Below are 121,896 nucleotides of genomic sequence, written 5' to 3'. Positions count from 1 at the left end.
ATTTAATTTTGTAATATGTGGTATTAGTGTTTGTATGCCCTCATAAATTGAGTTGGGATGTATTATCTTCTCTTCTATTTTTAAAAAGTTCATGAAGACTTGTGATATTTTTTCCCTTAAATGTTTGATAGAATTTACTGATGAAGCCATCTGGGCCTGGAGGTTTCTTTGTTGGAAAGTTTTTATTATGAATGAGGTTTTTTGGACTTTTTTATATCTCTTTCTATCAAGGTTATTAAGTTTTTTTTATAAAAAATATGTCCATTTCACTTAAATATATTGGCATGTGGGTCTTCTGGAGACAAATTCTTTCAGGTTTTGCCTATTGAAGATGTCTTTATTTCCCCTTTACTTTGAAGGATATCTTTACTAGGGACAGAATTCTAAATTAACAAAATATTTTTTCCTTTTACTACTTCAAAGATATCATTCCATTATCTTCTCTCATTCATTGTGTTTAATGAAAAGTCAGCCATAATTGTGCCCCTTATGTAATATTTTAAAAAATATAAAAAAATTTTTTTTTAATTGAGCGCTTTCAGTATTTTCTTTTTATTCTTGGTGTTTCCAGATTTTATCTACAATATGCCCAGACACAATTTCCTTCTTGGGATTTTTTGAACTTAAGTGTCTAGGTTGTTGCGTTTCATCACTTTTGGTAAATTATTTTCTATTATCTTTTAAAATTTGTCTTTTGTCCTAATCTCTTTCTTTTATCCTTTATTTTTCTGCTTTATTTACTCCAACTATATGTATGTTAAACCATATAAAAGTGTCTCACAAATCTCAGGCACTGTTCCTTCTGTCTACACATTCATCCTTTTTGTGTTTCAGTTTGGATAATTTCTTTTTGACCTGTCTTCAAATTAACTTATAGTTTTCTTTGATATTTCCAGTGTTTTATTAAGCTTATCAAATAAATTATTTCTGTTATATTTTTTGTTTCTAGCATTTCCATTTAATTCTTTTTAATAATTTTCATCTCTGCCGAAATTCCCTTTGTGTTCAGACATGCTACCCACATTCTCTACCATATTCTATCACAGTTATTTTAAATTGTCTGTCTGCTACTTCTAATAATGGGGCCTTTTCTGGATCTTTTTCTATTGATGTTTTCTTTCATGACCATGGGTCGCATTGTTTTATTTCCTTTTGTCTCATAATTATGTGTGAAAGAATTGTAGTAAATAATATTTACCTCAGAGAAGGGCATACCCTTCTCTTGCCAGGCCTCTAGTATGCGGGCTGAGTCACACCAATTTGTAGTTGAACTAAGTCTAATCTAAACTACAGTTGTTGCAGCTTTAACTAGTTTTAACTCACCACAGTGAGTTTAAATACTTTGAGATCATCATCAGGATTTTCGTTTCAACTAAACTTGAGATCTGACCACCGGCAAAGCTCCAGAGTTCATTATCCTTTACAATGCGGAAAAACAGGTCTCTGATCTTTGCGGGTATGAGGCCTAAAATTAAGATGCAACGTTATGTGCTGCCTTGACATGTGAAACCCAGAGAGCCTGAGATGGCCTAACCACAAGTTCTCTTCCTCACTCTGCTCCAGTGGATAAGGTCTCCTAGCCAAACAATCTTCCTTATCAAGGGGACCAGGCACAGTTCCTGCTTATCCATGAGTAGTGGGTTTCAGTTCCCTGCCAGCCTGTAGAACCATTCAAACAAGCCAATCACATTCTCCTGTGGGAGCTGGGGTCAACCCACACTCTTGATATTACAAAGCCTGCCTCCTCCAGTCCCTGGTTGTTCGTTCTGATCCTGAGTACAGCCCCTGTGTGTCCCTGTGTGCTGTGTGGTGTTCTCGTCTTCAGGGCTGTGAGTATATATATATACAACTGCTGCCAATCTCATCCATCCAGTGTCAGGTGTCATGTTCAGCCATCCCTATAAGCCTAGGGTAGGAATTCCTCCCTTACCAGTGGGGTGAAGAGGAGGTGATTTAAACATTGTGGGACATCTCCTACTTTCCAGTAAGAAATAATTTTTTTAAAAATCTCTGGTGAGTTCTCTTGTTTTCCCAGAGCCACCCTTGGATTTGTACACTGTGGAAGATATCTCGCCAACCTTTTGCCTTATCTCCAACCTTTAGAGGACCGTTGAAGTGTACTCAGTGAAGGCTTGGCATGCCTCAAAGCTATTTTTTTTCAGGTCTCTTGCCCTTTACCCAGCCTTTGAAGGGCTGTGGCAGTGATTCAGTGAGCTTTCTTGAAGATGTAATTTCTAGCTCCTCTCTTGGCCTTCTCTGACACTTCCCCAGGGAGTGATGGGGGCTGAGACATCTTGTTACAACCTGTGAGGGGGCAAGTCTAAGCTCTCTATTCAGTCTTTGGTGGCAGGGGTCGGGGTGGGACCACAGTTTGTTCTGTGGTGTTTGGTGGGAGTAGAGCAGTTATTGTCTAAAAAGTTTTCTGTCTTTCTACACTCACCATTTTCTGGTCCTTTGGCTTTTCTTGGGGCTTTTATCACTTGTGCCATTGATGTTTCTAGTTTGCCAAATTCTCCAGTACCCCGTGAGGGAGATATGAGGCCAAAAAAATCCAGAGAACTCAATGCTGTGTTGTTCCTTGGGTCCCTTAGTCTGTCTGCCTTGTCGTCTCCTCCTTTCAGAGTCTTCATATGTTTGTTTCACATATAGTGTCTAGGACTTTTAGATGTAATTAACAAGATGAATAGGGAAAAATATGTCTATTTCCTATATCCAGAAGCAGAAATCACTAATGATAATCACTTGATGGCCAGAGGTATATTTCCATTAAGGATATTAAAACTTCTAAAATGTTCGAAAGAAGTTAGTCTTAAAGACTTTTTGAATTAACTCTTTCATTTCAAGTGTACTCTTCTATCTAAATGGGAAATGCAGAATAAGCAATAGGATAGTTTCGCAAGCTGTCGATACAGACATTTCCTTATGAAAGATATTTGATCATCTTTTATCAATGTGTTCATTATGTTCTTAATTATAAAGTTGAAAATTTAATGTTAGGGCAAAATATGGGGGTTTTTTTCCTGACAAACTAATATGCTTCTCTCACTTAGTATTAGGAATTATGTAACTCATCATAGTCTATATTCTCTTTCATACGGGCCAACTCAGACCTGAATTTCGTTTTTAATTTCAATTAATTTGCATATCTTAAATTTTTCTGGAGTTTCTACTCCTTAATTATTCCTTATTATATAGCTCTTAGTCTTTGCTTTGTGATTCTCATATGCCTTTGGTGGTTTCAAAATAAACTATCTCAAATTTGTCTTAAAAACAGAGGAGGAAGAACAATAGGCTCTCAATTTTATTTAGAAAGGACTCACGAGGGGCAATGTGATTGAAAGCGTATTCTCGGAGCCTTTTGAAGCTGTATTCATAGAGTGAGCGCATTGTATTTACTTAGATTGCTTCTTTTTCTTTTGTGTGGCAATGAGTTGGGGAAATAGATTCCCCCTCCTTAACCTGCTGACAGGTGTTATTATTGTATATAGAAATACATTCATAGTCTCATCCATTCACTCATTTATTCAACAAATATTTATGGAATGCCTACCAAACGCTGGTCTAGATCCTGAGGATGGAACAGTCTTCCGTTCTCCTGGAGTTCTCATTTTAGAAAGTGAGAGGAGTGTGTTATCTGTGCTGTCAACAATAAGGCGAAGTCATCCCTTACAATATTGCACAGGAATTGAAAAAGGCACCCCAAAAAAGACAAAAACAGTAAAAAGCAAACTTATAAAAGCAAGAAATTCATTGAGAAAATGAATTTAAGACAATTTGAAAATTATTTTCTCTGAATTTCTGTAAACTTAGATGTTTACTGTTTCTTTGGGGGGGTATTATTATATGGTAGACAGATTCAGAATTGGACATAAATATCTGTTCTGTTAATTGCCAGTGTGTTACTCTAGGAAGTCATTTAACTTCTTTAGTCTTACTTTTCTATCTGTAAGATAAGAGTAGAATACTTACCTACCATGACTGAGAGAATTAAATAATATGCCAAATTTAACTTATCTACCACACTGTTTGGCTCATCCGAATGACAATAAATTGTTTCTCTCCTTCCCCAAGTCATTTTCTGTATGTTCATAACTCCCTTTATCCATGTATAAATTTAACAGGTTTTTAATACTTTTCAAGCAATATAAAATTGCAAAAGGCTTAGAACTTTGTTTTCTGCAATTATTTTTTTGACAGTGCCAATTTATAGAGGGCTATAATGAAATCTTACTTTAAATATTTAAACTATTTTAAGAAAACAAGAATTTTTCATGTGAAAAAGAAAGAAAGAAGCTGCTAAAAAATCCTTTTAATCTAGTGGAAGTTAGTGCATACCTCTAACATTATACAAAGAATAATAACTCTTGCAGTCATAAAATGGCTTTAAAAAATACATTAGCACAATCTTCAAACAACGAACTCTTCAATCTAAGGTTCTCTTTTAACACACGTTTATATTTTGTTTCAACTTAATAAACGTTTTTGTTTTTTTCCTATGACTAGAAAGTTAATTCATATGTATTATAAAGGAAAAAGGAAAAATAAAATAAACCTATTATTTCATCAGCTAAAGAGAACCCATTTTGCAAGAGATATTCAATCCCAAGTTTATGATACAATAAAAAATGACATAAAAACCTCCTGATAGCCCATAATATAATGGATTTCATAGTTTCTTTATTATAAAATTACTCAAGGTGAATGAATGGCAATAGGATAAAATGTAACTTAATACAAACAATGAGCATTGGGGATACAGCAGAATGTTGTGGTGTAGGTATACAAAACTCTGATGGTACAGTTTAATCCAGGGAAAGTATTTATAGTAGCTAGAAGAATGGATTGAGTATTCTTCAGGCAGTAATTCCAGGAATATTATTTTTCTTAATTGTCATTTGATGAGTATTAATGAGTCTCAGAAAGCAATATTTGAGCTTAGGCCTCTGACAGTTTCTGGAGTACAGATATTTTATGCCTCCAATTAAGGGATGATCCATACACCTAAAACCATCAAATGAGCTGGGATTCTCTGGGGAGCTACAGCCCAAGATGGCTTAGTGGATTGATAATGAGATATAGAACCTTTAACCTTTTGATCACAAGGTCACTTGTAAGCTAGGATGGGGGTAACCAAAAGTCATTATTGGTCAATACCTTATAGGAAGCAAAATGAATTGCTTAGCTCCGGTCAGTTTTCATTACCATTTGAGAGCTATTTTTTATCAGTTGTAGACCCAATGAGTGACCCTTTATCACTAAAGTTCAGGATCAATATGATTTTTTGAACCATAGAAGCAAAAAAATCTATGTGTGCCATTATTCTGATTGTTCCTTAAACTTTCAGGACATTCCATTCGTTTACTTTTGCTAAATATAAGGAAATGGATTTAAAATTGTACACTAAATAGAAAAATTTTACTTGAGTTTTTCTGAATTACTGTTCTACTCTAAGCCAAAGCTGGTTGCTTATATCTTTTCCAGATCAAGAAGCTGTAATGTCTTTTTCTTAGTACTGAAAACCATGTTTGTGTTGTGAAAATTATGCAGTTTCATTGCTCTTTTTAGTAACTAATTGCTGTCTGAATTGTGTGTGCTGACCTTTTTGCTCCTTTACTAATGCAAGGTTTATGGGATTGTTCTGTGGTATATCTGAGAGACAGCTGCTTTGTTCTCCATATCAAAGTCAGTCGGGGTTGCTGCTGATTAATATGTGTCCTAGTTTAAATAACTTATATGTTCTCTAATACGTCATCAATACAGAAATGAGTAGCAAACATTAAGGGGAGAAAACCTATTAAGACCAAGTAGTTAGTAGTTCAGAGAAAAATTAGGCCTTTTCTCAAACCCTGGTGTCTTGCATCCAGGGTGGGGCACAAGAGTGCATATCTACAATAATGTGTAACCAAACAGGCATGAAGTTTCCAATTTTCTGATTCTGAGAGAAAACATTCCATGACTGAATATTTAACAAGAGCCTAATGCCTGGCACAGAGGTTGACAGAAAGATTAATTATACATGGATCTAGCCTTCAAATAGCATATAAGAGACCATAAGCAAATTGAGATCCAAGAATATTCTTGCTTTCCTTTATAATCTCAGGACCTAAAAGAGTACCTTGCTGAAGCCAACTGAGGCTTTGGGTAGTTAGTGAGTGAATGAATGAATGAATGAACTGTTATCACTGTTATTTATATGTCCAAAGTGTCTGCTATGGAATATTTTACAGATGAGAGAGCTTAATTGAAGTCTGAGAATCAGAGGTTTGCCAGAGTAGTGAAGTCATAAATCCCTTGAAGCATCTCTACTGGGAAAACAACCATAGAAAAGGAGTCAATTTAGTTCTCTGTTATCTACAGCTAGTGTACTTTTCTACCACAATAAAAGTACAAAAGCATTATATATAATCCCATTTCAATTTATTTTCATGTGATTCTACTTTTTCTTCATACATTCCTTAGTGGTAAAATACTGATTACACCCAACCACTAGAAGATCAGGATTAGAAAACAGAGGAAGTAAAATTCTGATATTCATTCCATTAATTAGTTCTGGTAAAAGTTCTAAGGGCAAAATTTAAAGTGAGTTCCTTGTATACCTGTATAACTCAATTATTTATGCTTTTCTTTTTTTATTACTTATGATCACTGAGATTAACTTCAATTAATGCTGCAGCTGAAGTGTATTTATAAAAATAGAGTTGTATATATATATATATACACATTTATAGAGACACTATAAATGTTTTTGTCTATGTGTGTGCATGTGTACAAGCACTTTAACAGAATGTGGCTCCTTGGATGGGGCACAGCGGAAAAGAAGGTCACAAAACTTTTTCTCAACTTCCTTGTGTGGTAGAACAAAATGTTAAGCTCCTTAGTTCAGCCCATCCAAACAAAATGTCATACTCCCCATCACCAACGTAACATTTCTCTTCAATTAGCAACACATGAAACATGAGTGTACTAGAAAAGGAAAGTTACTTCATGTTTTTCTCATGGCTTTTCCTGATAATAATTGCCTGTGTTTTCCCATTTACCCTTAGCTCCGTCAGAGACCCTTCACCGCTTCCACAGATCCATCCTACCAGAGGTCACAGATCACACAAAATCTACAGAAACAGGAAATCAAGCTTCCTGAGTCCACTACAAAGCACAGAAAACTGTTTCCTCTACCCATCTCAAATTGGCAAAGCTCTCTCTTAGCAGAATCAGTGTGGAAGCAGCTGTTGAAAAGGCTGGAAGGACTTTATGCCCCAATTTCACAAGAGCTTTCTCACTTCAAACTACTGAGATGAAGGGAGCAAGGCTATTCGTCCTGCTCTCTAGTTTATGGAGCGGGGGTTTGGGGCTTACCAACACTACGCATACTTGGACTATACCTGAAGATGGAAACCCCCAGAAGAATATGACTACTGCTTCAGTTCCTCTAAATGAAATACAAAGTCTCCAGATGCTGCCAACTGCTCAGACCGGGTCAGCTGAGAGAGCCGCAACTCCTGAGGCAAGAAGCTCTGAAGAGAGTCTTCTGAAATCAGCACTGCTTCCGATGGAGACAAGTGCATCTCCTGAGGGTGTGAGAAACCAAACTCTCACACCCACAGAGGAGACGGCAGAAGGGGCGCTGAAGTCGCAAACTCCTGCCCTCCTGCCCAAATCCAGCATCCAGTTCAGTCCTAGAGCAGCGTCAGCGGTCCTTCCCGACTCCACGCTGAAATTTCTTCAGAGCTTTGCCAAAAACTTGAATCAACAAGCGAGTCCTCTAAATTCAGCTGGAGGCGTGGGAAATCGATCCCCGCGGGAAACATACCTCAGCAGAGGGGACAACAGTGGAGGCCAAAGAACCAACTCTCAAAAGTCAAGTTTTGAAACAACTAGAGGAAAGTAAGAAACATTCTTCTCTTTTGTTCTCTCTCTGATTATAGGGTCTATAAGATTGCAAGCTAATGGTTAAACTGTCTCACTCCCAGAAAATGACATCATGTTCAGGATGAGCTTGGATCCTATTCTAGTTAGAGAAGGTATTTAAGTGTTACCTTATCTACTGGGGAAAAGATGGGCACACAAAATGCAGCAATTTTGTTTTAACTGAAGTGGGTAAAGTCACTTACAGAGATGTTTTTGCTCAGGATGGTCACCAGCAATGTAACAACACAGCTATTGGGACTTTAGTTAATTCAACTCAAGGGGATGTGGGTTGTGCTCAGAACTACACCCACAACATGAAAGAAAAAGATGTCAATACAGTTGAGATGTGAGCAGATTTAAAAATTGAAACAGGTTGGTGCTGTGGAAAGTATACAGTGATCAAGATTAAACCAAGCAGAGCTGGCTGGGAATCCTGGCTCCAGTGTTGTCTGCATCCGTGCCTTTGAGCAAGTCCATTGACCTTCCTAGATACAGGACAGGGAGTACAGGTAAAAACACCACCTTTGCAAGGTTTTCATGCAAGATTCAAATTAATAATGCAAGCTTCTCACACAATAGGTGCTTGACAAATCATTTTTACCAGTACTGTTACATTGCGTTGTATTCATCATCGTGAATATGATCAACAGAAAAGCCAATTTTTCAAATTGATTTTGATTTAAAGTTAGAGCAAATTCATTCTGAATTGTTGAAGTAAAATAATAAAACAAAGCTTAAATGAACATCATTAAAAAGGACTTTCAAAAGGACCAAAAAAAACCCAAAATGCAAACCAAACCAACCAACAAACAAAACACCTGTGAAAAATGCAGGTCACTGTTTTATGCATTCAATGTTCAGAGTTATCTGTATGTTTGAAATACTGCAAGTTTAGTGTTAAGAAACTAAACTTTCAAATACCTTTTAACTATAATAAAATGATTTCAAGACACCAAATAATGCCTTGGGAGCCTAATTGAGTTAAACATCTTCCTAACTATATAACATAACTCAGGTTAATGGCGGTAGTGTACACCTGCCGTGTGAAAGACCTTGAGTTAAAGCTGTTGTTGATATAAAGATGAGGAGACACTGGGAAGAATACAAGCCAATACATTTGTATTTATGTATTCTTTATTATTCAAATCCATTTTTTCACTGTATTTCAAGGGTTATGGAATTTTTTAAATATATAAGTAAATGTGATTTTAATTAAAAATTTATTAGCTTGGTGGAAGTTGGAACAATCGCAATTTCCTATAAAACAAATGCTACAGATTACAAAATATTCAACTTGAGATGGGTCGATTTTGTCTATAACAGCTATTTCAACAGATATAAATTAACCTTTCTCATGTTTAGGGACAACAGAATGTAGTCTATGAAATAATAATAACAAATGCCATTTATTGAGAGCCTTTTATAAGTCACTTACATGATCGTTTCTATTCTATTTTGTTAGACTCTATTATTTAATTTTCAAATCAATTATGTAGAACTCTTAGGCACTCAGAAATGACTGTGAATGTTTTTAGAGATGCTGTCATCAAGAGATTTTTCAAGAGAATAGGAAATATAATCAAAAGAAGAAGGGGTTAATTCAAATTAAAATATGACAAATTTTATATGGCATATAGAAAGTGGTATATAATTGTTTCAAAACTAAAACTAGTAATTGTTAATTTTATGAATACTAGTTTTTAAATAAATGCTGCTTGTTTTATCCAAGGACCTCACTTTCAAAGTTTGTGAACCCTTACTTATTTGAGGATTGTTTCTAGATTGCTTATTAAGCACCTAAGACAGTGCTAGTCTCTAGGGACACATAGAATTTTAAAAATAAGAATAATTCCTGCCTCCAAGGACAGGCACATAAAAAGTAAGCACCAACATATCTATCAGATTTTCTAAAATTCAATATATTGTTAGGAGGAAACAAGATACTAAAGGTGTAGCCTGCTGAACAGAACTTCATCTCATAAATTTTCCAATGAAAATACTCTTAAATTATTTCTAGAGAAAAGTACCACCTGTACTTAGAAATTCTACAGCCTGAGGTCCTGGAGAGCCTGAGGTTCTCTTCTGTTAAGTCCAAGACTCCTTACTCATTAGGCCATGCAACTGATAACGGTATTAGAGAGAACTTAGGTCTGTCTATTATGGACATGGTGCTGATGCAAAGAAGCCTTGATAAGGTCAAAAGAGGTCTTTCATATTTTCATTTGATTAGCAAATAATAATATTAATAGCCAACACTTTGGCATTTGTGCCTAGCATTGTACTGTTCTGAGTGAAGATAATATTACATATATTTTTTTCAATCATTTAATTATTACCATAACCCCACGAAGAAGATTTTATTATTTCTTTACAGAGAGGTTAAATAACTTAACCAAGTTCACTTAGCTAGTAAAGTTCAGGGCAAAGATTCGAACCCAGGGTGGCTGGCTGCAGAGACCTAGCTCCCAGCCCCTACATTCCACTCCTTCAGCAGGTGCAGTCCGTTGTCCCAGGAGGGAAAATAAGAGTGACCAGTTTAGGTGCCTGCCCCGTGGCTGAGTGGTTGAATCCACGCACTCCGCTGTAGCGGCCCAGGGTTTTGCTGGTTCGGATCCTGGGTGCCGACATGGCACTGCTCGTCTGGGCATGTTGAGGTGGCATCCCACATGTTACAACTAGAAGGACGTGCAACTAAGATATACAACTATGTACCGGGGGTGGGATTTGGGGAGATAAAGCAGAAAAAAAAAAAAAAAGATTGGCAACAGTTGTTAGCTCAGGTGCCGATCTTTAAAAACAGAGTGACCAGTTTACCTCCCTGCTTATGAAGCTTCAGAGGCTATTCTTTGCGTCCAAAGTAAAGTCCAGATTCCTTACCCAGTTGGTCATACGAGGCCGTATTTGATCTGGCTCCTGCCTACCTCCCCAGCCTCATCTTCTGTGAATTCTTGGCCATTAAAATTTGTAGTTCTCTGGTCCAGAATATGCTATTTGTTGAAGCTGTGTGTTTCCTGTTTGTTGCTCTTGATGGCATGGTCTTCTTTTCCCATCATCTGCTTCCTTTATACCCAAGAACGACACCTCCAGGAGGGAAACTGTTCATTCAGCTCTCTTTGAATTCTTCCATCACTGCACTTATAATCGTGAATTATAATTATAGTGAACTTGTGATCACCTAGTGTATAGGGACATATTTTCGGTTCTAGCAAAGCCTCTGGCTTGTAGTAGGTACACAAAATATTTAACAAACTGAATGTAAAATTTATGGATCAATATGTCAATATAAAGAATAACCATTCTCAAAGAAATTATTCTTTTTCTTTATGATAAAACCTGGTTGAAGTTTTCTCTATCTCTCTCTTTTTTTTTTTTTGGTGAGGAAGATTGGCAACAGATGTTAGCTCAGGGCCAGTCTTCCTCACCAAACATCTGTTGCCAATCTTCCTCTTTTTGCTTGAGGAAGATTCACCCTGAGCTAACACCTGTGTCAATCTTCCTCTATTTTGTATGTGGGACGTCACCACAGCACGGTTTGATGAGCGGTGTGTAGGTCCTTGCCTGGGATACAAATCTGTGAACCCCGGGCCACCAAAGCGGAGCACAAACTTAGCTGCCTTGCCACTGGGCTAGCTCCAAGGTTTTATTTTAATTTAGGGTTGTTTATTTCCTACTGCTCTTGGAATCTTGTAGTGATTCTAAGTAAAAGGAATACTTACATCTATAGAATTTTTCTGGCATATTTTTGTGTCATCTTGTACTTTCTCTCATCTTAGTACCACAGGAACTCCTGGCTACCCCATAGCTATGGTTTCCTGTCTGGCAGAGTGGGTGTTGGTCGGTGACCAAGCACCTTGACATTGGCAGGATAAAAAGAAGAAATTAGGATTAACCTATTTATGGGTTGAACAAGTATCTGCTGAGGATCTAATTTGTCCCCAGCTCTGTGCTGGTGCTGAGGGTAAAACAGTGAAAAAAACTCTCACCTGTCCTGCTCTCATGGAGTCTACAGTCCAGTGGGAAGGACATGAGGAAAAACAGTGAAACACAAATGCTGATGTTAAATAAAAATTGTTCTAAGCATTCTGAATGAAGCTTATGAGAGTGTACAACAGCGTGAGCGGCCTACCCTGGAGGTTAGTCAGCCTTCCCCAAGAGGATAATAGGTGAAATGAGGTGTTGATGGACATCAACTGCCTACTTAACTTCTCCCCCAATCCCGACCCCTGCACACATGTCCTTGAATCTTCGCTGTCCCAGTGAGTGGCTAGTTCCATAACCAGTAATCTTGGATATATCTTTGACATTTTTCTTTCCCTCCTAGCCTTTCCCTAATCTATCGGGAAGTCCCCTTGGTGCCCTTCCAGTATCTCCCAAATCCCTCAGCCTCTCTCCACCTTCACTAAACCATCCTGGTCCTAGTCATCATTATCTACCACTAGTCTCCTCACTTGTCCATATGTTTCCACTCTTGCCTCCTGTAACCCATACTCCACACAAATGAGAGATCTTTTAACTTTTTTTGATTGAATAAATTTGACATAGAACATTGTGTAAATGTGAGGTGTTTAAACTTTTAATTCAGATTCATGTGTTTCATTGGATGTAAGACTTCATCTATTGTTAAGTGAGACATTATTTTACATAGTAATAAGTATGACATCACTATTTCTCGGAACTTTTAAATCTCTTTATCTCTTAGACTTAGATGGAAATTTTTTAAATTATATATCACTCTTTTGAATACTCTTGAATACTGAAAATACAAATGAAACTAGTTAAGGTATTTCCAAGGCAATGGCAACAACTACTGTCTGACCAATAGTGACTGAAAGATACCATTGATTTCAAAATATATTCTTGATTTCAGAGACGTGTTTCTTAAAATCTGTGGAATTTGATATTTTGTTCACATGCTCAAAATTACTCAGTAGCTTTCCATTATGTTTAGAATAAAATCCTAAATCCTCACCGTGGCCCACGAGGTCTTCCTTGGTATGACTCCTGCCTATCTTTATGATCTCATCTTCCATCGCACTCCCAGCTCATTTCCTCCCACTTCATTTCCTCCAGCCATGCTGGCCTTCTTTCTGGTTACTGAGCACGTCAAGTTAATATGCATCTGAAGGAACTTCTGTTTGCTCTTGCTACAATGCTCTTCCTTCAGTGTTTAGAATGAGGGACTCCTTCTCCTCATGCGACTTCAGTTTTAATGTCCCTCCTCAGAGACCTCCTCTGACGACCCAGTGTGAAGTTGCCATCCTTATCTTATCACCCTTATTTTTTTTCTTCATAGCACTGATTTGAAATCGTTAGATCTATTTTTGTAGATAGTTGTGTATTTTATGTCTTTCCACACTAGAACCTACATCCCATGAAAAGAGGAACCTTTCTTTTCTTATTTACTGTTCTATCCACTGCCTGCAACAGTGCCAGGCACATAGAACTCAATAAAACTCTTGTGGAATAATGACTGGTTATTGGATGGGTTTGGAGTTCAGAGTAGAGATCAAGACTAGAGACACAAATTTGGGAAATAGGGAAACTATTAGAAAATGGACACCTGACTGAGGAGAGATTTTTAATGAAAGGGAGGAGAGAGGGCAGAAACCAGAGCTAGTCCAGAGAGTTTTCCACAATTTCATTTGTTGTTTTATTTTATTTTGAATACAGAATGGTCATAAATATGGTAAAATATTAATGAAAAGGGCCAGAAGGGAAATAAAAGTTGAATATGAAACAAGACAAATATTTTGATTTCTTTTCGAATTTCATGTGTTTATTCTTCTTCTATAAGCCACATAACTTGCTTTATATATTTTTATATACAACTCGGCTTGAGTTAAATGAATTAAGACTTCTAATATAATGTCTAAAATGATAAGTTCTACAAGTATTTTATTAAACCACTTAGAAAATTTAAATACCACATTTTAAAAATTATTGTGTTAAAATTACAAAAATGAATGATTAATTAGTTCTTCTGTGTATCATAATATGGATTTGCTGCTTATTTCTGTGAATTTTATGAGTAGGTTTTAGATGTGAAAAATCCCATCAGTTAAATTCACGTGCTGTCTTAGTCCCTTCAGGCTGCTCTAACAAAATACCACAGACTGGGTGGCTTATAAACAAAAGAAATTTATTTCTCATGGTTCTGGATTCTAGAAGTTCGAGATTCAGTGCCAGCATGGTCAGGTGAGGGCCCTTTTCCAGCTTACAGACTTCTCCTTGTATCCTCACGTGGCAGAAGGGGTGAGGGATCTCTGCAAGGCCCCTTTTAAAGGGCAGTAACCCCATCACGAGAGACTGCCCTCATGACCTAATCACCTCTCAAAGGCCCCGCCACTCAATACCATTCATATTGGGCATTTGGATTTCAGCGTGTGAATTTGGGGGGCAACACAAGCATTCAATCTGTATCATATGTAGTTTGCAAAGTTATTATTAGACCTAATAGCATCCAAAGGGGATTATTCTCACATCCTGTAAAATTCTAAAGAGAAACACACCATTATATTAAAGATTATTTTTATTTTCTTGGGAAATAAATGTATCTACTACATTACTGCCAGTGAAAACTAATACTAAATAAAGTATGTTCTGTATCTCAATTTTTTCTCATTAATTATTTCCTTTTATTTCATTCCTTGGATATTTCTACTCACTAAATTACTGCTGAATACACAAATACATATTTTATCACACATGCTAGAATTTAACAAGTGCTTATATAGTCCAAGTGATTAAATGAGAAATTTTTGTATCTCAACACCCTCTGTTTTTTTAATATGAAAATATTATATTAAAAATTTATTATTTGGGGGGGGAGTGCTAAAAGAGTCAGTTCACAGGAAAAACTGGATTAAGTGTAGAATTCAGCATCATAGCATCTGCCGCCTGCCTTTCCCGGCTCTGTGGTCCGCGCCCTGGGAAAGCCTGACACCTACTGGAACAAAAACAATTTACAACATTCCTGCATATGCTGAAGTCACAACGTGGGGGAAAAGAAATAAAAGAATAAAATTAGGTTAAATAAAGCAAACTTATGAAAAAGTTTATATTAAAGTAAGTTTAAGAATCGTTACTGATAAATATATATATATATATATCTAATTCAACGTATCTCAAAATTGCACTATCATTGTCTTTAAACATTAGAAAATAGGTTGGATCCAAAAAGCGAACTCCATGCATACCCTGGGATGGGGACACATTCAGCTCATTCTCCTAAAATTCTACACTGAGAATATTGTTTACACACAAGAATTTGTGACTCTGAGGCACTGTACTGTCATCTATCATGAAAACTCAATTACAGTCACCGTACTGTGCCCACTATGGAAGGCAAATTAATGACGCCTGACAAAAGACATTTTAATTGTAAAAGTTGATATGTAAAAAAGAGTTTCTTTTTAAAAACTAACTTAACCAGACAATTAAAGTATTAGAAATTCCCCATGATCTGATCTTTGCATGATTGCCTTTCAAAATTTGTTCTAAAATTTATTTACATGATTCTTTTATAAAACTAATACTTATATCCCTTTTTGAATATTACGTGGAATTTTGAAAAAGGAGGGACTATATAAAAGTACTTAACACTGAAGTGAAATGAACTACAAACATAAATTTTCTTTTTAAATAGTCATTTTCTTAAAGAGATTAGCATCAAGACGAACTTCTCGTTTGGACTATTAGCCAAACTAATAGTTATATTAGCCAAATTAATTTAATATTAATCATATAACTAATAATTATATTAGTTAGTTATATTAATAAACTAACTAGTCATATTAGCCAAAACTAAATATAAAAAGTCTAATGCTTTATTTATGTGTGATTTACATATCAAGAATCTTTTTACTAAATTTAAATTCTTCTGATTTCTATTATTTATTCTTTCATATTTTGTATCTTTCCTTTGGACCCCTTTCTCATTTAAGACTGGTGAACTACATATAAATTCTAGTCTCTCAAACCAATAATTTGGAAAAGGTCTTCACTTTTTAGTTTGAAAAAATAAAGGTTTCATAAAATTTAGGAAGTATTTATAACTTTTTAAGACTATAGAGTCATTTTGAATATGTTTCTTCTGAGGGCTAAGTTTCATCATATGAATTGAGCATAAATCATGATAGTCTAATGGTTTTCTGGAAATTATTATTGACTGGATATAAGCAAGCAATTATGGTTAAGATGAATTTATCAGGTTATTAAAGATGTGAAAAAGGAGCCATGTCTCTCCTTGCATGTGAGGCAAAAAAATTGGGAGATATATAAATATATAGATATAGTAGATATTTAGATACCTATTCGCTGCATAAAAAATCCCACTGACCTCTCTGAATCGTTTAATCATTTTCAGCACAGCAGGTGTTTTACACATATTATATTAACTCATTTAATCTCACAACAATCCTGTGAGGTAGGTAATATTATTATGCTTACTTTATAGAGGAGGAAGCCACATTTAATAGACAAGTTAATAGCTAATAAGCTATAGTCAAGATCCAACAGCAGGCAGTCTGGCTCCAGCATCCACAAGTGAACACCTGTGTTACATGCTTCTCTCTTCAGGGAAAATTGTCTTTATTATTTTACTTCACTTATGCAGGTATCCCTGCGCCTGCTCCTCCCCTCCCACTTAATTCAACAATAGAAAAAAAAATCTCCCGACAGAAATGCACTCTCTTCTTCATTTGTCCCCATGTGTGGAGAAAGAAAGGGAATGGAAATCTTGTTCAGCAGGCAGTCCTTCAGCACCAGAAATGACCTTCTAAATCTGACCTAAAGCAGTGGAAAGGGCACGTGTTTATGACAGCTATGAAGATGAGAGAAACCCCTCATTTCCCTTCTCTTCCCTTTCCTTCTCTTTCTCTTTTCTGCTCCCTTTTGTCCCTTCCATCTTTTCATTCTTTCCTGTATTTATTTCTTCCTCTTTTTCTTCAACTCCCTCTCATTTTGGCAAGAGGGGTGCAAAATTATTTACAGCTTTCCACGGCAATGTTTTTAGTATGTTTGTATTTATTTGTATTGTGGTAGAATTTTCATACCATAAAATTTACCATTTTAACCATTTTTAAGTGTGCAGTTCTGTGGCATTAAGTACATTTACACTGTTCTGCAGCCATCACAACCATTCATCTTCAGAAGTTTTTCATCTACCCAAACTGAAACTCTGTACCCATTAAATAGTAACTCCCATACCTCCCTCCTTTCCCCAGCCCCTGGCAGCCACCATTCTACTGGCTGTCTCTATGAATTTGACAGCTCTAGGTACCTCATATAATGTCTTCTAAGTTCCCCCATTCATACTGTAGCATGTAACAGAATTTCCTTCCTTTTTAAAGCTGAATAATATTTCACTCTAGATAGATAGATGATTGATGATAGGTTAGATGTAGATAGATGGATGGATAGATAGATAGATAGATTAGATAAATAGATAGCTAATCACATTTTGTTTATCCATTCATCTGTCGATGGACAGTTGGGTTGCTTCTGCCTTTTGGCCACTGTTATCCATGATAGTTTAGTGATGCTCTCACATTAGGCTAGTGTGCCAGAGAGAACGTTTACCCTGACTGGTGGTGCTATCTGAAATCCATTCTCTTTTTACAACCTTAGAGCACATATTTATCCTCAGGGACTTAGTAATTGAACTATTGAACCAAATGAGGCTTTATTTGAATGTTTTTCCCCCTAATTATTGACATCAACAAAACTAGTTTTGTTAGGATATGATCTTGCCTTTAAGAATCTATTGTCCTCTTAAAACAAATTACTTTTTACTAATTTACACACACGCAAAAGAGAAGGAATTGACCACGTATGTCAGACTTACGGAGCTGAGAAAGAAATGAGCAGGTTGCTTTACAAATGTAGTAAACACTTGTCATTAAAAACACATGACTACTTTTGATATATTTAGGAAATATTTGTCTCACTTATCATCACTGAATTTGGAGGGAATTTAATTACTATACACTTGAGGGGTTTAGCGTACAATGATGTACAACGCTGTAATTTCATAATTTTGCTGTTAGTAGTGGTCAAACTTAGCTCAGGTGAGTTTCTGTTGGGATGTGTTTTCGTGCAATAGTGGTCTTATAATTAAGACAATAGGGTTCCTTATGAGATAAATTAGTGACAAAATGAATGAAGTCTTTGCTTATGAAGGATTAATTAATGTTTCTCTCTCTAAATTAAATCCCATGGGAGACTTAGTTCTTTTCCTGCGGCATTTGTGAATTCATTAGCACATGCATATATTGTTATCGTTTGTAATTTGTAGTCATCTTGGGGTACAAGGTAAGGAAATGGTCATTTGAGATCTTACACTTTCCCAAAGCAGGGAGGCGTGGGTGGGAGTTAGGTGAGGTGTGGGAGGCTGGGAGGAGAGTCACCAGATAATCCTCTTTCTTCAGGAGTGAGTTAATTTTCAGAAGTAGTCATGTCTGCCTGTTTGGTTTCAGATTTCCTTTTGTTCCTTTTTGAACCCCGAAATTCATCTCAGTGAGGCGACTACAGGAAACAAATTCATAAAGGCCCTCAATCCATCAAGTCTCCCTCAAACATAAAATATTCTCCAACTTCCAAGAGCAAATCGGTGGGGATTTTACTGGTCTACCTTGATTTCTAGTGGGTGTCCTCAGGACCCAGTATTTTCATGCTATTGTGTCAGTCCAAGCCACAGGTTATCAATATGAAAGTTTAAACATTCACTCTTTTATGAAGTGATGACGGGCAATTTATTAATCTGAGTTCTAAGGACGAGTATAACTGAAGAATGTTATTTCTTAGATTGTTGTCTTTTATTTCTCAAGGAAAATATTCATCATGGTCTTTATTTACATTCATCCTCTTTTGCTTTAGTCCACTTTCAGTTCAGGACAAGAATGGATATGATTGGACCATGGTTTGGTCAGAATACATTTCAAATGGCAAATGAATGGAATTTTTTTTTACTTTAGTCTTTTCACTAGCTCTCTGGAACACTGGGTTTCTAAAGCCTTTCAGTCAAATCGCAGTAGGTAGTTTATCTGTAATGCTTTTCTTAGTTCATTAGCCACAAGACTTCAAGTCGTGTAACTCAAATCTTCTATTTTTATGTGTTCCGCAAGCTAGGCTGTTGTTCATAAGTAACCAAAGGTGTCTGCTTTTCCCTATAACAACCCTTTTACTATTAATGTGGAAAATCCAAAGAATCAATGCAAGCTTTTTTCAGTACATGTTGCTGCACAAAAGCAACAGAGTTATTACCCTTAAAGAGAATCCCAAATGCGGTCTGCTGTTTGGAGGGTTACGACCCATGGAAAGCTAAACGCTTCAAAGTAAAATCCTCTGCAGGTGACACTGTCATTTAGTCTCACAAACAATATCTGTCTAGTGATCAATAGATCAATAGATCGATCTGTTTTTTCAAAACGCAGAGTATGTAGGGATGGTGGCACTTTTCTTTTTCCTGCTTCATACTCCACCCTCCACAGTCACTTAGCCAAGGTTTCTGTGACAATTCAACTGTGCTTCTGTTGAAGTTAGGCATTCTCTGTAATTAGGATAACCAGTGAATTTGCATGAGGAATCTAATTAATTTTTTTAAATATCACTTTAGTGTGGTCCTCTTAATTTTAAATCTTTATTTCCTGCTTTTGCTGGTTCTTTATTTCACTTTATTTTTGCCTCAAGTATCACCATTCTTTAACAAAATGTGCCAGAGTGTCTTTTTATGTCTTTACGTAACTGAATTTTTAAACATCTCATTCAAAAGAACTTTGTACAATAAGCTGCATGGGGTTCAATTTATCTGTCTTAGATGGATGAATGACTGAGTCAGCTTTATTTGTAAAAGGACATTTGGTCCTGAGAAGCCTAATATTCCAAAGCAGATGTTTACTGACTTCAGTGGCTCTACTCTGAGAAAAAATGTGTTCCCTCTTTGGTCCTTTAACATTTAAGTTGATTTTTGCGTTATTACTTTTTTTATTTTTAAGCCTAATAGATTTCTTACATTCTACTGATTTAGAGGCATACATCTCATACTGATTTGAACTTGTAGTGATTTGATTTTACAGTCATACAACATTTCCTTCAATACTATATTTTCCAAATCATTCCCACCCTCCACTACCCCCCAAAAAACCTCAATCACAAATAAGAGGGAAGATTATATATTAAACTTAACGAGACACATATTCACAATCAGAAAAAAATGATAGAAATAGAAAAGCAAGGAAAACAACAACAACAAAATCATAATATAATCTAATCAGTCAATTAACCTATAGTTATTAAGGGCTTTCTATAGTTTGGTATAGGATCTTTTATGATAGAATAACTGGTATTGCAACCAGAAATGAGGCTGATCCTTCTTTTCCTTGACAGTGTTTATGTATTCTACTGTCTGCATTTAAAAATCAGAGAAGTAAGTCAGGTCACATATTACAAACCCAATAAAAACATTTGTTAGACTTCTACCTATAGCAACTAGGTTTCACTCATCTGTGTTAGATAATTTACCTTCTCATGCGATTTGTGTTTAATTATTTATTTTTTATGCAATTTCAAATAGTTACCCTTTCCTGTGTTCACACTTATCTAATAGTTAATATTTAAATCTCTATTCCCAACAATTCCATTCGTAGCATTAATGTGTATTTTCAACTTAAAATTCCTTGAGGTAAAGAATATCTTTAAGTATCTTGATCATTTTGAATGGCTTCTACCAGAACGTCATCTAAAAATAGACACTTAAATAAAGGCTGTTTTTGTCTGATCACGATATTTCCGTGGCAAATGATTTTGATGCTGTTAAAGTTTCTCAGCTTCATGAAAGCATGGTAATTCATATTCCTATACTATCTTATGTCGAAGAAAATAAGCATACATGGATAGATCTAAACGAAGATTTTTAAAAACTGGGTTGAGAAAAGTTATGGATACAATATGGTCTAACTGATAAGACATGGAGATCAGAACAGCAAGTCAGCTGAATTCATAAGACAGGATTTATTTACTTTTTCTTAATCATAATATATTAAATTATACTATATTTAAAATATACTGTATTAAATTATACAAAAAAGATGCATTGTTAAGTATATTTTTACCATGTATACATGTGTCCCTAAACAATATATCATTGACTTTTAGTTTTTAGCTTTATATAGGAAAAAAGCATCATATTAAATTTCTTCTGTAACTTGCTTTCATCATATAAGTTTGTTACAGGTTAAATTTGGGTTATTGGAAGATATTACAGTTCATTCTTTTTTATTGATGAATAATGTCCACTATGTAAATATTTCAGAATGTATTTCTCCATTCTATAATAAATGGACGTTTGAGTTACTTTTAGATTTTGGTAATTATGAATAACGCTTGCTGCTATAAATATTCAAGTACATGATTCCTGGTACACATGTACAATAATTTCTCTAAAGTATGTATCTACAAGTGTAACCACTGGGTCAGAGAGCATATGCATGTTCAATTGCACATGCTACTAACAAATTGTTTTACAAAGTGTTTGTACCAATTTAGAGTTTCCCTAACAGTATATAAGAGATTCCAATTCTCCCTATCCTCTAAACATTTGAGATTGTCAAATTCTCGATGCTTACTTATTTGGGGTATAAAATATTATTCCATTGTAATCTTTGTTTGGATTTTCTTGATACTAACAAAATTGACCTTCTTTTTATATGTTCAATGGCCATAGTAGTTCCTCTTGTATAAAATGCTTGTTCAAGTTGTTTGTCCATTTTTCTGTTGTTTTCTTGTCTTTATCTCACTTATTGGTAAGAATTTGTTATAAATCCTGGATACTAAACCTTTCATACGTGCCGAATATTTTCTCTTAATTTGTAGCTTCTCTTTTCAAATTCCTTGTGGTGTCTTTACATGAACCAAAATCCTTAAACTGTATATATTCAAGTATTTTAGTTAGTACATAAAAGTACAATTTATCTTGCTAAGTTCACTTACTACCTCCTATAGGGGGGTTTTCTTTTTCGTAGATTCATTATTATCTTTCACATAAAACTCATGCTTTCTGACAATAAATATAATTTTACTTATTAATGTCCAGTCTCTGTGACTATTTTTCTTTCTTGCATTATTACACTGGCATGATAATCCAAGGTCACGCAGATATATGCCTTTAGTTTCTTCTACGAACTTCATAGTTTTAGCTCTTATTTTTAAGTCTTTGATCCATTTTTCAGTTAATTTTGTATCTAGTATGAGATAGGAGTCCAACTTCATTCGTTTGCATGTCACTATCCAGTTCCATCATTTGTAGAGAAAAGTATTTTTTCCCCATTGAATTGCTTGGTACCCTTGTCAAAAAGCAATTGATCATAAATATAAAGGCTTATTTCTGGACTGTAAATTCTATTTCAATGATCTATATCTCTATCATTATGCCAGTTAAGTAGCGTTGTAGTAAGCTTTAAAATTGGCAGTTTAAGTGCCGAGTCCTCCATTTTTTTCCCCCAATGTTTCTTTGGCTATTCTGAGTTCCATGCATTTCCATATGAATTTCAAGAATAGCTTTAAATTTCTGCAAAAAAGGCAACTGAGATTTTGATTGGGATATCAATTGAAGCTGTAGATGAATTTGGGGAGTATTGCCATTTTAATAATATTAAATTCTCCAATCTATGAACATTTTCCACTTATTTACACAGCTTTTAATTTCTTTCAATGATGTTTTGTAATTTTTGCCCTTTTTTTGTTAAATTTGTTTCTGAGCATATGATTATTTTTGATGCTATTGTACAACGAATTATTTTCTTAATTTCATTTTTCAATAGTTCATTGCTAGTGTGTAGAAATACAATTGCTTCTTGTATATTGCAACATTGCTGTACTTGCTTATTTGCTTTTGTGGTGTTTTGTGGATTTCTAAGAATTTTCTACATACAAGAAATCTGTATCTGTGAATACGTATATATGAATATAGTTTTACGTCTTCCTTTCCATTATGAATGCCTTTTATTTCTTTCTCTTCCTCAATGGCCCTGACTAGAATCTCCAGTAAAATGTTAAATAGCAGTTACAAGAGTAGGCATTCTTGTTTTGCTCTTGATCTCAAGGGAAAGTTTTCATTCTTTCACTATTTAGTACAATGTTAGCTGTGGGTTTTCATAGATGTCCTTTATCAAGTTGACGTAGTTCCCTTCACTTCCTAATTTGCTTAATGTCTGTCTGCTTTTCTTTTTTTCTGTTTTCTGGAATATGTCTATGATGTGCTTAAGTGAGGTTTTACTTTGTGTTTATCCTCTTGGAATTCGTTGAGCTTCTTTCATCAAATTTTTAAAAATTTCAGCCCTTATTTCTTTGAATATTTATTCTATCTTGAGCTCTCTCTCCTGTCCTCTAGAACTCTAACTAGATATATTTTAGACCACTTGAGTTTCTATTCATTTATGTTTTAATACTTTTCCCTCTGTATTTCAGTTTGGATGGTTTCTTTTGCCCTACCTTTGAGTTCATTGATCTTCATTTCTACAGTGTCCAAACTTCTGTTAAGCCTATCCAATTTTTAAATCATATATCATATATTTTTGTTCTTTTTAATGATTGTTTTTTTTAGATTTCCCATCAGTTTATTCACTATGCTCATTTTTTCCTTTATAATCTTGGACAGATTTACAATAACTATTTTAAAGTCACTGGTCGCTAATTCAAGATCTATGTCATTTCTGTTTTGTTTTGTTTTTCTATTTACTTGATTTACCTATGTATTTGTACTATTTTCCTACTACTTCACATATCTAGTTTTTTTGTTTGTCTTTTATGCTGGGCATTGCGGATGCTGTTATTAGAGAGCCTGGATTATGTTGTCTTTCATTAAAAGACATTGACTTCTGTTCTGGTGTGGAGTTAATTATGTGAAGGATCTTTTTTTAAGGTTTTGTTAGAATGTGTCTATGTTAGCCTTCCCCTATTGGATGAAACCTCATTCTCGGGTTTAGATAAATGCCAAGTGTTTAATAAGAACTCTCCTCTCTTGCTGGTCAGAATCCTCCACTGCTGGGTGATTTCTGGGATCTCTATTCAGCTCATGCATCTTCCCAATATTGTCCTCTTCCAGCCATGCAAAGACTCATTCTTTGTAAGCACAGCATATTATTCAGCCCAAGATTCAAGGGGACTCCTATGTTGACTTTTAAAATGATATCTCTGTCCAGCCCCCTCACCTCATTAACCTCTCCCACATATTCTAACCACCTCAGCAGCCCCAAACTCCGGTCTCTGTTTCCTTCACCCAGTGTTCTCTCTCTCCGGGGTCCACTCCTCTGTGACGTAGTTTGACAATTATTTCCAGGAAGAAAACTATATTGAATGTGTAGTTCACATGACGTGTTTCCTTTCTTTCAAGAATCACATTGGCTCTTCCCATAAATTAATGTGATTTATTGGATTTTCTCTCAAGCCTTTCAATAAAGCTCTAAAATTTTGTATATTAAATCTTACTCTTCTTTTGTTGGATTTAACAAGACTATCATATTATTTTTGCTACTGTAAATAGTATTTTTTAAAAATTGGTTTTCGGTACATCAAACTGTAACTGATCTTATCCATGTTGCTAAACTTTTTTTTATTAATTAAAAAAATTATATTGATCTTAATGATATTGCTGAACTCTCTAATTAATTATAATCATTTACATGTTTTCTTTATTCACAATCATAACATCTGCTGCTAAAAACAGTTATTTCTCTCCTCTTTTCTGATCCTTACACCATTTATTTCTTTATTTATTTGCTTTGTCATACTGCACCTTGTTCCATAGAAGCAGTGGGCCTGCATCTGAGTCCTCCTGTCTCAGTGCTAATATTGATATTTGCCCTAAGGGCAATCTTGGATTTTGACTTAGCTTACAGCAAAACAATATAGGTTCTGTGTTTTAGCTCTGATCTATTCTTAATTTACTTTGATCTTGTAGTGTTTCTTTATTTTCCATGAGTACAGAAATGCAGTAACAAGTGTACTTTTCCTCATCTCTAGACATTTTAAAGCTGGATATCAATTTTGCAAGATGTCTGATCTACAATACTGGCCAGAGTAGATACAGGTCTACGAAAATAACTTTCATGAAAAGAATTCTTCTTGATAACAATTTTTTTCTAACAAAAATTATCCTTTCCTTAGGAATTGGTGTGCTTATGTGCATACCAGATTATCTCCCACAGTGATACTGGACAACCAAGTCACTTACGTTCCAAGTGGGAGAGGGCCCTGTGGCTGGAACAGTGGATCTTGTCCTCAGAGGTATGTAATGTTTCTTAAAAATAGGCACTGCTTGCATCATAATCATGTCATGTATGGCCTGGAAGATATAGAGAAAGTTAATCATCCCAGGTACATGTGTATAACAGGGTCAGAAAGAGTCATCACATAAAACAAGATGTATGCTCTTGAGTAAGTTAAAATGCAGAGACCAATAATGCTTAGCTCATCTGGTTGTTTTTAGAATATGTGAGATAACGTGGTAACATACTTAGCCTAGTGCCTGGTACTTTGCGAGTCTTCAGTAAATGTTAACTGTCATGGTTGTTTCTACTTTAACTATTATTATTACTTTTATTCTATGACCTGATCAATAATCCTGTCCTTTAATTCCTTATGAAATTCATACACAGTTTTAAAGGTTTATTGATAATTTCCCTTTCATACTAGGTCAGAGAGAAGTCCATAATTTGGGAAGCCACTAATTTCAATTATCATAGTAAAGCAGCTTCCCATGTCTATTTTAATGATTCATGTAGTTGGTTTTGTTTTTTTAAAAATCTATATAATTGTCCTAAAATGTGGGGCTGTGTAATTGACAAATTCTTTGAATTCATACAGTCACAGTAACTCAACTGGGAGTGTTTCCGAAGAGCCTGTAATAAAAACGAAAATTGTTATTTAGGCCATGATGGCTAATGTTATGCAAATTGTCATAGAAATAACTCAGTCAGTGAATCTGACACATTGGCAATCTGGAACAATGCACAGTAAGGGCACATAAAATCAAGGTGTTTCTTAGTCCCTTGAGGAATAGCTAAGGTTCATGGTCCAGAGAGCTAAGCACATCTTAGGGATTTGGGAGAGCTGAACTCCAGTTCTGCTTTCAGCATTTACTCCCTTTGTGACAATTTCCTTGTCGACATGTGATACAAAGAATGCATTGTTAATTCTTTAGTAATGAAAATATTACCACAGTAACCCCTATCATACTGCCCTTTTGAGTTCAAGGTGAGCATTTTTTTTTCTCTTTACACAAACCAGAAGTGTGTACCTTTAGTCTCATCTCTTATCTTTCTCTACATTTGAATGGGTCTCTCCATTCATTCAGTATTTCAGTTATGTATGCAATGTTTGTCACTTTTTCTTTTGTTATCTCTGAGCCACATACACCAGAGATCCAGTTTGCCAAAGCAAGAACTTTGACCCCAACAAAATACAACTAACTGCTTGAGTTTACCCTAATAAACTTTAAAGAGTCCTTTTCCAAACTGCCTCACTCCCTATTTAGCTTTAGCTACTGGACTGAAGATGATATTTCCTTGGTCAGAGTTACTTGCTGAATATAATTGACAGAAATAAAGACAGATAAATGATTAGCCTACTTTTAGAAATGGAAGTAATCTTATAGCTCATTTTAAAATTGAGGATTAACCTCACACATGTTGAATTATCTGTCAAGTTATAGCAGAATCTAAAACCCTAGTCTCCTAAAGCCCAGTCTGTTATAATGCATTTCCTCCACATAATGAGGGTTCACCCATGAAAGTGACTACTCTTGTCACCATATAGTTGTGTATGACAAACTCTAGGTACTAACAGGGGAGGTTAACCCACACAGCATGGGTTAAAATCCCAGCTCCATGCTTTTGAAATACGGGACTTCACGCAAGTTATTCCATCTCTCTGTTCCTCGGGCTCCTTATCAGCAAATCAGGATAAGAATGCTTTCTTTATAGAAGTAACTTGAGGATTAAGCAAGATAAAATAGACCCATTTCATAGGCCCATTTGATAAACATTAGCTAAATACTGAAGTCATAGGGATAAGAATAATACAATCATATTTTATTTATGATTATTTATTTATTTATGACATACATAGAGCATGCAATTTAGTATCATCCACTATTCATATTGATTGTTATGTTGAAATGTTGTAGCTTTTTCATTTCCCTTCCATGGTTTCTTCTCAGAAATAATATTTTCTCATGTTAGATCCCTTTCTCTCCTCTCTCTCTCTTTTTCTCTCTCTCAGAGAGAAATACTATATGAGAGAAATAATAGATAGTGTGATTTAAAAACTTGGGAGATGAGAAAGTCCTGGTTGAAAATGATAGTGGATACAATAATTTCACTTAGATCACTAATATCCAATTTGTTTTAAGTTGTTTGATATTGATCTGAAGGAAAGCAGGTCCTTTTGACTATAGCAATATATGAAATAATAAGAATTGAAATAAATTATCCCCATAAACTATTTTAAAAATGGAATTAAAATGTTTCAACACTGATTTAGTGAAGAGCAGTACCAAAGGAAAAGCTATAGTATCTTTAGAAAATGGAATGATGCATGCAAATTTAAAATACCAAGTAGCATAACCCCTAGTGCTTTTTTAATGTATTTAAAGAAATCTAAGTTTGACAATAATTTGATGATGAAGATTAAAATAATAATGACAGAATGCTCATTATATTTCAGGTTTTGTCCCAAACACTTTACATTTATTATTCCAGCTGATAATTTAATGTGAAATAAATAATCTATTTTCCCCCAATTTCTCTCCTCTCTAGATCACAGCAGATATCAAATCCAGTCTACAGGATGCAACATAAAATTGTTACATCATTGGAATGGAAGTGCTGTCCTGGATTCAGTGGAGAAAAATGTCAGCCAAAAGGTATATTCTAATGTTAATTTCATAATAACAATTAGAATCATAAAACTTCTGAAGAATAAGCAACTGATTCCAGTGAAGAGAAAAACTACAGTTTCCATTTTGAACCAAGATTAATTAACATGTATTCAAACTATTAGGACTGTTACCTTTTTAGAGCTTCCTAACTTGGTAGCTATTATAGCAGCCTAAAATCTCATAAACTGTCCTTTAGTTTCTCCCCAAGCTTTTATGTTAGTTTTATATGATGAGTAAGCAGAGAGCTGCCTAAATATCTTACTGGTTCTTAACTATATGCTATAGAGACATGCCTTATTAAAATAACAGAAATCCTAATTTCATATTTTAAATAAATTATCCTGAGAAGTGACCCTATGTAAAAATAAGACTACTCTCTAGTTTTGTTCCAGTTCAATTATCTGAAATAATATTGTGCTTATGAATTAAATTCAGTTTTAAAGACTATAAAAATATGGCATGAATAATTCTGCTTTTTTAATGCTAATGGAGCCATTTTTTTCAAGTAAGATTTTAAGGATTTTCTGGTGGCAAGGCTGATCAAACACATGGTAACCTGCTGTGGCCTAACATTCATGTGACTATTATTTTGCTTTTGGCTTTAAACAGGTTTCCTTTGAAAAATAAGACATGGCATCAGCATACATATTTTAAATGAATGAATATTACAAGAAAGGCCATTAGCAGTGATGGGGAATTCAATCAGCAGTGTTAAGAGATTGTGATTAAAAATTAATGTAAGTGTGGAGAAACTATTATGTTCACATTAAAAAAAAAGAAAATTGTAATACAAAAGCTCTAGGAACCTTGCAGCTGGTTAGGGATATTATATATGGTCCTTCTAGACCAGTCAGTGAGAATCTGTAGGCAAATTTCGCTGTAATGCTATTTGTTCTGGATCCGGCCTGAATTTCAGAGATGTTATAAAAATTCACTTCATTTTCAGAATATAGCAGGAAATATGTACTATGTTTATAATCAGATGAAATAAACTTTTAAATAAAACATCATCTATACCAAAAATATTTGGAAACAAGTTAACTTAGTACATTTTTTAGAAATTCAAATATGATCCTGCTTTCAAAGGACTTCTGAGTTCCATAAGGGGCACAGATATACTCACAGTGGTAAAACATATTTGTTTCTAGTCTGTATATGGCAGATGGTTAAAAATTCTGGACAGTATTTAGAATTATATTCTAAAGTCTAAGATTAGGTTTTATACATCCCCTCTCATAAAGAAGGATACCCTAGAAATATTACTTCTATGATTATTTCTTAAAGATTCAAGTGTTTGTTCACAGCATAACTTGCTAGAAATTTAGAATGTCATTACACCCCTATTGCAAATAAGGGGCTGAATGTAGACATGTGGTAGGAAGCAAAGTCTATATATCAAAGAATGTCATGGGCTCCAGCTGAAGATGACTGCTGTTGCTTCATCTTTCCTCCTTTTACGCCTACTACTCAATTATTAATCACTATGGTGGACTATATACACCTAGGAGGGAAGAAACAGAATTCCATCATTATAAATATACACACAAGAAACAAAAACTAGTTGACAGTTTTGAATATCTGCTATGTACTGTTATTCCCTTTTTTCAAAGTATATGAAATATTTAAACTGAATTCAAATAGTTTAACTTTGACTGTTTAATGAAACCTTGTGTTCTAATTGGAAGAAATTTGTGGATATCTTTAATACCAGATTTACAAATCATTATTTTGGATCCCCATTAACAAAAATGTCCCAGAACGGTTCTCACTATGACCTTCTGTCACAATACTATAATTAGAATTACTCATAATGCAAATATCTGCTGATTAAACTGCCGCCAAAAGGTCTTCTTTCTATTGAAATCTATGGTAGGAATAATTTTCTGATGGCAGATATACCCATTGTCTCATGTTGTCATACAATAAATTCTCCTATAAGTGTGATTCCAAAAGAACCTTCTGTTGCTCCCTATGATATTCTGACTATCCTACTCATCACTTTTATTCCAGTACACAAAAGCTGTTGAATTTTTTATTAATGCAATTGATGCACTGTAGTATCAAGAACTACTGTGTCTCTTGTCCCTTGAACCCATTCTTCACTATCTTATCTATCCCCAGGGGGGAGAGGGTTGCATATTTTTCTCTTCTGATTCCTACCCAATTACATGCCAAGTTCCCCCTCCTTTTTATCACACTTTATATATGTGCCAACAGTCTTTTACTCTTAAGTAGGAGAGAACATTGTCAGGTTTCCTTTGACATCACTCTCCACGCTGCCTCATATGACAAGCAGCCCCAAATATGGCAAGAAAATCAGTGTGGCTGATGCATTCTTTAAACCTCTTCAGAGCCCTCAAAGGTGTGGAATAACCTGGGTATGTAGCTACCATGATAATTACTTCAGTGCTAGTCCTTCACAATATCATGAGGTTATTTTATTCTTAGAAAATTCATAAAATACTACATAAATTTCACAAATCTCTGCTTCCCAATAAGCTTCCTCTGCACAAACAAAATAAATTCCATAATACAAAAGTAATGATTTTATTTTAATTTAGACTGTGGCAGGAAGAGCTTTTTAAATATACAAGAAAGATCAATAGATCAGGAATAAAATGGAGCTGCAGGCAACTATCCTCTCTTTTACTCAACTTTTTTACCCCTCTCTTTTTCCTTCTCCTCCTCTATCTATATAAATCCATCCCCAAACTGTTAGAAAGGGATGTTGTGGTTCAAAATCAATGGAGCAATTCTTCCTGTTCTCTTATTATATGGTCTGGTGTTTGTAATATTTCTGAACCTCCACACAGGCTCTTTTGCAGCAACTCACATAATTAAAATTCTGATGTGTTCTAGATTAGCTTATTAAAAATATTGGTCATCACGAGTGATATCACCATCATGGTGGAGTGAGCTCTTCCCCTAGACTCTCCCTCCTAAGACGCAATGAAAGGGACATTCATAAACCAACAGAAGACATTCACACAATACAAAAGATGTCTGAGAGACCCATGCAGCCATACATCTGAAGGTGGAGGTGTTGGACACCCCAGAAGGAAGTGGAAGGAGGTAAGTCGATCTCCTCTCCCTCCCCAGCAGTGATCTAGGGTGCAGGAACATGCACAGCTCTGAGAAAAGAGGGGGGAGGGGTGGCTCTCTGTGGGAATGCCTTCTCTCTCCAAGTTCCCTCATAGCCCATGGGAAAGCTCCACACAGAGGAGGCTAAGCTATTGCTGGGGTGTCTTCACCAAGCCAGTGACCTAGGAGGGCAGATAGCAAGAGCAGAGTTAGAATGCCCCAGGGATTGCACAGGCAAAAGAAAGCACCCTACCTCTGCCTGGCACCCCATCTCAGCTGATCAGCCAGAGTGCCCATGCATACATTAGAAAAGCAGTAGCTGTGAGTGGGAAATAACAGATGGGCCCTGTCAGCATAGATGCCAAAGGACGGGTACAGACACCAGGGTTCATGGCAGGCTCAGAATACACAGCTCCGGACCCCTCCTCCATGCCCCCTCCACCAGTGGAAGCAAGTGGAATCTGTGACCAAATACTACCAATGTGAAAGCACAAATCTACCCCATCAAATAGTATGAAGAAATATATTAATACTCCAGACCAGAAGGAAAATGACAAGCATGCAGAATTCAGTCCTGAAGGCACAGAAATTTACAATCTAGATGACAAAGTATTCATGACAGCTATCATAAAAAACTCAAAGAGTTTCAAGAAAATTCAGATAGACAGTTCAATGAAATCAGCAGCAAAATTAATGAACAGAGGGAATTCTTCACAAAAGCACTTGAAACTATAAAGTAACACGAATCAGAAATGTTAGAGATAAAAAAACACAATGAATGAGATACAAAAAAATCTATAGTCCTTGAATAACAGAGTTGATATGGAGGACAGAATTAGCTGTCTAGAAGACAGAAATATAGAAACACTTCAGATGGAGGATGAGAGAGAACAAATTCTGAAAAGAAATGAGGAAATTCTCTGAGAACTATCTGACTCAATTAGGAAATGCAACATAAGGATTATAGGTATTCCAGAGGGAGAAGAAAGGGAGAATGGAGCAGCAAACTTGTTCAAAGAAATAATAGCTGAGAACTTCCCAAACCTGGGGAAGGAGCTGGAAATGCAAGTAAAAGAAGCTAATAGGACTCCTAACTATATCAGTGAGAAAAAAAAAAAAAACTTCTCTAAGACATATAGTAGTAAAACTGGCAAAAGTCAATGACAAAGATAAAATATTAAGGGCAGCAAGACAGAAGAAAATAATTTACAAAGGAACCCCTATCAAGCTTTCAGCCTGATTTCTCAGCAGAAACCTTAGAGGCTAGGAGAGAGTGGAATGATATATTCAAAATTCTGAAAGACAAAATCTTTCAGCCAAGAATACTCTATCCAGTGAAAATATCCTTCAGATATGATGGAGAAATAAAAACTTTCCCAGATAAACAAAAGCTGAGAGAGTTCATTGCCACAAGACCTCCCTAAAAGAAATCCTCAAGAAGGCCCTCATACCTGAAAACAAAAGAGCCGGTTTACAAAGCCCTGAACAAAGACATACATAGGCAGATAAAATCAGAAAATTGCAGCTCTCTATCAGAACAGGTCAGCAAACACTTAATTATAACATTAAAGATAAAGAGAAGGAAAACATCAAAAATAACTATAATCTCATCATTTTAATACAAATTCACAAGACAAGATGGAATAACTTGTGACAACAATAACTTAGAAGGGGAAGTGAAAGGGGATGGAATTGGCTTAGACTGAGGAAATAAGAAGCTATCAGAAAATGGATTATTTCATATACAAGATTTTTTACATGATTTTTTACACAAACCTCATGGTAACCACTAAACAAATAATCAGAATAGAGGCACAAAAGATAAATCATGAGAAAACCATCACAGAGAACCATCACACTGAATTGGCAGTCTGAAACACACAGGATGAGAAACAAGGGAAAAACAGAAGAACCAGAAAATGAGTGATAAAATGGTAGCATTAAGCCCTTGTATATCAATAATCATTCTACATGTAAATGAATCCATTTATTCTCTAATCAAATCATAATTCTCTAATCAAAAACCACAGAGTGGTGGGATGGATTAAAAAACAAGGCCCAACAATACGCCTCCAGGAAACACATCTCCACTCTAAAGACAAACACAGGCTCAGAGTGAAGCGATGGAAGATGATACTCTAAGCTAATGGCAAACAAATGAAAGCAGGTATTGCCATACTTATATCAGACAGAGTAGACTGCAAGATAAAACATGTAATCAGAGACAAAGAAGGCCAATATATAATGATCAAAGGGACACTTCATCAAGAAGAAATAATGCTTATAAATATCTATGCACCCAACACAGGAGCACCAAAGTGCATAAACCAATATTAACAAACCTAAAAGGAGATATTAACAACAGCACAGTAATAGTAGGGGACCTTAAAACCACATTTACATCAATGGATAGATCATTCAGACAGAAAGTCAACAAGGAAATAGTGGAATTAAATGAAAAACTAGACCAGATGGATTTAATAGAGATATATAGAACTCTCCATCCAAAAACAGCAGAACACACATTCTTCTTAAGTACACATAGAACATTCTCAAGGATAGACCATATGCTGTGAAACAAGGCATGCCTCAATAAGTTTAGGAAGACTGAAATCATATCAAGCATCTTTTCTGACCATAATGCTATAAAACTAGAAATTAACTATAAGAAAAAAGTTGGAAAAGTGACAAATACATGGAGACTAAACAACATGCTACTGAACAACTAATGGACCATTGAAGAAATTAAAGGAGAAATCAAAAAATATCTGGAGACAAATGAAAATGAAAATACACCATACCAACTCACATGGGACGCAGCAAAAGTGATCCTAAGAGCACAATTCATAGCAATGCAGGTTCACCTTAATAAACAAGAAAAATCTCCAATAAGTAAGCTTAAAGTACACCTAACAGAATTAGAAAAAGAAGAACAAACAAAGCCCAAAGTCACCAGAAGGAGGGAAATAATAAAAATTAGAGCAGAAATAAATGAAATTGAAACCAAAAAAAAACAGTAGAAAGGATGAATGAAAGTAAGAGCTGGTTCTTTGAGAAGATACACAAAATTGACAAACCCTTAGCCAGACTCACTAAGAAAAAAGAGAGGAGGTTCAAATAAATAAAATTAGAAATGAAGGAGGAGAAATTACCCTGGATACCACAGAAATACAAAGGACTATAAGAGAATACTACGAAAAACTGTATGCCAACAAATTGGACAATCTAGAAGAAATGGATAAATTCTTAGACTCATACAACTTCCCAAGACTGAATCAAGAAGAAATAGAGAATCTGAATGGACCCGTTACAAGTAAAGAGATTGAAACTGTAATCAAAAATCTCCCAAAAAATAAAAATCCAGGACCAGATGACTTCTCTGGAGAATCACCAAATATTCAAAGAAGATTTTTTTTTTAGCTGAGGAAGATTGGCCCTGAGCTAACATCTGTGCCCATCTTCCTCTACTTTATATGTGGGATGCCTACCATGGCATGGCTTAACAAGTGGTGCATAGCTCCACACCCAGGATATGAACAAGTGAACCCTGGGCCACCAAAGCAGAATGTGCAAACTTAACCACTGCACCACCAGGCAGGTCCTCAAAGAAGATTTAATATCTATCTTTTTCAAACTATTGCAAAAAGTTGAAGAAGACGGAATATTTCCTAACACGTTTTTCAAGGCCAACAATACCCTGATCTCAAAGCCAGACAAGAACAACACAAAGAAGGAAAATTACACAGGCCAATATCACTGATGAATATAGATGCAAAAATCCTTCCACAAAATATTGGCAAGTTTAATACAGCAATATATTAAAAGGATCATACACCATGATCAAGCGGGATTTATACCAGGGATGCAGGGATGGTTCAACATCTGCAAATCAATCAATGTGATACACACATTAACAAAATGAGGAATAAAAACTTCATGATCTTCTTCGTAGATGCAGAGAAAGCAATTGACAAGATCCAACATCCATTTATGATAAAAATTCTCAATAAAAATGGGTACAGAAGGATAGTACCTTAACATAATACAGGCCATACATGACAAACCCACAGCCAATGTGATACTCAACAGGGGAAAACTGAAAGCCATCCTCTGAGAACAGGAACAAGAGAAGGTTGCCCACTCTCACTATTCTTATTCAACATAGTACTGGAGGTTTTGGCCAAAGCAATTAGGAAAGAAAAAGAAATAAAAGGAATCCAAATAGTTACTGAAGAAGTGAAACTCTCTCTGTTTTGCAGATGATATGATTTTACATATAGAAAACCGTAAGGAATCCATCAGAAAACTATTAGAAATAATCAACAACTGTAGCAAAGTTGCATGGTACAAAATCAACTTAAAAATTTAGTTGCATTTCTATCCTCTAATAATGAACTAACAGAAAGAGAATTCAAGAATACAATCCCACTTACCATTGCAACAAAAAGAATTAAAGTATCTAGGAATAAATTTAACCAAGGAAGTGAAAGACCTATACAATGAAAACTATAAGACATTGTTGAAAGAAATCAATAACGACAAAAAGAAATGGAAAGATATTCCATGCACATGGATTGGAAGAATTAGCACAGTTAAAATGTCCATCCTACTTAAAGCAATCTACAGATTCAATGCAATCCCAATCAGAAACTCAATGACATTCTTCACAGAAACAGAACAAAGAATCCTAAAATTCATATGGGGCAACAAAAGACCACAAATAGCTAAAGCAAAAGAACAAAGGTGGAGGCATCAGAATCCCTGACTTCAAAATGTACTACAAAGCCATCGTGATCAAAACAGCGTGGTACTGGTACAAAAACAGGCGCACAGATCAATGGAATCAAATTGAAAGCCCAGAAATAAAACCACACATCTACAGACAGCTAATCTTCGACAAAGGAACTAAGAACATACAATGGAGAAAGGAAAGTCTCTTCAATAAACGGTGCTGGGAAAAATGGACAGCCACATGCAAAAGAATGAAAGTAGACCATTATCTTACACATGCACAAAAATTAACTCAAAATGGATCAAAGACTTGAAGGTGAGATGCAAAACCATAAAACTCCTAGAAGAAAATATAGGCAGTACACTCTTTTTTATATCAGTCTTAGAAGGATCTTTTTGAATACCATGTCTTCCTGGGCAAGGAAAACAAAATCAAAAATAAACAAGAGGGATTTCATCAGACTAAAGAGCTTCTGCAAGGCAAAGGAAAACATGAACAAAAGGAAAAGACAACCCACCAACCGGGAGAAAATATTTGCAAATCATGTAACCCACAAGAGGTTAATCTCCAAAATATATAAAGAACTCACACAACTCAACAAGCAAAAAAAAACAAACAATAAGGTCAAAAAATGGGCAGAAGACATGAACAGACATTCCCGAAGAAGATATACAGATGACCAAGAGATGAAAAGATCTTCGACATCACTAATCATCAGGGAAATGCAAATCAAAAGTAAATTAAGATACCACCTTAAACCCCCTAGAATGGCTATAATCACCAAGACAAAAAATAACAAATGTTGGAGAGGTTGTGGAGAAAAAGTAACCCTCATACACTGCTGGTGGGGATGCAAACTTGTGCAGTCACTATGGAAAACAGTATGGAGATTTCTCAAAAAATTAAAAATAGAAATATCATACGACCCAGCTATCCCACTCCTGGGTATTTATCCAAAGAGCTTGAAATCAACAATTCAAAGAGACTTATACACCCCTATGTTCACTGCAGCATTATTCACAACAGCCAAGACATGTAAGCAACCTGAGTGCTCATCAACTGGTGAATGGATAAAGAAGATGCAGTGTATATATACACAATGGAATACTACTCAGCCATAAAAAAGACAAAATTTTCCCATTTGCAACAACATGGCTGGACCTTGAGGGTGTTATGTTGAGCAAAATAAGCCAGAGAGAAAGACAAACATCGTATGATTTTATTCATGTGTGGAAGACAAACTAACACAAAGACAAAGAGAACAGATTAGTGGTTACATAGCGGGAGGGGGTTAGGGGGTGGGTATAAGGAGTAAAGGGGCACATTTGTACGGTTACTGACAAATAATAATGTACAACTGAAATTTCACAATGTTATAAACTATTATGACCTCAATAAAGTTTAAAAAAACAAAGTTGTGCAAATTCCAAAGATCTTTCAAAAAAATACGCTGACTGCTTTAGATCAACCAACTGGAACAGAACTTTATGCCTTATATCCAGTCTGTCATTCCTTGCATCTCTGTCATAGCGATGCTAAGAATTAAATGATATATGGGAAAGAAAAAAAATATTCATCATACTATCAAGAGGGAACCAAATTTTTAAAACTCTGAGTAGAACTTTGAATAGAAGCTTTTAAAAGAAAGGAGCATTAAGTCCAACAGCAAAGTAATAGCTTTGATATTTTTTATATTTGTTATAGCTTCTTGAGGGCCGCAGTCTTTGTCTTCAGAAAGGAATCTAATTTTGTGATCTGGTATCTAAGACATATTTTTGAAATGTCAGTAACAACATACTTTTTAAACCAATTTTATAAAATTTGCAATAATATGCTTTTCCAGTAGATGTCTCTGAAATGTTCTGAAGGAGAACAAGGAAATTGCAGCTTGCTCTCATGACACAAAGGACAGAAATTTAAGTTCAAATAATGTTAGATAAGAGAGGAGGAAAGAAAACTTCTTTGCAAATCTGTTAAAAATAAATCCAGTCAGCTTTAGTCAGACCCTCTATACAGGAAAAAAGTCTTTTATAAAATTATGCTTTATAAAATCTATCACAGATATTATGAAGGCTGAAAAACTGCAATTATGCAGTTATTGGAATGAACTGACCCCTACCGTATGTTATGAATGTATGAAAATATTTTACTTCATAAACGCTGTGAAATAGTTCAATAAATTATTTAAGAGCTATTGTAACTAACATTTTAAATATGGGGTTTCTTCAGGAAGATTATTTTAAAATATTACTTCAATTAATATGAAATAAAAGTTACAATATTTAAAACAGAAAAAACTATGTTTCTTATGTTTTTGCGTATCTAATTCTTCCCAGTGGTGATTAATGCTTTCCTCTTTGAGAAAGAACATTACCTCCTGCAAGCATCTTGCTCGATGAAATTATGATACATTTAGTCAAAAGATACCATGTACCTTAAATCTTTGTTGTACCCAATTGCCTTCTTCGATTTACCTACTAAATCGCAGTAAATCTTTATGCATGTACCTAATGTCACCATGCAAGTATTCGCACTCACATTCCAGGATCAGCTGGAAACCAGTCTTGTCAAGTGACACAGGAAAGTTTCTGGTTCTAAGGGGGAAAGAGCAAGCTTCCTCATTACTGAGCTGCCATCAATGACTTCCTCCATATGCCTCCAAGACCTGGAAGAAAAAAAATACTCACAAATAACGCTTGTCTAATTAAAAAAAAAGAGAAGGAAAGAAAAAAACCCTAAAAGGAAGCTGTTGCTCTTGACCCTTGCCGACCTTGCTTCTCTAATTCCCTGATCCACCAAGGTCAGAGTTTCTAGTGCAGGAAAAAAAAGCATAATTGTATTGGGAGAAAAGAAAAAAGGAATACAGTTTTTAAAATATATTGCATTTTTTAAAAATCTCAAGTGCATAAAGATCTTTAAAAGATGATTGACTTAAATAAATGCCCTTCTGTCCTGGCACCTCTTAGAAAGAACCAAGAAAAAGAGACTCAGAAATCTGCACCCCATGGAATAAAGCAAAGATCTGTGCTTAAGTGCAAGATCAGATAGATTGCCTGGAAAACCTAGAATGCCTGGCAGCCCTCGCAGTAGGGAGTATATTTGGGAAGACAGAAAGGTCACTAAATGAAAAAATAAGAGCGTCGACTAACCAGGAACTTTCTCACAGGAGAGTAACTGACTCCACTGTTATCAGAGATCCTATCAGCGCTTCTCTGCGGGCTAGATCCGTGCAGTAAACTGGGATGAATGCAAGTTTTCAACTCCGGTCAACAAACAGAGCTGGAAAAGATAACGTGAACTATTGAATTTGTTAAACAGGCATGGCAAGTTTTTAACAGCCTTGGCAGGGACCCCATCCAATGAATTCCTGAGAAAAGAGGTTCATATGACAATCGGATCTCTTGTGTGATGCTTAACAGTTGTTCCTTTTACTTAGGAGTCTAATTTCCCCACCTATTTTCTCCTGAAAACAATTAATTTTAAAATAACCATAGCTGAGAGAAAACGGGAAGTTTTAAGGACACACACACACGTGCAATCACATTAGTTTTTGTCATTTAGTATTGAAAGTATTTTTCCAACTACATTTTCTTTCAAATTAGTTTTTTTAAAATTTAACAAAAATATGGAGAAAATTTAATTTTTCTTATTTCATTTATATTATGTTTCCACATAATGAGTGATTCACCAAAGATTAGTATGCAAGAAAACTAAAGACTTTCACTCGATACTTCTATGTATCATTCTTTATCCCTTTCAATTTCTTTCTTTTTTTCCTTTTGATGACTTTCTTTATGTACTTTCTCTTCCCCCTTTTGTCACTGATTTCAAAGTTTTCTTCTTTTTAGTTTTTATTTCTAACCTGCTGATTTTCTCTAGTATGTCACTTTCTATTTCCTTGTTTACAGTGCAGTAGCGTTTTTCCAAATCACATGAATGATATTTATCTGAAATTCTTTTGACCCTAAGATCAACAGAAAGTTCGACTTGAATGCTCTTCATCTGCTGGTTGTTTTCACCTCTTGCACGTTCGGGATCTTTCCTGGACTGGTGAGACAGACAGAAGTACGACTTGATGAAGCACTCCATTCAGATATGATCCCAGAAGACCTAAAATACCCCCCACCTCCTCTGTCTTGATTAAAAAATTATAAAAAACAATTCCTAGATTGCAATTTTAATATGAAAATATCTGATATTTTCTGCCTTATAGCAATTAATTTATTTATTAGAATTAGGAAATTTTACAATTTGTACCAAATTAGTGCCTCTTGACCAGGGTCATACAATGAAATCACCTGTCGAGTTTTAAAAATATATATACACATGCTCAATTCCCCAGGACAGATTGGCTAAATCAGAATGTTCAGGTGGGGAATGGAAAGAACATGGACACTTTTAGTGTTTCAAAATTTATAGGTGTTTCTGATTTCCATCCATGATGAAAAACCACTATTCTAAAGAAATATTTAAAACCCATATGTGTAAAATGTTAATAACAGATGAGAAAATGTGAATAATAACCTTGTTTGTATGCCACAAAACAATGTAGTCTCTGTTTTTACTATAATCACGCATTGCTTCCTAACAAAGCGTCCTCTGCCTACTAAGGATGGTATGCCTTTAGATGCACCAGCTCTTTTCGTTTTCCTATGATCTAGCTCAAAAAGGTAAGCAGTAAGAAAATGAAAAGACTATTTGTTATCCTGTTAAACCCACCTATTCCTTTTGCTGTAAATACTGACAGGTCTGTATTCCGAACACTCTTTCACTGCTAAGGAAAACAGGGAAGGTGGTGTGGTGGGAAGTTGCTAAGGAAGATTTATCTCGACACTTCACTCCAGGGGTTCTCAAACTTTAGTGTGCATTGGAATCACCTGGAGAGCTTGTTAAAACACAGATTCCCACCCTGCTCCAGTATTTCTTAAATTAGCACATCTAGGGTGGAATTTAGAAGTTGCATTTTTAAAAAGTTCCCAGGCGATGCTGATTCTGCTGACCCAGGGACCCTGGTTTGGGAACCATGGCTTCAGTCTCTAGTTACCCTCTTGGGCAGACTCAGATTTTAGCAAGCTGCCAGAAAAATGCTTTATTGTATCACCTAAGGAGGAACCTTGATCAAAAAAACTGATGCAATTATTTAATAGATATATTTATGTGAATTAATTTATTGCTATTACTTAGCAGAAAATTAACACTTTTCACCACTTACTGCAGCCTCCAAATAAGTACACTTTTCCCCAAGCTGCAGATTGTTTTCTTCCACCAAATAAATCAACAGTTACATAGGACTTTATATAACATAGTGGAGAAAAATAAGAAACCAAATCAAAACAAAAACCTTGGACATGAATGGAAATTCATTAATTTAGCTCAATGCCCAGAAGAAAAGCAATGCAAAATCTAGTCTAACAATAGAGACTAACTCAAATTAGTGCCAAATATATTATACTATCTGTGGAGGAGAGCTGTGTTAATATTATTGTCACAGCCACATATGCCTTTGGGAGCATAATTAACATGTGCCAGAGGTGCGGTTTCATCAGTACATAATTTCACATGGGAGGAAGCCCAGTCAGACACCAAACACTTGTTTTCTCATGTCTCACATGCAGATTTCCATGAATAAATGTGTTCATTAGAAGTGTGCAAATTACAGACATACATTACTTGATTCGTTCAATATTTTTAATAAATCTTTCGTCTAAATTGTTTTCCCCAATGAAAAATTATACTGCCATTTAAAATATTAACTTGATTCATGGGAAATGTGAAGTGATTCTTTAAGAGTAGATTTACTGTATAAGAATTTCTATTTTTTCTGAAATTTCACTGATTTTACAGGTTGATTCCTTTGAGATGTGCCCCGTGATCCTTTTCTTCTTGTAATCCTTATGCTTTGAGCCTAAAAATCTGGGAACAACGCATTTAAGTGGCACTATTACATACACAGATATTCTTTCAGTAAGGAACCTGTAGCTCTCCCTGATTTCCAAGCAGACGCCAGTGGGATATTGCATTGTTAAACAAACTGCTTTTGTGGCCGTCTACTTATAAAGCTGCTATAGCTTTAACACAGCTGATTTTAAAGTGCCCTCAATTATGCAGGCAGGTTGTGTCCGCCAGTTTACACAGCTTCCCCAAACTACCATCCATTTTCGCCTAAAAGGAGACCTGAATAATTTTATTTTTTCAGACAGAATTAGAGTCCTGCACTTCCAACACCAACGCGGTTGCACGTTGCCCCATGGATGGAGGCGGAGCAGCTTACTCTGCAATCATCGCAGACCATCACACTTCAGCACACAGGAAAATGAATGTCATCCACATTATTACTCAGGACTGGAAAAAATGAGGCAGTCCCAGTGCTTAACCTCTCTCTCTTCTCTTTTCGCTTCCCCCCAGCCCAAGAACAGCAGGACTTGATACACAGCAACCAGGCTGAGAGTCACACAGCTGTTGGCAGAAGGACAGCTGAGCAGCAGCAGCAACAGCAGCAGCAAGACTGTGGTGACCCAGGTCACGGATTGTAATTACTATCATCCCTAACCCAATTATTGTCAACACTATTGATGACAACTTCCAAAGAACAAATCACTTGGCTATCAAAGCTTTGGTGGTGACACATGAACATACCTCTCAATCCTTTTCTATTGACGCTGCATGTTGGCGGAAACTGACCGAGCTGCAGGTTCCCAGCCTGCGTGATTATTGAAGCTCTGTGTGCAAACACAGAAGGAAAATGAAAATGCTGTCATACTAGGTTGTAAGGAAATCACAAATTTCTGAAATAAATTCAAACTCTTGTCCACCAAAGAGTGCAATCATGGAAGAATCTTGACATGGAAGGAACGACTTGAACATTTTAAGGAGCTAAGAAGGCTCCCTTCCAGTGGTTGATAAGCGATCACTAGGGGTGTTGATCACTGACTAAGGAAAAAAATTATCACTAAGAACCAACGAGAACCTCGTGTTGATCCAAAGTTGTCGTGTCACATATTTTCTCATCTTTCTAATCGTTAATACTTTACCATTTTCTTTAGGCTTAACTTTTTCTCTCAGAAACATAAAATTGGTTACTGCTAAAAACACCTCTCCACTCTGTTTGGCATAGATCTAGTCATATAAAATACGGCACTCAAATTGAGAAATGTGACTTAGGGGGATCTCTTTAAGAACACTGATGAATATATCTTAGAAATTGTACTCTAATTTTTTAAGGGATTGGAATTCAGTATTTTCATAAAATACCATAAAATCCTCCTTGCCTGACATCACATAATACACATGATTGAAGTGCATGTGTAAAGGCATGGAAAGGATCATTGCTGTATAAAGCAATTCAAACTAAATTCTGAATCTCTTTATCTCTCATTAAAGAATACCTCAATAAAGAATAAAATTCTCAGAATATAGATCAACTACTTACATGTAGATGGCTACACATATTCAATGCTGGAGCACTGGATTTGAAAGCAGAAGGTGAGGCGTTAGCTCTGGTACCTCAAGCAAGTTATTTTGGTTTTCTGCCCCTTAGTTTCTTCAACTGCTGAGTGTGTATCAAGAACTCTTTAAGGTTAAAAAAAAAAGACAAAATTCTGGGAGGAGTTAAAACAGTTTAGAAATCTAAGCTATTACAATACTTTTTACTAATTTCTACCCCCAAGTAGTCTAAAATTCAGGTTGCCATTTACTAAGTGCATATAGTCTATATTTTCATATATATAGTGAAATATGGTTTATTTGAATTACCTTTAAACCTATCTTGAACTTTCAGTGGTTTTAAATATATATATATATATACACATTTAAATGTTTCCAATTTTCTCTTCTTCTACATGCAGCAGTGACACAAAAAATGGCAGACCAGCTGAACCACCAGGCAATGAAATTGACCGTTCTGCAGACGAAGATTGACAATGTTTCTTTGGCTGTGAGTGATGTAAAGAACGCGTGCTCTTCCCTAGAAGGGAAAATCAATGAAGATAAAGGCAGGGAATTTCAATCTTTCCTAAAAGGTAAAAGTAAAGTAAAATAAACTATTCCTTCAGTTAGGACAAAAGGCAAATGACTCATTTATCTTTTCTCACATCACTTTGGGATCTCTGCTTTAGGCTGGGTGATATGGAAGGCTAAGACAGGTTTTTTTAGTAAGATATTTGTAAATCACTCTATTTCTGAAATAATTTGAAACATCTAAATATTTTTTATTCTATAGTCAAATATTTGACTATTCATCTGATTTATTGAAATTACATACCTAGCTACAGCCTAACTTAGATTTCTGTATAGTTAAAATGAGCCATACTGAATTTACTTCCATTGTGGTTTTCGGTTCAAAGTAAAGATGAGGTTAAGGGATGATTGCTAAGGCAGCTATATGCTCGTCTCAATAATATTGATGGAGACAGTGAGGATAAATTTAAGTGCATTATTATCCCAGAAATTTTGTAGATCATGAAGTATAATCAATAAGATATGTCCTAAAACATCTCAGGTCAGAGAAATAGTTTCTTTATAAATGTGAATCAATTTCCCTGAATTTCATGCTCTCCGAACGGTGGGCTGTGTTCTTTCTGGAGGCTCTACAGGATGACCCATTTCCCACTAATTCAAGTTGCTCTCAGAGCTCATTTTCTTGCAGTTGTAGGACTGAGGTTCTATTTTCTCGATGGTTATAAACTGAAGCTTGTTCCCAGCTTCTAGAAGCCACTGAATTTCTTGGTTCTGGCCTTCATCCGCATCTTCAAAAGCCAGCAATCGCTGTCGAGCCCCCATGGCATCTCTCAGACTTGTCTGCCTTCCTCTTCCTCTTTCAAGGACTCTTGTGATTACATTGGCCGCACCTGGATAATCCAGGATAATCTCCTCATCTCAAGGTCCTTAACCTTAATGACGTCTGTCAAGGCCCTTTTGCCACATAAGGTGACATATTCACATTCACAGGTTCAGGGAATTAGCGTGTGGACAGCCTGGGAGGGACAGCAATATTCTGCCTACCACAGAGATTTATGCATAGTGAGTAATTGCTATGTAGTGTTATGCACAGGGTTCAATGGGACTGTTTGATAGTTTCAACAAATCTAGTCTAAAGCCGAGGAAGGCTTCCTCACATCTCAACTGTTAAGTGACGGACCAGGAGGAGTTAACCAGGCAAAGGGATTTCAGGTAGGGACTGGAGATTCCAGGCAAATAGTTTGGTTAATAGGAGTGTCTCAATTCATTGGGTTTACTGTATGTTTCTGAGTTTCAGGATTACTGGGCCCTCTCACTTTGTTTTATACATTAAAAAAAAAAAAATACTCACTCTACAACTCCATTTCTGTCATCACAAGTTATTTTTCCTCTATAGTGGTTCACAGGTAAAAGAGATAACAAGGTGGAAGTTTCCAAATCATCTACCAGTACCGTAGAAACCATGATTTTTTAAAACCATGGAAATAACTGGTGCTATTAAGCCAGTGAAAGAAAGACCTTGTCCGACCTATCTGGCATGCCCCCTATGGCCAAAACTTAGTGACGGCGAGCATGAGAGAGAAATGTATTTTCCCTGGAGCAGTAGCATGAGAAAGGAGCCAAATAGAAACAGTGTGTAACTGACCATAACCACTATAATGAAATTTGTTTGGCAAAATTTGGTTATCATGACTTGAGAGAATTAGGCCTGTCAGCTGTTTTTCGTGAACCTCCTAGCAAAAATTCTGGCACTGACACAGGAAAAAACATACACTCATAACAACAACAACAAATTCCCTCCTCAAATGGAGGCATTAATTGGGTACTGAGCACAAGCAGTTATGGGAACCAGAGGGCTTGCAGTTAATGAATGTTCATGCACGCAACAAAAACTAAACTCACCCATGAGGTGCTGCACTTACCTAGCAACACCACATCCTCTGCTCTGGCTTCCTCTGCATCCATGGGCGGAAACACTGCTTCATCTGCAAACAGCCATAGACACTGTTCAAAGTCAAATGCCCCAACTCCTTAAGAGTTACTTGAACGTTATAAATTGGCCCTACATTCACGGTCACAAGGGACATGCCTGGGTATCTGATATCAAATACATGTGTTAAGTCACCAAATATGTCCAATATCCTCTTCTTTAGGAAGTGGAAGCACGTGAGTCACATGAAACAGAATCAAATAGAGTTAAAACGATGTGCCCACTCAGATATTGGCATAAAGCTCTTTTATGTATTTTTGCAAAATCAAATTCTTGCACAGATGTTTTAGTAACAAATAATACAAATGCTATTTGAAAAGCTCCTTATCCTGAAATGAGTATTTAACCTAATAATCTGACTTCTTTTCAGACACTGCTGTGATTTTACCCTTTCCCCAGTATGTTTTTCCATCCAAGTTCTAAAGCATAACAACTAACATATCTCCTGGTTTTCATTTTCCTTGTTTACTTTTTTCCTGACTCCTTTGGTCAAGATTCTATACTGCTCTTTACCTGTTTACATTGTTGTTACCTACTATCATTCTTGTTCTGACTTTCAGATCACGTAGTTTTTCACTGCCTGAAGTTAAACACCTATTGTTATTGTCCACAACTAATTAATTAATTCAATCACGCTTAGGTTTTATTCTACCTTTTCAATCTTGAAAATGTTTTAAATCCAAAATGATAAGGGTGTAAATTCCAAGGTCTGATTCTTAACATTAAATATTTTATTGTATTTCATCCAGTTGTTGTTGTCATGAGAGTTAAAGACAATTTTAACCAACAGGAGCTGGCTAAGTGATCCTGTAGAAAGTACAATAAAAATAACGTTGCTATTGAGCAGCACCTTTACTCAGTAAAGCTAACATATTCTATTTTTAAGTTCAGAAATCTTAAGATTTCCAAATTTCATTTTCAGGGCAGCATATAAAATGTGCTCAATGAAGATTTGCTGTATAAACGGGTGACTAGTTAAATGCTAAGTAAAATTTAGAAAATAAAAATACTTTTAAAATTTTCTGGTGTGCTCAGTGCTTTGGCGCTGTGTCATTGATTACTAGCCCAGACTTTACATTTTTTTTTCTATTACGAACAAATTGATTTTCACTTACTTATATTTTTTTGACTTTTAAATGTATTTGTTTCTGCCAGATTTAGAAATATAAAATAATTTTTTTTCCTCTTTCTTCATTTAACAACATTGATCTTTAGGATCTAGGATTTCCAAAGAGATATTTATCTATGTAAACAACATTTACAGCTTTGTCTTTGTACCAGCTTAGTTAATATCAAGATGCTCAAGCAATGCCTCATTCTATCTGGTGTAATTGTTATTTCAAAATGCTTTTTGTGTAAGTCTCTCATGCATCTTAAATACTTCTAAAAGCTTGCTTATAAAATAAAGACCTGTAGAGAGTATATATTTCTATTGTAGATATTTCTATCCTACAGTCATCTTTCTTGAATAGGCTTCATGGTAGCCAAAACTCATTTCACAATAGCCCATTGTGCAAACCTTGCTGTTTGAATGCTTTGTATTATGTTGTCTGTATTTTACATGATAGTCACGGGCTACGCTTTGGATTTGAATAGACAGACCTTTCATTTGCATGTGCTTCATAGCTATGTACTCTAAATATGCCTCAAGCATATGTTTTATTTTTTTCCCATTTTCTGTTTTTATATGTAACAGGTTTTTTTGTTTGTTTTGCTTTTTTTTAATTCTAAAATATTTAGTTCCTTTTCTAAAGAGCTCTGAATAGTTCAGAACCTTTTTACTTTTCCTTTTCTTTTCTTTTTTTTTTTAATGCTACTTTTAGAACTGACAATCATTCTAGCTTATGATCAGTCCGCGCTCCCAATCCTGGAGGTACTAGCATGTTCTTCAACAGTGGCACGTTTCTCTGTCTCTTTTTGTTAAGAACTAATGTCACATTATGATAATTAATGTATATCTTGAATTCCTGTTTTCATTTGACTTAGGTTTATGATCCCCAAATCTCTCATTATTATTATTATTGTTATTATAAAGTATTGTTGAATCTTGTTCAACAAGACTATTACTTCATATTGCTCTTCATTTGGGAATATCATTAAATTTCTTCTCTGTAGTAAATTTATTAGTTTTTGTAACCTCAAAACACAAGGTCTGAAACCTCATTACTAATAATAAATAGAAACCTAATAACACAACCAGAAGCTAACACCAAGTATTATTTACTATGGCGGCAACCCCAAAGCCGTGTATCATCATACCAGACAGAGACTCGACCTAGACTCAGTGCATTCAAGGGCCTGTTAACTGAAGTCAGTAGTATTTCCTTCATGTCTTTTGTCCAGAGAGACTTTGCTTTGTGGTTCTAGTGTGTTCTATGCCACAATTGATTTCTCCCCTCAGACGTACCAATTAAGAAGGTAATCACCTTCTATAAACTATAGTAATTTTAAAAATTTTATGAGTAAATGTAGTCAAAATGTTTTTTATTATTGCATGTTTTTAGTGTTTAGCCTCAAACTGTTTTTATCTTTTTAGAGATATCTAAATTTTACGTAATTAAAATAATGTGTCATTTGTTGTTGTTTATTATTTCTTTCTTTAGGTCTAAAATCCAAAAGCATTAATGATCTGATAAAGGATATAGTAAGAGAACAATTTAAAGCTTTTAAAAAGGACATGCATGAGACCGTAGCGCAGGTCTTCAAGACTGTATCAAGTCTGTCAGAGGACCTTGAAAACACCAGACAAATAATTCGCCAAGTTAATGAATCTGTGGTTTCAATAGCGGTCCAGCAAAAGTCTGTTTTAATGCAAGAAAATAGGCCTACTTCGACTGATATACTCGATCTAAAAAATCGCATTACGAATATCAGGCAAGAAATGATTTTTACATGTGAGAAGCCTATTAAAGAACTAGAAGCAAAGCAGACTCATTTAGAAGGTGCTCTAGAACAGGAACACTCAAGGAGCATTCTGCATTATGAATCGTTCAACAAGACACTGTCTAAAATGAAGGAAGTCCAGGAGCAGCTTTTATCAACGGAGCAAATATCAGACCAGAAGAGTGTTTCAGCTGCTGACTCAGTTAGCGATAATGTCACCGAGTACATGTCTACCCTACATGAAAATATAAAGAAGCAGGGTGTGATGATGCTGCAAATGTTTGATGATTTGCACATCCAAGAAAGCAAGATTACCAATCTCACCATTGCTTTGGAGATGGAGAAAAGATCTGTCAGAGGTGAATGCGAAGACATGTTATCCAAGTGCAGAAAAGATTTTAAATTTCAAATTAAGGACACAGAAGAGAGTTTACAAGTTTTAAACCAAACATTGGCTGAAGTTCTCTTTCCAATGGACAATAAGATGAATAAAATGAATGAGCAACTAAGTGATTTGACTTACGATATGGAGATCCTTCAACCTTTGCTTGAGCGGGGAGGGTCATTTAGAGAGACAATGACCTATGAACAACAAAAGGAAGCAGCAGCTACAAGCAAAAAGGTAGAAAATATGATTAGTGTTGTCAATGGGCTAAATATTCTTATCAAAGAACTTTCAAAAAGACACAACTTACTTAGAAATGAAGTACAGAGTCGTGGTGATGCCTTACACAGACGGATCAATGAATATGCCTTAGAAATGGAAGATGGCCTAAATAAGACCATGACTATCATAAATAATGCCATTGATTTCATTCAGGATAACTACATGTTAAAAGAGACTTTAAGTACAATAAAGTATAATCCTGATGTCCATCATAAATGTACCCAAAATATGGAAACTATTTTGACGTTTATTCCTCAATTCCAACGTTTGAATGATTCTATTCAGATTTTGGTCAATGACGATCAGAGATATAACTTTGTTTTGCAAGTTGCCAAGGTCCTTGCAGATATTTCCAAAGATGAAAAATTGAATCAGTCCAACTTTCAAAAGATCTCTCAAATGTTCAATGAAAGCACATCTCAAGTGATAAAATACCAGCAAAATATGAGTCATTTGGAGGAAAAAATACTCTCAGCCACAAAGATTTCCAAAAATTTTGAAATTCGGTTGCAAGACATTGAGACTAAAGTGACCAAGATGCTCACACCATATTATATTTCACTTAAAAAAGGCAGTGTAGCTACAAATGAGAGAGACCAGGCTCTTCAACTGCAGGTATTAAATTCTAGATTTAAGGCACTGGAAGCAAAATCTATCCATCTTTCCATTAATTTCTCTTTACTTAACAAAACTCTCTACGAAGCTCTAACGATGTCTCATAACGCTTCTGCAAGTATATCAGAACTGAAGGCCACCATACCTAAGTGGATCAAAGGTTCCGTACCAGACATTGAGCTTCTTCAGAAAGACCTGACAGAATTCGTGGAATCAGTAATTGAAATAAAAACTCAAATTGCCCTCTCTAATTTAACTAGATATATAAACCGATCGTTGTCTGGTAGTCTTGCAAATGTTGTTAAGTCTCAGAAGCAAGTAAAACCATTGCTGAAGAAAGCCAATACACTTAAAAAACCAACAGTGAATCTTACCACTGTCCTGACAGGCCGGGCCCAGAGAAACACAGACAACGTTGTTGTATTTCCTGGTAAGCTACTGCAAAAAAATAACTTTGAATCTCTCCGTTAATTTAAATGATATTTAGTAGGTCTGTATGGTTTAGCAAGACCATAAGATATAAAAGGTACATACTTGAACTTGGGTAGATAGTCAAGTAATTTGAAGATTACTGACGTATTATTTGAATCTGATTCTATCCTACGTAAATTAAGAATCAATATGAAGCAACTATTTAAAGTATAAATATTTGTCTACAGGTTTTTAACCTTTTTTCTGACAAGACCCCTATAGAACCATCTAATTTGCCCCTGTAAAACATTCTTCCTTGCATACATAATTAAAGGAAACTATAAGATAAAGAGCTCCTTGATGAATAAGACAAGACTGTATCTTACTGGTTTTGGCATTACCTGGCAAAATGTTCAGTCTATGCAATAAGAAACTCAATAAGCATCTGTTGAATGACTATCTGACTGAATGAATGCATAAGACAGCAGGATTTAGATTTGGGTAGATCACAGAAGGCCATGAATGCCAACCTAAGTGTTTTAGTCTGTTCAGGCTGCTGTAACAAAATACCACAGACTGAGTGGCTTATCAACAACAAAATTTACTTCTCACACTGCTGGAGACTAGAAGTCCAAGAGGAAGGCACCAGCATGGTCGGGTTCTGGTGAGAGCCCTCTTCCTGACTCAGAGCCAGAGCCTCCTTGCTGTGTTCTCGTAGGGTGGAAGGGGAGCGGGCTCCCTCTAGGGTCTCTTTTATAAGGACACTAATCCCGTTCAGGAGGGCTGTACCCTCATGATCTAAGCACTTCCAAAGCCCCACCTCCCAATATCATCAACTTTGGGGGTTAGGATTTCAACATGTGAATTTTGGCAGGACACGTTCAGACCATAGCACTAAGGCAGTTAGACACAGTTTTGTTATGAGTGGCTTTTAAAAATTTGGAGCAGAGGGTTGGATGTAGTACGAACTGTGTCTCAGGAGCGTGAAGCTAGCAGTAGTGTGTCGCATGTGCTGAGAATGAATTTAGGAATACCAGTTAGGACATTATTGAATGAATATTGGGAAGAGCAGTAAGAGCAAATCTGAGGAAGAACAGATCTGAAACAGAGGAGACAGATGTGAGAAATGTTGTAAAGGTCAAGTCAACAGGAGAGTGGAACAAGTAATGATCTGAGGAACAACGAATCTTGACTGCGGTCCTAGTCGTTTCACTAAGTGTGTAGCCTGAGGTAAGTTCACCTCCCTGGACGTCAGTGTCTTCCTTCTAAGTGATGGCATTGCAATAGGTGCTGTGCTGAGCTCGTTAGTAGAAATATGTTGCAGACTGCATTGTTGTAAAAAACATGAGCTGTTCACAGCCTGAATGCATGGCCCTTGAGGAATGGAGAGACCTAGAATATTCTAGGTCTTGAGGTTTTGAATCTGGGAAATGAGAGGGTCACAGTACCGTTAACAGACGTGGTAAACACCAGAGAAGGAAAGAGAAATTCAATGTGGTGCATATAAACTACTTAATAGTCTTTCTGTATGAAAGAACTGTTCTATGAATGTGTTTGGCATATGAGTGATATTAACTAATCTTTTCACAATGAAAAGAACAGCTACTGATTCTTACTAAAAGAAACGGCAGTGTTCCTCTCATGAGTCTGCTGTGAAATTATATGGCCATTTGGATAAATTTTGTATTTTATTACCTTTTAATTACAAAAGGGTGATCATTATTCTAACATAATATGACTCCTTATATTTAATTTATGAAGATTTTGATACTATTAAAAATAACAGAATAATACAAAATTGAATTGTCTCTTGACTATTTAAATTATTGTATTTATTTATGACTCCCTCCAAATTGATCTGACTCAGGAGGAGTAATCTTGCCCTGTGAGATCATAGAACAAACTATTTAGACTTAATGTTTCCAAGAGAAAGGTAGTATTTCAGTACAAGATGTTCTTATAATAATAATTTTAGGAAAAATAGTGAGTTCTTTATCCATATGATTTCAATCCTTGGTCTTCCTGTGGACACTGAAAATGAGTTTCATTTAAGCTCTACAGGATGTGTGATCATACACCAGGCAAAATATGTCATTTTTTTTCTTCAACCAAAAAATAACTAGGTCATCTATACAGTAAGCATAAAATTTCAAAAGCTTAAAAATTAATTGAAATTGTACTTCAGAATTATTCAGCAGAATAATAAGTGAAGTTTGTAGAAAGGTTTAATAGAATATAGAACCCATAAACTTTTAAACTATAAAGAAAGCATGTTAGGAACTTATAAAAATTGTATTTAGACATTTATATAGCAGTTGACTCAAAATTGGGCCTAATGGGCTAATAATTAATTCAGTTCTGATTTTCTTTTTTCTTTTTTTTTAACAAACCTCCTATTTTTTAAATTTAATTTTCTTTAAAGATTGGCACCTGAGCTAACAACTATTGCCAATCTTTCTTTTTCCTTTTTTTTTTCTTTCTGCTTTTTCTCCCCAAATCCCCCCAGTACATAGTTGTATATTTTAGCTGTGGGTCCTTCCAGTTGTGGCATGTGGGACGTCACCTCAACATGGCCTGATGAGTGGTGCCATATCCGCACCCAGGATCTGAACCAGTGAAACCCTGGGCTGCTGCAGTGGAGCGCGCAAACTTAAACACTGGGCCACTGGGCCGGCCCCCTGATTTTCTTTTTTCAATGATGCCTTGATAAAATTGCTTCCCATTCCTTTATTTACTATAAGTAGAATTTTTTATAGGTCTACCCACCAAAATTAATAATTAAAATTTCTTTATCTCATAAAGATAAACAATAATGATGATGTCAGGGCAATAAAGATATGTTGGCCTCATTTCACGGGCGGGGTAGACAGTCACTTTATGCAGGACCAGCAACATAGTGCGCGGGGTCCTTTTAAGTGGGTGCATAGATACACGTGCTCTTTAAACCAGCCCTGCTTCTATGGCCCCTAAAACTCATGGCATTCACTGGACAGCTGAGCAAGTAAAGTCTATGTGAGGTGATGAAACCAGAGAACTCAGGCTAAGTTCTCCATAAGAACAAACCAATTGCAAAATGAACTCCTTCCTTTGATACCCTGTTTTATACCGGGGGTAGGACGCACTGACACACTGGCTAAATTTGGCTGTTTCCTTTGACCTTTGCTACTATATTATAAATATCATCTAGCTACATTTCTCCCCTATATAACTAACGCCAGAAGAGAACTTCTTGTCATCTTATGAATCTCACAATAATATTATTCAGATTATAGCTACTATCATTTGCATAATAATTATTTGCAGAAGAATAAGTGCACCTTGTAGAAAGAAAAAATATATCAACATAGTTTTTAAAATTTAATCAATTTTAATAAGTGATCACTTCCTTTAAAGCCTAATACTAGTAATGCTATAATAATATAATATTGGATACTATTAACAGTTACTTTATCCCAGGCACTGCACAAATTTTACTGTATGAGTTACTTCACTTGACAATACCTATGAGGTGGCTATCATTGTTCTCAGTTTGAAGATGATAAACTAACTCTCAGAGAGATGAACTAAAGTATCCTGTCTCAGGTCATGCAGTGAGTAAGGGATAGAGCCTGACTCCGGGTCTGTTGGACTCAGGGCTCAGTCCTCAACCACTGAACACAGAGAGATTGTGGAGTATGTTCACCCGCCTTTCTCTTCCTTCTGTTTCTGTCTGAAGCATCATGTCTTTTCCAGAATCTGGCCATATCTGTATATTCCGTACAGCCAGAGTTCCTAGTCCCAGGGAGTCTCTTTCCTCGAGAATCCAAATACTGCCGCTTGTTTCTGCATAGGCCAGAAGGAAGCAAGGGTGCTTCTCCTCAGTTTGGCTTTTCTGGGAGATGGTCACTGGGCAGTTGTCATTGAAAGTCATTGAAAGTCACCATCAATTATTCACTAGATCTTTTGACTGATGCAGTAGAAGGGCAAAATTCAGAATACTCACTCTGTCACTTCCTTTGGAGCCATTCAGTTATCCTGATTATGATTCCGCCTAGGCCGATGCTGATAAGCTGTTCCAGTTGAATCACTAAATATTTGACTTGTGTCTAAACAATATTCCGATAGACAGCGAGAGGGTTTTATTTCATCTTTGAGGGTTTGTTTGTACAGCAATTGGCAGACTTGTACCGGCAGAGAGAGCTTGGCTGCTTGCCTTCCAAGAGGCGTGGAATCCTGCCCATAACGCAACGTCGGCAGCAGTATTGCTGAGGAGGCCCGCTTCCTGCCTGTGAGAGGGACTTCTTATTTTCACTATTTCCCCAATATTTACCAAATGTCTTTGGCTCTCCCTAATAAACCTCTTCTATTCATAATTACCCCTTTACTCCTCTTAAGAAAGATTACATTCTATAAAAGATTTGGTAGTGTACAAAATACACCTTTTTAAATTTATCATTGCTGTGAATATAAGCAATTTGAAAGAGAAAAATAAGAGCCTAGTGAATATTTTACTGCTTTATATCACTTTAAAACCATTTCTAAGTTTTGTGACTCTGCATGGAGGCAGTTTTTGAATTGAGCACAAAATTTGAAATCAGGAAATCAAGGTTCAAGTCTTACCTACATCGTATTTATTTCTAATAAGTCATTTAACTTCTTTTTCTAAACCTTACTTTCCTCATTTATAAAATAAGAATAATGTACCCATCTTACAAGTTTATTGTGAGGATCAAGGAAATAACCTGTATTCAGTATATTATTAAGTTCATTACGAATATATGATGCAATTTTCTTAGCTGTATTCAATATTTGTATTTTATTTTCTCTAATATTTTTACTTAATATTTGATATGTAATTATTTCCATGCGTCAACATAAAGACTCATGACATTTCACTCTTCCATCTTTACTTTTATAAGTCAAACTGTTTTAAACTCAATATTTGTTTATATCTGAGCTTATACTTATCACATAATGATGATCAGAAAGAATAGGATACAAAATACAAAGGCTTGACTGTATAAAAATGCACATGTATTGACAAGCACTAAAAAATATCTGCAAAAAGTTTTAATAATTTTTTTCCAAAGTGTTTTCTACTCTTCGTATGTTTTTCCATAGTATAAAAAATTAACATTTTCAAATATATCTCAAGTTAACTAATAAGTTGACTTCTGGCCAAAATGGTTAAATATAAACTAATTAAATTTTGAAGGCTATCTACTTGAATTTAGAGTTTATGATGTGTTTTATAAGGTCTCCAAAACATTACACAAGTTTGGTGACATGGTAGAAGCCCCCCTGGGACTCAGCATATAGTTGTACACACAGCTCAGGTTGTTATAGTAAATGATACCAGATGGCATCAGCAAGAGGAAAAGACACAGGCGGAGTCTGGAGAAACCCACATACAGGTTCTTTATGCTCTCTCTCCCATGAAGGAGGACACTTGTGTGTGCTCTTTTTTCCAGCCACAAAAAAAAAAAAAAAAAAAAAAAAAAAAATGCAGTAATGTGTGCAATATTTCTGCCCAGAGAATTCCATCAGATATTCAGCACCTGAGGGTTTAATTGGGGCTTGTCTCAGTCAGTTCTGGCTGCTATAACAAAGTACCATAGATTGGGTAGCTTATAAGCAGCAGAGATTTATTTCTTATAGTTCTGGAGGCTGGAAGTCTGAGATTAGGCCAGCATAGTTGGATTCTGGTGAGAACCCTCTTCTGGGTTGCAGACTGTCAACTTGTCTTCTCCCCTGGCAGAAAGGGAAGAATAAGAGAGCTCTCTGGGGTCCCTTTAATAAGGGCACTAATCCCATTCATGAAGGCTCTACCCTCACGACCTAGTCACCTCCCAAAGGCGCCACATCCTAATACCATCACTCTGGGAGTTAGGATTTCAACATAAGAATTTGAGGGAGACAAAAACATTTAGTCCATAACAGGGCTGGTCATGTAGGCACCCTCTGCCTAGCCCAGAAGGAAAGCAGATGTTCAACATAAACCATCTTGTTTGTACAGAGACTGGGCACAGTGAATGACACTTATCAGTTAGGGATTGGCCAGAAGCCAAGTTCCCAGAGGTGGGCCAAAGGCAACTCCCTGCAAACAGACCTCTCTAAAGACAGCTGTCTCAGGCCGGTTCTGTTATCTCTTTTCTACTCATGATCTTAAAGATATTCTTTGTATCAGAATTACTTAGGAAGCCTGTCTGCCAGGGATAGCCTCCCCAGTTTGTGTCAATAAAACATAGTGTTGAAGAGAATATTAAATGAAGTGCTTTTTGTTCATGGTTCTCTGGGAGAAGAAAGGACTATAGGATTCCCCTTCATATGGAGGGAGGGATGACAGTTGAAGAGAGAACACTAGCAAAAATGACAACCCTTCTCTGCACCTTTTCTTGCAATAAAGTGGCCATGAAATCTAAGGTGAACGGTCAGAACGCATGCGTTCAAAGCTCACATCAGAACCAATGCTTAGAACACATGATCTGACAATAGAAAGGAAATGGGACAGAATACATAGACACTGCATGCGCTTGGGTTCTTTCCCTAACCAGAACCACAGGAGACAGCCTTGACAATAGACTGTTTCTTTGACAAAATGTGATTACTAATCACCTGCAATTAAACACAATGAATAGATGTCTTTCTACAGGTCATTGACAACCCTATAAATTCAAAATTGCACATGATGGTATTATTTCCTGTCATATTGATTATCAAACATGAAAAGGAAAGTGCAGGGATTATTACATCACAGGTTGTGAAGTTGTTGCACAGTGGTCTGAATGGACATGATCCGTGCATCTTGGCAAAATATTGCAGCATAAAAATAACAGCTGTGCCATATATTGACTGCACATGAAATTTGAAAAACATATTTTAAAAGTTTTCAATAGTCAATTTTACCATACACAGCTTAAAAGTGGCTCTGAAAAGAAATAATATTTTATTATAAATTTAATTTGATCTATTCAAATCTGTTTATGTTGAATATCATTATTAGAGGAAAATATCACATGGCATTTTATTGATATCGTTATTGATTGATGTAAATTCAAATCTCTTCACCTCTAAAAAGAGATTACCAGTAAAATTATTGCACAGTGTTTGGAGAACTAAAGAAATCAGTAAAAGCAGTTATTGCATTTCATTGTGTCAGAATGATATAGGAGCCAAAATACACATCTACCTTTTACCAAAAAGGAAACCATTTTTCATGGTTAATCAACATTCCTTTAAGAACTCTTTTCTAGGCTTTATTACCGTAAGAAAGTGTCAAATTTTAAAATTTGCCTGGATATTTAGATTTGAGAGGCATCAGTGTAAAGAGGGTATCTTGAAACTCTGGGTCTGAGTGAGACAAGCCAGGGGAATACATGCATGCGTTGGAGAGGCCAGAAGAAGAGCAGAGTCGGGGAACAGCATCCTCTCTAGGGCAGTGGGAGAGAGAGGTCGGGGAGGATCTTGAGAAGAAATGCAGCAGCGCGCTGAGCACCCCTCTGTGGACTTCACAGCTGACTGGGATTTTCCAGGATTGCCAGATTAAATTAGATGCTATGAAAATACTCAAATTAGCTGAGTAATAATGAGGAGACATCAACACTACCTTTCAAATATAACCTAAATGCAGTGACTATTGTAGACTAAGAAACTGGCTTGAAAATGTCAAACTGGAGTTCCACCTCAAGAAGGTCTTTGAAAAATACCTCCCCAGATTAAAGGTACAATAAAAGTACAAGATCATTTTTATTATTCAGTGTTATATTAGCTCAAAGTGTTGTGTTCAAACTCATTTAAGCCTCTTTTCTCTAGGGAACAAATAACTATCTCTAGAGTTATTACTATCATGTGAAAACAGTAATAATTCATGACTGTTCAATTCAGTTCAATAAATATTAATTAAGTGCCAAGTGGAATCAGGTACTGTTCTAGCTGCTTTGGAAACATCACAATGTTTAAAAGAGAATCCCTGTCTTCCTGGAGTTTATACTCTAGCAGGGATAGAGAGAAAGGAAAAAAGAAACATAATAAATAAAAATATAAATTACATAATATATTAAAAGATGATAAATGCTGTACATAAAAGAAAAAGCAGAGAAAGGTAAGGGAATCAGAACACTGTGGGACGGGCTGGGGGATGTTGGGAGCAGACTGCACCATTATTAAATGAGATGATAGGATAGGCTTCAGTTGTCAGGAAAACAGCGAACTCCATGAGAAACAGGGAATGTAGAGGAATAGAAAGCAAGGCCCTGGCTCAGAAACTTTGCTATATTGTTTTAACAAAAGTTGATAGCGGGGGGCTGGCCCCGTGGCCGAGTGGTTAAGTTCGCGCGCTCTGCTGCAGGCGTCCCAGTGTTTCGTTGGTTCGAATCCTGGGCGCGGACATGGCACTGCTCATCAGACCACGCTGAGGCAGCGTCCCACATGCCACAACTAGAAGAACCCACAACGAGAAATATACAACTATGTACTGGGGGGCTTTGGGGAGAAAAAGGAAAAAATAAAAAAATCTTAAAAAAAAAAGTTGATAGCGGAAGATGGACCCATAGAGCAATGTGATATTTGGTTGTTAGACTTTATGTTTTTTTAAACTTTTTCCATGAAGACTACGTTGTTATAAAACTATTTTGAATGTGAGAGAAAAGAAACATTCTATGGCGTATACTAAGCACTAGATGAGTGTGAAAGGAATTCATTGTTGTAAGAGTTTAGTGTCTTATTAGGAGCTGGGGGTTTGGGCAAGTCTCATGGGAGAGGTAGGTTAGGGCTGGGCATTCATTCAGTCAATCATGTACACCCTATGTTGAGTGTAATATGCTTGAATTCATTCTGTTGGTAACAAAGATTTTTGAGCAGGAATGTGACATAATCATGCATGTGTGTTATTAAAATTTATCCCTAGTTTTTCAGACAGATCTGTTAGAAAATTGTTACAATAGCCCTGGCATGAATAGATGAAGACCTCAATTGGTGATAGAGACTGGAATAAAATGGAAGCTGGAAATTGTAGTTAAATGAGAACATATATTTAGTAGAAAAGAGCTGACTGAAAATATAAACTCTTAGAGGGAAGAAAACACCAAAGTTTAAATAAAGTATTGGTGACAGGAAGTTGATCATTCCACTAATGGAAATAGGAACATTAAGGAGGAAGTACAGATGTACACAGGAAGAGAAGTTTAGTCTGTGATACATTAGTTTAGAGCCCTGTTATCTCTACGGAAATGTGCAAAAGTCAATTCGTGTTGTAGGTCTGGAACCAGAAGAGGGTTTTTAGATAAAAGCTGGAAATTATTTGCACAAAGGTGATATTTGAGGACACAGAAGTTAATTAGATAGAGAAAAAGAAGAGAATGGAAGATAGAAACGTGGAGATTTCCTATATTTGAAGAGAGCAGGAGAGAGAGAAAGAGAGAGAGAGATCATTGATGGAAAAAAGAGGAGTGATCAGACCCAGAAAATGCTTGCGTCATGGAACTCAAAGTCTTTAAGAATGAAGAAAAAAAGAAAAAAAATAGGAATGTAGACAGAGGACTTGTGCAAAGAAAATATCAGAAGTAGAAATGTTGAGGAGATGCCTGAGAAATAATAACTAAATCGGAATGAAACATGGGGTCCATCTCAGGGACTGCGGACAAATATGATTAGAAAATCGGGATGACTATTTGAATGCCCATCTACAAGGTGGACTTAGACTTTAGCTGTGAGAAGGCTATAGAAGCTCGTTTCTAATTTTTAAGCTTTTTTCTTCTGACTCTATGAGCAATGTATATTCATTATGGAAAATATGGGATGTCTATAAATTATAAAGATGAAAATAGGCTGGCATATGGTAGGTCCTCAAATAATGTTAGTTCCATATGTTATTATACATAGACAATAATAATAATAATTACAGTTTATCATAAGCATTTACTATGTAATTAGTATTCTTATCCAGAGTGTGTTTTTTTCATATATTCATTTTTTTCATACTATATCCCAGGCATAATATTATGTGTAGTGCTTTACATATGTTTATATATGTTAATATATTTGGGTTTCAAAACGATCTCTGTAGGCAGTGCTATTATGATTTGCATTTTACAGATGAGGATGCTGTCCAGACAGGGTAAGTGACGTGTACAAAGTTGCAGAGCTAATCAGCTTCAGAGCTGAGACTCAAACCCAAGCCATCCATCTCCTCTCGTGCTCTAAATGACCCTGTGTCTCTCTCTACCGCGAAGAAGGTACTGACATTTCTTCAACCTGCATTCTACTTCTGACTTTTAGAGCATTTCAAATTTTTCTCTATTTTGAGTAATGCTGCACCAATATGAAAATTTTTGTGCAGATCTCTAATTTTACGTCCTTAAGATCCGAGAAGTAAAATTGCTGGTTCAAAGCTCAAGTATATTTTTAAAGAGTTTGATAAATATTGCCAAATTCCTCTTCAGAGACTATCAATTTTCACTCCCTAGGACAGTTTATGAAAGTGTCTGAGTGTTAAATGTGTGTATACACATACACACATGCACACTTTAGCTTTTCCTGAAAAATCTAAAAGTTTAGTAAGATTTTAACAGGCAATGATGTTTATGTGGTGGAATGTCAGGGAAAAGTTTTTCGCAGCTATACTGACAGAGGTTGTTTGAGGCTGCCAGAGTGATTTTCAAACTACTGTAATCAACTAGACACCACATCATAAGAATATCGACTAGGAAAGTTAATGAGGATACAATGGAAACCAAGGAGTAAGACAATTACTTTAGGGACATGACATTCAGTAAAACAGTAAATACTACAACCAAAATATAAGAAATAAGAAAAGTGAAAGAGGCCTGGAATATCTTGAGTGATTTTGAAACTCTGCATAGGAAGTTGAGGGGCTTGAAGCAGACAAGTTTGTTTGTTTTTGGTATAATTTAGGTACAGGTAAATTTACTGCTTTGGAGGTGCAGTCTATGAGTTCTGACAAATGCATAGTCATGTAATCACCACAACAGTCAAGATAGAGAACAGTTCCCTCACCCTCAAAATTTCCTTCTGTACCGTTGTAGTCAAACCCTACCTTCACCCCCAGGCACTGGCAACCAGTGAGCTGTTTTCTTCCCTTACAGTTTTAGCTTTCCCAGAGTATCTTATAAATGAAAGCATACAGTGTGTGTAGGCTTTGAGTCTGGCTCCTTTCACTTAGTACAATATGTTTGAGAGTCATCCATGTTGTTGCACGCACTCCTTTTTGTTACTGAGTCTACCATATGGATGGACTACATTTACCAGTTGAAGGATAGTTTGGTTGTTTCCAATTTGGGGTAATTATGAATAAAGCTGCTATAAACATTCACATACAGGTTTTGTGTGCATATAAGCTTTCATGTCTCTTGAATAAATATATAGCAGTAGCATAGCTTGGTTGTAAGATAAGTATAGTTTTAACTTTATAAGGATGGGCCAACCACTTGCCATTTCCTCTAGTAATATATGAGAATTCTAATTGTTCCACAACCTTGTCAGCACTTGGCATTGTCAATATTGTTTATTTTACCATATTAATAGGTGTATAATTATATCTAATTGTGTTTTATTTTGCTTTTTCCCAATGACTAATGATGTTGAAGGTGTTTTAATGTATTTGCTCTTTTTCTTATACTTCTTTTAATTGAAGCTTATGACTGAAGAAAAAGACGAGAACAGTTGATAATATCAAATAAAAGCATTTAATTTCCCAGGTCATGGCTTAAAATAAAAGAATAATAGTTCAATGACAAGGGTTACAGTAAATCTTCTGGGACAGCCTTAATACATTTGGCAAAGATTGCTCATATGATTGAGCTTTAAAATTATATTTGAAGTGTCAAGCAAAAAGATCCCTGAAACAATATCAAGAGCAACAGATATGGTTTTAAAAAATAAAAAGTGATAATTTGAAGTAAATGTAGTTAAGATGATTGGAAACATTCTTTCCATCCATCAATATACCAATGGGCAAAACATGAGTAATTAGAACAATAAATTTGAAAATTTAATATAAGCAAGTAAATATTTGCATTTCTTGAAGTTGTTGGAAAGGGGCATATGAAGTATTTTCAGAGCAATGGAAGGATAAGGCTCATTTGATAGAAACAGTTTCAATAAACAGGGAGAGAGAATAGCACTGAAAGCTAATGAATGCATAAGTATGAGGGGAGAAGCATTGTAGCGAGCACTGCAATCAGGATGAAAGATAAAGAAAAGTTCTAATGTTGTGTGGGCGTAGTACCCGGAGCGGAGTTATGTAGTGGATTTAAATAATGTTTTCTCCTGTGTATGCCAAAACTGGCCCAGAGGTAAGATACGTTCACTCACTAACCTGTTGGAAACTGTATTCTGGCCCAAGCAGGGATTGGAGTATCTGCCTTCTGCAACGTTATTGTTTAAATGAAGAAATAAAAAATAATATACTAAGGTAGAACTAAGCAATAAAAATTGGAATTAAAAATAAATTTAAATAAAAGTAAAAATATTATATAAGACATATTATATATATATATATATTATGTATGCTATAAATAAAAATAAGGATGAAGTAGAAGACATCAATACAATATACCCCTTCGTTTTATTCATCAAATACTTACTGAGTAAGTGCTGACCAAGCACTGAGAAAGACTGAGTGGACATAGCCATAAATTGAACACAGTGCCCTCTTATCATGGAGCTCATTTGTTAGGCAGGTAATTTTAATGAGGAATGGCAAATGTTAGCAAAGGCAAAGTAGTTTGAAAATGTAAGGAGCTCTCCAGTCAGTTCAAATTGAACATAAGCATTTGTACAATATAGAAGTAGGTTTAAGAGGAAAGTGCAACTTGAGCACTTATTAGGGTACAGAAAGCAAGGACCAGAACAAATTGAGACTTATGAAACATTCCAGGACAGTGGCAAAGGACCTTTAGTCATGTTCAGAGCATGGAAATGGATACTGAAAGATTAGTTATGCTATTTGCACAAGTTAGTAGAATGTTGAGTTGGCAGAATTAGTTCAACTAATTGTCCTGATCTCCATCACAGAAAATAAATGCACTGGAAAGAGTGTAAGAGGTTATTGAAGGCCAAGGTAGGAGAGAAGTTGTGGAAAGTTTGCTTGAAATGATTCCATGCCTCTAGAAAAACATGCCAATGACATCATAGTGTCAAACTCTGCCTAATCTGTGGGAAACTGTGAAGAAGGGAAAGAGTATTAGATTAAGAATGTTCTCATCTACTCAATTTTTCCTTGATTTGTTTATTCATCTTTAAGGAGAAATTTTAGCACATCTATATATCAGATACTGTGCTAGTCAGTGTGACACGAAGTTGAAGAAACAGAGGACCTGAGCCTGACCTCACAAAAGCTCCCTCTCTGGTTGGAAGTAAGAAGGGCATGTGAGCAATTACAGTAGAGTGGAAGTTCAACAAGAGAACTTCAGACAATAATTTAGAGAATTAATGTGATGGGTTCTATTGACAAGAAGGAAGGAAGACATAAAAAAGAAAATGGTGCTTTATTGGAGTCTGATTTTTGTTGTTAATTCAAGAACAAATTGCCTACTGAGCGCAAACATGTACAGGAACTTGCAGAGGCAGCTAACCAGTTTTTAAGTATTTTAGGAATAAAGTGGAAAAACATAAGTCAGATGAAGTACAATAGTAGATTTGTAGCTGATTGTATAACAAAATACAAATAGTTTCAATTGACAAATCAGTGCCAACCAATCATTAGTTGTCTGTTATAAGACTCTGGACTTGACACTAATCCATTAAGTATTTTTCTCAATGTAATTTTTCTCAAAGTAATTTTCTCAGTGACTTGGATGAACACATAAAACATAAATTTAGAAATGACAACAAAGCTGGGAGGGGTGGTTAAAACATTGCATACAGAATTAAAACAAAGAAATGATTTCTATGGACGGAGATAATGTCAAGTCTAATAAGATAAATTTAGTTATCAGTAATAATTGTGAATTCATGTTAAAGTGAATTAAATATGGAATTTTAGAGACCTTCAGTGACATCAGAGTACAGACCTGTTATGATGTAATGTGATAATACATACCCTAAAATCGACAATGGACACAATGCTTATGTAGCGTAAACCCAAGTACAAGGTCCTTTCAGGAGGGGTAACTGGCTATTGTTACCACAGCTGTTACCACAGCTCGGATTAGACTCAGTTCACAGCATATCCAATTCTGGGAGCCATGGGTGTAATTCTACATACCATAATGTGGATTATTTTGGCAGGGACTTGAAGATCAGAGATAATCTAAATTATCAGGGAAGGCAAAGAAAGTAACTTAAAACCCAAGCAGCAGAAGCAGACACAGACCAGTGGGCCTGGCCCCTGGACAATCAATAGGCACCATGAGAGATGTCCTAGAAGGTGAGCCAGGAGAAGTCTCTGCAAGTTGGAGCTACTACAGCATTAGGAGAACGTGCAGGCCTCTAGTTAGACTCAAGTGGACCCCTCCTCCAGATGAATGATCCTACAAAGGAATTAGAATAACGGGCAAAATGGCACCCTCTGAAATGACTCAAATAAAGAGAGCAAGGCAAGACCCTGTTCCCAGAAGTAATGGAACAGAAGGAGGAGAAAAATAGAATGCACATCCTGACATAAAGAGAAGGCAAAGGCCATGGTCCTGTGGAATCAGAGTAGAGCCAATAGCAAGGCAGAGAAACACATTTCTAGAGTTTCTGAAATTCTCTTGCCTAGAACAGGTTTGATCCCTAATTCATGCCCAGGGCCTAGTCTACAGATAACAGTGGCATTTTCCCATCTGGGAAAATAAGAATTACAGAGCTGATCAGATTACGTAAATAATTCAATGTTTTGCCAACTCCCCTGCACAACTGATTCATTTCTAGTGAAACACATTGATTGAACAGTACCCTGCGAGCTGATCACTGAGCTAGATTCCGAGAATGTGAAAACAGATGAAGCCAGTGCTTTGACATAAAGAATTCACATTTGTACAGGTAGTGGAGAATCATTGCAGTTTTTAAAGCCAGCAGGTAGTGGGTTAGGTTTTAGAATGTTAGCTAACAGCAAATGGAAGGGTTTAATAACCTACTCACGTGGTTGAGAAATGATGTTACAAGAAGTGTGGGCCAGTTTGAAACATTTGTTAAAAGATATTACATATATATAATATTCCCATATGTATCTTAGTGAGGAAAATCGCTTATGGAGTATTGCAGAGACTATATCAAGACAATTAAATCAATTTCTAATTGCATAATATATATTTTATTTGCAAAAAATTCCAATAATACAGTCATGTAGTTTAGTTAGGTTTTATGTGAATTTGAGTTATTTAAATATAAAATAGAATGCATATAAAATATTTATAGATCTCACGTTTTCAGTTTTTTTGGAGGTTACATTCTTTTTCTTTTGGATTAGAATTTTTCATGCGTTATAGATAGTTGTGTCTGTTAAAAAATCTTTTCTCTTCATCTGTCACTTCTCTTTGATAATGGTGGCTTTCACTGCAAATGAGTTTTAATTCTTAGGTGGTCAAACATCAAGGTGTTTCTCTTTCTCTTCTGGTTTTTGTTTTGTTTGCTTTGCTTTGAAAGAGTTTTCCAAAATTTTAAAGCTCTACATAGATATTCCTTTTATTTTATTGTAATGCAATCATATTGGGGGCATTTTTAGGTTTAATATTTTTGTACACATGGAATTTATATTTTTGTGGATATCTAATTATCTTAGCACCATGTATTAAATAGATGTTTTTCTTCTCCGATGATTTGAAATATTACCTTTATCACGTACCAGTTCCAAATATACATGATTCTGTGTCCAGATATTCTATTCTGTTCTACAACTGACAAAATCTTAACATTTCTACATAAATAAACGCAGTGGATCACAGAATTATCTCCGCTTCAAAGAAGCAGGAAAGGGAGCTCAGAGAGGTAAGATCTGCATGAAGTCCTGTGACGACACTGGTGGCCCACCTGGTTTGGGGACCCATTTCTTTTACTTCTAATTCAACATTTTTCCCATTCTGCTGCCAACTATGAGTTGAGAGCAACAGGAGAATAGGTCACTTTTACCCTCTTTTACCTTGATTCTTTTTCAGTAACAGAGGAGTATTCAGACTGTAGTAGGTTCCCATGCCAGAACGGGGGCACGTGTATAAATGGAAGAACCAGCTTTGTCTGTGCTTGCCGACATCCTTTTACTGGTGACAACTGTACTGTCAAGACAGTAGAAGAAAATGCTTTAGCTCCAGGTAAGAAAGTGCATGCATCCTTGGATTTGCTCAATGTCATAAACCAAAACAGTTTTTGAAAATTTTTATGAATGAATATTTAAGCCTGCTTAATCTGGACTCACTGGAGGGTTAGTTCCCTGTACTTCTGAAACTTACTGAGTAATATACATGTTCCATGTACAAATGGAAATATCTTTTTGTCATGTAAATTCATATTGATGTACACTTGTTGAAATGTTCACTATTGGTATAATAGAAGCAGTTATTTTCGTGTGTGTGCATCTTAAAAGAAAATACAGATGAATATATCCAACTGGTATAAACTCTTTCCCCTCAAAGAAGTTAAGGAAATACGCCTTTGAGTCACATCAGATACGGCCATTTAAATGAAGCTTTACAAAGCGCTCAGCAGCGTGTCTTCCATAAGCTTTAAACTCATAGTGCCATTTTGACTGTGTGAGGACCGTTAGAACATGCGCAGATGTACTGAGTAGAACAAGATGCCTTTTTGTCCATGCACCTTCATAAGTATTGGTTGCTACAAATTTACTTCAAGAGTGTAGCATTTCTGATTTCTATACAAGAAAATATGTGCAGCATTTAAAATCTCTTCTCTTTAACGACAGCAAAAAATATATCAGGATTTTCGTAATAATATGCTCCATAGTGAACAATACATTTTTTAGTCTTTTTTTAAATGTCAGCCTTTGTAAGTTATATTTGGCATTAATTACGTAGAAAATTGCTTTTGTCTCCTTCTCTAGAGTGCATTTGACTTCATTTGGTTTCTGTTTTAGCCTCTAGAAACTGTTTGACAAGCTGCTGGAAAAATTGTTTCTACACCACGTCAGTTTCGATTCCTGCAAGGGGCTTTAAAACATTCTAACATACCATAATAATCATAGAGTGCTTTGAATTCCTTTATATCTGGAGAGATCAAAGCAACACGCAAATTAATCTGTGAGGCATTTCTATGAGGGAGGTATCAAGAGTTACCATTCTATCCTGATCTAAAATGGAGAAACTGAAGCTCAGAGAGGCTAAGTGACTTCGGGTGATTCAGCCAAGAGAAGAGGCAGGCATCCAGACACAGTGCCCTTGTTAAATCTGAGGAATGATTTTTTTCCTTCTGCTAACCATTTTTGTAACTGAGATAAAATGATAAAAATATGAAGAAAAACAAAACAAGATAAAAACATGAAGATTAACTCTTTCCATTTTTTTCTTCAAACAGATTTTTCCAAAGGATCTTACAGATATGCACCGATGGTGGCATTTTTTGCTTCTCATACATATGGAATGACTACACCTGGTCCTATCCTATTTAATAATTTGGATCTCAATTATGGAGCTTCATATACTCCAAGAACTGGAAAGTTCAGGGTTCCCTATCTCGGGGTGTATGTTTTTAAGTACACCATTGAGTCATTTAGTGCCCATACTTCTGGGTTTTTAGTGGTTGATGGAAAAGACAAGCTTGCATTTGAATCTGAAAATATTAACAGTGAAATACACTGTGATAGGGTTTTGACTGGGGATGCCTTATTAGAGTTAAATTATGGGCAGGAAGTGTGGTTGCGCCTTGTGAAAGGAACAATTCCAGCCAAATATCCGCCTGCTACCACATTTAGTGGTTACTTGTTATACCGAACATAAATTAGCACGAAGGGCAGACTGTCACCTTCACTGAGAAGCGGCCAGTGTTTCTATTTATCTTTGCATGCATATCTGCCCTGTCTTTGGCTTTTCTACACAAAGTGAAAATCAACTTCTTTTTGAATCTCAGTAAGGCTGTAAGTTTGCTTATTTCATAAAATTCTTTGAATATCTCTTGTGTAACCTATATATGAAGGAGTTCTTGCTCCTAAAGAGATTTAGCGGCACAGAAAACAAAGTGCATTTGTTAGCATGACTATTTTTGTTTTCTCATGTTAAGTCATTTCAATGTAGAGTAACATTGTAACATGGCAATCTCTCAGTATTGTCAGTCACAGTAGGCTTCCCAATAAAACACAACTTTTGTTATTTCCTGCATATACAAATATATAACATCTATTTCCTAAATTCACAAATTCAAATAAATTACTCAAAAACCGAGAAGTGTTTTTTTAAACTTTGATTTTTACTCTTTACTGTCGAGTTGATCAATTTTATATATTTAAATTTTCATTTGTAATCAAAATTAAGAAAGTTGAATTTGAAACGTGAAATATGCTTGACTGTTGTTCTCTTCCTGTAATTAGAGGATAAAGTAATAATCGGCACATATTTGAGTGTTTACGCCCAATTAGAAGGATATATAAGTGGATCTTCTGCATGTCTCCGTCAGACAATATCTCCAGGGGAAAATACAAAACCTTTCTCTAGTGACTCTTCCACAGCAGCACATGCAGACCTGCCGCATTCTTATGGAGGCTACACGATATTCTGGAGTAATACTATGACTTATGGGATGCTCACAATACCCTGGTTCTCTCCTAAGAAACTTACATGTAATGTCTCATTGATTCCTCACAAAAACTCTTATAAGGTGGGTCGTCTTATCATCATTTTTGTAATTGAAGAAACTGAGACACAGAAAGATGAAGGGATGGACCAATCTCCACAACTAGTAAGCACTGAGGCAGGGTTTAGAATCAGACTGTCTTCTCCAGTACCCATATCCGTCGTTTGTCTATACTGCCTCCCACAGAGGTACCACAATTATTTAATAACTGCTTATCGAAGCTCATCTAGATTGTCTCCAGTGTTTTATTATAACAATACTGTTGTAGTGAACACCCCTAAACATACTTTCCTTACATATTTGACAAGGTATTTCTAAGAATATATTCCTATAAGTAATAGTAAAAATAATCATGAAAATTTTTATGGTATGGCAAGCACTTTCATGAATTAATTTATTTAATGCTCACTAAAACCTATGAATTATGTATTAAAACTATGAGATTCATATTACATATCATCCTCTTTTCCCTGATGAGAAACAGCAGCACAAAGAGGGTAACTAATTTTCCCAATATTACAGCAAATTATGGAGAATTTCTGGAACCAAAAAAAAGCACATTTTTCTATTTCAATAAGTACTATCAAATTGCCCTGGAAAAGATTTGTACCAATCCATAGTCCCATTTTGCTCATGTCAAAGAGTGCTCTTTATCTCCCACACACCCTCATCAAAACTCACAATTTTTTAAATATTGCCAATCTTGAAGATGAAAATAGTATTTCCTTATAGCAGAAACTTGAAAGTTTTTCAGATTTGCCAAAACTTGAAAGCATGTGTCTGCACAAAGACTGGTGACGAATAGTCACAGGAGATTTATTTGTAATAGCCAAAGCCTAGGTACCACCCACAGGTCCAGCAACAGATGAATGGTTATGCAAACTCCGGTATTTCTGTATAGTAGAGACTGCCAAGCCATAAAAAGGAATAAACACACTGCAACACATATGGAGCTTGTAATAATTGCATACGAGAAGATGTCAATGGCAGCCTGATGAAGCTTGGCCAACCCTGCAGGGAAGTGTGAAGTGAGTATTTTTTTTATTGAGATGTAATTGACATGTAACATCTTAGTTTTAGGTGTACTACATGATGATTTGATATACGTACGTATTGTGAAATGATTACACAAGTTATTTAACACCCATCACCTCACATAGTTACAATTCTTTTCCTTGTGATGAGAACTTTTAAGATCTACTCTCTTGATCAACTTTCAGATACACGATACAGTGTTGTTAACTTTAGTATTGCCCAACAGAATGTCTCATATTGAGCTAAAATAGCTGAGCGTTCATAGCCCAGCCTCAGTAATAGCTTCAGGCTTTCCAGGAAGAGTGTCCATTAGATGCTGACACGTAGAGACTGGATGACAGACAATTGCTAGTTTGTATTATGTGTAAATGTGTCATTTTCAGAAACATTTGGAAAGTTTTGATAGTTTCTTTAGTCCTTGCCTAAAATTGCATCACAATCTAAAATGTTTTTCATTTTATTTCTTCAAGCACTCATAGATTAAGTGGAATTTTTCTCTTACAGATTTACTGTTCAACATAGATTCCACGATTCCAACACACTGCTTTTTCTCTAATGTTAGTAGAACAGAAGGAAGTAAATCCTTTGACAGTATTTGTCATTGCCATGCACAATTTAGTTAATTGATTTTGTAATTAGATAATTGAGAACATTTAGCATTAAATGACGCTTTGGTGTTTGAAATTTTAATTATTAATGTTATTCTTTTTTTTAATACATATTTGTAGAAATACACACGTGACAAATTACCACCAATAGCCAAAAGACATTAGAGGAACTTTTAAGTTGCTGTGATCCTGTTTGGCTATTTTTTAAAAATCCACCCAATATAATGTAAGACAATTAATTAGCAATGTATTTCTAATTGTCATGATCAAACTTACTCATGGGTAAAAAGTACAGCACTGAGATTGTCTTGATCTCTCCTACGGAGACAGCAAACTTTTATGGATATTATCTTGTAGATCGAATTCTAGAGGCCCTCTCTCTCACCAGAGCTTCCTGCCGCAAGCTCCTGAAGTACACCAAGGCCCTAATGACTGAGGAGAATCTCATGTCCATTCATTCATCAATTATTTAATAAATACCTACTTTGTGATGGGCAGGATAAATCATATATAAAAATAATATAAAGATAACTATCAAGTAAGTCAGTACAGAAAGATGCTGCATTTGAAACACATTATCTATAGTTGTGCTGGCATTGAATACGACCAAAATCACGAGTAGCTGTCAGAATGGGAAATGCATCTTTATTAACCACCCCGTCTTTTTTCTGCAGCTCTGACCAAACTTCCATTACCTCCTTTTAAAAGACTCCAGGAATCGAGGAAATTCACATTTCAGAGCCAAGTGTGTCTAAATTGATCTTTCTTTTTTTTTTTTTCTGCTTTTATCTCCCCAAACCCCCCCGTACACAGTTGTATATCTTAGTTGCCCGTCCTTCTAGTTGTGGGATGTGGGACGCCACCTCAACGTGGCCTGAAGAGCGGTGCCATGTCTGCGCCCAGGATCCAAACCCTGGGCCGCCACAGCAGAGTGCGCGAACTTAACCACTCGGCCACAGAGCCGGCCCCTAAATTGCTCTTTCTTACTCTCTTTCACCAGTCAAAATCCTCATTTTGGAAGAATCAGCTAATATCATTCGGGCATTAAGAAATGATTAAAATAAGCCATACTGCTTTTCGGTTGACTAGCCTATTTAATCCTGTTAGAGTGGATTTTGTTGTTGTTCATCTGTTTCAAAATATAAATTTACTGAATCAAATGAATTTCTAATTTGTAGAAGTTCAGTTAAATTACATAGAAATATATTATTTATATATTATATATTTACATTATATCATATTTATATTAAAATATAATTACATAATGCATAAATGATATAGTTATATATACATTCAGTTATATACATATATAACACAAAGTTTTATTTTTCTAATATATCTACTATAAATACATATTTATCTAATATATATTAATTACGTATTTTTTATATACATAAAACAAGGTTTTGATCACACACTTTTCAAGCAAGTCTGAAGAAAATCGTTCACAACTTGGTACTTTTATTTAAAAATTGCTAGGGTTTATCAGTGTCAACATTTTCATGTTAGGAACTAGTTGAGTAATATTCAACAGCAATTTTTAATGTAGCAAAATTTTCCTTTTATTCAAAACTGTCGGCCTGTCCTCTGTCCTTATGAGGCAGGTGTGGGACACGTTCAAGCAGAAATGATAGGCCTGCCTGATACCGAACCTGAAGTGAGTTCGCTCACCCATTGCACAGCAAGCCAATCTCTGACACTGAGTGTGGTGGAAGAAAGTAGGAACTTTATTTTTGCACAGCGCTGAGCAAGGAGAGAGGGCAGCTAACGCTGAAATCCCAAACTCCCCAAAAAGCTGAAAGGAAGGGCTTTATTTGGGGTTTTAGGTAGGGGAGGGGGAGCATATGGCCTTGCTGGTCAGAGCTTTCCCACCAGCCTGTCTTTGGCCTTGAGACACTTGCAGAGAGGAGGAAGACTGTGACCTTGCTGGTCAGCAGCTTTCCCACCAGCCTGTATCTCTTTGCGGAGAGGAGATAATGAATCCAGGTGCTTGTCCTTGGCGGTGTCTGCCTCCATGGAGGATAGTGGATTCTGGAGTCAGGAAGCCAGAGAGTAAGCAGGGAATGAATGTTTTGGTTTTAACCCCATATATGCTGGGTTTAATGTAGGGAAACTGATACCAGGGTCGGTATCATGCCCTACCTGGATTGTGCATTTAGTTGGGTCAATCTATCCTGCCGAAGGCAGAGATGGTTGCTTTCCCCGTGGTTTCAAACCTGGGTGTCATCAACAAGCGGAGGAGGGTTATAAAGCACTTTCCCTTGAGAGCTTTCTCCACAGTGCAGTGAGACCCTTCAATGAGCTGTACTGTGTTTGTGTTTAGAGAAAACAACAAAGTAGTGTTCCTTTCTCCAGCCTGACGTCCTTATTAAACAATCCCAAACTCTGGAACAAGTCCAAATTCTGAAGTTTTTTGCTACTTTTATTCATGGATTGCTTCATGAATTGTCAAAGCCTAGGCTTTAGTCAAAACATTTTCCAGATACCGTGTTGAATGTAGTGATATTCAGAACATTTTAAAATGTTATTTCCATAGTTTTAAAAAATATCAGTCTATAGCAGACCTTGGTTGTAATGTGATTTACTATTATTAAGATTCAAATAAAAACTTACATCAAGCCCACTGAAGATTACAGTGAAAATGCCACGTCACACAACCTAGAAGTCAGTGTTTTTCTCAGTGTATTTGAATCCAAATCCAAAAATTTGGATTCAAATACATATTTGAATTTCTTATTTTTTAGATCCAAATAAATACTATATCAAGTCCACTCAAGTTAAGAGTGAAAATACTACATGACACAACCCAAGGGGTGGGTGTTCTTGTAAATACCACTCTACTTTGCTTACTTTAGCCACTAATGAAGAAATTGACTCAGCAGATTCTTCTTACCAGGAAACACACAATTACGGATAGTTTCTAAATTTTTTTTTTTTTTTTGTAATTTACTTCCCCTCATTTATCTTTGCTGTCCCCATCATCACCCACCAAAGAATTTAATTGTGCATAATCTGGATAAAGAGAACCACATGACTATTTCTTCATCTACATGAAATCTGTGGATTAAAGATGACAGTAATTTGCCAGAAAACATTATGTAGGAACAATTCATTTATTTGTGCAACATGTCCATTTCCAAAAATGATTTGAGGTGGCTAGATGGATAATATATGATATGAAAAATATTAAACTTTGACAAAGACAGTTGCTACTTATACAGCAAATGTATGTCAAGAACATGTGCTTTTCTGTCTTAATTTCTTAGATACATTCACATGCACTAATTTTCATGATGTGTCATAGAGTAAATATTCTGTTAATAGAGAATATCCTACAGAGATGCCTCCCACAATCTTAAACCCTCTTTAAATTCCCCACTGTAACCTGTTCCATATCACACCATTGTAGAATTGCTATTTAATGAACATGTTTAGATCTCTTTAATCCTGCTGAGAAGGCCGCTAAATCATGTGGAAATTATTCTGTAGATAAAATTTAAAAGACCCTCCAGAGATTGCAGGTCTTTTTAATGTGACTTTCATTGCCCTTTCTAAATCTTGTCATTAAATCTTTTGAGTCATGATTCTATTTCATAAGCTCTAATCCTATTTTCTTTAAATGGTTGGCACACTGACAGGTCATCAATGGGTTTTAGTCTATCACAGAGCTCTATCTTAACAGCAAACTATGAACTCCCTCTGCAATGGATGGAAGCAATAAACAAAAACCATCGCTGTGTTTCTGTATCATTTTGGCTTCCCTCTTCCCATGTAGTATACTCAAAGTAAAATATGTCTGAGAAAACAACAACGACATCATTATCAGTGACACACACCTATATACCCTAAAGGCATTCTCAGGTATCACAAAAGAACCTATCCTTTTAAATTTAAGAAATACATTGTAGATATTACCAGAACAATATTGGTATCTGAAAACTGATTCTGTAGTCTATTCTAAAAATGGGCAGACCAAGATGCCTACAGAGCATCTCAGAATTCCATGAGGCCAGGTGTCAATTGCCCACCAACAAAGTTCTTGGCACTGCAGCTCGCGGAAGATCATTGAGATCAGTAAATGCACAGAACATGCTGGGAATGTGGAAAGAATTAAATGCTTTAAATTCATTAATTAAATTTTAGAAATTTAGAAATCTTCCTGTGGCAGAAAATGTACAGCAGAGAAAGAGGAAGAAGAACAAGAAGAAAGTGCAAAGCACAAAAAAGGAAGAGGAAGCAGAGTGGGAAGAGGAGGACGCCAAAGAGAGGAGGAGGGCAGTAAGAAGGAGCAGGAGAAAACAAAACTGGAGCCAAACTGGTCAGTTTGAGAGACAGAGTATGGCCTGACACAGGATGGAAGAGTGAAAACTATCTGAGATTGAAGATACCGGTATCCTTTCATCAATTTCCCTCCAGCCTAGATGACATAAACAACTCAAAGAGAAAACCTCAGATAGGACAATCATTACTGTCTCTACTCACTCCACCTGCATTTTGAAAATCTGTCAATTTGTCTTGAAAAAATTTGAAGACACCCATTGTCCTTTGGACTTTGTGGAATGCTCTTCTCTGAGTTATGTAACGCCAGCTTCACACACTAGGAAGGAGAGAGACAAGGATTACTTGTCCCACAAACAATTTTGTGTCCCCCCAAAATGATTTGTGGTTATGAGTTCTCCTTTTTTTCTCTCATGTTTCTTGAAATTTGGTAATTTGTCTAACAAGAAAAACTTACCATCTCACAAATTTTCTTTAAGTGGGATCCCAAGATTATTTCCTGGTGTAACGTGATTGTCAGTGTGTTTGCTCAGCATACTCCTTGAGGTCCTTTGAGGCACCTCTGCACTTTAAAACAAAAGGCATGAATGGGTAAAGTGGCCACATTTTTAGTAAATGGAGCTTAAGCTCCAGTAGTCGAATTGCTAAGTTCCCACACTGGCATTGCTGCTGAATAAATGTAGGAAGTATTTAAATGTATTTAAACTTTTTATATGTTTTATGAGCTCTAAAAGTAAGGAAAATGCAATAAAACTTTTTAAAATTTCTTAGAGCAGTGGCTTTAAACTGAATCTGCATTGCATTCAGATTGCCCTTAATGTAAAGCACGTTCTGTATAAATATTGACCAGAAAATAATTTATAGTAATATGTATTTTTCTCTCCTGCAAACAGCTTTGAAAAGATAAGAGAAAATAAATTTCCACCTAAAGTCAAATTTCATTGATTCCAGCCTCATCTCTTTGGGAAAAGGAGAGAATACTGATTAACAAACATATAATAGAATTAAGTGACTGTGGAGGTGGAGTTTGGGAGAGGAGGTTCTATACAAAATCTCAGAGCAGATATCAGAGGCCCATTCTTCTGATTTTCCATCATCCGAGATTAAAATGACAATTTTTCTGAATCAATGCAAAGAAATTCTGGAAGGTACACTATTTTGTTTTCCAATTCTTTCGTTAGAAAAGACAAAGAAATAAGGGCAATTCTATCTTTTTTGTTTTTGCCCACTTTAAATCTTACTTTGACCTCTAGATTCACCCTTCCTGTGTTTGTCGGCAACTCCCCGCGTTTCCTCCGCAGCCTCTCAAACTGCTGTCATTTACCCAGCAACCAAGACGTGCCAGGTGCAGACAAATGGCGTTCGCAGAACCTGAGGACTGGCCAAGACCTAATTGCCTCTCCCCAGGTCCCATTGGCCGGAACTCTTATTCAGCCTTCCCTCCAGCCACTCCCTTTCTCTGAAAGCCAGCCTCAGGGCAGGACACCACTTTCTCATTACCAACAGCTTGATTCTCTGCAGGAGCCTCTGAGTGTCAGCGCGAGAAGGTCTGGCGTCGCAAGCGGGAGGAAAGCTTTGGTCTTTTAACTTTCAGGGTCCTGCTTCTCCTTTTGTGTCTCCCCGCCCCCTCCTCCCCTTCTTCCTTCTCCTCCTCCTCCTCTGTTTCCCTCTTCTTTTTGTTTTCTAACTGCCAGTGTTTTCTCTGTCTCTGAATTCCTCTTTTTCCACTTTTACTTTGTCTCTCTTTTGCTCCCTCCTTTATCCTTTTCTCCTTCCCACTCTCCATTTCTTAACACACATTTCCATAAACCACTTTAAAAATGTGCAGATTATAAAATCCTGACGTTCCTTTTTCCTCTTTTGTGTTTTCTCCATATTTTCTGAAGTCCAATAATAATTCAAAACACTCCCTAGGAAGTACTATATTTTCAATGAAATTTATTTTCATTGTATATAGTCCTGCAGGAGGCCTAAGTTGTGTTTTCTTTATGAAAGTATTACTGCTAATGTGCTGTTCAATAGGATTCCAGAGCTATCTAAATAAATTAAACTGCCCTCAGAATAGTATATTTCAAAGAAATAATTTAACACCATTATTTACAAATTGCATCCAGTTTAAGCATAGATGACATTTTACTTATTTAGGTGAAATATTTGTGCAAAGAAACATGGCGTGACCCCCCCAAAAAAAACAAAAAACACTGTATCTATGAAAAACAATAGCCACCTTTATAATCAAGTAATATGAAAATAATACACAACTAAATAAAATTATTTATAATATAGGATGCAGAAATCCTTGCAGTAAATTAGCCACTATAAAAAATGTTCCAGTCGAAAAAATTTCTTTGTAAGTACAGAGCCCATATTACTGAAAATCAGTACATTTCAATTGATGAAGATTAAGCATGATGAATGCCCGATTGTCTCAGATGAAATCACATGTGCTGACAGAACATCTGGCACAGCCTCTCTTCTTGTTATTTTATTGCGAATTTACAACCTATTGCAATTAAAATAACATGATTAAAATTATAGACAGTTTGAATAAAGGGTAATTTATAGACCTCTGAGTAATCAAACCTATTTTGCAAATGACTGAAATGTTAAAAAAGAAAAGATTTCTGAAATCCTGTATATATTGCTTTTCATTACAAAGAAACACTGGTATTTTGTGTCTAGTATCTACATTCAGGCATAGCCACTACAAACCAAAAAACAAGAATTCTAGAATCAGAAGCCTTCAATACCCACTCATTGGTCGTATTTGTTAGAGCTATTTCGTAGAGACTTCAAATTGGTTTTTCTTGTTATTTGCAGTATCCACAAGGTCTAGCCCCACAGCCAACATGTAGTAGACATTTATTTAGTGTTTGTTTACTGAATGCTTGACTAGAAAAATAAACGTATGAGTGAAGTGTTCATAAGCACATATGTTTTAGGTGTGCACAGATATATCATGTTGCCTAAGAAAGTAACTAAAATTACTTCAAATAGAAAGATGCCATAAATAACTGCATCATTTATACATGCAGGCATGTGAAATTGTAAGAGTAACATTTAATGTTTATAAAAACAATCTCTGTCATGTAACTGGAGTTCCCTGTAATCTTCTGTCTCTTCCGTGTAACAATTAAATCTATGGCACTTGATTAGCTCCAAACATAAGGCTGTAAGAAATCATTTGTAAAATACAGTTTGCCTATTTACATGTTGCTAGAAGTTCTGATTCCATTATTTATTTATCTTAAGTCAAATTTCCTGACCAGAATTAATCACAGATCAAGGTGCCACCATCATCAAGTGTTTGTTTGTTAACAAGGCCTGAAATCAGTCACCAGTTGGTCTCACACAAAGGTCACACCTATTTTACGTGACAGGCAGGCAGTCTGTTAGGGTAGGGGATCTTACGGGCATGGATTACAGAGTTCAAACTCCAGCCATGAGCAAATTGACTTTTCTGTACCTCGTTTTCTGTAAGTGGACATGAAAATAGTTCCTACTTAGTAGTAGGCTTCCTATATAGATTAAATGCAACAATGCATGTAAAGCATTAAACCCAGTGATTAGCCCTTAGCAATACTCACTGCATGATCAGCTAGCATGTTGTGCTGGCAAGACTGTGAATGGTAAAGGAGGGGCGTAGAAAAGGGGAGGAGATGATGAGCAGGCTCTCACGAACTGCTCATTGTCAGATTCAGGTTTAACAAAGAAAAAGAGAAGCGACAAAATGAACAGAATTAGCAGAGTAAGAAAGCTTATGAAAACAAGTAGGACAAAAGATATCATGTCTCCAGAATAAACTTGCACAGTCATCTGACAGACTGAAAAACTGAAAGAAAAATAGTAGATAAAAAGATAGCCTTGCATACTTCTGAACTGAAATGTTTCCTAGCCTGAGGTAATATATCAGTGTTTGGGGGAAAGACATAGCGAATGAGGGTGTATGAAGAGGAAAAGGCAACAGGGAGTTATTTGTCGAACTTCAAATGCTATATTAATTCTTCACCTTTCTTTATATCGTAGTGACACAAACTTGGTAGGGGTATAAAAAAGGGCTAACTACAAAATGACATAAAAACAATCATTGCCAAGATGAAACAAGAGATCTCACATAATTAAATGTTTTTAATTGAAATATAATTGACATATAACATTATATTAGTTTCAGGTGTATAAATAAATTTTTTAATTTACTGGCTTTTTGAAATCATTTTTACCATAATATTCATAAATTCTTTAGGTATTATATTAACTATAAATGTCAACATAAAAGATCACATAGGACATATAGAAGCTACAGCTTTTGAACTTCTCAAGCTGTTCTACTGCATCAAAATTGCATGAAAATTAAGGAAATCATTTTATATTGCTAAAAATTGTTTGGTTCAGTAGCAGTAAGATGCTTCACTAAAATTTCTTGATCAATATTTGAAGTAAGAATTTTCAAATGCTGGGTTAAAAACATTCTTCCCTCACTCTAGCACACCGGAAAAGACACTACAGAAAAAGCAGAGCAGGAACAATTAACTAAAAAGTTTTATTTAAGAGGTGCAATGCTTAGTTGTTTCAAGCAAGATTGCTTAGCTCAAAACGTGGCTCTGCCACTTACTTGCTGTGTGACTTTAGGTTAGTTATTAATCTCTCTGAGTTTCAATTCCATCTTCTGTAAAATGAGTAGTAATAATTATATCCATCTCATAGTGTTACTTCCCAAGGCGGGGTTGTCTGCCCACCACAAGACATGCCAATAGTCACAAGGCAAAGTGGTAGGAGAGAAAGGGCTTTTTATTGCAGCTTGCTAGCAAGGGGGAAGATGGGCGACCAATGTCAGAAAGAACCATTTGACAGAACAAAAACTACAGGCCAGTTATATAGCCGGCTGGTCTCCAGGTGGAGGAAGCATCTGGTCTCCGGGTTGGGGCATCCATCTGATCTCCCAGTGGGGGCAGACATCTGGTCCCACTTCCGGATAGTCCTTTGTTTTACTGGATATGCATCAGAGATGAGAGCAACGTCCTATACCCTGATCTTTCAGTTGTCATTGATGATGGCCACCAGTGTGGACTCTCTACCTGGGGGTCATCACATTCCTAAAGAACTCGAAAGAACAAAGTTATCAACTTATGGCCACTGGGAGGTGCCGTAAAATCTACCGAGCTCTTCTGGGTTAGTTAGTCAGAGGTCATTCAAGGTTGCAATAAGGTTTCTTTTCTACAATATGGCTTCCCTTATGTCAACCTTGTGTGGAGCCGGTATCAATAGAGTTGGTGAAAGGATTAAATTAATTGGACATACAGCATTTAGAATACTAGTTGGCACGTAATCAGTACACTTGAAGTATTTGCCATTGGTGTTTCTGGAATTCTTCACTTAAAGATGATGGCAAAAAAACATTTGAAACAATCTTAAAGTTAAAAATATGATACAAGGGCTGGCCTGATGGCACAGTGGTTAAGTTTGCATGTTCTGCTTCAGCAGCCTGGGGTTCACCAGTTCAGAGCTCGGGTGCAGACCTACACACCGCTTCTCAAGCCATGCTGTGGCAGCATCCCACATATAAAAAGTAGAGGAAGATGGGCATGAATGTTAGCTCAGTTTCAGTCTTCCTTAGCAAAAAGAGGAGGATTGGTGGCAGATGTTAGCTCATGGCTAATCTTCCTCAAAAAAAAAAAAAATGATACAAATGTTTTGGGTATCAGGACAGTGTTGCCCATATCTGTACACTGCCATTTATTATCTAACAATATGCTTGTTCCTAATCTCAAAGAGATTTCACTTGAAACAAAGATTTTGAGATTCTCAAAAAGTCTCACTGGAAACAAATATAAGGACAAAGTTACAGGAAATATTTTATTAAGAATCTCTTGAGTAAACTAATGCAGAACAGAAACATTCAGATACTAAAATGAATTTCCCAGTTAGGATTTCCATCTCTCTGCCACTCTCCTGGGGCTTTTTCATACATGATCAAGTACCTAGTCTATGGTACAGGTAAATCACAGATTTCAAACTTAATCCACATGGATTCCTGCCTGCTTGATTTAGTTATGTGTCACTCAAATACAAGGTCAAAAATGGTCTGATTAGCTATTTTACAGAGTGCTTAAACCATTTGTGATGTTGTGATTTAAGAAATATATATTTCTCCTCAGTTCCTGGCATAGAGCTTCTAAAACCCTTGTAATTTCTTTAGTGATAGGGATGAGAAGAATCCTTTGTTATTCATAAGTCCCTTTCAACTATACCCGAGTATGAGTTAATTAGATGACTGGTGGCCAGAACCCCTACTTAGCTTTGGGATGGGGCTGGTTGCCAGAGAAACCAACCATGTGATTACAGGGCTGAAACTTGTATCCATGGACCTCCAGGGAAGGGAACAGGGCTGGGAATTGAGTTAATCACCAATGGCCCATGATTTAATCAATCAGGCCTAGATGATGAAACCTCCATAAAACCTTAAAGGAAGGGCTTGGCAGAGCTTCTGGGTTGATGAATGCATCTGCATGCCAGGAGGGTGGTCCACCCCAAACTTCATGGAAACAGAAGCTCCTGTGCTTGGGAATCTTCCAGATCTCACCCTATGCGCCTCTTCATCTGGCTATTCTTGTGTGTCCTTTACCATGTCCTTTATAATAAACTGGGAATAGTAAGTAGCATTTTTTCCTGAATTCTGTGAGCCATTATCACAAGTTGTCAAAACTGAGGAGGGGGTTGTGGAAACCCTCAGTTTGTAGCCAAGTCGGACTACCGAAGTCTGGGTAATCGGGGGACCTGCTACTTGTGATTGGTGTCTAAAGTGTGTGGTGGGGGGAGTTTTATGGGACTAAGCCCATAACCTGTGGGTCTGCACTAACTCTGGGTTGTTAGTGTCAGAATTGAATTAAATTGTAAGAAACCCAATTGGTGTCCACAGAGAATTGTAGGATTGTTTAGTGTGGAAAACACACACATTTGGTGTCAGAAGTGTTCTGTATAGGTAAAAACAGATAATAGTGGTAGACCACCATACAGAGATATTCGGAATAAAGTATTGGTGAAAGAATAAGCATATTAAAACAATAGAACACCCATTGACAATGAACGCAATTAGGTAGAGTAAGATGGGAGGTTAAGACTGACTCAGTTGTGTTGTCTGATTATGGATTTGGCAAAGAGAGAAAGCAACAAGGTGAGAACTGACAACATACTAACAAAAGATACCATGTCTCTGGTCATATACATATAGAAATACATATACACGTATGCACCTGAAAAATTGAAGTACAGAAAAACAAAACATTGGGAGAAAATGGTTTTGCACTCTGGATTTCCCATCTACTTCTGAAATGCAGATGTGTCATTAACCTCTAGTAAAACAGTCTGTGCTTGAGGAAAATGCTAGATATTTAAAAAGAGAACATAGGCAAAGGAAGATGTAATAGGAAATTGTTTTCTGAAATTAAGAATTTTACTTATCTTTGTGCTATTGTATAAAGCACGTAAATATTCTGTTCCACTTAGAGTTGAAAATAATAACATTGACATAACTATAACATGAATGTTTATGGATTAAAACTATTTTTATTATATAAAAATCTCTGAGAGAAATCACAATGGTGATTTTTTTATTGTTTTCTTATATGATATTTGTTCATTTGACTGTAACAAAATATTGGGGAAAAAATTCAACAACATCCGATATGAAAAAAGGACTAAGTGCCTTGTTAGATGTCACAGTATGAATCGCAGTCCACAAGGGCAGGTGTCAAATCCATTTCCCTTCCTCCTAGTACTGGTCCCCCAGCTATGAAACCTAACTCCTGAATTCACGACTCTACACAGGCTGCACAGCACCCTGGGAAATGTGACGCAGTCCCTTCTCTCAACCCTCACCCCAATCTTCTTCCCTTCTATGACTGCTGCTCTCTCGGAGAGCTCCTCCCTCAAGCAGAGGCCTTTCTAAACCTTTGGGAATAAAAATGATGTCTTCACTTAATTTGGTTGTTTGATTTGTCATAAATTAGGAGACAATACAAAGAGGAGATATACAATCAGAGGAGGTCAACATTTTAAAAATTATTCCAAAAGTCCATTTGCATATTATGGTACACTATCTTAGCTCTTAGGCCACACAATGGACTGCATAGATAATTGGGGGGAACGAGAAGGACATATCAGTGCATAGTCGCTTGTATATTGGGGAAAACATAACTGCTTCATACAAAAAAAAAATCACTTAAAAGACGTTCTTATGTTGATTTTTTAATTATTAAATTAATTTCATAATTAAAAATCCTTAAAATATTGAAAAGCTGAAGGACAATAGATGGTAATTATCCCATTGTATTTCATAGTCTTTAACCTTCCAGAAACCCTGGATGCCATCAGATATTAAAAGGGCACTCAGCTTTTCATTTATCCACATATATACCTCCCTATTCTCTGGGAGGAAACAAATCAGTTATTACATGCTGAACTTAGATAATGTGCAAATGATCCAGTGACATTAACAGCAGAAACGGAAAGAGCAGCGTACTTCATGGAGGGTGGTCTGGTGATTATCCTGCCTCCGCATACTTTACTGGATGGCAGGGGGCAGTAATTACATGATGAGAAGCCCACTCTATTTTAAGGCATATATTTTGTTGTTTCCAATGCTGAGTTAAAATACTTTTCCCTGTTATTTTCACAAGTGACTTTAGTTCTGTCGTGCAGAGCCATACGAAAATAATTTCTGTGGTCTTGCTGCTGCTTGTCAATGTCTCTTTTAGAGTGTCGCGCCCAGAAGGGAACGCTGTGCTCCAGAGACCAATTCAAACGTCACGTGGGAGGATGCTCAGGAGCTGTGCCGAACCTAAACTGTCAGGGGTGTCAGGCTCCTGACAAGGAGATTGTCAACGTCCAGCCCTCAACACTTCCAGTTTCCCTGAAAGTGTCACTCAAGGATCGTTTGAGACAGGACCATAGACATCTGTCTCCACCACAGTAGCAGCTGAGAACTAAAGTGACTCTAGAGCCGTTTCATATATTTAAGACATTCTGTAAGTGAAAATGCAAAGCTGAACTTAATCAATGGTAAAACTTCGCAACTTTAATCAAACTCTATTAATTATGTACTTATACACATAATTAATATAAAATGCATTATTATGGACTGAATTGTGTCCCCTCCCCCCACCACACACAACTTCATATGTTGAAATCCTGACCACTAGTACCTCAGAATGTAGCTGTATTTGGAGATAAGGTATTTAAGAAGCGATTAAGTTAAAATGAGATCTTCAGGGTGGGCCTTAATCCACTGACTGGTGTCCTCATAATAAGAGGGGCATGCTCACAGAGGAAAGAGCCTATGAGGACACCACAAAAAGGTGGCCACCTGTGAGCCAAAGGGCGAGGCCTCCGCAGAAAGCACACCTGCCATCTGGAGCTTAGACTTCTTGCCTCCAGAGAAAATAAATTTCTGTTGGTTAAGCCGCTCAGTCTATGGGATCTTATGACAGCCCTAGCAAACTAATGTAAGTATATTATGTTATTATTATACATTATCATATTTATTATTAATTGTATACAATATGTACAATGAGATATAAATAAATATATATTTTATATTATATATTAATTTATATATAATTTTATATATTAACATAAAGTGATAGATTATATCTGTCTATATCATCTATATCTTATCTTTATCTATAAATGCTCCAACAGGATGAATTCCTTGGGAAGAGACAATATTAAGGTCAATATAACTTATGTCAGCAAGCAAATTTTTATAAGTATTTGTCTATACTGGAAAACACTCTGAATTTAAAAAAACAATAGAATGCAGAGATCATTCCACATAGATAGCTTGTGGGGGGTGTATAATTCTACTTTCCCAGCCAAGAGTGGTTTAAAAAGTGCTGACAACACTCTTACACAACTGCTTTCAACCTAACAACCTTAATGAGAAATTTCTCTCGTGTTTTGATCTTCCCACAGCATGACAGGCTGTCTTTTTCCGAGTAGTGTACCAGTCATTTGCTCATGTGTGCTGATAACAGCATGCTGCCAACTTTCACATTGTTGGACCTGTCTATTGTATCTGACATCTTTGATCACGGGTTCTCACATTCTTAAATAGTGTATGTTATTGCCTTAAACAAGGCTTATTCTTTGCTCGTGCAGTATATATAGTACCTATTGTTAAGATTGCCAAGCATTTTCCCATTCATTTTAAACATATCATTGAGACCCATGGAATTTAACTCTTGACTAAAAGTGGCTCCAGAATTGTTAAATCTAAGTTCTATTTTCCTTCTAAGACCATCAGTCTGAAGCACAATTTCGGCTGACATTGTTATGTTGATGATATATGAGTTTATTTTTCATCTCTCAAAAAGCAATTTAAAAATTGATTAAGTACCTGAGTGTCATTTGTAAAGTAAAACTGTGAGCATCCATCCATCACCTGAACTGCGCTTTATAATTCTCACTTTCACATGGATTGTATTTCTTCCACAGCTATAAGGGCATTTTCATTTATATATTTAGTGACAGCAGGAAACTTTGCTGGCTCCTACTGTAGTTCAGGTTGACAATATTTTGATACTTTACATCTTTTAAATGCTTACAAAAGTGACATCTTAGGATAACATCATATTAAGGAGTCTTATATACAATAACAATTTAAAATTCAAAATTAGTCTACCAGGTAGACATTTTTATCCTGTTTTATATAAGAAGTTACTGAGAGACTCAGAAAGGTTAGATTATCCACTGATCTGAGCTAGATGTCAGGGGGAGGATATGAACCTAGTCTGATGCCAAAGTCTGCTCTCTCACCTACAATGCTACACTAACACATAACTCCCACGGAAATAATTAGGAAGGAGTTCTAATTGGGTTCTGCACCTGGAGATTCATTATTTTAAGGTTGATATTATTCAATAAACCAGGTGTTTCAAAACAGATATTTGAATTCATACAGCTGGTTGATCACGTGATTCAAATCAAGCATTAAAAATGGTTATGTAAGCCCTATCATAACAGAAAAAATAGATATTTTGTTTGTTAATAAAATTAATGTACAAAAATAACATTAAGAAAGTGAAAAGCATGGTGCTGACCCGGTGGCCGAGTGGTTAAGTTTGCACACTCTGCTGTGGCGACCCAGGGTTTCAGTGGTTCGGATCCTGAGCACGGACATGGCACCACTCGTCAGGCCACGCTGAGGTGGTGTCCCACATGCCACAACTAGAAGGACCCACAACTAAAATGTACACCTATGTACTGGGGGGACTTGGGGAGAAAAACCAGAAGAAATAAAAAAAGAAGATTGGCAAGAGTTGTTAGCTCAGGTGCCAATCTTAAAAAAAAAAAAAAAAAGAAAGAAAGTGAAAAGCAACCTACAGAACGGAAGAGATATTCTCAATACATATATCCAACAAAGGATTTATATTTAGAACGGAAGAAGAACTCTTAGGAATCAATAAGGAAAATATAGCTTAAAAGAAGAATTGGCATAAGTCTTCTACAGAAACTTGACGAAAGAGAATATTCAAATGGACAATGAGCATTCTAAAAGGTGCACAACGTCAGGAAATGCAAAATAGAAGCACAATGGAATAAGTGTACACACCACCAAGTTGCTAAAAATAAAATGATTGAAAATAACAAGAACGTATTGGTAAGAATGTCAAGGAATGAAATTAAGATTTTTCCTGAGAATAAAATCGTGAAACAAGAATTAGAACATGGTATTTGTCAAAGCTCACCTTTCAGACAAGGTGTGGTGGTGCTGAACACGTTCATATATGGAAAATTTCCTCGATAGATATTCACATGTGAGGGTTCCAAACAGCATTAGGGCTGACCCATCATTTTCAAGATATGCCAATATTATCTCTTCATCACTCCCTCTGACAGCTTTGAGTGACTGTGGAATAATCAACTTGAATTTGAATGCTTTTTTTCTTATATTTTGTGGGTTTTCACCTAATAGGACTGACGTGACACTTGGAAAAGTTTACAGTGATGACTGACAACAGCAATTTTTCCATACCAGTGCTCGCTATGGTATAATTTAATCATTTAAGACAGTGTTTTTAACATCTTTTCTCTCTTTGCCTAGGCAACCCTACGAGTGGAGTGTAAACAAACGAAATGGAAAAGACTGTGCTGATCTGGTTCTAAAACAGCTTGGGGAGCATGAAAAACCCTGTTCGCCTTTCCTGCTCGCTCAACAGGCAGGGTCTCGGGCACACGATGCTTAATTCTCTCTCTCCAGGTGACTGAAAGGAAGGAATGTTTAATTTCCTGAATGACCGATGTGCTGAAACACTGATCTACTCCACTGTTTTCAGACATTGTTTCTTTAAAAAAAAAAAAATTTCCAGAACCGTCAGGAAAATCATCCACTAATCCCAATTGAGAAATACTAATGGAAGAGAGTAAACTTTTAATCTAATAAAACATCTTAAATTATGAATTAGCACTGTATATTAGACGTTCCCTCTGTATAACTGTTAAAAATAATTTTTAGGGTTATCATTGAAATAAAACTGTCACCAACTAACTGCTCTGAGTAACTCAAAGGGAGTTTGGGAAACCACTTAACTGTTTCTCAAAAGTCGTGTTTCAGTTATGTTGAGAGATCAATCAGCAACCACACTGAACCAGTCCAAGCCCCGCCACAAGAGTGACACCTGCACAGATGGGCCAAGAAGAGCCCAAGAGTTACCTTTGCTTCATTTTAATGTTAAGATCTCCACCCCAGGAGGAGCTTAAGCCTTACCAGCCCAACATGCAATCTATGTGAAGGCATGTTTTCAAACTGTGCCTGCGCATGCTTATGCCCATCTCTACATCTGATGACAAAACTTCCCTTTTTAATATTCATCCCCATCCAAAATAAAAGATCTGTTTTCCTTTGTTCGGGAGCCACAGCATTGGAAGCAATTCCCTGTGGTCTCTTTTTTTGCTGCAAATAAATTTTACTTTGTGTGACAACTACTTCTGAGGAAGGCTTTGATGTCAACTCACCAAAAAGTGAACCCGCTTTGGTTCACTAACAAAACCACACAATTTATGATTTTCTTTTATTTATTTATTTTTATTCTTATTTTATTTTTGCTGAGAAAGATTCACCCTAGCTCACATTGGTGCTGATCTTTCTCTATTTTGAATTTTTGATCATCAGTCTCTGTGGTTCATAGATCTCTAGTTTGCCTATACAAAACCAGCTTCAGACAACTGTAAAAGCATCATCCTGCTTCTAATGTGAGATTTCTGCAGCAAGGAGGCTGGCGTCTGGCTTCAGCTCTGTCTGTTATTAGTTATGTGCCTGAATAGGTCACTTCAACTCTGCATCTTTTTCCCTCATCAAAAATGACAGTTACAGGGTCCCGGCCTGTGGTGTAGTGGTTAAGTTCAGTGCACTCTGCTTTGGCAGCCCAGGTTTGTGGGTTCAGATCCTGGGTGCAGACCTACACCATTCATTAATCCATGCTGTGGCGGCGTCCCACACACAAAATAGAGGAACATTGTTAGCTCAGGGACAGTCCTCCTCACCAAAAAAATTTTAAAAACAAGAGTTACATTAAGTTATCTCTGAGGACTTGTGGTAGGCCAAATGATATCCCTCTCCCCAAAACATAACCCCTGGCACCTATGAAAGTTACCTTTTGTATGTAATATAGCAGATGTTTATACCTAATATGGCAGATGTGATTAAGGTAAGGATCCAGAGATGGGGAGATTATCCTGGATTATCTAGTGGGCCCTGAGTTCAACCACCATGTCTTTATAAGAAGGAGACAGAGGGATATTTGACACAGAAGAGAAAAGGGCAATGTGATCACAAAATGATGCAGCCACAAGCCAAGGAATGTCAGGGTCACAAAACACTGGAAGAGGCAAGGAACAGATCCTTCTCTAGAACCTCTGGAAGGAGCACAGCCCTGCCGACACCTTGATTTTGGCCCTGATTTCAGCCTTCTGAACTCCAGAACTGTAAGAGAATACATTTCTGTTGTTTAAAGCCACCAAGTTTTCGATATTTGTTATAGCAGCCATAAGAAGCCAATATAGGACTCTTCCAGCTTTAAAATTCTCTGGGTAACAAAAACAAATTGAAGATGTGAAAGTCCACAGGTATTCAGAATAACCTGCTTTTACTAACTAAAATTACAAAGCACAACTGGGTATTAAAAGCTCTGAGCTTCTTGACATTTGTGACTGATTGGTGGAGAGATGGGCTGACTTTTTTACTTTACATGAATGATTTTTACTTGAAAACTCAAATCAGTCAGTAGTTAATAGCACTGTCCTAATGTCTAACTTGCGAAATTTACGCTACAGTCTCCTATGATAAGGGTGCTTCCTTGACCTCTGTCATTTCCTACCGCACAGCTCAACCTGTGCCCTGCTCAAAATTTCCCATTTACTGAGGGACCAGTTGGTTGTTTGAATTTTCAATTCATTCAATAAATATTTCTTAGGAACTGCCTGTTGTCTTTAATTCTTCACCTCCCTCTCATTCATCAATCTGCTCAGCTCTGGCTGTTGCCTCCGCCATTCTGGTAAAACTATTTTCTAAAAGTCACTAATATTCTCTATACAGCCAAGTACAAGGGACACATTTCTGTTCTCTTCTTAACTAGCCGCCCCCCTCCCCCCCTCCCCCCCCCCCGCGGCCAGCAACATTGGACATAATTGGTCCCTTTTCTCCATCATGAAACAATTTCCTCTTTTGACTTCCACATCACCATGTTCTCCTGACAGTCTTCTTATTACACTGTCTACAGTTTCTCAGTCTCTTTGTCTGCTCCTCTTTTACTTCTGACCTCTAATTTTTAGAATTATTTAGATCTCAAATGGCCGTCCTCTTCTATCCTATCTTTACACACTCAGCCTAGATGATTTTATCCATTCCCCTGGCTTTAAATGCCTTCTGACTTCTGATGGCTCCCTGACTTACACAGCTGAACTTCAGATTCACAAACCCAATTGCAAGATTCATAGCTCCTCCTGAGTACTTAATGGCATCTGAAATTTAAATTGTGCAGAAAGGACTATACTTTTCCACTTGCACACTCCATTTCCCATCTTTTCTTTCACCAGCATTCTCTGTCTTAGTAAATGTTGCCACCATCCACCAAATTGTTCCAACCATAAATCTGAGGATTATCTTTAATACTTCTTTTTCCTTCAGCCACCATGTTGAATCCGTCATCTAATTTTGTACATTATGACTCAAATATATTTTCTATTTAATCATGTATCTCCATTTCCATGGCTACCATTGTCTCTAGCCTGAACTACCTTCTATTTCTAATGTTGCCTGTGTCCAACCCATTCTCCACATGGCAGCCAGCATCATCTTTAGAGAAATTTGCATGTCTGCTTAAACATTCTAATTTCTTCTAAATATTTTTTTTTGTAAGATTTTATTTTTTTTCGTTTTTCTCCCCAAAGCTCCCTGGTGCATAGTTGTATATTCTTCGTTGTGGATCCTTCTAGTTGTGGCATGTGGGAGGCTGCCTCAGCGTGGTTTGATGAGCAGTGCCATGTCTGCACCCAGGATTCAAACCAACGAAACACTGGGCCGCCTGCTGCAGAGCGCACTAACTTAACCACTCGGCCACGGGGCCAGGCCCCTAAATATTTTTTTTATAAATAAAACCCCTGCCTACACAACTAGAAAGACCCACAACTAAAATATACAACTATGTACTGGGGGGATTTGGGGAGAAAAAGCAAAACAACAACAAAATCCTTTAAAAATAAATAAATAAATAAATAAATAAATAAATAAATAAAACCCCTGCCTAATCTGGCCCTTTACTGTTTCTTGAAACTCATCTTAAAGTCTCCATCATACACACTATGAACACTCAGGACTTTTCTCAATTTCTCTAAAATGTCAAGTTTTTTCCTGCTTCAGGGTCTTTAATTGACATTTCTTTCTACATGCAACATTCCTCCAATTCTACCCCCAGCTATTCCTATGTATGAATTTTTATTCTGGTTTCAACTTACATTTCATCTTTTTAGAGAAATAGAGAAATCAGCCCTGCTTACCCAATGGGAAAAGAAGTCTCCCTGCTTATTCTCTATCAGGGCACCCTTGTTTGTTTCCCTCACAGCACTTTTCAGAACTTGTTCCGTTATTTTATCTGTGTGCTTGTTACTACCTGTTTCCGTTACTAGATTATAAGTCCTATGAAGGAGCAGACATCAATAGTCTTTGTTAACGTTTTGGTTTTATTATGTTTTGCTTTTCATTTTTATCAAAGTTTTACATGTACAGAAATTTTAAAAAGACAAACAAATGCATGAGCTTGGTAACAATGAAAAGCCATCCCCTGACCCCTTCTTTCACATTTCTCCTTTTTCGTAGGCAATGATGTTGTGGGGACCTGGAATTGGCCACCCCAAGATATGTCTCTTTGGCATCAGGATTATTTGAGGCTGATTGCTTTTGATAAACTGGGACAGGGAAGGAGGCTCTGAGGAATGGAACTTGCCCTTCCTTAGGACACATTTACATTTGTAAGGTAAATCTCTATCTGTAAAAGGTGCCTCCCTCTCTGTACCAGGAAGAAGAAAGGAGATGACTTTCTCTCTCTAAAAACTCTTAATCGGTACCAAAGGCAAGGACATAAAATCTGCATTTTATTGTGCTTCTCTGGTAACCTCCTGTGACTGACTTCCCTCCCTCTCCCAACGTTGGCATCTCCTTAAAGATTAAGCATCTTTCTTTAGGCTGGGAACCAATTGCGGTGCTCATCTGTGACCCCCCCCCCCTCAGCCCGAGGCAACACACCTGCCACCCCGCAGCGTTCACTGGGACAGCAGACCTATCTGTCGTTTCCATCAAGTTCTGTGCTGACAGAGCGGCCTCATGACTATTGTGGGAGGGACATTTCAATCACATGTGAAACACCCTGTTTGGGGGTATATAACCACTCTGTGCACCCCACTTCTTCGGTGCCCTTTCTTCCTTTGGGAAGAAAGGCCCCGGGCCATGGTTCCTCATAAAGCTTTGTTTAATTTTCTCTTTCTATTCTGTCTCATGTGAATTTAATTCGTTCTCCAGCTAGACGAACCCCCATTTGGGGAGAGGAAATGTCCTCCTCCCCTACAATGTTCATCACTTTTAGGTGATTACTCTGGTCCATGGTTCTCAAGAACATGTTTGTATTCCCACTTCTTGATATTTCAGTTTTAGGAATCGTTCCATCAGTTGCTACTGTGGAAGATGAGCATCTAACCTTCTTCCACGAGGTCCCACAGACACATAACCATCCCACCGCCAAAGCTCCCAATACAGCTATGTCACTTGTTTGACTAGATTAATATTTCACGTTTACGTGATGATGATTATGCAAATACTAGTCACAGATGAGTTTTCTCTGGAGTTAATAATCATCTTTTTATTTGTTTGCTTAGTTTTCTATACTCATCACTAATTTAATCCAAAACCCTTTGCCAATTGTCTAAATCATCTCCTAAGTAATCAAGATTCCGAAGTCATTCTATCAATTTCATTTTTGACTCCAATCTAGTTTTGTTCCCTCTTGGCCTGATGCACAGCTGTCATCCAGGGACTCTTTTCACTCTCATAGTGGAGATTCCTTTCTTGTCTTTCCAAACTGAATCTATTCCATGTATTCCTCTTTCTTGTTTTCGTCCTTTGTTTTAATGGGTCACCTTCTCCAGCATTCTTAGAAAAAATACAAGGCACATAATTCTTTGCTACCTACATGGCTAAAATATCCTTATTCTATCCTCATCCTTGATTGAGTGTGTATTGATTATAAATTCTCAATTTAAAATAGTTATCCTTCAGCAATGTTAGCAGATTATCCAAAACCTTGTTAGCTTCCAATGTGACTACGGAGAAACTCAAAGTTAACATATTTTGTTACAGCCTCTCTTATTTTTGTTTTCCTATCTGGAAGTTTAAGTTTCTCTTGTCCATAGTGTTTTGTATTTTCACTATGTGTCTAGATGATAATTTATTTGTGTCTGTTAGCTTGAGCACTCAATGACAAGAGGCAGGGAGGAAAGTAGCAGCAGGTATATTTGTGAGATGACAAAATTGAGGTAATTTCTGGTGGAGTTTATTTTTGTAATAAGGTGAGGTCTTTTACTGAGGACCAGAGAATTTTTGAAAAGTTGTCCAAGTCTATTGTGGAGAATGGGAAAGAGTTTTTATTAGGTATGTTTATTCTTATTCTTAAGTAAGGAAATGGGACTGTTTGGGTCTCAGATTTAGCTGAGGTCCAAAAGTTCGAGAACTTGTTGCTGGTTTGAGAACTAAAAAATAGCTTGCAAGTATTTTCACATTTCACAATGATGTGCTAGACATCTCTACAGCATTGGTAAGTAGATGATTAAAAATCAGTTTTGCACACTTAGTCAGTACCTCTGCATGCCATCCCTGCTTTGAGTTCTAAAGATTTGAAGCTGAATGAACAGGAAAGAAAGAGTTTCTTTGAGGAAGGATGGTGAAGTTCGGTAGCATTTTCTTCTCCCTTCCTCTTTTCTCCCAAAGGAAGTGAGGATCAGCTTATGGCCTTTTACCAGGAGCCTATTGAGTGCGGGGAGTCAAGAGGACTGCTCAGAGACCTTGACTTGTACCGCCCAGAGTTTTGGGGAGGTACTGAGACAGTGCCATTTACACCTGGAAAAGTTTATAAGTGAGATATTATGGATGGCTAACTTCTCTGACATCAGAGTGAGTAGAAGTGGCTATTATGGAAAAACAAAAACAAAAACAACAACTCCATCTGCAGGCAGGCAGGATTTTGCGGGGGCTTAGGATAATGTTTTCCCTGAGGCAGAGTCATCTTGAATGGACCTTCCCAAGAGGATGGCCAGCCAAGGCAAGGGACCATAGAAGTAAAAGGATGGAGGTGGAAGGGGATGCGATAAGAGCTCAGCCAGATATATATCACCTGTGTAAATAAAATGTGCATTATGCAAGTCCCCACAGAAGTGTTCGAATAGTGAAAACTATCTCTGAACACACGCCAAGTTTAAAAAGTTTCAAAACCGGGGGCCAGCCCAGGGGCATAGTGGTTAAGTTCCCACACTCCACTTTGGCAGCCTGGAGTCCACAGGTTTGGATCCCAGGCACAGACCTACACACTGCTCATCAAACCATGCTGTGGCAGTGTCCAACATACAAAATAGAGGAAGATTGGCACAGACGTTAGGTCAGCAACAATCTTCCTAAGCAGAATGAGGAAGATCGGCAACAGATGTTAGCTCAGCAACAATCGTCCTCACCAAAAAAAGAAAAAAGAAATTCAAAACCGGATTGTGACAGTACTGGTAAATAGCTTCCTGTTTCTTATGGATTATAATCGAGCACTATAGTTGTTTATGTCACTGCTCAGTAGTTCCAGGTATGGGCGTTGGGAACTCTTTCTGCTTGGATCTTTTGTCATATCAACCTGACCCCCATTTTTCATTTTTTTCTTCTTTTTGTGTGTCTGTACATTCTGGCACCACAAGATGCTGTAGGTTTCCCTTGTATTTTTCCTGCCACAGCCCTGCAATCACAGCTTCTCCAAGAAGTTCTGGCTCATTTTATTGAAGAATGCATTGTGAAAACAAGATCTGGACGCTAGATGTGCTTGTTGATAATAGGTTAGTCACAGCTTCTAAACCCTCTCAGTGTTTGGAGCTAGGAAAGAAATGTATGTGCACTAAACCCTTACTCACACACACACACTTATGTGTATTTCTATATATATATATATCTATTTGGAGACTTTTTTTTAAATTAGTTCCTATGATACCAATCTAATCTAGTACCAAAGGGTTCATTCTAGCATCCTCCTTTTTGCTTATTTGTGCCTCTTTCTCTGACAGCGGAAAAAAACCTACTTAAAAACCTTTAAAGGGCTTTCTCTTCTGCTCAGAATAATACTCTTTGCATGGATTCCAAGCCCTGTACGATCAGTCCTGCTCACTCTACTCTTACTGTTGTACACGCTACTCTGAGATCATTGGTCTCATTTCCCTATCTTGAAAGTTCCTGTTCCATTGAAAATCTAGTTATTTGCCCTAGAGGTGACTTCAGCGTGTTCTTTGCTTTGCTTGCTTGAATCAGATGTCATCTCCTATAAGAGGAAGGCCTTCGCTGACCATGACCAAAAGTGGCACTCTCCATGTATCTCTATCATAGCATCCTGGTGACTTCATTTATTGCACTCAGGAAATTACCTGTTTATTCTGTCTCCTCAATCGGAATGTTAAGTCTCAGAAGAGAAAGAATCTCTCACTCTTTTCTTTACACCTATGTCACCAGAGCAGAGAATAGCTCCTGGCATATAATAGAGACAATAAATATTTAGAGAATGACTCGTAGAATGACTGACAGTCAGCAAGGAGAGTCTGCCCTATCAAGGTTGGACACTATAGGGGATGGGCCCACAGCCAAGTGGTTGCATTCCCATGCTCTGCTTCAGCGGCCCAGGGTTCACCAGTTCAGATGCTGGGCAGGGACCTGCACACTGCTCATCAAGCCATGCTGAGTGGCATCCCATATAGAAGAACTAGAATGACTTACAGCTAAGATATACAACTATGTACTGGGGCTTTGGGGAAAAAAAAGAGGAAGATTGGCAACAGATATTAGTTCAGGCCCAATCCTCCTCATCAAAAAAGCATTACTTAAAAAAAAAAAAAAAAAGATAGGTCACTATGAATTTGCTATAGTACCGACACATGCAATTGTGAGAATTCAGTAACTCCTTATAGGAAAAGAAAGGTGGAGTTATCTAGGGTTGTCATTTTGCCAAATGGATGCAACAAAAAGATAATAAGATAAGGCTATTAGAATACTGGCAAGGAAGAAGCAGGGCAGCAGAAGAGGAGGCTGTGCAACATGGAGGATGATGTGGCTATAAGCTTTCCAGAATTGTTCGTCAAAGCAGTGTGCTGCTGGTGGTAGCGAGGGGCAAGAGAGTAGGAAAGCAGAAGGACTTAGACCTCTCCAAAATTACATATTCTATATTGAATAATTAGATTTATTGCTAAACCATAGCACAGGTGGGCAGCAAGTAATGTCATTTGTAAATTCCTGGCCTCTACTAAGTTTTGGAAAGAGTAGCAGTCTCTGATGCTTACAGAATGTAGATGTCTTGCGACTCCATAGGATTAAACATTGGTCAGCTTCTGAATTCCTAATAAGTATGTAGTTGTGTTGGTAGGACACCTTAATACATTAGTATGCAAGCAGCTACAATGAACTTAATTTTTGTCTTCCTCCAGCCCTTATGGAGATGCATCCTGCTAGAATGAATTCCTCCTGGTGGCTGTAATTAGATCAGTGAATGCAGTCCTTGCCTTTCCTTCTGTAATCAACTACGTTTTGCTTTGTCATTTCCCAGGAATGAGTTTTGAAATCATATGTGCTTAGATGAAGACATAGCTGGCAGATGATTTGTGAGGTTAATAGTGAAAAAACAGAGGGACCAAGAACGTGGTCCCTGACCCATCCTGATGGAAATAAAGTTAAAAAAAAATTTAAAAGACTCAAACTGTACAGAATGCTCAGAACCTAACAAAAAGAATTGAATGAGACATAGATTGTTTTTCTTCTGAATTTCATGATCTCTTTCAGGCCACTAAAGAACAATTTACTTCACTAGAAGTAATTTACCAAATGTATTCTGGAGGAATCCCTGAGTCCATGTATCACTGAAAATGAGCAATTTGTTCCTTTCTTGTAGTAACAGGCCCAACAAATTATACAGATATTGGGGAACAAGAAATGTCATTAAATATATTGAACTGGTTGAAGTAGTGGTTTTCAAACTGTGTTCCAAGGTCAGAGGCCACTTGCAGGAGGGGCAGACCAGCTCCACTTTTACTTGTTTTATATATTGATCTTCTACATGAGATTAAATTTAAAAACAGGATTCTGCCCTAAAATAAATTAGAAAACCATTGGTCTTCTAAGCATAGAAAAAATGGAATGTCTTTAAAAGACACCACACAGCTATGTTCAAATATACTATATAACATACCAATAAATGTAATATTTTATCTTTCTGTAGCTATCATTTAAAAAATGCTCTTACATATCTAATTTAGTAATTTTAAAATAAAAAGGGAGTAAAAAAAGAAAAAAAAGAGAGGGAGGGAAGGAGACAGATAGGTTGGGCTGGATTTCAGTTTCAACTTTATTCATCTTTAAGGTGAATTATCCTTTGACAATTCCCCTTAAAGTCTATGACTACATGAAAGTAGATTTTAAATAGACATATGACTATTTCTTTTTATTCATAAAACTAATAAAACATTGTTTTAAAAAAGGAAAATTTCTCCAGAAGAAGAAAGTGATCTGATATTAAAATTGACTAGAACATGCTAAGCACTCTGCAAATATTTGTTAATAAATAAATAATGAATAAATTTCACGAAAAAGTATAAAACTATAATTTCATCTATTCATTCAAATATAAGATGATTACTAAAATTTTGTGAAAATATATATTTCCATTCATTCTCAGGAAAATGTTTACCTTTTTCTTGGTTCTCAGGAAAATGACCTATTTAGTTCCTGCTCTTCTTTTTTTTTCATTAAGGTAAAATTCACTAACATGAAATTAACCATTTTAAAGTGAACAATTCAGTAGGATATAGTACATTCACAATATTGTGTAACTACTATCTGTAAACAATTCCAAAACATTTTCATCATCCCAGAAGAAAACCCAGTACCCATTAAGCAGTCAGTCCCCGTTTTCCTCTCTCCTCAGCCCCTGGCAACCACTGATTTGCCTTCTGACTCCGTCGATTTATCTATTCTGGATCTTTCATATAAATGGAATCACGCACTATATGACTTCTTGCAAGTGACTTATTTCACTTAGCATTAATGGTTTTGAGGTTCATCCATGTTGTAACATGTATCAGTATTTTGCTCCTTTTTATTACTAAAAATATTCCATTTGGTGTATATACCACATTGTGTTTATCCATTCGTCTGTTGATGGCCATTTGAACTGCTTCCACCTTTGGCTATTGTAAATAGTGCTGCTCTGAACATTCATGTAGAAGTATTTTCTTGCATACCCATTTCCAATTTTCCAGGATATATAACTAAAATGGAATTGCTGGGTCATACGGTAATTCTATTTTTAAGTTTTTGAGAAACTGCCAAACTGTTTGTCACAGTGGCTGTACCATTTTACATTCCCCCCAGCAAAGTATGGGGGTTCCAGATTCTCCATATCCTCACCAACACCTGTTATTTTCCATTTGGCTGTCTTTTAATTAAACTTTTCTGCGATTAAATATAATTATTGGTTTTACGGGGGAATAAGTTACTCAAAACAGGATTTCCTTTTTCATAGAGTTGCTTTTCTATTTTTCCAAAATTGAATTCCTTACTCCTCTTCATTGAATGTATATAAAAGAATACTTTCTGGCTTTATTAAGACCGAAATGCAGAACTCCATGTCATTATACTGTGGGGACCGGCTTTCTCTAAACGGATCACAAGGATTCATTAGGAGCCCAGGTAACGTTCCTAGTGGTTTTTATTACCTCTCACTCCACTGCCATAATGCCATATATTTTCTTTTCTACTAAATACTTTTGGTGTAGAGTATCTAGGTCAGTTATAGTGAACATTGGGAGAGAACAAGGAACAGAAACATAAAGACGTGAATTAGAAAATATGTTGAAAAATCACAGTTTAAACAGGTATATCCATACTATATGGAAACAAAATTGTTTCATGGTGCAAGAAAATGTAAGTCTGAGAACAATAGAAACATGGATATTTTGGCCCATTTTTTGACATTTTACCATTATTTTATGTGATTTCACTTGTAATTTTGCTTTTTATTCATATAATTTTATTTTTCTGCTCCTTGGCTACTTTATCATCTAGAATCAGTTGTTTAGGTGACTCTCATGTGGCCACATATCAGCTTAATACATTTCTGCTCAAGCAGGGATCAGTCACACGCCACCTGCCAAGCATTGTAACCAATCGGCAAGTAGACAGTTTTGACAGGCTGTTCCCAGGAGATCCCTCTGCTGTTCTGTAACAGGCGGGCGCCCAGCGGGATCACAGTCTAGGAATGTAAACCCAAAAGCAAGAATGAAAAATGAGGGAAATAGAGGGGAAAGTGACAAAGCACAGGATAAAATCTTTAAAAATTAGACGTGCTAAAAGATTATAAAAGTACGAACATAGGAGAGAAACACATGATAAAGAGTTTGGTCTCAGAATTAGAAACAGAAATTAAAAAGACTGCACAGCGTGATGAACAATGTAAATTAAATATACGACAAACAGAATTTCAGAAAATGACAAAGGGGAAAACGCATAGCATTTGGCATTTTTTGCCAAGTAAGTTGGAAGGATAGAGGGTATAAAGCCCAATGTAGCAAAAATAGGCAGGGAGATGCAAGTTGCACACAAACAAAGCAATAATTCCTAGAGGCTCTAGGTCATTGACAGAACACAAGCCTTCCCTGTATGAAGCTTGGAGTTCCACTCCCGTCATGATCCATTTATGCGCACTTGTAGGAACTCAGTCAATATTTGCTTGCGCTGTAAGAAAGAAAGGCATGCTACACAGGACAGTTAGATATATAAAACATAAAGAAAAAAATGCGTTTGTTGTTTTTTTCTTCTAACCTGTGGAAACATGTTAATTAGCATTTATTGATATTTCCTAAATGTGTCCTTCCTCTGAGACAGAATAATGCGCCTTTGCTGTAAGATGTACTTACCAGGAAATAACAGCAGGTAACCATACAAATATAACCAGAGGAAAGACTGTTTCTTTGAAGACTCCTGTTAAGAGCTTTTGGCTGGACTTCAGAAGCATGATGTGGACACCCAAAGGTCTGCTTCCATTTGACTCTGAGTGGTGTGGCAGGTGGGAGGGCCACAGACACACTCTGCTTCCTCCTGTCATGCTGAACAGCCTGGCGGACCCATAAGCAAAGAAACCAGGGCTGCTGCCTTGAATCCTGTTCAAGAGGAAGACAAAGGCGCCTTTGTGCTTGCTTCTGCCCAAGGGAGAGTCTTGTGAGCACAGGCTCTGTTACCGAAAACCTGCCCAGAAGGAAAGCATATTTGAGACCAGACTCTGGGAATTGGAGACTCAAGCTTTTGTGAAGCTAGAACCTGCAGGGGACAGCCTTGATTTGATTGGTAAATATCTGCCCTCTCTAAACTGTGTGGTAATATCTTCTTTCGATGAAGACATTGGAGCTGACTTTGTGGTAGAAAACTATTCTAGTGTTACACTTGTTCATCTAAATTTTAAAGTCATGAAGTCCATGGACAGAGAAAAGAATGAGTAGTTCTTTGAAGAGAGCATGGAAACATATTGGAGAGTTGTACTAAAGTGGGGGTGGTGGTTAATGCATAAGAATCAAAAGAAGTTTGCATAAGGAGTGCCAAATAGCTATTAAAATACCTCTTTGGAGAAAGAATGTTATAAAAATTTAAAAGAGTGTCTCCTCTAATTCTAGAAATTTCACCACTAAGTCTTTGGAATTTAAATATAACCTTATGTTTACATACTACATGGATTTATTCTTTATGAGCCAGTTTAAATAAAACCTGTCCAGAATGATGTCACAACAAATTTATCTAGCAGTTATAGAGATGTAGTGTGGGTAGCTATTCACGCAAAGTAAGTGTGATTAATAGATACTTTCAAAATAAGGAATTTCTGACATCTATAAATTTAAGAGAGGGCAGATCTAAGCACAGACAGATCTGATTTGGACATCATTCCGTAAAGGATGCTGCTTGCCTGGTCAGCCCACAATAAACCAGTTTTGTGATTAGAAATATGAGTTTGGCTCATGAGTTTAGATACCTCTCTTAAGGTCAGCAAAATACTGTTGATAATCATTGATGAAACAGTATGGAATGGACAGGTTATAGTTTACTAAAGAGAATAAGTGTTTTATAACAAATTCAAATATTATGCAGGTATAATTACAATGAAGTTCTTGCTAATCACCAACATCTTCTTACTTAGCCACTGAAGACACCGACTGACCAGAAGTTCTACAAGGATCCTTTTGTTCTTTTCTCTTCTGTTTCTTCATTTCATGGTAATTCATATTCTACATAGGATTTTGCTGAAACATGTCAGACTGATCATTTCCTTTTTTATCCAAATTGATGAGAAAGTTTCAAAACGTCTCAGCAATTGAGAAAATATAGACCCTTAGCCAAACCAACCTGGGTTTTAATCTTATTCTGTGGCCTTGGACAAGTGACATAACCCCTCTAACCCTTGGGGTCCTCAGAGCAAAATGGGACTATCTCCCATTCAGAGGCAGGTGAGGATTTGAGACACCATGTTCAGGGCCTGGTACAGAGCAGGTACTTGATAAACGGCAGATTTTTTTTGTTTTTTTCTCCCTCCAGTTGTTGTAGGTTCAGTCTCAAATCTGCAATGATTCTCTTTCTCAAGCAGATTTTACTAATCCAATTTTCATTGCTCTCTTCCTTTAACAAATTGTTCACAAACATCCATGTAAGAAAAAGAATTCTGGCAGTATGGGTCTGTCGGGTGTGTACACACAATTGACAAGTCCCGTGTTTACATTTCTCCTACAAAATGCCTTCTACTGTAGCTGCTGTGGGGGTTTCAACAGTGCTCCTAACCCACGTGGGAAAAGAAAGTTTTCCAGGCTGAGTGTGGCTTGAACATACTACTAATAAAAATATCCTTTACTAACACATGTAGTGTGCCTTCGCAATCTCAGAGGCAGCTGAGTTCAAAAAGTTGTGCCTTTGCTAAATTTTGAATTATCAACATTTCACTGTTTAACTGTTTTAAAACTACTATGTATGTTTTCACAAATATAACCTATATATCACCTGGAGTTTTATCACCCCTTGAAATCTATTAAGATAAACTTGAACCTCATTCTATGCCCATGTATAATTTGCTCAGATTTATGAAATATTTCTATAAGCATATTTGCTAAGATTTAACAAAATTCCCAAGGGTTTATATTCAAATGATCAATTCTGGATCTGGGTTTCTATTTTCACACATGCTATGTCCACCCATCCATAAATCTCAAGCTTATACCTTAATCTCCACCAAAACTGCATCACTCATGCAGAACATATGCATGAAGTAAACTTATTTAAAGACTTTGGTGGGAGTGGTAGAGTTGAGGAAATTTATATTGAAGCAACACCAACAACTTCCAATCCGACATTGACAACCATGTTCTTTAAAATCCTTTTGGCTACCATGCCACTTGGTGTTTCTCATTGGCACTTTATTCAATGGGGTGCCCATACCTAAACTACCTCACTCAGTCCTTCCCATTTCTACCCCATTTTCTCTGCAATTTTTCTCTAATTCAGTCCCTCAAATTGTTTGCTTTCAAAAGGAGACTTTTCATGTCATACATCATAGTATTATCTAAAGCCCTTAGTCAGCAAAAGTCATTAAATTCCCTTAGGAAGTATTGATTTACCCTTTTTTGCTAAAAGGCAGAGGTGAACTGGTTTGGTCTTGTAGTGGGCTCTATGATATGCCACCAAGATCCCCCTTCAGGACAGAAGGACTTCTTCCCTAGCTGATGGTAATATTGTGTCTGTGAGCCCTGGAATTGGCTCAGGTGAATAGAGTCTCTTTGACTAGGGCCATGCTCCTATTCTAGGGGCAGCCCAGAGCTAATGAGTGGTCTATGTGGAGATATAAAGGCCTTGACCACTCACTTAAACCCAGGAAACTTTGACAGGACATCTCAGCCTCAGTGCTCCCTATGGGGCCAGCAGACTGAGCTGAAGTCTTTGTTTTTGGTGTTGTAGCACAGCCTCTCCCTCTGCTCATTCCTGCTTTCCACCTTTCTTTTCCACAGTTGTTATTCCAGAGGCCACTCTCTAGTAAACTTTCCAATGGGATTTTCATCTCAGAGTCTGCTTCCCAGCCAACCCAACCTACAATAGTGCCTTATTAGTTATGAATATGTAATATATAAGATAAAGATATTTGAGAGGGATGGAGAAAATACAAATGTGGAGAGACCTAAAAAAAAGAATTTGGGGTAAGAGAAGAAGTGAGAAGGGGACTAACCAAGAGTTTCAACTCTAAAAATGAAAATTTTGGTTGTAACATCTTGGTAGTATCAGTCTGGTAACAGGAAAGCAAGTAGCAATTGATGGAAATAAAATAGTAAGAAAGGAAACGATCCAAATAGAAAAGTTTCATTACACTACAGTCAAAATGGCACAGTGGGATTTAAACTCGTTGTACGCCCAGTAGTTTTGAAGTATACAATGTTGCACTTTCATGAGACACGATTTTTGGTTCATTGATTATAAGCCCAAAGCTTCTTACTTCTCACCTAAATATAGAAGCAAAGGATAAACGCCTGATTATGAAAACTAGGAATATTTTAAACAACCTATTTGAAAAATAATTCCCCAAAGACATTGGCTGTGAAAACCAGTGAAAGATATTTCCTTGGTTTTGGTCACGGTAGGTTCACATCTGGCATTTGGTCAATCACTCATTAAATATTAATTAGCATTATTTATGCAATTTCAATGCTCTTTTACCCTTTTAATGAGGGGGGAATATGAAGGAGAGGGATTTTTCAAAGGACAGTTATGTTCTTTCTCACTGATCTGCAGGTTGCTTATCCAATTTAAATAAATGTCTTTTTCTCATTTCCCTTTACCTTAAGCCTGAAATAGAAAAGTGAATTAAGTGCAAAGAAAAGATTTTTACTTTTCAGCAGGCAGTTTCCTTTCAAACAAAGAAACATTGTTAGGTTAATTGCTATTAATATAAAGAATAAATCACTACACTATTTAGCGTTTCCTGAATCTGTTTTTGTTTTTTTTAAATACATAATTTTCAAACAACATATTCCAAATTCGAGGAGTTTTATACACAAATCTTAAATGTGCCAAGAGTTTAAAAATTATTCAATGACAATGCAGGAATTTGGAAATATTATTAATTTTTGGAATAGTAACAGGACTCAATAAAGTCATGTAATTCTTTTTTTAATACACATTTGAGCCTCTGTTACATGCCAAGCCTTGTGTACAGTGGATTTCAGAAGCAAACAGAACCTCCTGCCTATTCAGCAGGACTTCGCCTTCTTGTGAGGGGACCAATGAAAAGTTAGTGATTACAGTGTAGTGAGAAAAGTACTGTAAGAGACCTACGCACAGAGAGTAGAGGGTAGGAAAGACCTAATTCATCCTGAGGATTGGGGCACGATCAAGGAACACACGCTTGTGAAGCCCAGGAGAAGGAGGTAGCGACTCGCAGGTGTGAAGTGAATCGAGGGATGAAGACCAGACAAGAAGAAGGAAGCACAAGTTCAAAGCTGGGAGTTGTAAGGGATCCTAACACATTCTGAGAATGGCAAGTATGTCTATACCATTGGACAAAGAGATGTGTGTGGAGGGGGGCTGGCCCAGTGGCGCAGCGGTGGAGTTCACACTTTCTGCTTCTGCCGCCTGGGGTTCACCCAGTCGGATCCCGGGTGTGGACATGGCACGGCTCAGCAAGCCATGCTGTGGTAGGCGTCCCACGTATAAAGTAGAGGAAGATGAGCACGGACGTTAGCTTAGGGCCAGTCTTCCTCAGCAGAAAAGAGGAAGATTGGCAGCAGATGTTAGCTCAGGGCTAATCTTCCTCAAAAAAAAGATGTGTGTGTGCGCGCGCACGTGTGTGCGCGCGTACATGGCAACAGATGAGGCTGAATATGTAAAAATTTAATGAAGAGTCTTGTGTGCTACATCAAGAACTTTAACTTTATCCTGAAGTCCGTGTGGACCCAGTGAAAGATATCACAAGAATCCAAACCAAGAAAGATGGAAGCAACTAGGGCTCTAGAAGATTGATGGAGGTTAATCTGTTCCACACTTATGGTCCTGGGGCAGGGTGAGCGTTTGTACTGCTAATTCTTTCCACAGCACAGACCACCAGACCTCCTTAGACAACCCACACCAGAGGTCTCACATGAGAATCACCTGAATATCTGCTTTAATTGGCCCAAGGAGGTCCCTGGGTATGACTACTTTTAAAATGTTCTTTAGGTGACTGTAATGGGCATGTAAGGTTGGAGGTGCTGTTTCCCTAAGTCATAAAAAGTAATGAATAAAAATAGAATATTGTGACGTTTACAAAGAATGGCTGAAAATTGAATTATAATGTTCACGTATTTGAGATGCACATATCACCCCCCCCCCCCCCCGCCCTGAGCCTAATGCTTAGTGGGTGTTAAATAGGGGTTATAATAAATGAATGCATTCCAAAAGAAGATTTATGAGCTAAAGTAGAACAATTAGGTAAAGTCAGGGCTGAGGGCTATCATTCCCCCAGGACACTCTGCACACTGTTCTTCAAACATCCTCTGTCCTTTTACGCATATGTGCCTTTGCTATCTAGAAAAATGTCTCCCAAACTATGGACATGGAAACCTCCCACCACGCTTCAAGGCTGCTCTGCTGAGTTTTTCCCAAGACAACCTTCATGTCCAGAAGTGGACTGCTCCCTTCGCTAGGCCCCTCCAGCACTGTTCTACTCCTCTGACAGTGTCTGCTCTCCTTGCTGGAGTGTGTACTCCACGAAGAGCAACTCCCCTCTAATCCCCCCGCAGCGCCCAATAGTCAATGTTTGTTGAAAAGTTTTGGGTATAGAAAGAGGGAAAAAAAATTGCAGGTTATATATTCAAAGCTGCATAATGGCAAAGGTAGGTGAGCAGAGAGCAGAGGGCATGAAAGTCATTCTGAGAAGTACTTCGCTTAACTGAGAATAAACAGAAAAACAAAAAGAGCACTGATTGTTCCTCAGTATTGACAGGGAGGGAGACCATCGCACATTTCTACCTGCAGCGGACTTGCACTGCTGCTGGGTTGAGCAGGAAAGGACAGAAATGGCCTCACGATCTTAGTTTCCATTTACATCAATGCTGTGTGGAGTACTGAGTGAACAGGGCCTGAGGGAAATTCTCAAAGCCATTTGTGATCTAAACAAATACACGGTGGAACTCAAAGTGATTCAACTACTAGTATCTACTATTTTGTGCCTTCTACAAAGTAAGAAGCTTTCTTTTTCTCTTTTCTTTTTTTTTTTGAGGAAGATTAGCCCTGAGCTAACTACTGCCAGTCCTCCTCTTTTTTGCTGAGGAAGCCTGGCCCTGAGCTAACATCCGTGCCCATCTTCCTCTACTTTGTATGTGGGATGCCTACCACAGCATGGCGTGCCAAGCGGTGCCATGTCCGCACCCAGGATCCGAACCGGCGGACCCCAGGCTGCTGAGAAGCGGAACATGCAAACTTAACCGCTGGGCCACCGGGCTGGCCCCTCTCTCTTTTTCTTTTTCTTTTCAACTTGAGACTTTTGGGAGCACAGACAGGCAAAAGAAAATCCAAAAATCTTCTTGTACCACTTTGGACAGGAAAAACAAAAAACAAACAAAACCAAAACCACTAAGTGTGGTATACTCTTATATTTATGTGCCTGGAAGCGTATGTTCTGACTCAGTCTCCAATCACACCTGTGGCAACAGGGCACATATGTCACATCCACCCCTATTGGTGTCAATAATTTGGATGAGCTTGTGTTAGGCATTCTTGTTTTGATTTTCTTTGTAATTTATTTCTGGAACTACAAATATCAAATTAAATCCATTCTTCACTCTTGCTTAACATATGTTGTGATTTCATCAGGAAAGAAGTAGAATATTCTATCCTCTTTAGGATATCAGCATCTCTACCATTTGAAGATTATTTCTCTGGGGAGTAATACAAAATCTGTACCCTAGGCTGTTAGTAATGTGCTGGAGATTAATAAGCCTCTGGGTTATTACAACATTTCCTAAAAATGGAAGACATATGGATCAGATGTTTGGAATTCACACTTATAAACATAATATGTAGGATAGAGTTAAACCTCAATCTTCAGAGTTCATTTTCTACAACGTCACTGCAAAAGTCCTTCTTAGTAAGGATTAAGTAAGACTGAATAAAGCCCAGTGTCTTATTTTGTTCTTCTTCCCTGCTGATCTGGTTTTAAAATGAAGTTCAGATGTCAAAGCCACTGTTGAGATAAAATGAGGAGTTTGACTTGATTCTGCCGTCAGTGCACTGTGCAGCCGTGGAGGAGGCCTTGAACCTTCCTGAACTCCACATTCACTGTGTCAAAAAGGACTTTATAACGAGGTTAATAAGATCATGTCTGTAGGGTATTTTAAGCTCTTTTATTTTCAGAATGATAAGCAAATGTGAGGTTTTATTATCATTATCATTGACTTCAAAGGGAATTTGGCTTTCATAGCTCAGTGGGGTGAAAAAAGGATAAGAACCTGGCTGCTGGTGTTCAAATAAACATCAGGGTTAACAATTCAAGGAGAAGGTGAAGAAACAGGGAGAAACACCTTGTTTCATTGATACATCAGTGATGAGAGCCAGCTTGAGCAAGACGGAATCCTAAATAAACCATCAGGGCAAAAATTTTATATTCTTTCTCCCTCTGTTTCTCTTTCTCTCTGTCTCTGTCTGTCTGTCTCTCTCTCTCACACACAGACTCGTTCTTTTAAATTCACTTCTCTGTTATTGAATTTAATATATTACTCATCTTCCGATGTTAAATTCAAAAGGTAAGTAAAATCGCTCTAAATGTATTCTTGACTGCACTTCTTAATACATATATTAATGGAATTTCCCTACATGTTTAATGTTGCATATATTAATGAAAAATATAGCAGACCACTTCCGTAAGATGAGCCCCAAACACAGCTATTTGGTCTGAAGAAGTAACATCTGTAATCTCCCCATTTGAAATGGATGGTCATATTGAGAGGAAAATCTTAAACTTCTGTAGTCCTTGGTTCTCCTACCACAGTGAAATCATAAGTGACACATTTTTAACGTAGTTTAACATTCACTTTCTTTCGCTCAACTGAGAGCAAAAAGGCAAATCTGCATCCTATATCTAGTCCTGCTCATTGAAATGTAAATCACAGTAAACAACACATGTAGAAATAAATGGACAAACAGCAGAAAAAATAAAAATGTATTACCGCTCTACAGCCATTTGTCTTCTGATAGCATGAGTAAAGCTTCAGTCAGATACAATTAAATGGACTGAAGCTTTAACAGTGACTTTTGAACTGCTTGAATTAACAAAATCAATCCTCATAAATTAAGCTATCAGTGATCTATGATACAATTAAGTTCCATAATCAAAAAATGCTCCAGTGCATACCGTGTCACTTGTGCTATTTCTAACACTGAATTTTAACTACTGCTGGCTACCTCTTCCTGCAGGGTTGTGTAAAACTCCATCTGGCACATGAGACACTAACATTATGATACACGGTTTCTCCTCCATTCTTCAATTTAGGCTGACATCTGGTGGTCTAGGGAAACGACAAGTAATGCTTCTGAATGTAAACCAATTCACAAATGTGGCTTTTTTCAGTTTTCCCTTTGTCTTGCTGAAGTGCTTGAAATTGCGACCAAACCAGTTAATTACATGGAAATTCACATAGAATAACAATTTAAATGGCAGAACAATCAGGGTGAAGAAAGTGACCTTCATGTGATGAATTATATACATGTAAGTATATCGAGCTCTGTAGTGACTAAAAAGCATCAATACAAAGCACCATATATTGGCCAATTAGACCCACTCAGACAGGGTCCTATTTAATGGCACCACACTGGGGATCATAATGGGAATGTGCTACATGTACGACTTCCTTCTTTCTCTCTCCTTGTCAGGATAGTTGGAGGGAGGGAAGTGAAGGGAGTGAGGGGGAGGGGTGGAGGGAGCTACTGTGTATAGTCAGAAACTGATGTTTAAACAGCCATAAGGTGGTGTTCAAAAGCATTTACCTTTTATTTTTTCTTTGGGAGGAAGGGGGCATTTCTAGCTGTTAGTGGCAGTCCAGATGGCAAACACATTGGGCGAGAAGCAGGAGCAATTCAACTCTCCCTATGCCTAGGATTAAAAAAATAAATAAATAACTCAATTAATTTACTGCGGTATATTCCACTAATTACCAAATCATGGAGGAACAGAATGATGCACTGTCAGCCCTATGACTTTCCATACCATTTGTACAATTTACCAGCACAGAAAAAGAAAAAAGAAAAAATCTCTCCTGATTTTTCTCACATTCAGCACTTAGCTATAACATTCGTAGTATTTTGACCATGAAGAAGCTTAATAAACGGGCGTTTTTGGGTTCAGATTTTGACTGCTGTTTTGCTGTGTGTGTTCTTTCGCAGTGAATGTAAATTGTACAGGAAATAAATGTGATGCTTGATTGACTTTATTTATAAAAGATTCTAGAATGAAAGAATTATGGCCTAACCTCCCTGTTATGAAAAACAACTACAAAATAAAACATAAAAAAAAAAAGACTAACTGTGTCCAAGAAAGTCCATTGTGAATGTTTGGTTTGGTCTCTGTTTCCACTTAACCTTGTGACTCTATAAAGGTTATTGGAAGAAGTGCCAATTATGTTGGGGTTTTTGAAATATGGCCAGGTCCTCTAGGAGGTAGCCTTAACCTGCCAATACCTAATTTCATAAAGGTCACTGAGAAGTTCAGAGGAAATTGCTTTTAGTTACTATAAAACTTCCCTGAGTTGAAATGAGTAAGAGAAAGTAAAATGTTTCCATCCGCTCTTACCAGTCCTTTCTCCCCTTTTAAGAGTGAAGTTTAGTTCTAATCAGTAACCATAACATCTCTCAAGAAAAGATTTTACTTTCTTTGAATAAACTTATAACTATTATATAAACTTTTAAAGAAGGAGAAGAATGGGGGTCGGTTGCATAGTGGTCAAGTTTGGCATGTTCTGCTTCAGCATCCCGGGGTTCGAGAGTTTGGATTCCAGGAGCGGACCTACCCCCCTCATCAAGCCATGCTGTGGTGGTGACCCACAGACAAAATAGAGGAAGATTGGCACAGATGTTAGTTCAGCAATAATCTTCCACAAGCAAAAAGAGGAGGATTGGCAACAGATATTAGCTCAGGGTGATCTTCCTCACTAAAAAACAAGAGAATACATGTTCTGTAAGAAAAATATCTACAATAAACCATAAATTAGAAAGACAATGCCATTCTAGTAGATTTCATGTAACTATTACATTTATGAAGGGTTAGAGCAGAGAAAAAACTTATCTGTGATTTTAGGAGTACTCAAAGAGTCTTTCTATCTCACACAAATATCTTACATTGATTGCTACTGAATGAGGTCTCGAAATTAGACATTAGTTCTTTCAGCTTTGGACTTTTTCGCCTCCCTAAATGTAAATATTTCTCCAAGGAATCACTTCTAGAATTATGTCTCATTTTTATCAACCTAATTTTCTTTAGGAAAAAAATATTTCATATGTGTGACTTCCATTTCTAGTTACTCTGGTCCAGGTATAAAAATGGTGCCATGTTTAGAATAAGGAAAACTATTTCTTTGGGAACTTAGTATAGTATCTTGATCTTCTTCAAAGACTTTTCCGCATATTGGGGAGAGTCCCAAAGAAGTCTCTCATGTATGCTCTCGTGTAAGCCCTCTATTCTGAGTTCACCACTGCCGAGTAACCCACATGAAGCTTCCTCATCAGCTCCACCAGCACCACTTCTACTGCCACCTCTACTGTCACCTCTATCACCACCGCTTCCTACTCTGCTGACGTGGCTGGTGCCAACAGAGACCACAAATGCCAGCACCACCCCTCCCAACAGGAACACTTTTGCTCTTGCCTACTGAAGATGGTGTGGTTTTGGCATTGGAGCACAATGGCAAAAATCTTCAATTTCAGACTTAGATTTCCTTTCATCTTTCCTTCCTTCCTTCCTCCCTCCCTCTCTCTCTTTCTTTTTTATGAAGAAAAGTGTTGCTCAACTAATATGTATAGATGCTCAGCTATGGAATAGCTTATGGAATGGAAATATAGTTACCGTGTAATTTTGAAATTTGGTCCTAAGCTTTAAAAATACAGAGCACTCTCAGAAGGAAGCGGGATTCTATAAAATGTTGAGGACAAGAGACAGAAATGGATCTTTCCCTTCCTAATGGAGTAGAGCTAGGTCATTTTTAGATAAACAGGTTCTTTAACCGGTAATTCTATTCTAGAATTTATTTCTTAGAACTACACAGACCCATCATTTAAACCTACAAGCAGATGATAGCATAATAAAACACATGCTAGGTGAAATTTAAAGATCAAATAATATACTGTTATGTTTATATATATGAATTATATTAGTGTCCCTTTTATTTTTCTCAAATTGTAAGAAGCACGATTTAGATGTTGCCGGTTGGAATGTCGGAAGGGGAAGGAGAGTCGGAATCACTGAGTCTAGTATGTGCTTTGTTTTTTCACATTTCCCCTCAAACTCTCAAGAGATTTTTGAAGAGGGAAGGACAAATGTAAGTTTTTTCAGTAGAACTGTTATTGAAACGGCTTAACTGCTTCTCTACTATAAGATATGGAAAAAGTGATCATATTATGGGTGTGCCTGTTTACTGTAAATAAAAATAGTAATAAAGAAGAGAACTGGTGGGGCTGGCCCCATGGCCGAGTGGTTAAGTTTGACAGCCCCGCTTCAGCGGCCCGGGGTTTCACCGGTTCGGATCCTGGGCACAGACTTGGCACTGCCCATTAGGCCATGTTGGGGCAGTGTCCCACATGCCACAACTAGAAGGACCTACAACTAAAGTATACAACTATGTACTAGGGAGATTTTGGGAGAAAAAAAAGAGAACTGGTAATGTGGAATATGTTTGTTGAAAGTACATTTATTGTGGATAACACATCTTAAGTATGGTTCTATGTAAAAATACAGGGAATATGTTTAAACATTAAAAACCATCTACATTTATACACTTATTAATACTTGAATGTTATATTTTAAAAAGACAGTCACTGTTTCATTCTTTAATGAAACTTGACCCTGTAACAAACAAAGCTCGGTCTGATATTAGTTCATGGGTATTAGGGGTCCATTCCAGAAACTTAGAGCAGTTTCTGTAACTTTAGCAGTGAGACCTACTATATGCTTCCAGGTTTGGCATACAGGGAGCCTGGTCTGGGGCCAGGGCCACCATGCCAGTCTGTCTGGACGGTGTACACACAAAGTGTCTCATCTTCACAAGCAGGTTCCATTTCCAGATGTTAGCTTGAGCAGACAGCGAGATTAGATGCCTCTCTTGTCAGGCAGCCAAGAATTCCTGGGATGTCCAATATTTTTGTTTAGGAAAGCAATAGCTGGATAAAGGCAGCTGTCATGGCTGCCGAAATTTCCTTGGTACAGAAGGAGCGAGTGCTCTTCTTTGTTAAGCGGCTGGGTTTTGGTTGTTATCGTTGTTTTATTTTTTTGCCTGCATAGTCACAGCAAGGATTAAAATGGTTGTCATTTGTTTATCTCCTTTGAGAGCCAGTGCTTTTCCTGCCCAGCTGTCTGAGTTCCAAACGCCATTAAGCATGAGGTTCTAGAAGCCAAGTAGCAGTTTCCTTGATTCATTCCTGAAAACTTTTTCTTCTATCCTCTTTCATTCCTAGATATCCACTTGGCCTCATGATGGGAGCCAGAACCCAGAAAATGAGTCAGTCCAAGGCAGATTGACGTTTCCCAAAGGTAGGCATTGAACAGCAGTGATTAAACCGGCCTTAAACTAAGTGGCACAGTTTGAAAAACAGCTTTTTCCTTCTCACTTATGTAACCTAGAATTTCCATCATTAGAATCATTATTTGATTAAAGGTATTATCTCTGAAAAAAAAGTTATGCACCAATCACTATGCTGGGCACTGGAGATAAAAGATGACTAAGCAATTGTCCAGCCCTTACTACATGATGAGATCATGCTTCAGTAGAAATACATAAAGTACTAAGAAATGGAAAAGGATGAATCTGCCTAAGCCAGAGAAGGCAGTCAGTGAAACTAGACTCGAGGAATGAGTGCATGTAGCAGGTGGAGAGAAAAGCACAATGTTTCAGAAAAAAAAGAATGAAAAAGCACAACCTGTGAAAGTAATGGGAGACGGGACAAGAGTGGAAGGCAAAGCCAGAACATAGAGGGAGGTGTGTGACTGCATAAATAATTTAAATTATACCGTATAGTTTTGAGAAACTGCTGGTAGAGTTTAAGTAAGTGAATAGTGTGATCAGATTTCTAGCAACATGGGAGATAAATTTGAATGCTGAGGGCTGGGAAGGCAGTTAGGACATTGAAACAAAGAGCTGGTTGTGATAGAGAAATGCCAGGAGAAGGGGAGAAGAACCACAATTAGAGGTACTTAGAGATAGGGATCTCCTTTTGAAAAACATCCCTAAACGTAGTATGAGGGATATATGCACTGGATCAGTTACTTACCAAATAGTAGACATTGAAGAAATATAGCACCTGGACAGGTAAGCTCAAGGGCTAAGATGGGAATCCAGGACTGGCTCCAGAAAGAGGAGGGCCACCTGACTATCGCCTTCAGGAAGAGAGCCATAGGAGGGCATCAAATTCACAGCGGTGTGCAGAGAACCGAAGCCTGAAGAGCATCTGCTTCCCAGTGGCTCCACTGCATTGCTGTGCTAAGACTTTCTCAGATAATGGCAGCTAACATTTCTATTATTTAATTTCTAATTGTTCACTCTATTAGCTCATGATTCACCTTGTTGTGGACATTTTACAACAATCTGAGAAAACGATAATAATTTTTATCAAGGCCATTTTTCCCCCAGAATTGAGTGTGTAGCATGGTGCTGGGGGTTTATTAAAACTGTATCAATATTCTCAAAAAATTTTTCCAGGAGAATTTAACAGATGAATAATGTAAGTATTATTTTCTATCAAAATTACACAGATAAATTATTGATGAGATCACAAAATGTACATAAAAACATAGGACTTGAAATGAATTTACCGTGAGAGGTCAATTCTCAAGGTAACATGTTTATTCGTCTCTACTGCAAGGAACACTTCAGTGAAACGTTTCAAATAATTTCCGTTAAGATAGTTTCGAAAGAATGTTACTTTAGGTTTCTCGCTGAAGATGAAAATATTTAAATATATTCATGGCTACTCAAATCAAATGTGTGAAACTGGTAAATAATGTGCTATTTTGTCTCATTCCAGTATCTCTAATGGGACTCAAGAAATAATGCCTCACCGTCTTTCTCATCGCCAAATGTACTCATGATGGCCTTGGTAGGCAGAGAGAAAAGATGACCGTGGGATTAAGGCGGAAATGGTTGGGGCATTGTGGTGAAAGCTTTCTCTCTTTAATGCAGTGAGGTTATCTCAGCCCACAACATCCCGCTGTTTGAAGTTTTGTTGGTTTAAAATAAGAATCTACTTTTCTTAATATAATACTTGATTTCCATTTCAGCAATGCTATCACACTGTAACATCGTGGCAGTACTGACAGTATTTGCACATAATGAGATGGAACGCTTGTTTTCATTCCTAAAACCGTGCTTCCAGTTCAAGACGTCATTAATTCTTGTCTTACTTGCTACAATAACCTCCCGACTGGTCTCTTCGCCTTTAATCTCTCCTGACTTGAGTCCATCATTCTGCTTGATTAATCTCCCGTTAGTACCATTCTGCTCTTGCCACTATGTCTCTCAAAAGCTTCAATAACTCTCAACTCTCCATTTCAACAAAAAAAAATTTAATTCTTTAGATCAATTATTTGTAGTATTTTGAGTTCCTGCACCAAGAAATCTGTTATGGACCCTCTCCTAATAAAACTGCAATTATATTTACATTTATAACAAAGTTCTATAAAATGTCCAGCTAATTCACAGATACTCTGAAATACCTAGAATACGAACCACTGTCTTCCATTTCCTCAATAAACATTAGTGGGTTTTTACTGTTCTAAGTGCTGAGGATAAGGTAGTAAACAAAACACATAAAAATTCCCATCTTTATTTGGCTTATTTTAATGTGGAGAGGTAGATAATAAAGAAAATAAGTAAAATATATAGTTTGTGAGACAGTGATGGGTGCTAAGAAGAAAAGAGAAATCAGAGAAGTGGGATATGAAGTGCTGAAGGGTAGTTGAGAAATTAAATAGGTGAACCAGGGAAACCCTCATTCAGAAAATGGTTTTTGAGCAAACACCTGAAGGTGAGTGAGCTAGCCAAATGATAATAGTATATGACAGTAGGAATAGTATTCAGGCATTGGTATTAGCAAGTGCAAAGGCCCTGAGGTAAGCATGTTTGGCAACTTTGAAGAATAAAAAGAAGACCATCAGAGGTTAGCAGAGAGAGTGAGGAGGCAAGTAGCTACAAATGAAGTCAGAGTAACATGCAACCAGATGTGTAGGGCCTTGTAAGTTATAGGAAGTACTGTGGTGTTTATTCTGAGTGAGATACCAGTCTTCAAGGTATATTCAAGTCTCTCAACAGTCTGGTTCTAACCAATTTTTTGTCTTAACTGTGACTACTCTCCAAACCATATAACATAATTTTATTTAATCCTCACAACATAAAATTTAACCACTTGCATATATATACATACATACACACACATATACATATATATGCATATATACATATATTTTTAAAGTGAATATATAGATATGTGTACAAAAATATTTTTCCTGACATTCATAATTAGTAATTAGCTCATGCAAACTAAAATTCCAAAATTGACGTAGTACCAAAGTGATACTTTGTCTTTATGGCTTATAAATCACACACAAGCTTAAGAAAAAAATATTTGTCACACTGTTACAAAGGCAGAAAATAATCATATCAGATAACTCATGTTATAGTAACTACTGAAAAAAAGATGTTTCTATTCAAAACTTTATTTTTAGCAATTAATCCAACCAAATAGTTAGAAGGTCATTAAATAAAGATCCCAGACTTCTTCAGGTATTTATTGATCATCTACTATGTTCCAGGTATCTCCCTAAGAACTAGAGATACAACGAAATGTCAATCAGATTTTGCTGCAGGATAAACTACTCAAGAACTTAGTGACCTAAAAGAACACGTCTTTATTTTATTTATTTATTTACTTTTTGAGGAAGATTAGCGCTGAGCTAACATCTGCTGCCAATCCTCCACTTTTTGCCGAGCAAGACTGGCCCTGAGCTAACATCAGTGCCTTTGTTCCTCTACTTTATCTGTGGGATGCCTGCTTTATATGTGGGATGGCCTGACAAGCAGTGCGGAGGTCCACACCTGGGATCCCCGGGCCACCGAAGCGGATCGCGCAACCTTAACCACTGTGCCACTGGGCCGGCCCCCGCCTTTATTTTTTTCTCATGATGCAGTGGATCCACTGGAAAGTTTTGGTCTGAATCAGCTTAGGTGATCTCCGTAGTCAGGTCATTCTCAGCTGACGCTGTTTGGGACAACCTCGTGAAGATGTCTGGGCCCGGCAGTGTGCTTGGCTTTGGGGGCTGCAGCTGAGATGGCTCACCTCATCTCTATGTGGTCACTCATCCTCCAGGAGGCCAGCCTGGCCTTCCTTACACGGGGCAGTCAGTGATCCCAACAGCAGCAAAGAGGGCAGATCCCACAGCACAAGTGTTTTTCAAGCCTCTGCTTACATCGTCTCTGCTTTGGATTGACCAAAGCAAGTCATATGATCAAGCTCAGAGCCAGTTGGGAGGGGTCTACATAAGAGTGTGCACATAGGAAAGCAGGGACAAACTGGGAACATCACTGCAATAGTCTACCATAAATGGTGTGCACTGTTGAAAGTGACAATTATAGCAGACTCTCTCACTTAGAATAATATCAACAAGACCTTTAATATTGCAACATACACAAGTGGCATTTTGAAAAAAAAGCCAAAAGGCAAATTAAACCTTATAAAACATCTTTTTTGTTTTTTTTAAGAAAGTTATTCCTCAGAGAAATATGCTACTAGGAAAAGCTTCCATTTGTTGACTCCCAGGTGTTTGACATACATTTTCTAATTTGATATTTACAGAAAACCTGCCAGGTGGCTATCATTTCTCCTTTCATGTGGAATATAGCTTGAGGGTCACAAGGGTTAAGTTACTTGTTGAAGCTACCCCAAGCTGTGGTATTTTATGGCAGCCCTAGCAAGCTAATACACACTTGAACCGAAAAAACTTGTCAAAGTTTATCCATCCTCCGCTTGTGATTTGCAGTGACCCAATCTTCACTTGCCATACCATGGTCCAGTCTTCTGCCTCTCATAATCTCCGCTAAAGGAGACTTTCAGAGAACCCAGTGTTCCACCAGTGAGGAATACAAGACCAGTGAGGTTGAATGGTTTTCCTGAGATTCTCCAGCCAGTCAGATTTCTGTGTGCCTTACCCAGGCCTGTGAATAGCCCGAGCTCGCAAGCCTAGAGGACACCCTTTGGCGGAGGGCATCCACAGCTCCTAATGCTTTATAAATACGTTCTTTACAAGAAATTTATGAGGAACAAAAGGAGTTTAAATGCACTTATAATCCTTTTATATTTTTAATATTCTCAGTATGAGGTAACTCAAAGGTGGGATTCCATTCTCTTTGTGAATCCAGCGATAATTCCCCCCCCCATTGCGTTTTGTAGCAATGGTTTTTGTTTGAAATAATTTAAATCTGGTATTTTAAACTTCTCTTACAGTTGGATATATTTTTATAGCCAGCATTCAAATTTGTTCAAAATGAATTGAAAATTATTTTTCATAATTACAGTATTTTTCTTGTTTTATATTTTTATCTGAAAATAACAGATTGTTTATGAATTATTTTCAGCCCTAAAATGAAATGTGGCTCTTTTTGAGCTACATTTCACACACAACTTATTATGAATAAACTAAGGTTTTTATTGACATTATATGTAAGCAGAAATCGTTATTTGTTTTGGAACCAAAAGTTTAAAAAAAAATCATTTCTTCTATTTTAATATACTGCTATTGAGTAACAAAGCATCTAAATACAACCTGTATTGCTCCATTTACACTTAGAATTATAGGTTTTACCTGTATTGCTAATTGTTAGCACATTAATAATAGCTTCTATTTGAAAGGAAATAATCACTTTTTCTCAGCCCTCTGAGAGGATTTGGAATGTCTTTGGGCTGAACCACACTGCGTAGTATTAACTTATATCTGATTATCTGTTTATAAATGTATTGGTTCTCATTACTAGCCTTTAGAATAGTCCCTGATCAGTGTGTAAACTGACATCCAGATCACTCTTCAGGGTCACTTAAAATAAAAATTAATTTTTACACTCAGCTCTTATCTTACTGAAAATGTAGTCCTCACTGTTTAAAATATACTTTATTTTCATTGCTGTCTTTCTGAGGATATCATTGAAAGTCAAAGGATTTCTAATCTGTCTCATCTTTATGTTTAATACTGACATTACTTTAAAATACACTCACTTATACAGAAGATTAATTTCATTAGCCAGTGGAGATGTGTTACTGCTATACTTGTTACAGATTAATATCTTTTTAGAGCAACAATTTATATTCATTTAACTTAACTATTATGAGTTCCTAGGTTGCACATTGATCTTGAGAGAAGAATATTTTATCCAGCTTTTATCTTTGGAATATATTTACTCTTTTCCATTTAGAAAAAGCTTTGAGTGTGGCCAAATCCCTCTGATACAGAGAGGAAATCATAAATTCATGGTTTGCCAACTAGAAAAGAATGAAGTGTTTGCTAGGGAAGGGAGCATTGTGAGCTATCCATGTGAGAAAGAAGAAAATGAGTGGATTGACTCAAGTTAAGCAGCCAGAAGCTGAAAGTGAAGACATTTATGAGTTTTAGGCCTTCCTAACATCTTTTTTGTCTTCTGGTAAGAGCAGCCAAATTCATTTCAGGGAATTGGCACAACTGTATTGTTTTACGAGTTTTATGGTCTTTGTAAGACTTTAAATCAAGCCAAACATGGGTCCTTAACTCAAATAGGTGTGTCAGACTCTCTTTGTTGAATATCTCCAGCCGTGAAACGTTGAGAGGAAAGACTCAAGAACACACAGGAAAAAGTCATCTGTAATCTAGATGCTGTGAGCACAAGTAAACAGCAGCAGTGGTGCCATATGCTAAATGTTTGTGTGCTCCCAAAATTCATATATTGAATCTAATCCACCGTGTGACAATATGAGGAAGTGGGACCTTTGGGATGGGATTAGGTCATGAAGATGGAGCCTTTATAAATGGGATTAGCATCCTTATAAAAGAGACCTCAGAGAATCCCTTGTTCCTTCTGCCATGTGAAGATACAGGGAGACGACGGTCACATATGAACCTGGAAGTGGGACCTCACCAGACTGAATCTACCAGCACCCTGATTTTGGATTTCCCAGCCTCCAGAACTATGAGAAATGTTTGTTGTTTAAGCTGCCTGGTCTATGGTATTTTTGTTTTAGTAGCCTGAACAGACTAAGACAGATGGGTTAATTATAATTTTATAATTTGTTACATAAGTGGTTAGAGTATTATGGATGAGAGTGTACTACATATGAGTTTCATTTTATTTCTTCTCAAAGGACTGTAGATTTTCTTGAATTGCCAGCACACAGAGCCTCGAATTAAGAGCTGAAAGTTTGGGGGCACCTCTGTCACTGTGCCTCTAGTGTTAGTCTTATGGTCCTGAACCCATCCTTTCATACACAGCTCTCTTCATTTGAGTAGAGAAATGCTCAGCTGTTAGGGGACAGAGTGGTGGATGTGTGGACAAAGACAGAGCTAGACTAGAGGGAGCATGGGATCAAGCTGCTGTCTGAAAACTGTCAAGGAAATATGGCACGGAACAATGCAGGAGAAAATGGGGTGTTTCAGGAACAATTGGTGCTGCTCATCAAAATCTACAGAAGTTCAACTCTGACGTTCCCCAATACCTTGGGTCTTTATCTACTAAGAAGAAGGATATTATAAAAATAGATCTGCCTGAATACACAAGGCCATGGTTTTTTCTATATCATATGGCTGCTTGGTAAAATTAATTTAACCTTTAAAAATTAAAAATTACCTCTGAAGGGGCTGGCCCCGTGGCCGAGTGGTTAAGTTCGCGCGCTCCTCTGCAGGCGGCCCAGTGTTTCGTCGGTTCGAATCCTGGGTGCGGACATGGCACTGCTCATCAAACCACGCTGAGGCGGCGTCCCACATGCCACAACTAGAAGGACCCACAACTAAGAATACACAACTATGTACCGGGGGGCTTTGGGGAGAAAAAGGGGAAAAAAAAGAAAATCTTTAAAAAATAAAATAAAATAAAATAAAATAAAAATTACCTCTGACTATAGAAGCATATCTTACTTGAACATTATAATTTGCTTTTTTAGAAATATGAAAGTTACTAACAATGAGTATTATGATAACTGACTACTCTGTAACACTGAACATCATAATAAGCCAAAATAACCTAGACAATGAAAAAAAATGGGACTAAAACTCAGAATCCTTAATCTTAATAAAGCATGGAACCACCAATAATATTCTGGATGTGAGTGCTCAGCTGTGATTCCCCAGAGCACTTGTTGGATATTTGAAATGAGATTAAAAGCGGTCACATTGTCTTCACATTGCAAACCGGTAAAGGCCTTGTACTGCTGACCATTAGCAAAATTTTCACCTGCAGTAAAGTTCATGTGCTTCTGCTTTCTGCAAGTATAATACTACAGAGCATGCCTTTCCATACAAATCGCTCCTAAAGTAACAATTGTCCCAAGAGGAAGCCCTACTCTATTCTAGAAACTTCAGCCATGTACATATTAAGTGGAAGACTTACAATTGCATTTTTGTTTTTCTCTCCCACATTGTAGCCATTACTTCCCTTTACCTCTACGTTATTTAGAGTTTGCTACAGTGTGAGGCTCACTGCAAATGGTACAGATCACCTGCAAGTGCAATCTGATCATGCCTCCGTTATTACACGCACCCTCTGCTGTTAACAGATTTTACACATTGTTTCAAATTTGACTTTCAGCCTTTCCAACATCTTCACAGAGTATGTGAATACCAATAGCTCTATCTGTAATTTTCTTTCTTATGCTTTCGCCATCTAATACTTAGCTGTCGTCCCTGAATTCCTGTTCCCTTTACATGTTATACAGCTCCACCGTATTTGTTATATTCATCACAACACAGATGCCCTTTGCATGGTCCTTTTCCTCACCCAACTCTGTCATATCCCTTGCCTTATTTCCTCATCTCAAGACACTTCTACATCTTGCAGCACTACCCTTCTATCTGGCAAATGGTCCTTTATGATTTTCTTTTTGTGCTGAGGAAGATTCACCCTGAGCTAACATCCATTGTCAATCCTCCTCTTTTTCTTTGCTTGAGGAAGATTAGCCCTGAGCTAACACCTGTGCCAATCTTCCTCTATATTTTTGTATATGGGACACCTCCACAGCGTGGCATGAGTGGAGTAGGTCCACGCTCAGGATCTGAACCCATGAACCCACACTGCCAAAGCAGAGCATGTGGAACTTCAACCACTCTTGCACGGGGCCAGGCCCTATGACTTCTTACTTATCAAGAATGGCATGCTTCTTGGTTCTGGAGATTTTGTTTATTAATCTTTGTTTATTGTTTATTACATGTGTATTTTCCACAGATATCAAAATCATTTTGTATCTCTTCAACATTACATTTTGGCAGATGTTTTTTTGAGGAAAAGGAAACATGAAACCTGATGGATTGGTTGTCTGTTAAACATGCTGGGCCCGTAAGAAATAAACCCACTGATGAATTTCAGCATTACTATGTGCTACATTCTGATTCATTGACTATTATGTGGCTATATAGTAAACTCAATATTTCTGTAAAATAGACTCCATTACTCTCTTAGAAAATTTCATCCAATGGTCAAAATTTAACTACAGCTATAACTAACAAGGATGAATATCCAACACCATTAAGAAAATATGCATGTGAAGTGAAAATGAAAAGAAAATTTAATTAAAATATGAGAAATGGATTGTCAAATAATTTCCATTGATTATCCAGACTGCTAAATGCCAGATAGTAAGTTGCTGTGGCAATTTTTTTCTCTTAAAAGAGGGTAGAGAGAATGGTTTGAGATGAATGAAGTTCCCTGCTCTTCAGCCCTATCATTCCAGCCACAGTAATGGAGGAGAGCCCATTACTCTATGAAGGGCAATGTGAATAATTTAGA

The 121,896-nt window shown here is 36.8% G+C and overlaps 1 protein-coding gene and 3 long non-coding RNA genes across 4 annotated transcripts in view; 1 reads left to right on the top strand and 3 right to left on the bottom strand.

The window, feature by feature from the left end:
- The first annotated feature begins 1,706 nt into the window (after nucleotides 1-1,706).
- On the top strand, nucleotides 1,707-68,481 carry MMRN1 (multimerin 1). Its single transcript, XM_008514387.2, has 9 exons — nucleotides 1,707-1,829; nucleotides 7,044-7,881; nucleotides 25,066-25,185; nucleotides 27,717-27,823; nucleotides 42,057-42,170; nucleotides 43,496-43,669; nucleotides 48,201-50,192; nucleotides 66,247-66,399; nucleotides 67,616-68,481. Exons 2-9 carry the CDS (start codon nucleotides 7,292-7,294, stop codon nucleotides 68,035-68,037), a joined length of 3,672 nt encoding a protein of 1,223 aa, XP_008512609.2. The 5' UTR covers nucleotides 1,707-1,829; nucleotides 7,044-7,291; the 3' UTR covers nucleotides 68,038-68,481.
- Nucleotides 36,853-43,614, bottom strand: LOC139082278 (uncharacterized). Its single transcript, XR_011538112.1, has 5 exons — nucleotides 43,404-43,614; nucleotides 43,081-43,220; nucleotides 42,288-42,370; nucleotides 38,801-38,930; nucleotides 36,853-38,316 (listed from the first exon to the last, which is right to left on the bottom strand). It is a non-coding gene; the product is annotated as an uncharacterized lncRNA (long non-coding RNA).
- Nucleotides 68,482-98,324: 29,843 nt separating the features above from the next.
- On the bottom strand, nucleotides 98,325-99,877 carry LOC139082277 (uncharacterized). The gene is made up of 2 exons (XR_011538111.1): nucleotides 99,550-99,877; nucleotides 98,325-99,367 (listed from the first exon to the last, which is right to left on the bottom strand). It is a non-coding gene; the product is annotated as an uncharacterized lncRNA (long non-coding RNA).
- Nucleotides 99,878-108,643: 8,766 nt separating this feature from the next.
- The window catches only part of LOC139082276 (uncharacterized), a 19,585-nt gene continuing 6,332 nt past the window's right edge, over nucleotides 108,644-121,896 (bottom strand). The window contains exons 2-3 of the long non-coding RNA XR_011538110.1: nucleotides 119,746-119,934; nucleotides 108,644-108,776 (exon numbers count right to left, since the gene is read on the bottom strand). This is a non-coding gene — a long non-coding RNA (uncharacterized lncRNA). The remainder of the gene's footprint in view (nucleotides 108,777-119,745; nucleotides 119,935-121,896) is intronic.

The sequence above is a fragment of the Equus przewalskii genome, chromosome 3 (assembly GCF_037783145.1).
Source record: "Equus przewalskii isolate Varuska chromosome 3, EquPr2, whole genome shotgun sequence".
NCBI classification, from domain to species: Eukaryota; Metazoa; Chordata; class Mammalia; order Perissodactyla; family Equidae; genus Equus; species Equus przewalskii.
This window is presented reverse-complemented; position numbering and strand designations above follow the sequence as displayed.

Coding starts and splice junctions, on each gene's coding strand:
- MMRN1 (XM_008514387.2), top strand. CDS start 7,292: ATGAAGGGAGCAAGGCTATTCGTCCTGCTCTCTAGTTTATGGAGCGGG. Junction 50,193..66,246: donor CAACGTTGTTGTATTTCCTG/GTAAGCTACTGC, acceptor ATTCTTTTTCAG/TAACAGAGGAGTATTCAGAC. Junction 66,400..67,615: donor AGAAAATGCTTTAGCTCCAG/GTAAGAAAGTGC, acceptor TTCTTCAAACAG/ATTTTTCCAAAGGATCTTAC.